Source organism: Orbicella franksi, chromosome 6 (assembly GCF_964199315.1).
Source record: "Orbicella franksi chromosome 6, jaOrbFran1.1, whole genome shotgun sequence".
Classification (NCBI taxonomy): Eukaryota; Metazoa; Cnidaria; class Anthozoa; order Scleractinia; family Merulinidae; genus Orbicella; species Orbicella franksi.
Genome location: NC_138150.1, coordinates 29,351,697 through 29,492,010, shown reverse-complemented (window position 1 = coordinate 29,492,010; position 140,314 = coordinate 29,351,697). Strand labels below are relative to the sequence as shown.

Here is a 140,314-nt window from a genome sequence, read left to right as displayed (position 1 = left end):
TGAAAATAAAACCATTAAATGGCCATGGAGGTGCATTTTTTTTCTCTCCGAGGATTAAACCTCAAGGGTTAATGGCTGAAAAGGGCTTAGTGAAGCCATGTCACGTCATCAGTTGAATTCAGTTGTCATGAGATGTACAAGATTGCTTTCAGATTATGGGAAATATCGGTGTGAAGGTTTTCCAGGGTAAAAGCACTAAGAACGTAATGATAAACCAGAAACCAGAAATTGAAACATATTTGTATCGAGCACTCCTACGATTGTGTGAAACCACTTCTATTTTCCTTTGTTTATAAAAAGTTGTTCATATTTTTCGAGTCACGCCCGGCCCATTTTTGACTTATTCCCATCAAGGATCAACTGAAGGACTAGTGGATGGAAATCAAGGTTAATTTTGCCCAATGGTCTGATGTGGATAAAAATTTAATCGAGACTAGCAAAAGAAGGTAATTTTTGCTGCCAGACGAAAGAAAGGTCTTACATCCTTGACCTACGTAGTCTAAATGTTTTGCGACCGTCAAAGTTCAATTCACTTCCGTCACGAGGGTGTCTTTTACGGCTAACGGTTATCTTAGAAATTCTAAATTACTATTATTTTAAAAAGTTAAATTGACTTTCATTGTCAAGAGATCTCGTGGCTAAAATTTTTTTACGGTTAATATTTTAATACGGCTAACGATTAAAATCTTCCAATTTTTACGTCTAACGGCTAAATGTTTGTAGTCTGTTCACAGACGTTTGTTTTGTTGGCACGAGTTATTTTTCTTCGAGCGCGCGGGCGACGCGAGCGCGGAAGGCGAGAGAGAGCGCGAAGCGGGCGCAACAAAACTCTCCCAGCCACATCCATTTGCGTTTTAGACCGAGTTTTCTTTCTCGATAAAAATGAATAATTGATTAACCCATCCAGTGGGGAGTAGAAATACTTCTAGTTCCTTCATGCTACAGAAACGGGATAAGCTCCGGCCTGGTAAGCCACTTGGCTCGTATGCAGACTTTAACTTTATTTAATATCTAATACTTTACCTTTATCTACATTTGTCATCTCTATCTATATTTCTCACAAAGCCAACTACCAGCCACGGCTATAACTTAAGATCTAAACCAGGTTCAGTAGCAAACCAAAGTCAGGAACGCAAAGGCCTATTAACTCGTTTTTAGCAAGAGCTGCAGGACTCCTTCATTTATGATCTGTTTTTTCCTTACCTTACTTGTAATTTTACTTAATAGTATTCACTATATATGTATTCCCCATTAAATTATGTAAATAAAGCTTATTATCATTATATTATTATTATTATTATTATTATTATTATTATTATTTACTCGGAAGTGAGAACTTCAATTTACATTCTTTCTACATTCATCTTTCAGTCAGAAGTTGGGTGCTACATCATCGAAAGACACAAGACAAAATCAAAAAGCATTTCAAGAGGCAGTGAACAATAGAGACCGCCAGGAGGTCCACCGATTGCTAAGCATTGGTGTCAATATTAACGCGTTAAACGAGGCCGGTGACACACCTCTACACCAGTGTATAAGAGATGGGAGAATAGAATCCGCAAAACTATTGGTCGAGTTTGGAGCTGACGTCAGAAGAACGAACAGAGATGGCTGGTCTCCAGTCCACCTTGCAACCTTCCTCGGTCAAAGAGAGCTGATGATGTATTTGCTAGACAAATAGATGGACACCGGAAGCTAGGAACGAGTGGAACGTTTCTCGGGAAGACATCTTTGAATTTAAAAATGTTCAAGAAATCGTTCAGTTTGACCAGCTTTGCAAACTGATGTCATGACATTATCAAATCAAGTCTGGCAACAAAACACGAATTGAAGTTTAATTGTTGGACAAAGTTCACTGTAATCTAATATTTCATTATGGCATTACTCATCAAAGCAATCCATCGCTTGAATACCAAAGAAAGCTGTTGTAAAAAATCTATAATATTCTGATTATAACATTATAAAATATAATGTTTTTGTTCCTGGAATGTTTGCATTGATAATGGTACCTTACTTTATGGCAACGTTTGCTGTAATCTCCTTCCCAGAGCCCGCGATTTCCTCGACCAGAGGCCGACGGCTGATCACCATCGGTTGCAACAGAGGTATGCGTTTCTGACGGCCTTTGACCTCTGGTTGCGGGGAACCGGGGGATCAAGGCCCTGGAAACGTGATTGCGTTTACTACTGATAAAAACGGCCTCAGAAGTTAAGTGACTGGAGCAGCAGTTGTTTGAATATCATGGTAAATTTTTAAGGTTAGCGTATAGTTACCTTTAGAGCACCTTTAGAGGTGTCTCGCGTCCAAGGGATGAAGCGCGTCCGGTTTAAACTGTAGATATCTAAACGCCTTTATCAAATTATAGCTTATAGAGCTGGCTATCACACTATACTGAGAATTTTGAAATAAAATGAATTCTCGAATTTTACGTGACTTCTAAACGTGAGCGACCGAATCATCTTTTGGGTCCCTTTTGAAAGCTACAAGTCAAAGGGAATTTATTCGTTTGCCCTCAAATTTGGACATTATCTAGTTTAATGTATAAACAACAAAAGTGTGTTTGCGAATTTTTTATTTCCAAATATTTTTTCTCCAATACCGTTTTTTCTACAGTCACTTCATATGTTTTTAATCCTGTTTCGAAAATGTTCCGTAACTTTTCATTGAAACTAAACATGGCAAATCTCAGACACCCTTTTTTAGCTCTTTAGGTCCAGAAACTGAGGAACAAATTAAATAAGCGAAAAACAAAATTCGCTTCAACTTGTGTCTTTAAAAAGGTGATTCGGACGCTTGCATTAAGAGGTCGAAAAAACATTCGACAATTCATATTATTTTACAATTCTTGGTATAGTTTGATAGCCAGCTCTATAAGCTTTAATTTGATACAGGAGTTTTGGTATCTACAGTTAAAACTGGGCGCACTTCATCGCTTGGACGCGAGACACCTAAAGGTATACGGTAACCTTCAGCTGATTTCGCTTCACGGTCGATAGTGCTCCATCAGAGTGAAGTTCTGAGATGTCAGTTTAAACGACCAAGCTCTGACATGAAACATAACATCTACACTGTGACAGACATAGCAAGCCACAACCCAAGATAACTTCAGTGTAGGGAGTTCCGACTTCTTTATTTTTTCTTGTAGTTTTGTCCACAAGTCTTGTTGAGATACTTGTCGAGCGCGTTTCCTGGGTACGCGAGCGAGCGACACACATCCATGCAGTCCCAAGATGAAGATTCACGCAAGCACTGATGTGTCCACATACATTACTAGCATAAAATGTCGGACGTTAAAATTTCGGACGTTTAGTTTTCGAACACTTTTAACTCATTTCCGACAAAAATTTTCAACACTTTGCTCGAACATAGCTAAAGCAAATTTACGCCAACAAAACACGAATTATACTGAAACAACATCTATGAAAATGGTTTTACAGATACACCGACGAGAAAATAAGACAAATTCTGTCAAGCCGTTTCGCATCTCAAACAGTGTCTCGACTAGAATTCGCTCCAAAAAGGAAACTAAGAGTTTTGGAGCTATTTGAAAGTTTTATACTCTAATGTAAACATATCTGACGCTTAAAAATTTCGGACGGTTTTGTTTTCGGACTCTTTTTTTCCGGAATTAAAATTGTCCGAAATTTTTTGCAAGTAAAGTAATCTGCTATAGATTAGGTTAAAGTGGTTGTAAGATCGTTCCTGGAATGTTTGCCTCGTAATTTGGAAGGGGCGATTGAATTGTTTAGAATTTTCAGAATAGTATTTATATATAAAGAAGCCACTTTTGACGTTCAACATCAAGTTAAAATGGTGCTGTTTCCTCAACGCCTAAACAATTAACATTGTGATCTTTACGGAACACCAATTTGGTTACAAATGACTTCATCTGGTGTTTCGGCTGACTGTTATGAATGGGAAGTAGCCTCAAAACCGTTCATACTTATGCAACATTTTATTGAGAATCATTTCCTTAATTTCTAGCTTTGTTTTTCGGTGATTATCAAACATAAAGACTCCAAATGTAACTACAACACGTAAGAATACAAAATCCTAGAAAATTTAACGCATCAATTAAGTACATGTCAGTAATTTGATGGCAAAAAAAACACAAAGCACTTAAATTTTAAACTAAAAGAATTTTTTTAAAACTTGTTTCAGTTGTGTTCAGCGTGGTTTTCAGTCTTAGATTTTAACTATCAGCGTCAGTCATTTCTTTGTTGTGATTAACGACAAAACAATTACGACTAATGGCAAATTCAATTTCCAGTGAGAATCAGCACTAAGTATTGTCAATTCGCAAACAATGCGATCGATACTTTAGGAAATGAATGTAACATTTCAAACGTTCGGACGTGGTTAAGTCTTTCATCTTCCGGTACAACTAATTTCATTGTTGACAATAAGGTTAAAAGGCCCGTTTTATGTAAATCACTTTTGGTCTTGTAGAGGAAGAGACAGGAAAGGAGAAACAATTTGGTTTGTTTTTTTAACTAACTGAAGCAGCTGCCTCGGCATCTAAAGATACACGGCGTGGGGGAAGCATTAAACATTTGCTACCAATTCATCTCTGAAACCTCTCACTTACAGAGCCTCGAAAAGGTAACAAATCTTTCGGTTACTTTTCTCTTTCAAGCTTTCAATTTTACCCAATATAATATATACACCCAAAGCCTCCTATTTATCCTTAAACATTGATTACATATAATTTGCTGAACTGAACAATTAACGGTTGCCATCTTAGCTGGTTCTTATCAAAAGCTACAGGCCCTTGAAAGTTCTTCATCTTCAATTGTAGATATTTTAAACTAACCTTATCTGCGCTTTTCTAGAAAATGTTGAGCTCCCTCCCTCTTTTTTTGCCTTTTTTTTCTTAGTTATTTTCTACTTATGATGTATGACAGTTGTACATTTATCTCACAAGATGTCATTGCGCTCATGTAAATTGTGCCAATCTCGCATGAGGGTGCAAAAGAGGTTGCAGATCACACTGCACAGAATAACTAACGGCTATTCCATGTCTCAGGTCCATTTTATTTCACTGCAAAATTAAAAAGGATGCCGAAAATTTAATGCAATGGCAAAAGACCTATTCTCTTTTCATTTATGGTGAATATAATCACTCGGTCTATCGCGCTATCTAGTGGATCTCTTTTTACCACTGGAAAATGTTACCCTAAATTTAAGATTATTTCTTGATATTTCAGTTTAAATCGCATACAGGCCTTTAGCAGGGCCTGATTTTAACATATTAGGTGCTTTCTAATACAGCCTTAACTAAACTGACTTTGAACATGCTCGTTAAACTGGTGACAGCTGGCTATAATAAGCGACAGAAGTGTCGAAACACTCCGCATTTCATACAATATTCTCACAGAGTTTCGCAAAAAATTTTCGAAAATATCTTCCCAGCCTTTCCCCATAACCCTGACCGATTAGAGTTTCATTTGCAAAGACCTTAGCAATTTAACAACAAGTAACTTTAGGAATGCGTCGAAGGATAATCTCCTTTAGGCATTTGGAATAATAGAGTTTCAAAACAAAACGTTCACAAAATGTTCTCTAGCTTCTCAGTTCTTCAACCACTTTAATTTTTGTCTCCGATATAGTAATACTGAAGTTGTTATCTCGAAATTTAACCCCTTGCTGAGTTAACCCGCCTCGCTAACTCCTTAAAATTAAAAGTCACTTTAGCTAAAATTCACTACAATCTTTTCAACGCCTAGTATGTTTATGTTTTATTTAATTGCAGAAAGCATTTCATTTTTTCCAGCCGAGCAACATGAAGCCTCAAGTAGTTGCACTTATATTTTTGGTCACATTTGCAATCTCTTCGCGAGCCTACTTCCTTCGTATCCATGGCATCGGGAAACGAGGGTCATTTTTGAAACAGAAAAGTTTCTCACGATTGAATTCTGCCGGAAAAAGACGAAATCTTAAAGGTAAATATTATCCTAAGACACGAAATTAATCAACCACGTTTGTGTTTCTGTTTACAAAGAGTGAAGAAGCTGCTGGAAAATTAGATTAAACAGCAGCAAATATCGCATCATGTGCAGTTGTCTGCCTTATGTTTGTCGTGTGTTTCCCCTCAGACCGTCAGTTATCCGAAGTGTCAGATTTATCAGTTTCAAACTTCTGCTATTGAATCACGCTATCTCGAGCTCGTTAGGGAGAGTTAACGCAAAATAGTTCGAGACGTCGAGGGTTCAAGATAGCCGATTGTAAGCTAGTGATTGAAAAAACATATCCGAGATCGGGGGAGGAGGGAGGGATACTCACATACATATAACAAGCTACATGTGTATGTGCCGCTGTGAAGAGTATGGTTTTCAGGCAGTTTAGTCTGGGATAGGGTATAGAAATCAGACAATTTTGGTCTAGAATAGGGTGTGATTTACCTTGAACTGAAAGTGTATAAATAATGTGGTCTGAAACAGGGTTCTTTACCCGGGATTGTATAACAGAAATTGCAACTCGGAAGTGACCTTGTACGATATTGATTTAGTTAGCGTATGTTGAACTACGATAGTGATAACGTTTCTGCATGGAAAATTGGAGCCTGGGATAGGATAAAGGTTCTTACTGCCTAGTCTAGAATAGGGTTACAAAATCAAGATGATCATGGTCTAGTATAGGGTAAGGCGTTCAGTGTCGCAGCGGCACACTCCTACCCAAAGATTTACCGAGAGTAACCCCCCTCCCCCATTATCTCCTGTCATATTTTTTTTTTTTTGGGGGGGGGGGGGGCTCAATGCCCTAAAAAGTACCGCAAAAGCTCTCGCTGTGGACTTTTTAAAGCTGATCACCCTAAGAAGTACCAAAACGGCTTCTTCTTTTTTTTGCACCTAAAAGGTACGACAAGCACCCCTGTTCTTTTTATATAAAAGTCGCACCTGGTCCCAAACTTCCTTTTCAAATAATCGCCACTTCAGCTAGTTCTTTATCCTAAATACCCCTGCCCTTCGAGAAATACTGTTCCTCCATCCCTGCTATATGGAATGGAAATACATGATCTGGTAAAGTAATACGCACGCTTAACGTTTGAAGTTCAAGTGATGTCTCACAACTAAATTGTAACTTGCTATTTTCAGATCAAGTGAATGAAAGGCTCTGGTCGTGGAGAGAACACGAAATCCCAAATGACGACACTTTTAACGTTGAAAATATGTGGAATAAATATTGACGACAAAAATTGACAAGGATAGTGTTGTAACTACTGTGAATAAAGGATGAAGTAAACATTACGATAATTATGAACGACTGCCGAGTTTTCACTTGAACGCAGAATTCATAATACAAATCGAACCCTAATTAAGCGGCCAGTAATCAAAGTCCCGATGAGGACTTTTCTATTGTTTTAACCGCCATTAATATAAACGGCCAGCTGCCTTTAAGTGGCTACTATCCATTTCCCCGAGGGTGGCCGTTCAATAGGGGTTGAACTGTACTAAGCGCTCTAGCCTCTTTATCTTCTTTTTCCAACCCCACCACGCCATTTTCTACTTGCAGATTCTAATCTTGTAGGAGAGTACACTAGACAAACAGTCCAGTCCGTGACAACCTGCCTTCCAGGTGTTATTTGACGTTAGTTATTTGAGGCGGGGTGGACGCAAAATAAGATAAAAATACTGTGAGATTAAATAGTTAAAAAATGTTTTGAAATAAGATTGATCAATCTTGTAATCATTGCGAATAAAGAATAAAATGAAAAACGATAACACATGGCAATTGAGTGTTGAAGGTCGACAATTCATAATCCAAAAGACTTGGAAACGTGCTGTGTTCAAGGCCTGGGCTCCAGACAAGAGGCACAGTAAGCACCTTTGTGACGTAGAAAGGGATCAGCACTGAAGTAAAAAAAAAAATGCCTGATAATTTGGTTTACTTTGCAAAGAAGGCATCCACGACAAGAATTAAAACCAACAATTCAGTCAGAGCTTCGGTACAGTGTTGTTGTTTGATAATGATGACGGTCAGTTTGTTTCTGTAGAAACCTCTCTTCGCGTGTCGGAGCTATCTGACATAATTAACAATTATTGGATGAGGTTGAGGAAAATATCGTGATTTGTCAGTGGAGAGCAGATCAATAATTTGCCGAAGCCAAGGCTGAGGCAAACAATTGATCTGTGAGACACTGACAAATAATGATATTTTGCGATAACCGAGTTCAATAATTGTTTTATCATTCGATCACCAAATTTGTTTCCTAATTTAAATCACCCTATCTCTGACAGCTCAGGATAGCAATCTGCCATTTTTTACCAGAGATCATGGTTACAGTTACGCATGAGCAGAATATTATTTGCAGCCAAACACATTAAGACAGCACTACGCATGAGCAGACCATTATTTTTAGGCAGCTATTTGCAGGTCATGTGGTTGGCTCTCGACCAATGAAAAGGAAGAAAAATGCATCTAATGATGATTATTAGTTATTTGTTAAAAACTTTTATATTCTTTTTTCAAGAATTGAGCGTGCTAACGGGGGGCAAGGATGAAACTGGAAACAAAGATTACTTAATTTTGAGGTTCCAAATTAAGATGCATTGCAGTGATGCTGAAATGCTAATTATCATAATGACCAACACTTACTGTCAATGGAATTGAAAATTCAGTAAAGACCATGCAACCCAGCAAGCGTGGTGCCCAAAACAAATAGTGCAAAACAAGCTGAGTTCAGAGCTGGAAGTTTTATTCTACTATTTTGGTGATCTCTGCTAAACAAGGGTCTGTCGATGTCCTTCAGTTTGATAAGGGACATTATAAGCTTGTGGTTTATGAATGTTTGCTAAATAAGCACCAAGAAGATCCAACTCCTGAACTGACCTTGTCCATCGCGTGCAACTGAGCCATCTGTGTTATTGAGACAAAGAAAACAAGTGCACCGGCTAAATTATGAAGTTCATTTTTTACCAAGTACCAGAGTATACACTTTCTTGTGGTCTTTAAGGAGTTTTCTCTGTCAAAAAGGAAACGCCAAGAAAACGTTTTTTTAAAAAGTATAAAGGTAATCGTATGAATGCGGGTGCAATTAAGGGTTTACACTACGAGTGATGATTGAAAATTCTCTCAAAATTACCAAGACGACCCTTGAGGCGAGTGTAGTTTGAAAGAAAAGTCGTTTACCTTAGCAACCGTAGATCTCCATCCTCATGGAAATGTGATTTAAAAAGGCTCTGGGAACGATTCTAATGTAGCGAGCTGTTATGGATGGACTCACAACGTTGTACACAATCGTGTCTCGGTCTGAGTTTGCAGTAAAAATCTGAATACGAATTTAAAAAGACAGAAAGTAGTGTTAGCCCGAAAAAATATCATTTTATTAGGATCAAAATTTAAAAAAAAAAACAGTGTTCTGAACGCCAGAAAAATAAAAACTTCGGTTTAGTTCTTGAATATACTGTGTTTATTCACAATTGTATTATGTGTTTTCTTGTAACATAAATTCATAATCTCAAAGTCACACTCTTTGGTTAAAATGTTTATCATAATTTAACTGTAACCCACAAGTAAGAACGTTAACCTGCTTGATCTTGTTTGGCTAAACATATTCTTATATTTTTGGGTATTAAAGTGGTAAATTTCTGCTAGCAGGTTCTTAAACCACTAAGTTCTTACACGTGGCTTTTTACCGCAGTGATAACTGAGAGAAAAGTTGAATGTAAAACTATGACAAGGATAGTATAACTAGATCTCGGCGACTTTCATCAGTATTAAGCGTGCTACCAGTTGGCAATTTCCATCTGCAAAAGCTCTCATGTTTCCGAAATTCAAACAAAATGCCTGTAAAAGTGGCATCAACATCTTTCTCCGTGTCCAGAAGGCACATGTAAGGGAACTTATTTTTATGGATCTTAATGGGTTTGTTTGTTTATTTGTTTGCTGTTGTTTTTTTTTTCTTGTTTTTTGTTTGTTTGTTTGTTTGTTTGTTTCCCTTTAAAATCTACCAGGGTCAGGATGGTCTAAAGACCCTAAATGTCATCAAGGACGCGAAAAACTAGAAAAAAAAATGAAATCTCAGCAGGATGAGTCTTAATAAGTTTACAGCGGGATGTACGAAGCAAGTGTAAGTAAGTTCACATATACCTTGTCGGTGCCATGTTCTTGATAACAATGGAAGGACAGGCCATTGTTACTGTATTCCACCTTGTAACTGGTCACCCATTGATCATGTCCGTTCCTCCCCTGCGTCGCTAAATGTGTGATATTTTTGCTGCTGCCCAGATCCGCTTGGAGCCACTGAGTTTGATTATTGTGTTTCGCCGACCAGGCTCCGCTCTTCCCATCGCTTGCCTGAAAGTTCAGTCTCCCTTGTATGGCCGCATGGTTCGGAGCCCACTCGGACGAAGCAGAAATCTGAGCGTCGGAGATCGCGCGGCTTTCCATTCCAAGAGGATCCCGACATTCTTCGCAAGAGAAAAGACGGCGAAACAGAAAGTTAAAATATCATCGAACTACCGTGTGAACAGTGCAGACCTGGTATGACATTAAGCCTATTCAGACCGTGCTTTTTTTGTCTTCTGGAAAGGGAATGGGGGAGGGGAGGTGGTCTTTTGAAGCCCTCGCCTTATAACTCCTACGGCATTAAAGCTATGACAATATAATCTTAATTGCTGGTCCCGAGGGAAACACTTAGTTTTGTATCTCCAAGAATCTCGTTGTTTCCCGAGACTACGACGAGGGAAACATCGAGATTATAGGGAAACATGAAAAAAAAAAAAAAAAACTTTTCTCCCAAAGGACTAGTAATTAAGTGTTTTGTTATGTCTGGAGTTTAGTGTAAAGTAGAAAGGCAAGAGGAAGTCAAAGTAATCTCCGGTTAGTGGGGGAGCGGGCAACAATTGCGTCATTGCATTGTTGACCGCCAAGACAGCATTTAGATTTAGCGATTGCCACGTGACCATAAATCGATCCACTGATAAAGAGCGCAGATTTAACTTAACTCCAGCTATATAGCAATGGAACTTGGATGATTTATAACAGCACCAAAACTGGCTCAAAATAAATAGTCAAAACCGATTAAGATAACTAACAATCTAAAAAACGTAGAATTTACTGCGGGAGAATTCAAAATTTGACAGACATGCACGTCAAAATACGGTTGCCATGGAAATATCAATATCTTAACCAGTGGAACGCCGTATCAAAACTTTTCACAAATAAACTTTACGAAAAGGCATCATATTTCTAGTTCTTTGCGTCAATGATTTTTAAGTTTCAAACGTTCAAAGTTGGTGAGGTCTCTAAAGCAATCCACAGTCTGAATAGGGTTAATAATCAATATGAAAGCGTATTTGAAGATTCAGTGAGGATGGCCTTTGTACTTTTTGTATATTTTCCAAGTAGCTATTTTACCCACGCTATGCCACCTCTTATTACAAAACATGTAACAAATTGAAAAATAGACAACTAATATAGTCATTGAAAATTTGTATTACAGAAAATATAATTCGGTTAATTGCATATACCTTTAATTATTTTATATTAGACATTAACCACAATTATTATTATGTAGGACAAATGAAATTGTTATTATTTTTATAATTACTTTTTTTGACTGTTTTATTTTCTTGATATCCGTGGAAATTAGCTAGTGCACATTCAAAGCGAGATGTTTCGAACCCAGCTAAGTGGGTGTTTAACGAGCTTCGCGTGTTTATACAGTGTTTTAATAATTACATATTGACCTACCTGGACAACCATAGAGTTCCATCCTCATAGAAATATGACGGTGCCATGTCCATGGAACAAGTCGAATGTAACGTATTTTGATTGGCAGACTTAGAGGGTGATATACAACCGTATCTCTGTCAGTATTTGCCGTAAATATCTAAACAAAATGACCAAAACAAAAAAGTGTGTTTTAAATTCTTCTGTTTTTGGTACAATGTACGACTTTGGCTTCTTTATTTGTAAATTAGAGCAGTTACGCAGACAGTAATGACGACTGTCTCAGTCGTGATAATTAATTATATTCTCCCAAGGTGAATCATGCATAAGTTGAGATTCGATTTTGATCGTCAGCGCAAGGCTTTACGTAATATATCAAACACAGTCTTGGGTGTTTAAAATATCTCTTCAATCGATATCGAAACTAAAACTGAGGAGAAAACGGAGAAATAGAATAGGCCATTTTACAGTTGTGTGCCCAGTTACCTGGCCTTTGAATGCAGCGAGGCTGGAGGTGACCTTGTCTTGATACAGACCTCTCTGCTTTTCTCATTCAAATGCCAACTAGTTAGCATGAGAACAAGTTGATTTACACCACAAAAGCAGTGAGGTCTGTATCAAAACAAGGCCAACTCCAGCGTCGCTGCCATTCAAACGCCAGGTACGGAGCAAACAATTGTAAGATGGTCTATTGCAAAAATCTCTGCTAATTAAGATCAGATATCCAAACACCGTCACGGTCATGATTTTCTTCGTTTAAACTTGATGAATTATTAATCAGTTTGAGAAATGTTATTGCAAATTCTTCCTTCAACCTGCAGATTCTCGTTAGTCAGCTTTATACATTCACTCCAGTACTAGTTATTAACTCGTGTTTAAAAACAGTCAAGAGTATCTCCTCCTTAATGATTATTTCGTTCTTTCCTTCTCGTAATGTTTTCTCAAGTCTTGAGAGAAAATGTGATTCTGGTCAGCGATCATAATGCTTTACCTTATCTGCGCTGCTTCCCGAGTCTTTGTAATACAAGAACGAGGCTCCATCATTGCTGTATTCTAACTTGTAAGCGGTTACCCACTGGTTATGATTATTCCTGCCTTGTGTCGCTATACCCTTAACTGAGATTTCAGCTCCCAGATCGACTTGCAACCACTGATTGCCATTGTTAGTACCAGCTGACCAGCCTCCTCGCTTGACTCCGCTGGCCTTGTAGTGCAGTCGTGCCTGCACCGCGGCGTGATGAGCATCCCACCGCGAGGAGGCAGAAATTTGAGCGTCAGAAATAAAGCGACTTTCCATCCCGAGAGGTTCCTGGCACGCTAAGAGATAAACCAAGATGGTCAATAGAGGGAGTGTATGTCACTACGCCTTGTATTAAAATAGTTTTGTGACGTTTTAGATTCAAGCGTGTTTTTGAGCACTATTTTATAAAAGCAATAGAGCAATGTTTGCCGGCATAGCCTCGTCTAAACACTCGGGGGGCTGGGAGAATTAGAGAAGAATTCTCCCAACCCTCCTCGTGTTTAGATGAGGCTGTGTAAACACGGAGAAAGTGCTTTATTGCTTAATCGCAAAACGTAGCGTTGGCGACTGCATTCTCCTTAATTCATCCGTTCGTTTCCCGTCTTAAAAATTTCAGTCATGGTTTTAATCATTTGAAATTTGATACAGCTCATCAATTTCGTGCTGATACCTCTGCAAAATGCTCTATTGTATTTAAGACTTCAGAGACGTTCGTGCGGAAATCGTCTCTTGGATGTCATTTAATAATACATTGAATACTTGCGTCACAAATGCAAAGAACAAATGAGAAACGAACGAGTGAAACTCGCTCCACTCCTACAACTCAAACGGTTAAAAAAAGAAGAGACTGGAACTAAAAATTTAGCGATATGACTCTGTTTCAAAACGAGTCTACGTTCAAAAACTTCTCATATGAACATGAATTTGATTTGGTTGAAGATGATGACCTAGGCCAAGCCTCGTTATGAAACAGAGGCAAAGTGCAACTTGCTTCGCTTTCCATTCAATCAGAATTAAGTTCCCGATATTTCCAAAACACTAAACTTCAGTCCACATTAAAGATGTACGTTAGCTCGTCTAGTTCTGTTTGTATAAGGTTTTACTAGAAGTCTACTACTACTATACTAATGCTACAATCTCATTTGCTATGTCATCGTACACTGTCGGTCATTAGTGTGCAATGGCTAAAGGCTGATTGAAGTAAGGCTTTCGGCATCCCCTCTTATAGGGTGTTTTCTGAAAACATCTACAAACGGCTCGTCTTCAGCTCGCCTAAGTAAATACCCAAATACAAATCGAGTGGTCAAATTGTATTTATCACTACAGTGCGTAGTTTGTGTTGTCCAATTCACAAGTTTGTAATTATTCACTGTGGCAAATTAAAACGCATCATATATAGCAATAGTTACCAGTGCAGTTTATTCCATCTCCACTAAATCCATCTTTGCATGTGCAGTTATAGGATCCACGGGTGTTGTTACAAACAGCATTAACATCACAGTTGTGTGTTCTACTGGTACACTCGTCAATATCTAAAACGACAAAAGGAATCTAGCTGGAAAACGTTGAATTGAAAGGGTGTGCTTACAAAAATTTCGCTCTGACAAAGTGTGCCTAAGGTATAAGCTTACCGATACCTGTTGAAATCTCTCGCTTTTGAGTAACAGTTTCAACTGCGAGGCAAGCGATGCATCAGCCTAAACTGTGTTACAAATAGTTACCAGCGCAGTTTATTCCATCTCCAAAAAATCCGTCTTTGCACGTGCAGTTATAGGATCCCCGAGTGTTGTTATACACAGCATTAACATCACAGTTGTGTGTTCCTTTAGTGCACTCATTGATATCTAAGACAACAAAATTAATGTAAATTGAAACGTTTTATCGAAATGGTGTAGTCCGGAAACTTTTCTTTCCGAAACAGTGTGTCTCATTCTATGCTCATATATATAGAAGCTTACCCAGATCTGACTAAATTAAACCACACTGTGTTACGTACAGATAGTTAGTTACCTGTGCATGTTTTTCCATCTCCATAAAATCCCTCTTTGCATGTGCAGTGGTAGGATCCCCGGGTGTTGTGACACACAGCATCAACATCACAGCTGTGTGTTCCTTTAGTACACTCGTTTACATCTGAAGTAACAACAGAAACTTTATTGGCATTTAGTCGTCTGGCTCTGTTATGGATGTTCGTGTTTTCCCTGTAGCGCATCTAGCTTGGTTTTTAGTGTTTGCTTCCAATCATTTAGCTAACGTTTCCTAGTAGTAATCTCTTGAACTAGTAGAGTTGAAGACCATATCTTACCCTTTTGACAATCATGGCCAGTAAATCCGGGAATACACAAACATTGGTAATCTCTGTCTGTAAAACCGGCCTGGCAGGTTGCGTTGTTCTGGCAAGGTTTCTTTGCACAAGCATTCTTCAAAGAAAAGAAAAGAAAAGAAAAGAAAACGATTATTTGGTGACAGCTAAAGGGAGACAGCATAATTCCGGTAGGAAAAAGAATTTTGGGGCAGAATTCTAGCAGAAAAAAAAAACGGAAATTAGAATCGATTGAGTACAGTTTGGTACCTTTAAAGAATTCATCTTCAAGACGTTAGACGCCTTGGATTTGAAAGCTGAAACTGAAAAACTGGGTAGAAAGCAAATACATAACGAGACAACTTGCGTTTCCTTACAATTTCGCAAGTACAGCCATAAATTAAATGTAAAAAATCACTATGATCACTACAATCTTTAACCTGGCAGTTGAATGTTTACCTCAGCTCCGCGATACACATAACCTTCCTTATTCACGAGATCTCCTGAGTGTTTGTTGTGGTGTTCATAAGTAGCGTTATTCAGGTCACATTTGTGTTTTCCATCTGTGTCTGCTATCTTTTTAAAATTATAACTGACACAGTTTGGTTCCAGGTAGCATTTCAGTTGGCATATATCCTCATTGATGAGGTCAATGGTTCGTATCATGTGATTATTCAGTCGGTGACCATGGATTGGATCATTGGTGAATCGCAAATTACGACAGTGACCTGAAGAACGAAAATTTTGACATGCCTTTATATAAACATTTAAAGTAATTTCTATCAAAGTAAATGAAAAATAAGACAGTTACTATGAGATGAAAAATGGAGTCTAACCTCTGTAAAATGTGTCATAGTTTTGTTTTTCTGTTCTAGTAAACACGGGATGTTTATATTATAAAAAATAAGCAGGAACCAAGTTATTCATAGCAAAAAAACCCTTCAACTTTTCATGTCGTTGGGCTTGAGTTGAGTTTTCCCATGAACCTCGAGGTTATTACGTGGCATGGCGCAATTAATAGCTGAAAAAAACCTCTGAATAAAACGTCAAGGCTCGAAGTAAAAATACAAAATAATGTTTCTCAGGAGGCTTTCAACCAAAAACTGTTCTTTTCAGGAAAAACAAAACGTGCAACTTTTGTTTTGGCAAAGCGATGCAAGAGTAACAGAGACGAGTTCGACACAATTTCTTTTACAGTCAAACCGCATGTTCCTTTTGATGGCAACCTTTTAAACTTCCGCCGCAACATTGGTAATCTGATTGACAGTTTGAGTGGAGCAAGATGTAACCCGCGCGAGAACGCTGTTCAGTTCATTTCGTAGCTCTTTGTTGCAACTTGTCGTGGTTTCCAAAACGTTTCAAGTACTGCTGCAAGATTTTGAGGATTAATCATAACAATTAAAATTTCCACAAAATTTAATGTGATTGGAACATAGAGTGCTGTATTTTGCTCTAATTAATCTGCCAAGTTGTAATCAGACAGTTGGCTGAAATTGGACACCTGTAATCGGACAGTTACATGAGCCAATCATTTTAAGTCCTCTCCACTAAATTCACCAATCACAACGTTGATTACAATTGTTATAGTAACCAAATCAAGAGACTGACTTTGTAAAATTTCAAAGTTCGCGGCAAATGTAATTAATTCAATCTGTTGTATAACATAAATGCGTGTATTTTCACTGGAACTTTATGTAATTAAAAAACGAATGTAATTACTGTAATTAAAAAAAAAATTGATAATTTTGTTCGTGTAAACAGCCTAAAAAGTATGATATTTACTAAGAAATATCACTTGAAATTGGAATGAATGATTATCAACAGCAAGCCCTGCATCTGAGTTGGCGACGGCTATATCTTATCAATTCAAATTGTAAGCAAACTTGAAGTCTTTGACCAGTACTTCTCGCGACTATGGCAACGATATCGATGCCTCTTTCAAGTTAAAACTTCTTTTCAGCACAAACGGAGGCTCTCTCTCCTTTACCTTATAATGGACACGTAGGTAAATATCTGATCCGCGAGGCGAAGCTTCTCCGAAAGTTTCCAATACATGTAAATTCTCATTCCTATCAATATTTTTAAATGTTTCCAACGATGATACCACTACTTTTGTGCCTCGTTTACGCTTTTAAAGGCTAGCATTGCTTTTTTCACTCGATTGAGAAGCTCTTTGTGGATGCTGAGTGGCCCCTCGACCTAAAACACCCAAATCTATCTACAATTTTGAGATTAGGGTTTGTAATTAATATGCGCGCAAGTGCCGCAGTAGGAGGCGGGGCGGCCTCATGGTTAGTGTGCTCATCTCCGGTTCGAGCGGTCCGGGTTCAAGCCCTGAACGAGGACATTGTGTTGTGTCCTTGGGCAAGACACTTGAAGCCTCACAGTGCTTCTCTCCACCCGAGTGTATAAATGGGTGACAGCCAACTTAACGCCGGGGTCAACTCTGCCAGGGACTAGCATCCCATCCAGAAGGAATTCGAAATACTCCTAGTCGCTTCATGCTACAGAAACCGGGGATAGACGCCGGCTTGATGGGCCACTTACATTGGCTCGTAAGCAGACTTCACCTTTACCAAGTGCTGCTGAAAAAAATAAGCTCATTGAACATTTTGATACGTTTTTTTTTTAGTTCGTTCAAGCTTTACCCTAAGGAAGAAAACTTCTTACTTTTGGCCTTTGCTTTATTATGAGGGCTTTTTTACGTTTCACGTTGACTAATTCATGTGGCAGTTTCTTCGACCTTCATTATGTAATACTTTAAATCAAAACTGAAGCTTGATATGTTTGAAAAATTTCAATCAGGGGCGAGTCCAGAAAATTCAGAAAGAGGGAGCCGAGACCTCCACCCTATCCCCCCCCCCCCCCCCCTCACCCGAATGAAAACTTCACTTTTCAGGAGATGCAGCACACATGATTGTGAGCGTATTCGTGATGCAAAGTAAAGTAACGTTAACGTTTCGGAAGATAGAATTAATGAGCATTTTATAAAACGATTTTCAAAGCAAAATCGTAGTGTTAGTGGTAGGCGAACTGTTAACAGAGTAATGGCATTGCATTTATACATCCAGTATTAATCGAAATAAATCACTGCAGTGGATTGATGTCATCCTCCTCTGGTTTCGTTTGGCGCACTCGTCATCAACTGCATTACATATTAAAGGTATGTCTTTGTGAATAAAGAGCAGCAACAGTGCATTTAGACGTTCTTCTCCCATGGTGCTGCGATAAACATTCTTCACAAAGCGCAGTGAAGAGTTGCTACGTTTAACAGTTGCACTTGTGACTGGGTTGATCAACAGGAGGCGCAGAATTGTGTGGTCATTGGGGTAGAGGCTTGAGCTGCAGGCTTTCAATGTCTCCTGCAGTGTCGTGGGTTTTACGGTGGCGTTGTTCCTAAAAATAAAAGCAAAAAGTAACGCGTATTTCAAGACAAGGTATAATCGGTTTTTTCAGCTTATCACTATAGACTTGGTAACCCATGTATAATATTAACGCACAATAACATACCAGAAGCACTTCCACAGCTCCAGCCCCTGCGACGCACTGCTTGGGGACGGCAGATCAGGGGAATAATACTGAATAAGTTTCTCTTGAGAAGACTAGTTAAGCTGCTGTAAGTTGGCAGGTATCAGTAGCAGTCCAAGCAATGCCGCTTCTGATAGTCCATTAAAGTGGGTATTTATTTGCTCCAACAAGTTGTCAAGGAAGGGAAGAAATATTGCCCGTCGAATGTAGGCGACTGGTGTCCTGGCATTGGTGTTGTTTCTTCATATCTGTCTACCACAAGTTCGAGGGATGCTTACCTTGACGTTTGCCTTCTTAGCCATCTTCTTGATCTTTTCATACACAGAACTTGCAAATGCTGTTTTAGCATTCTTGCGCATACCTTTCAGCTGTTCCTTCACAACGTTAACATGCTTGTTGCTTCAATAACATCCAAAGTTCTGGTTAAAAGCCTGGTATTTTAGCTTTTATAGACTAGAAACTCGGTCAAGTGCAGGAAAGTAGACAAGTAAGTAGTTGTTTTTTCGTATTGGCTCAGTTCAGTCAATCGTCTTTGAATGTTAATTTACACCTGCTTTAAATAGATGGCTTTCACATGAACATGCAAATTTGTTTAACAATTGTTGCACTAGACTCACTTTCTCAAAACAAAATTAAAAACTTCATGACGTTTCCTCAAACAAAGCTAGACGGCTTAAACTAAAAGTCATTTCGCATTAAAGGCCAATACATTTATATTTAAAGGAGCTCAGTCACGGTATTTTGAGTTATTTTGGCCACATACAAAATTACCTTTAAATGGTTGGAAACCTGAGAATAACAGTTAAATAAGATAGAAAAACACCAAAGAGATAATGATAAACCATAAAGGAACAAGGATGGTTAAGGATGGAGAAGATTAACACGCCGGATTACAAACGACGAATTTGAAAAATTGAGGCTAAACTTTTCAATATGCGCAAACCGTGACTGAGCCCCTTTAAGCAGGATTTCTCTGAAGTGTTTTCCTTTGTGAATAAGTTGATCGCCTACTCGAGCTTTCCGTGTCTCAACTTTCCACATTATTTCGTTCCGAAAAAGATCCAGTTTTAATTTCAGACAACAAGCTTAGTTTATTCGATCATATAGTTGCTTGATTCAGTCACACTGTATATCTGTCATCAGTTGCGCCTGTTTTTCTATTCCAGTCAAGCCGAGGTCGGAAAAAACTTAAAAAATCATGAATAATGAATCAATAAAGGTCTCGAAAAGCTTCAGTGCCACTCTAAGTTTCCAGTGTAATAAACACACTTCAAAATATTTCGTTTTGAAACAGTTTAAAGTAACAGACCATCTCCTAGTTGTATAAAATAAATATGAACGAAACTCCGATTAATTCTTAATATTATGCGGTAAAGTCACACTATTATGCTCGAGTTCAAAGAGAATTTCCTCACACGTTTGGTGACCTCAAACCGTCCAAACCAGCACGTTCTCACTATTTTGCCATTTTTTTTTAGCTAACTTTACTGGTGCCTCATACACCTACCCGAGATGCCTCAATACTGGCGTTTTCCAGATATTTAAATCTGAAGCGCGATCTATAATGTTTTGAAGTTTTGGCCTCTGCGGTGGTACGGTAGCGCCAAATCTCATACTATGAGTCTCAGCTGAATATCTTTCGATCGGCTCTTCCAAGAGAATGATCATTAATCCACTTGTACGGTGTCTGCATAGGAAAGCAGTCACTAGATTTACGGGGTTAGTCGGTATGACAAAAGTTAACGTTTTATTCTGCAGCGAAGTAAATTATAATTAAGTTTAAAACTTCATCTCAGCACTGTATGTAATGTGACCTATTACATAAAATGTGGTTGGCCTAATTCTACGCAAGCCGTTAAGTTCACGTTTTAAGAACTTTTTCCAAATTTGAGTCAAGTATCCTAAACGAAACTTAAAGAAAAAAACAGAAAAAGAGTTATATGGAGTTGTAATTTCAGAGGCCAAAACTTCGAAAAATTATTCAGCTTAGATTTATATTTTTGGAAAACGCCGGTATTGAAGGCGTTCGAGTAAGTACATGTGACACAGCTGAAGTTAGAAACAAAATTGGGAAAACAGAGAGAATGTGCTGGTTTGGACGGTTTGAGTTAACCACACGTGTGATGAAGTTCTCTTTGAACTCGAGCATAATTTGCGTCAACTTACTGTATAACATGAAAAATTAATCGCGGTTTTCGATTATATTTCCTATTATTAAACTCGGAGTCGGCCTGTTACTTTAAAATGTTTCAAAATGAAATGTTTTGATGTGTTTACTAAACTGCAGCTGGAAATTTTATTTCTTATTCATAGTGCTTAACCAAACTTCGAGGCCATCTTGAAGGTTTTTCCGACCTCGCCTTCACTAACAAAGAGAAAAAGCCCAACTGAAGACCTATATACAGTGCCATTGAATCAAGCAGCTATACGATCGAATAAGCCAAGGTTGTTATCTGAAATTAATAAAGGACCTTTTTTAGAACAAAACAATGTTGGCCAGGCTAATAATTTAAAGCGGAGACACGGAAACCTCGAGCGGGTGACCAATTTATATACAAAACAAACGGTTCAGAGAAATCCTACTTAAATATAAATATATTGGCTTTGCATGTTCATGTCAAAGCCGCCTGTTAAAATAAGGTGTGAGTTAAGTTATAAAACCTCCTCTCAGCGATGTATTTAATGAGAATTATTGCATGTAATGTGATCGGTCTAATTCTACGCAAAACGTTGAGTTTACGTTTTAACAACTTTCTCCAAATTTCAGTTTAGTTTTCATAACAAAACGAAAAAAAATTCTACGAAAATGAACTGGTTGTTACCAAAGCTTAGTGTTAAGAACTAGAATATCATTTGCGTACTAATTCAGAATTAATGTTTCATTTTTTGCAAATGAAAGATTAATTTGCAGAGTATTTTTGCAAATGACAGTTTAATATTTCAGAAAAAAAATACCATACTTCTTTTCTCCAATCTTGCTTATTTTTGAACGACAGAATTGGCCATTAAACAGACCTGAAAACTGTGATTACTTATTATGAGGCAGCAGTCATTTCAAGTTTCGCTTCTTCACGAGCCTTCCTTCAGGCTGTCAAGAATGTTAACAAAATAATCTTGCTTGTTTCCCGTTTAGTCTAACTATCATATTTCCCGGCACAATATACAGATTTTTTTCGCCTCCGAAAATTTTATCAAAAATCTGAATTAATGTTTGCTCAGAAGAAAACTTTTGATCTCAAACCTTTGTTTTCATAAAGAAAGAACTCTCACGTTTTAAGTTATCTTATTCGTATATCACAGTTTTTTCCCTGAAGTCACACACCTCTTCAGAACTTTATGAACATATAACTTCAGAGGCAAAAACTTCGAAAAAAATTTTAGCTTTAGTTTTGCATTTTTTTGTGTGTGCGTGAAACTAGAAACAAAATTGGAAAAACAGAGAGAATGTGCAAATTGATTTTCAGTTTAAGTCTTCTTTGACTGAGGATAAGTCATGAAGTTTTTAATTTTGTTTTGACAAAGTGAGTCTAGTACGACATCGACAGTTGTTAAACACATTTGCATCTGCTTGTGCCAATCTTCTAAAAAACTTTATACATTATTAACAAATTTTTAAGTTCTCAACCAAAATTCCATCATTGAAGTTTTTCCGACCTTAGCTTGACTGCCAAAGAAAAACGGACGCAACTGCTGACAAACATACAGTGCAACTGAATCAAGCAACTATACGATCGAAAAGGCCAAATACTTGTTATCTGAAATTAAAATTGGATCTTTTTCGGAACGAAATCATGTTGGCCGGGCTAATAACTGGAATTTGAGACACTGAAAGGTTGAGAAGCTGACGAGTTAATGCACAAAGGAAAACACTTCAGAAAAATCCTGCCTAAACATAAATGTTTTGGTCTTAAATCCGGAATTATTTTCAGTTTAAGTCTTCTTTTATTGAGGATAAGTCACAAAGTTTCTAATTTTGTTTTGAGAAAGTGAGTCTAGTACGAGTTGTTAAACAAATTTGCATGTTCATGTCAGAACCACCTGTTTAAATTTGGTGTAAGTTAAGGTCATTCCTCACATTTGCATTGCGCATCCTTACTGCGCATAATTTATGGCGTCATTAGCGCGCGCTCGTGCACGCGCACATTGAAAACATGACGGATTCGCCTTGATATTGAGCTCTGTCAGTTGGAAAATGGCTCTAGCTCACCAACAAGCACGGGCACCCCAATTTTTTTTTCACTCATTGTAATCAACTAATCATAAGCTTTGCGTGAGAAAAGGCTGATCTAATTTCTATTGCTGAAAATTGAATAAATAAGAAAAATAGCAGATACACAGTGGTCTTTTCTATTTGGCAGTCGGTGACCACGTCAAGAAATTTGGCTCAAATTTTTAACCAAGGATTTAGCTTTCTGTGTGAATCAAACTTAAAACGTTTATTTGTGTCCGACACAATGTATTGACTGTAGTTTGATGCGTGTTCTTATGAGTCCGGGCTCACAAAGATGTTACAATTAATGGGAATGCGTTCTTATAATAAGCATTAAATAATGCCAAAATGGGGCATTTTCAATGCCTCACCGCTCCTTAATGAGCATGGGCACCCCCTTTTTTATTTCAAAATTGAAGTTATCATATGACAAATATTCAGTGGACAAAGTTTGAACAAAAATCTATTGTCACTTTTATTTCAGAGGAATTACCTTAAGTTATAAAACTTCCTCTCAGCGGGGTATTCAATGTGCCTTATTGCATGTAATGTGTTAGGGCTAATTCCTTTGAGTTTATTTTAAGAAACTGTTTAGGAAATTCTATGTAAATATTTAGTTGTTACTTCAACTTTGTTTTAAGAAAACATGATTTGCGCACCAATTCATTCACTTTTCATTGTTCTCAAATTCTGGAGCAATTTGCAGAGTGCTTTTTGAAAAGAAAGCTATCTCAAAAAAAAAAAAAAACAAATCCACGTATACATGTACTTTATTTCTCCGATCGCGGTTTTTCTTAAACAAGAGAATCGCCGTTAAACAGCTGACCTGCAAATTTGTGCTTATTAAGAAACAGCAATCATTTTAAGTTTGGCTTCTTAACGAATTTTTTTCAGGTTGACAAAGAAAAACATCGAAAAATTGTCTCAGTTGCTTGCTTCCTGTGTCGTGTGCACTATCATATTTCCCGGCGCAATGTAAGGATTCTTTTCCTTTTTGAAAGACTCAACACTACTAATTTAATGAGTTCAACATACAAAGTTGTCCATGTTTGGCAGGTCTAAACATCTCAAGGAAATGGTTTGGCAAGGTACGAAAAATGACAGTGCAGTCTTCTCACTCGAACAAACGACCGAGCGCGGATATTTAAAATTCACTGCTCAGTCTGTCAGAAAAACGAAAATAAGCTGGCCGCTTGTTATTTGGAAAAATAAAACTTTCATGTCAGTTCTCCTTTTTGACTCCCAAATTTGGCATTCAGTCAGGACTGTAGTTTATGTAGTTTCTTGGCAAGCAACTATTCCATTTTCCAAAACTGTTGTAACAAAAATACATACTGGTTATCGCAGTTACTTTTCACCGGCATACTATGAATTCTTTTAGAAATCTTGAAAGCAGGATAAGCGCTCATTAGTTTTTACTAGTTTTAACGATTATGTGCCTACAGTTAAGAAATTTTTCAAGGCGAATTCGACTGAAGTCCAAACATTAACGACAAAATGTAACGGCTCTTATGAAAAGAAGTATTCGCGTTATTCAATTATATAAACCACGACAATAAAAATATTGCTGATCCATCTTTCAAAAAGTGCTATACTCATGGGCAAAAATCATGATAAAAACAATAAAGGTAGAATATTTCCAAACAGTGAATGAAGAAAACTTTACCTTGTGCATCCGGTAGCAGGGTAGCGAACAAGACGAAAACAAGGCCGGAAAATGTGGACAGCATTTTTACGACAAGTTTTCGAAGGCTTCGTAAAAACGGTTTGGTAGTGTTACATTCCAGCGAGAAGCTTTGGGGGATGGCTCAATGATGGTGTGAATCATGAGCTAAGCTGCGACATCTGAAGTAAGGTTAAACTTGTTCCGTATTCAAATACGCCAGCTCCATATATTAATCATGCACTTATTAATTATTACTGACTGCTGTAGCCTACAGCCCTTGTTGATGCTACGCCTAGAGATTTCGAACTCACGCTCTGTTGAAGAGACTCGAGGAGCCTGTTGAGTATGGAAAGATCGAGCGAGGTTCGACTAGAAAAATAAATAAAAATACTTGTGAAGAAGAGCCGGGCGATAAGTAAATTACAGGACGACGACAGAATATAAAGACTTACAAATGTTTCCTGACTGTAGCGATGACGGTGAAGCTAGGTGGAGTATAGATTCCGTGACAATGTTAACTTGAAGCTAGAGAAAACGTTGAACAGATTGGCGCGCTAGGAAACCGTAGCGTTTAAACAGTCCTAATTTGCATACATAAATGGCAAGCTAAAATAAAAATTCGCACGTGGACTCCTACAACCGCTACAACTAAGGTGGTCTCCTACATTGCGGTTGGAGGATTTAATTGATTTTCATTACTACGTGCATGTAAAAGGGTGCCAGTTATTATCTTAACAGACTGTTAATTGTCTTTAACAACGCCAGTAGAAGAAAGATGTTGTTGTGGTTACGTGGTTTGCCGCATCTCTAAAAACAAATTGAGTTAAGTAAGTTTTTCAGCTGCAATTACTTTTTTGGCCTTACGATAAAAAAAAAAAAAAAAAAAAAAAAAAACGAAAGAGCATGTAAACAAAACGGTTTAAAGATGCCGGAAATTTAAAAGGGAGGCTTTTATTCCTCCTGTGAACCTTGGAAATTACATTTGCTAAACATGAAGCCTTCCAAAACAACGACGTACGCCATCAGTCGAATCCATTCCATCGCTGAAGTTGTTAGAAATCAAATATTTACTCGTGTATCCTGAGTCACTGCATTAGAATTATATATGTAAAGCAACCGTGTCAAAGTGGCCAACAGCGCCTGCGCTAATCACGGTTTTCCCAGTTACGAAGAGTATTAAACGAAAGGGGTCACTAGATTTTGTATACAAGGACTTTCTACCGTCATTGTTTTGCTTTTTTCTTTCTGAACCAAGAACTGACTATGACGCAATAGACCATTTCCGAGATGCTATTTGCCTCTGTGCCAGTATTGAGGCATCTCGGGTAGGTGTGTGAGGCACCAGTAAAGTAAGCTAAAAAAAACGTAATTAATTTAATCTGTTGTATAACATAAATGCGTGTATTTTCAAGAAGAATGAAAATTTGGACAGAAAAAAAAATAAGAAATAAGATGCCAGATTGAGTCGAACCCTCGTAAAATAACTGACCACTCAACCACCTGCTGTAGCTGCCAAGTGACAGAAATTCCATAGATTTAGCCAAACCTAAAAGCAGAGCTTCCTAATTGCAGTACGTTAATCTGGCTAGAGCCTGCGATCCAATTGAAAGCCAGAACCTGGACGCAGTCAAATTAAAACAACACGTCACCTCTATGAGCTCTAATAAACTTGAGCCCGCGATATGGTCACTTGACATTGTGATATAGCGGGCTATCTATACTATTTTTCTTTTCTACCGCATATAAACTTGGTCGAGGTTTCATAAAATAGACTTTAAACGCTTTGCGGCAACTTTCTACGAAATATTCTACATTTGGTTAGCCTTTCAGTGACAGGTATTTTTATATGACTTTTATGGTTTTGTTAAAAGCGTTTTGACGCAAGATGTTTACCAAAGAGGATAATCCTTGAATTTTAATTCATTAATTTTGTTTTGACAAAATGCAACGACAGCTGTTTGGGAAGATCAAAGCTAAGCCACCTGTTATAGCTGAGTGTCAAACTTGCTCTCAGCGTTAAGTGAATTAAAGTGAATCACTTTAAATTTGCAGAAACCATCGAATAACATTTTGCAAAGTTTTTGCAATATTTAGCCTAGTTTTTGCACTTAAACTGTGCAGAAAAGCAGTTTCATTTGAACTTACGAGAGAAAGACTGTGAATTAATAAGCGCAGGAACCAGTGAGTTTTGTTTCTCCTTGGCCCTCAACGTTCCCCGAGGCGAAGTTTTGACCCATAACACATGACACGTTCTCCTCAAATCGCAAAACGTATTTGGATTGGGAGATATATATAAGATCATTAATGTTTCATGTTTTATAATACGCATTTACTCGCGAGATCGTGGATGCTAAAATTAATGAGCGTTCAGCGCAGTTTAGTGTTCTTCAGCAGTTATGAGTGTGTAGAAAAACTATATAGCCAGCACATATCAGATAAATTTACTTTCCTATATAATAACTCATTTTGCAACATTCCAGAAAAGATGAATTTATGGGACATTGTACTCTACCGAATGCAAAATTAATTTTTCAGAAGTTTCAATAACATGAAGAACTAATTGAAGTATGATATAATTAACTTAGAATTTTCTGAGTAAACAAAATATACAATTTTGAGCTTTCAGTTCAAGTCGGGAGTTATTAACAATCCTTTCCTCTACCTAGCTATATATTTAATACAATCCTCTGGAATTTATCACAGACTGAAAGGACTGAAGGTTTTCTAAATCTAAAGAAAATTTTGGATGTTGAAATAATTCAGTGGTATAGTCCCTCACTAAATTTGTCAGTATGATAGCCAAAACAAAACTAAAGGACTCGTGAAAAGAACAAAACTAATGATACAAAAATAAAGAAAAAGTATACTCAAACGCCGAATGAAGAGAACATTACCTTGTGTCTCCAGGATCAGGAAATCCAATAACACGAAGGTTGAATAAGAAAATAATGAAAACATGTTTACGACAACTGTGCGAACCTTTTACAGAAACTGGTGGCTGGTAATGTTACATTCCGGCGAAGTTTGGGAAGTTCAGTGGTGTGAATGATGAGAAACAAGATCTGAAGTCGATAATCTAAATGACAGCTCGATCCACAGATTAATCATCTTTAGTTATTGGTGGTTGGTTTAAACTATTAAATAGTTTCCCTGTATTGTGGTTGGTGGATCAATTTTTCACATGATTAACCGCACTGCTATTATTTTGACAAATCGTCACTTTTTTGTCTCTGATATGAATAAGAAAAGGAAGATATTAATTGCTGTGTTTGCGTAGTTTGCCATAATGCTAAAAATAAATTGAGCCAAAAACATTTTGCGGTTGGTGCGTCAATAGTAATGTCATACTAAAAACTGTTATCATTTTGACTTCGTAAGATTTCGTAACAGCACATTGTTCAACAGAACTTCAAGATTCTTATGGGGGAGAAGAGGAATAATAAACTCTTAGTAGTCCGGTGAAAACATCGCAAAACATACCACATCGTGTTCTTTTTTATTTAATATCTCAGCAATACTATATCTCATTTGAAAAGCACCAAAAAATACTCTCTAGAAAAAACGGTATGTCGAGACGGAAACTAGCTGTATTTTCTAAAAAAAAAAAAATTAAATGAATAGAATTTTAAAAGGCCTCAAGCGTGGAGTTAGTTAAGAGTAAGGTATATTTATCTCATATGGGGATTTTCACAAGGTTGGGCTATGTAGCAGCCATTCAAACTCTGCGACGATAGAGCTCGAACTGGATTGGTCACAAATAACTGGGGGCACATTCAGTTAACTATGGTTGCCACAGACATCACTGTATAAAACTCCCTGACTTTTCCCTGATAAAATTAGCATTTCCCTGACCCAAAAAAAATACAAAATGTCAGATCGAGTAGCGGCTTCTAGTGTGAACTTACAGCCGTTCTTTCCACTTGTTCATTAAGACGGATGAGTTTTCAACAAATTTTCCATAAAGGAAAAATTTCGTTGAGATCACAGTGACCCCAAATGTTTCTTCCAGCCTTCAACGGTATTAAATCAGCCGTGTTAAATTATTTTAATTTTCCCTGACTTCTCTTCAAAATGTCTACTATCCCTGACTCAATATAAAATTCCCTGACTTTTCCGAATTGAAGAATTTATTTTTTCCCCGACCTATGGCAACCCTGTTAACATGTTATTCTTGCTGTACTGAACTGGGCTAAATTTAGGTCCATTACCCAGAGGGGGGGGGGGGGGGGGAAGGGGGCGGGAGGTTGGGTGGTTGGCGGCGGAGGCATGGCAGAAACGTACACTAGGCAATTGCTTGCAACTTGTCGCGCGGTTTTATTACGAGTTACGTTGCACGAGAGGTCGCCTAAAGTAGCACTCCCCGCATAGATGCCTCGCAAGTTTTCTTTGCAGTTTTCTTTGCGCGAGGCTTGCTGCAATGTAAACGTGAAAACCTCGATCTTACGCCTAAGAATTAATGTCAATACGACCTAAACTAACACCGTGACACTATCGAAGAACCAGTGCAGAGTTTAGATAAATGGCACGTCTCAAAGTATTAGCGACGACGTTGCTTGAGAAAACATGACCTGTTACCGCTGTTAATCACACTTCGTATTAGCTTCGTATTCAAGAGACGGCTCAATTTCAATATGGAGAATACTTTATTAACTGTTCGATTGTTACATGTTCGAGTGCTGAATATGTTGTATTTGCAATGCTGTCGTGTGACAATATTCAATAAGCACGTAAATTTTAAGGATCTTTAGTACAATTTACACAGTTTAATATCCAGTATTATAAAATATTTAAGATAGTACACGCGATGTCATGGGCGATAGGTGTGTAGATAAGAATATGTAAACACGGTTGTGACGGGTAATGGGGAAATATGTTTTGAGGGCAATAGACGACTTTTTATCCATTTTTAGATAGCCTCATCTAAACACTCGGGGGGTTGGGAGATTCTCGAAACTGCGTGTCGGGTTTGCATCATAACTGTCTTGAATTCTCCCAAACCCCTCGTGTTTAGATGAGACTATTTAAACACGGAAAAAGTCCTCTAGTGCTTAAACATAATTTTGTGAGACCTTTGGCGCCATTGCGCATGAAATTCGTTATGTATTTTCAGCGTGTACAAAGGATTCTAAAACTTCAGCCACTGAAACACTGCAAGGACCCAGCACAGCATTTATTTCTGGCAAATTTCTAAACTTTTTTCACATAACTTACTATCGTAAAATTTAAACCAAATTAACCATAAATTCAGTCAGTGATGAAGTAGAAAACACAAATTTAGAACCTACACTATTTCTACCCCCTCACTCAACAAAACTGCGACTAACCACGTTTAGCCAAATCACCAAATTCAGCCGAGGACATATTAAAAGTATTAGTGTTTTTGAATCAGTTACAGGGCTGAAATATCGCTTAAACTAAAATACAAAGATCTTTTTAATAAGTTATTTGAAAAACGTTCAAAGTTGTCAAGTTGTCTGTGAACAGAGTCGATGTGCTGTCCACTGGCAAGGTTTTGGCGCGGGCGGGAAATAGTATGCCACGGGTCAATTTTTCCCGCCACCAGAGCCTTTGCCGCCGCCTCAGTAGAAGTCATCAGAGGCGTCTGTTGCTGCTGGAGGGTTCGTGTTATTTTTCACGGTTTCTTGACTTCTGTACATTTCGGCAACCTGAAAAATGAACAAAAGAGAACACCAATTTAACACCAGTTATTCCAATCCTCCATTTTATTAATGACTCAAACCTTCTCTGATACCAAGTTGTCACTTAACAGTAGTTTGTTTTTTCTGTGAGAAAACGGTCCATTTCAAATACGCACCGTTCCGGGCGGTTTACAAGAGCGAGATGGAGATAGTGTTAGGAGTATAGTGCTGCAAACACAGGTTAACATAAAAACAACTTTCTCACTTGTGAGCTGTCTGTGGCTTGTTCTGGTTTCTTGTCGTCGCGGGTTCTTAAAAAGCGAGGAAATCGCAGCGAAATCCCCTTGACGGGATCAACCTAAAAATGCCGAAAACAAAAGAGAACAAGTTCACTTTCAAGGGCTGTAGCTACTTAAGCAGTAAACACTCTTGGCCGCCTCTTGTAACTTAAACCCGCATGAGGCATTGATGAGCCATCGCAATTTTCTGTTATCAGAGAGTTCCTGAATGAGAAAAAAACAAACCTGATTTGAACTTCTAACGCATCATCGTTAATGAAAAGACACCAGTCTGGGCTGGGATGTTCGAAAGCCGGTTAACGCTAAGTCCGGATTAAAAGTTAACCAAAGTATTAATTTGATTTGCATAGAAATGTTTTTCACTGCTTATGTTTTGTGTTGCCTGAGATTACTCAAATTAAAAACTGAATGATAAACAATAAAAACAGAAAACCTAGGGCTCGAAAAAAGTGTCGACCGGTAGTCCAGGACAATACCACTTTTCACCCTCACCTGCCCGATAGGCAAGGGATCAGGCAAGTCATCTGCCAACTAAATCATTAAAAGAGCAAACTAAGCCTTGCCCTGGGCAAGCAAAATTTTAGAGCTACTTGTCCCAAGGGAAAGCTAGAAATCAAGGTTTTTTCGAGTCCTGACGCACCATCGTCACAAAAATTGAAATCGAAATTCCGCTAATCCTGGGTTAGCTTAATCGGGCTTTGAACAAACCGGTCCGGGAGTTTCGAAACTGTGCGGGGGGGGGGGGGGGGGGGAGGGGGAGAGGGTTGCTTTTGAAGGAATTCCTGGAGTGAAGCTTTATTACGTTGTTACACTCACCAGGCCGACCGCCGCTTTATGGACTGGAGAGATGGAAAGATCTGCTGCTCTGATTTCCCACACCTAAACAAAACTAGCTGTTTTATTTCAATCTCAAAGAGAATTTTTTTCCCTTCTTATTGGTGATTTTTTATTTTCTCATCATACATCTGCTAAGTAATCTTTTGACTTTATAAGGAGAAATTAGATGTACATCACTCTTGGGTGTTAGTATATAATACAATGGGTCATTGGATAATGCAATTCAAGAGTTTTCATTGGCTTTGCCATCATGGTATATATAAGCCGTTATACCATGCTTTATAAATATGGTAAAGGTACGCGAAATACTTTTTTGGGTTGATTTTATTTTTATTTTATTTTAGTTTTCAAAATTTTGGGGGGCGTTTTTAATAAAACACTTATTCCACTCGCCCTTCTTGGATATGAGATGATTATAGCCAACTCGCCTCGTTGGCTATCTACCATCTCATATCAAACGCGCGCTCGTGGAATAATTGTTAATTATCCTCACTTTGATCGTTTTCAACAAAAATCACACCATAGACTCGCACCAGAATATTACATACCACGCCAGAAGGTAGCATGCACCGTATTTAACACATTAAAACGTTATGTCACGAAAACAACGACAGCTGACAGACATACATCGACAAGTCCCGCTTATTCTCGACATATCAACCAAGACTAACATCCTAGACCTTGAGACTAAAGCACAGGTGAACAGATCAAATCAAATACTTCACCTGCACTGCGTCAAACCAGTGATCAGGAGCCAGGCTGTCATCATACCGATAATAGGCCTTCGGTTGTGAAATCACGTGATCTTTGAAAAATTGATGATGCTTGTCAAGTAACTCGTCTGTAAACCCGGTTCCAATCTGTGAGAGAGTGAATAGAACACTATGAGAACCTCAAAATACACGAGTTCGCTACACACATGGTTGCCACAGGCATCACTTTTCAAAACTCCCTGACTTTTCTCTGATACAAATAAGATTTCCCTGACCAAATAACTGATGAAAATGTCAGATTTAAGAGCGGCTTCTGGACTCAACTTACAGCGTTTTCCATTCTTTTTTTCTTTTTTGTTTGGTTCTGTTTTTTCCCAATGTCTCGATGTAGTGTTTCCTGTTTCCGAATAAAGTCTTCCGATTCCAGTATGGCTTTTGATCTCCAGAAACACCATCTTTTAGAACTGTCACCCTTCGGTATCAGCTCGATGGTTTTTTGTTTTTTTTTTTTTGAAAGAAAAGCTTCCAAGATGACAGGCTTTTTTACCTTCAGGGATGACTGAAAACTTTCAAAACATTTTAAGTTATTAACTATCAGAACAGAATACTCAGACGGGAAAAGAGATACAAACGTTCACTACAATTTAATTTAAGAAACAAGTTTGACTAGCTGTGGTTTGCCTGTTACCTTGCAGATAGTCTGGAACTCTTCATTCTCAGGATCATAGCAGGCCAGTAGATATCCACCATATGAACCAGTTCTTTTGCCTTTACCCAAATAACCTCCAATTACTACAACATCTATTGTGTCTCCAACACCAGCCAAGTAGTCTTTTTTCAACTGAAACAAGGAGCAGAAAATTCCACGAGGCAATTTGGTTTAGGCTTTTTAGTTTAGCTCTGCGCGCTAATAGAGATAATTTTAGCGGTTTTTGCCACAATCTTGGGTGTATCTTTGTTCCACATTTTTAAATTCTGCGATACTTTAAATCAAAAAATTTACGGGAAGTGACGTTATTTCACTTTAATTTCTTCGACTTTTTAAAATGACCTGCTTAGTTCAAAACTGGATTATAATAATACGAATTGTCAAAGTCGTAGCTTGGTGGCGTTTAGCTCCACTGTTTCTCAGAAAGACAGCAAGTAAGCTATCACATTTGGAACGTCAAGAGCCAATTACATCACGTCTAAACGGACCAGTCAGATCACTGTCGTGGGAAAAAAAGTTTCTCACTTTTAAGGCTCAGCTTCTTGAGACGTCAGTCACCAACAATGCTCTCTCATTACTATCACTGCCTTGCCCAAGTTAGATGACACGATACTCCTGGGTTCAAAACATTCACTGCGTTTACACAACACCGACTACAATGGAGCTCCATTGAGCGGTTTTCAATGGAGCGTAAAACCAAAACCAAAGTAATCACTCTAGCCAATCACAAAGGACACAGACAATCCAGTGAACCAATCAAAACTCGAAACAATTGCCTATAACTGACGCAAAGCGCGGGAAAACGCGTGCGAGCGAATCACGATTGGTATTGGTTTTACTCCTGATTAAAAAGTGGCCGAGTTTTTTAAACCAATCGGGTGGCGTAGTAAGTGCAATACCAATTACTTTTCGACACTCAGATAAAAACCGCTCTATATCAATTGTTGTGTCACAGATTTCGTCACGCATAGAACGGTTTTTAATTGTGTGTCAAAAGTAATTAGACAATTACTTTGGTTTTGGTTTTGGTTTTACTACGGTTTGAGATTGGCTGAGTAGTTTAATTGGTAAGTAATTGGTTTGGTTTTGGTTTTACGACACTCAATTGAAAACCGCTCTAACAAGCAATGAGTGTATTGCATTAAGAACAGTCAAAGAAGTTCGCTTTACCTTTAACCAGTTGTGCGAACGTTTGGCGATTTCGTAGGTGGCGTCCACTTCAAGAGTTTTCACCATCAGACCTTCACAATTACCTGTGGAGAGAGATAAGACACAGTTAGAAAATATACAACACTCTCATGATGGATAAAAATACGCCAGCAAACAATGGAGAGAAACTTCCATTATGTTAAAAATGGGAAGATTCAGATGTCTTTTTTCTGACAAGGAGGAGGTTCAAGAAACCTTACCCTTGATGGAGTCATCTAAAAATTCAGCAATGTCATCCGTGTTGACTGAGTCAGAACTATGAGCAAACACGAATTCCTGTCGTAGTAAGAAACACGACATTAAATACTTGTGTAGCAAAAATACCTTTAACAACTTGTAACATCCTCTAACAGAGGAGAGAGAGGTTAACGAGGAAGTGATATATATCAAACATGAGAGACAGTGTTTCATCGGGATATCCCAAAATACCGAGAAGAGAGCTAATAATACGATGCGCAGCGGAGTATTTTTGACGAAATTCGAGGTGTTTGGATAGCCGATGAAACACTGTCTCGAGTGTTTGATATGTCCTCTCAATCAAAACAAAAGCTAAGGAGTAAACGAAGAAGTAAACTTGTCAAAATCTATGCTAATAAAGACCGGGTATCCAAACCTCCCTCACGGTTGTGACTTTCTGATAAATAATTAATGAGTTTGAGAAATAATAATGAAGAATCCTTTTCCTACCCCTTCAACTTCTGTGAATGATGACCGGAGAGCTTCTCTGCGAGCTCGAAAAGGTTCCTTGATGTACGACTGAAAAAAAAAAAAAAAAACAAGAGAGAGAGAGCACTGTTTTAAACAAGTTCTCCATAAAACCTACACCTTACCTCACATTAGGCTTGCTGCGTTTCATTCGCATTAAGTAGTCAGAGTTCACTTCATTGTAACAGGTATACCTCATATTTCTTAAATATTAAATATAGAATAACATATGTTTTTCTTAAGTGTCTCAATGGTCCGGAATCCAGAATCCTGCAATTTAATTGGCTAATTACGCCGGACAGTTTTTCACGATACGGACCCCGACATCCCCTCGCTAGAAACTTTAGGTTTTGGTTCCCTTTAAAAAATGTAGCCTACATAAACGCAAAAAGAAAAAATAGAACACGGAATTAAAGACATGGATTTGGATAATGAAAGCTATCAAAGCGAAAAACTTTTGTCTTCGCTCTTGAGTATGTGCAGTAACTTGAATGGCTTTTTTACTCTTCGCATTCACGCGATATCAAAGTTTTTCGCTATCAATTCTGGCGACTTTATTTCGAAAATAAAAAATAAAAACGTTTTTCGCCGGCTTTGGTTGGTCCTTGTCGAAAGAACTTCCCTTAAGTCCAATACTCCTGACCTGAGTCGGGCCGTACTCAATTTCTCGATACAGCAAATAACATATCATGATATGTGTATTTTGACACATATAAACTTTACTTACTTTTCCATTAAGATACAACAAATCAAATGCATAAACACAGACTTGAACTTTAATCTCAGAGGCATCAGCATCCTGTTGGGAGTAAAAAAAAATAAAATCAATATTAATACAATTTAATAATGACAGATGAATAGGTACCTGAGATCAACAAACTTTTCGCATACCAAACAATTGATATTGAGAATAATAAATTGATTACCTTTCTTTTTCGTGTACTGAGAATCTGAAATGGTAAAATCTGTTTCTTTTCTCTGTCCCACGCCACAGCTTCAGCATCAATTATACAGGACTTTACACCATCACCCAAAACCTGGCAAAAGGAGGAAATCTTAGGAACTGACCACCAAATGCCATGGATAAAAATTGAGTGATATTCAACCGGGGGTATTACTTTACATGTTAGCGTTATGAGAGCAGAGGGAGAAACCATACCAAGGAGTAATTTCTAAGGATGAAAGAATGACAGAAAACTGCAGCATGTCAATGATCATCAGGGGTTCCAAAACATTCAAAACGTTTGATCTGAACTTCTTTATAAGAACTTTCTCAGGATGGCCAAACCAGGCAGACAAAGTCATTCCCACTGCTGGCCAGTGCACCCTGTTGCCAGCCCTTATTGAAACCACTGGATCTTGACATATCACTATCAGTATGCTCAATGCTACAAAACAAATATAGGCATGCAATGCGTGCATGAGTTATTTTAGGACAATTGTGCAGAACTTTGTTTCTTGTTTGCGCATCCACATAAGGTCAAGTTACATATTGCTATTAAAAGGAACAGGCTGGGAAGCTGACTTGGACAAAGAAAACTTGAATACACTTGCAGTTCCAGTTCACCTAAATGTATTTTCATTTCATTATCTTGGACAAATGAGGAAAAATTGAAAAAGACATAATTTGTAGATTGTATGTCAACATTGCTAAGAAGGCAGAGGGAGAAGAACAATACCGACCTTTGGTATTCTTTCAATAATGTCGGGATACTTGGATGTACTGTTTTCTTGATTTCTGCTGTAAATGTGAATTTCTCCATTCTCAAGTATATGGATCTACGAACAAAATAACTAGTTTCTAAATGTTTATTCTACTAGCCTTTGAAAACAGACTCTACCTCCTTCCCACCCCTTAAGACATGCTACGGACAAGCAAAATGTGAAGGAAATCCTATAGATGTAGAACAAGTGTCAGCTAATCTTGTGACTTAGTGGCACGTTACTGACCAGTGGAGATAATCTGGATTATTTGTGACCTCACATTCTCTTACACAATGCCATTACAAAACTCTTGACATTAAACACACACTAGTATAAATTATTGGTTACAACTTTCTTCTAAAGATGATCTTTACATTCATAGGATTCATTAACTAGGAAACAAACATCAGATGTATAACCTCAATTGCATTGAACACAAACTGTTTCTCACCTGTGCTCGTTCACCATCGTACTTATATTCACAAGTGAATGCAGCATTTTCAAAACGTTTAAACACCTCCTCTACTCCCTTTGATGGGTGAGCCAGCATAGGCTTAAGAGGGATGCCTAAGAGAGAAAATTGATTGCAAGAACTAAGCATGCAATCTGTGCAGAAAGTTTTCAAGCTATAGCTCTCAACACAAACTGCTGACCTATGAGAATAGGTAATAATATTTACAACAAATAGAAAAAAATAAATATTACTTAGTTTTACAACTTACAGTAGTTTTCCACTGTTAAATAATATTATTATTGTGCTACTTTAGTAAAGTTTTGCAAGTTTTGATTACATCCAAGGTTGAATGTAAGTGACTTTATCCTCAGTATTTAACAAGCCAGTTACTGAACTACACCTGTGAATATCGTGGAATATCTGTAAGCAGGTATTAACAACATACAGTATGGGTACAGAGTTTTACCTGGAGTCAGGTGGCAATGTTTCGGCAGCGTCTCCAAGCCATGATCCAGGATGGATGGAATGAGTTTATTGTAGTTAGGCATTTCACTGTCAAAGTAAGATTTGTAGTTCATGGGCTACATACTAAAATTGTGTAGGATAAAAGTCTGCATATGAGACAAGTGGCGCATCAGGGCAGAGTTTATCCCGGTTTCTGTAGTTTGAAGTGACTAGGAGTATTTCTACTCCCCCCTTGATGGGATGCTAGTCCATTGCAGCGTTACTCCCAGCATTAAATTTACCGGTACCCATTTGTACACCTGGGTGGAGAGAGGCACTATGGGGGTAAAGTGTCTTGCCCAAGAATACAACACAATGTCTCCGGCCAGGGCACGAACCCAAACCACATGTAAATACTAGTGCATACAAAGACCTGTAGTTATTAGTGTCTTCAGCGTACATTTATTTACTAGCCTATAATGCATGTCCAGTTTATCAAAAGCATGTCATAAACACATTCAAGTTCAAGCTCAAAATATGAATTAAACCTCAGTGATTGATAATTTTGAGAAGTTGGTTGTTTATTAAGATTATTATTTCTTTGTTAATGATGACAAAATGCATTACAATTTTTCCTCCTCACTGCCTGTCTGCTTGAAATTGCTCCAAAACTGATGCTCATGAAGGAAACTAACTTACCAGTAACAGGTCTTGACAATTAAAGCAGCCTCGTCTTGTTTCTTTTTCAATTCATCCCCAGAAAAATTCTTTCCATTGTCAATTATGGGAGGGGGAAACTCTGAAATTGAAAAAAGAACAGCTGAAATGCTAACAAAAATAAATGCAAATGAACGCTTTATTATTCCAATTAGCACTGAAAAGAAGGAACATGTAACATGACTGTGGGATTAATCTATAGCACATGTTGTACAGCTATTTATTGGGATCATTTCTTCATGCCAGCCAAGTAGATGAGCTGCAAATATGATTGCAAGAGCTTCCAATGGCTATTGTTACCTTTGCTTGGAGGAGTGAGAAAGGCAGCATGTCCCAGTGCTATTAACACAGACTGTTCAGCAAGACCAATCCTTAACTTGCCACCTAGAGATCTTTAAACAAATCAACTCATCAAATTGAGTGATCATACTGTCTTATGAAATATGGTATGCCAGCGCAATTCAAATGCTAAAACCCAATAGGATAACAGAAATTAGTATCACCCAACTAGTTGACTAATGCAAATCCTGCATTTCAATTGGCTACACTACTAGTCCTTGAGTAGCAAAATTGGCGTAATCAAGTTTTCTTTCGTCTTATTCCCCAAAAAATATTTCTTCAGCCTGCATTTGCTAACTTTATTATTGCCTTTTCTGTCTGACTAGTTGGGTGATACTAAATCAATTAGACCCTTTTAAAAATGGTCCTGTAACCAGGCGGTTGATTCGTGATTGAAAAACGCTACTCTGGTTTAAAAATGTAAAAGTGTTAGTAAAAATTCTTTTTGTAAAAGTCCCAACGTTTTGGCTAAAACTTCAGCCTTCATCAGGGGAAAGTGACAAGGAATTTGTTGAAAAGGCACGTTCTTATACTATGCAAATCGGCAAATCGGCAAATCGGAGCTAATTATGTTCTGTCCCTTAGGGCTAAATCTAAAAATTCGTGCGGCAAATGCATACCATCATCTCGGTTCAGCAGATTCCTACAAGTGTTAATTTCCCATACTTCTAAAATACGTCTGTTGCGCCAATTTGTGCTTGTACGTAAGATCTTTGAAGATTCCCAGGAGATGGTGTGGCCAGAGTGTAAACAATGTTCCGCTAAAACTGACTTGTGCGAGTGTTTGTTTACAACTGCTTTTTGATGCTCTTTGAGCCGGGTGGAAAATTTTCGTTTCGTTTCTCCAATGTAGCTTTTGTCACAACCTTGACAGGGAATTGAATAAATTGCGCCACGAGTCTGATCTTTCGGGACTGGGTCTTTTGGTTTGGGAAATAAATTGCCAATGGTATGGTGTGGTTTTAAAGCAACTTTGATATTGTAATTGCTTGGGATTCGCTTAATCGGTTCCATAGTGCCCTTGACATACGTCATGAAACGACATACGTCATGAAATCATGAAACAATAAGACCCTTCGCCCTCAAAGGCCATGGATCAATAGCCCATTTGGCTTCGCCTCATGCGCTATTGACCCGTAGCCCCTAATTGTTAAATAGTCACTAGTTTTACCATCAGAAGAGTGTAACATGGATTCTACCAAAAACTTTCTCGCTGTGAACTGTAGCAATCTGACACAGATTTGTAAACAACTTACCGAATTAAGTATCTTGCTTCCGCATCCCGACAAGCAACAAACATGCCTTTAATTTTTTCTGACTTTCTTGTCATGGACTACAACCAAAAAAATTCAAAAAAGACAATGCTTAGTCTGTGCTTGGTTTCAATCCAAATAGTATTGTATATTGTAAGTCACATGTTAATTTCATATGTTAATTTGTTTTTTGTAAGTAATATTAGTATTTGTTAGTAGTCTTTGTACCACACAATTATAAAGTAGTGTTGGTATTGTATTATGTGGTTGTACGGGGGTTTCATTAAGGGCTGGGTACTGCGCAAATTGACTGGCTGTGAGGGTGATTTTGCCCGTCTGGTTTGGCCATTTAAAGGAAAGTTTTGGAAGTTCAGTTCAAATAGTTTTTCCCAGCTGTGAAACCAGTAAATTGTTACTGAAGCCCCTGGCTGTAGCTTGTAAGTAATATATTGTATTGTAAGTAACTGAAAATAAAAAAAAGTATTGTATTCAGCCATTCCAAAATCCATCCCATTTTCCAATATTCTTACAAGTTTGCAACAGGTAATAATAACTTTCCACAACACAATCACACTTACAAGTACTGTGTTCAGGAAAAAAAGAAGTGAATGTGGAACATCTTTAACATTATAGATGATCAGACTAACCAATAAAACATCTACGTAACAAATATACAAGTATTTTTAGAAACAGTGGGAAGAATTCATATAGTAATCCTGGGACTAAAAGAGCTTAATATGTACTCACACTATGTCCTGTCATCATAGCAATGTCCTTTAGTTTGGTGAAGACACCCTCAGCAGTGAGCTTGGGTGGAGCAAACATGGTGCGCTGTGTGCTGCGGCAAGACTGACAAGAAGAAAGCAGACAATATCACTGATAATGGTTTCACAATTTCCTGTGGGTGGCTGCCCTGGTGCAGCCTTTGTCAAAAAGCAGTAAGAGAGGGCCGTTATAACTTCCTGTACAGTGCAATTTTTTTTAACTGCCAATGTGTATATAGCTGGTGATTTACAACAGATTACATGTACACGTAAGAGCTCGAAAGGGTACGAAGTCTTACTGAAGCACTGTCAGTATTAATGGTCTGAAAAAGAGCAAGTTCACAATCCAGTCCTGTGTGTACGTAGCTGCTGAGTATCATGTGTGACTACAGTAAGCTAGTAACATGGTTTGAAAATGGATCAAAGGCCATCAAAAAAGGTCCAAAATAGTTTCTTGTAAAGGTTCAGTGTATTGTCAATACCTTACCCTCTTGATTAAAGTTGTTTTGATGTGGATCAGTATGGTCTGAGACAAAATTTTGCCCTTGAAAATTGAAACTTTTCCACCTCCATTTACACAGTTTGTCAGTTATTTCTGATTATATGCTGTAATTAACAGATGAGTACTTACCTCAGCTACTATCCCTAAATCTCCCTTTTCTCCAACATCAGACTTGATCTGTTGCAGGCTCCGTCCTAAAATAAAATTACAACAATAATTTTATTCTTTACAAGTACTTGTTGCAAACTAAATCTATGCAGTTGGAGTTACATGTACCTGACTAAATGCACCTAAAAGATGCGTTCATTTTCAAAGACTACCCCGAACATGGCAAACTGTCAGCAAAATCTATTTGGAATAACACAATAAAATTAACGCCTGTGCTGAGATTCAAGAATAAGCTTGCATCCACCAAAGGTCTTGATACCACTGCTGTGAAATGCTTGCTAATACTGAGAATCTTAAATCACAAGTATTGTTTGATGAACTTGTTCCCGTAGAGACATACAAGTAAGAGTACCTGTGGACTCTGCAACAGCTTTCATCAGAATGTTTTCTCCAATGCCAAGTTCAATTCCTTCATATGCTGGAGCCAACTATGAAACAAACCAAGACAAGTCATTACTGACAGTGGAACTACAAAAAACAAAGAAGAAAATAAATATAGTTGGAGCACTGATATACAGGCAAGTGGGTTAAGTTGAGTAGATGGGTAGGTAGGAAGGTAGGAAGGCAAAGCCCATGTTTGGATCATCAAATGAGAGACACTGCAGGACTTATATAGTAAATTCTTAGAGATTTTAGGTCTGTCAAAAGAAGAACTGTAATAGTTACTAATTGTTCATATGATTGGTAGTTAGATGAATACAAATGCTACATACCTTGTTGAGGCAGAGATAAACGCAGGGCAGTAGGTCATCAGGTGACAAAGCAATAACTGAACGAAAGAAGTTGCTGAGGATGGAAGTGATCTTTAGCCTGTTGTGGGTTAAGTGTAAAAATGTCAGTTAATCATACCGAGAGCAGTTTGCAATTGAGTGTTGAAGGTAATTTCAATTCACTTTCAATTGGGTTTGGATCAATCCTTTCTGTGATTGTTTGAGCCAATAAACTCAACCAAAAAGATGCAAAACCAAAATCAATAGGGTCTTGGTAAAGCTCTTTTTCCCACACAGTTCAGGTGTTCAAATGCATCATGTTCTCAAGGGTTCATTGAGGTGTCCAGCTGTTGTTATTTGCTGTTATAAGCCATTGTGATTGCTTTGGTTTTGGTTTTATGACACTCAAATGAAAACTGTGAAAATGAAAATTAATAGCATTTCCTCACTTTTGTTGCTCAGTTGTCTGTATGTATATTACCTTGCAGAGGTGTCTTCTATGGCCTGAAATGTTCTTGCCACGGCTAAGTATGGTACTCTGAAAGAGAAAAAAAAAACTGTCAATAGGACTTTTTTTAAAGACAGTATCATGTATAATAACTGATTCAGAGGGCTATCAAAAGTAAATTCACTGGTGCAGTGCTTAATAGAAAGAACTGAGTGAATACTCTTTCAGCATAGGAGGTGTGGGGATCCAACTGGGACTGTTTCCAGCTGAATTACACTGGGTTGCACAAGTTGTAATCATAATCTTTGGCAATTCAACTACAAATTAAATATTTCTAAGCAGGGCTGTTATGAACAGCCGTAACCCCTAAAACCTGTTACAGCTGAGTATGCTTGACTGTCCCTTGAAGATACTGGTGAAATTGCCTGTTGTTGATAGAATTTACCCACGAAGTAAAAAATTACAACGGGTGTGTGGAGAACAAGGCTTCAGGTGACTCAAACCTTAATGACAGCCATGTCTAAGGACCTGGAAGGTTACCTCTCTCCATGTTTCCAACAGGCATGTTTTATGGGGTGGTAGTAGTTCTTCTCTGGTGAATATTCTGTGGCTTTGACAGGTCCAACACATTCTTCATCATCAGACATTTTGTTTGTCGAACTTGAAAACAAAAACAGTCACAAACAAGTCTTCAACAACTGTGTTATTGGGAAAGGCACATGCTACTCTTTCAGTACCTCTCTCCATGTCAGAGAATCAAAGAGGCAACTACAAAATAGAAGGGCAACCAAACAAAATGCTGGACCCAACATCCAATACACTAGCGTCTCATCCAGGGAGAGCAGCAATCCTCCTCTAGAGTTGCTTCAAGCTGCAAAACCTGCTCCTCCAATCCTTATGGAAAAGGATTGATTTCACCTCTATATTATGGTTCATTCTTACCTTTTTTTCTTTGATGATTGACTGTTTTGCTCACTTTTACTCTTCTCTCTAATTGTTTGATCTTTATTATCTGCCTTTCTGAATCTCTTTGGAGCTACAAGTTAGAATAAACAGTATAATTACTAAACATGCGCTTGAACCTACTGTGTATAGAAAAATTATTCTTGTATCCTTTGTTTCAGTGGCATGCCTGTAAACTAGCTAAGCTTAGTGCTTGTATAGCTACAGTAAGTGCGTGACCACTACAAATAAGATTTACATTTACATTATTTTGTTGTTTACAACTGAATCGTTTAATAACAGTTAATTTACTGTGACAGAGGTATTGGAATGTGGAAACTGGTTCAGTCAACTTCTGTTTCAGGATCTGGATTCCAGTTTACAACATTCAGTTATAACCAACTTTCTTTGATGGTTGGGGACTACACATCTTTTTACTGCATCACACATTACACTGCAAGTCTGAGTGTGAATGCGTTCTCAGCCAAAAGCCCTTATGCAGGGAAGGTATGGATTTTTCTAGAACATTTAATTATACTTACAGAAGAAGTCACTGAACCCTCCCTTGGTCTTTTTTTCATTCTTGTCATCCTGATTTTTACTTAGTGGCTCTTTTTTCTGATCTCTCTTGTTCTCCATCTTTATTTCATCTTTTGTTCTTTGAATGCTGGTGCTACCTTTTTTCTTTGTTTCACCATTTTTTGCACTTTCCACCTTGTCATCTTTGTCAATATCTTCTTTACCTCCATTGTGACTTTTGCCTTCTTTCCTATTCTGGTGTTTTTCTTCTTCAGTAGAGGCCATCTCAATATCACCACTGCTTTCCGACAATGTATCCTCTTCTTTCTTCTCAGTCGTGTCTCCCTTATGATTTTTATCCTTTGTTTTCTTTGAATCTCTTCTTTTTTCTGCTTTCTTATTGCTAGTGTTTTTTGTTGCTGTCTTCTCCTCCTTACTTTCATTTTCAGATTCACATTCTCTTTTCACATTATTTTGCCCTTCTACCCCTGTTTGTTCAACATCACCCACTCTTTTACCTCCACCTTTAATATCAGTGTTTGATTCGCTTCCTGTCTCTGTTCTTTCTTCATCCACTTTACTTTGTACTGGCTCATTATCCTCGCTAGGGATTTTATTCTTGTTTTCTAATGAAGGCTGCTCTGACTTAGCTCTTTTAATTGCCATTGCCTGAAAGATGAGGAATCAGAATGTTAATTAACAACTTACCTTATTATAGGAAATTAACGCTCATGTTAATTAATGTACTTGAAATTAACGCGACTTAAATTGAAGGTAAATTTGCTTCCCAATAAAGGAAATTAACGCAAGAGAGGGGGCAAAATTTCAAAATGAGGGAAATTAATGCATCTGCTGCTGGAGTGTGTCACAGATTTGGGGGAAAATAATGGTAATTAACGTTGCAGAAATTAACACACAACTTAATTAACAGCACAGAAATTAACATTTACATAAATTAACGTGACTTAAATTAACGCGAATTTCAAAAATGTACATTAATTTCATGAAGCGTTTATTTCCTATAATAAGATAAGGCATTTACATGGTTGCCACAGACATCACTTTTCAAAACTCCCTGATTTTTCCCTGATAAAAATAGCATTTCCCTGACAAAAAACAGTACAAACTGCCAGATCTAGTAGCGGCTCCTAACATGAACTTACAGCTGTCCTTAAGGAAAAAATATCATTGAAATCACAGTGACATCAAATGTCTCTTCCAGCCATGTTAAATTATTTCAATTTTCCCTGACTTTTCTTCAAAATGTCAATTTTTCCTGACTCAAAATAAACTTCCCTGACCTGTAGCAACCCGGATTTAGGTTGAGATCGTAGTTACACTAACTTTGCAGATCTATGACGTTGACTTGAATTTTGTTGACTTGAAGAGATTTCCTAAATAAATTCCTTTTGAAGTTGGAAAGTGTGATAATTTAAATGCACTAACATTAATCCTTTCTCAGTTTTTTTTTTTCAGTAGACAAATACCAAAAACACCTTCTCATGTCTTGCAAGAATGTGCTAATACCTACATAACGTTTACGCTTTGACAAGAAGTACAACAGTTTACAAAAATTCACTGTATCTGAACTCTTGTCCTTCTTAGCACAAAAACTGTGAAATTTTGGCCATTAAGCCCAATGATGTGACTGTGGTGGCCATTTCAGTAAGAGTGTTGTATAAACAGAACAAGGTGTGGTCACCAAAAAAATTCTGGCCATTGTGGAGAGGTTGCCACTAAAAATTAAGCAGCTCTTAGTGGAAGTACAATGTAATTTACCTTATTCCCACTTGAAGATTCGTCTTCACTTGAAGCCTTCCTTTTTCCAGGTTTCCTTGCTGCAGAGAAGACCAGACAAAAATTTAGCACTGTATATTTGGATCATGTGTACTAAAGGTATCAGCGGTTGAGTGTCAATTGATATTCACGACCGCTACTCTCAATTGACATCTCAATCAATACTCAATTGACATCCCAATCGATACTTGGTTGACACTCTATCGACACTTGATCAACAGTCAGTTGATAGTTGGCTCATATCAATCAAGTGGACTGGCTCATATCAATCGATTGAAAATTAGTCGACTCTCAACCGACTGTCGACCGAGATGTCGATGGAGTGTTGACAGTGTCAATGGAGGTGTTGATCAAGTGTCGATCAAGTATCAATCAAGGGTTGATCAAGAGTACTGATTGACACTAGACCACGAATGCCTTTAGTACATATGATCTATATATTTTACTATTAGTTGTGGGATGATATTATAAAGTTTATCATTCAAATTCAATGTATTCTAACCAACCTTGCAAATTTGTTATCTAGTGATACCAAGTAAGGATCAAATAATTAAGTACAGTATGTACCATGTGGCCAAAGCTGTTATATCTAAATGGCTACTGTCCTTAAAACTATGTATCAGCTACAAGGATTAGGGTTCTAAATTATTTCCTTCATCAGCTGTTCCCACTTCTGTTTATACATGTAGATGTGACAAGGTATAAAGGCCCAAGTATCCACAAGTGCCAAGGGAATTTTCAAAATTAAAGCCAAATAAGTGTACTCTTCATCCATAAACTTCAAAAATTGATATTTTCCCAACATGGGGCTGACAACATACAGTAAAGTGTAAAAAGTGGGTGTAAGTGTTGTGAAATTGGTTGTAAGTGTAGTGTGTTTGTAAAATGTGATGGATAAGAATTGTGTGCCATTCTGAGGTAACTCAAAGGGAATTTTCAAAATTAAAGCCCTATACAGTACTGATGTAAGTGCACTCTACATAACGCAGTGTTGGAAATTAAAATTTGACAGTTCTTGCCATTCGGGTGAATGACTCCCAAAATGCACTGGCCTGGTGTAGTTTTCACTCGCCCAGAAAGGTACCACCCCTCCCCCGAAAAAATCTCTGCAATGGTTCACAAACTATATGTTTTTTCAGTATCAGCTAGCTTGCCATTTACCATCAACCTTTGACACTCCTTGGGAATTTTTCCACATTTCCGTAGTTTTAACTGAAAAACAGCTTAACAAACAGCTGGCAATACCAAATTCACGTACATACATGTGCCTAGCTAGAATCAAGACATTATTGGCATCATCTTCAGTCTAATGGTTCAACTAGACACCTGTATCACTTCATAGAAGTGTAACCATTATGTAAATTATCACTGCGAGGAAGCCGTATTTTGTTTTGTCCTTTTATGAAACACTACGTTGTGTATCATTGGCAATTTATTATTTGGACATCTCAAAAGATAAAAAGTTGAAAAAAAAACCACTGGTAAGTTTACATTTAGAGATATTCTTGCCACACTCGAAAATAAAAAAAGCTTAAATAAATTTCCAAAAACAAAAATGGTACTTGCCAAACGAGTAAGTGATTGTTGATTTGAACTTGCCCAACACTTTTCACACTACTGCAAATAGCAAGCAGGCGAGTGCCAGTTTCCAACATTGATAATGGTAGTATGTATTTTTCAAAGTGATTATTTTCCAGGGTTGTCAAAAAAAGTTTTGAGGAAGGTGGCTTAGTTGTTGGAGCAAGAGGATGATTTTGCTATCTTTTTTAGAGTCAGATTTAGTAGCCTAGTAGAGTAGCTGGCTAAGATCATGAAGCAAGAAGTGATCTTTGTTAGCTGTCTGCTACTTTTGTTAATCCTAAATTATTGAAGAAACTCCTGTGCTGTATTTGTGGAAAAGTGCAACACTTAAATCAATATCAACTTGAGGTTGATTAAGTTAGATAAACTGAGAGGAGGTTAAGGAAAAGCTGGCACTTTATACTAGCATTTTAGATCTTCTTCCACTTACTTAGTGTGATTCAAGTACTGCGGTTCGCTGTGAATTCAAATGTTAGCTTATAAAATGTCACATTAGATAAAAGTAAACAAGCAGTGAAGCACTACTGTATTAATATTGAAATCCTTGTGTGACTCACCTGTCTTTCTCTTAGGGATAAGTGTTGGCTTATTTTGGGGCGATATAACTTCAATAAACTTCCTTGTTTCATTACCACCTTCAGCTTCACCATCTACTCCAGCAGTATCACCATCTTGCCCTTCATTAGCCTTTTCGTTGTTCTTCACATGTCCATTTTGGTTGGCTGAGGAGTGATTGTCATCCACTCCATTATTTTCTTCATCACTACTATCCTCAAGTATACGACGGGATTTTTGTTGTCGAGCCTTTTTGACAGGTGGTGAGTCAGTATCCACAGACTGAGTTTTCAACTTCAGTGGGGTCCTCTCTTTCATGTCAACATCTTTACTGCTGCGATATGTAAGACTTTAACATCATTAATTGCTAAGGGAAAACTTGTCTATGTGCAACACACGGGACAACAAAATTGGACTGATGCTATCTTTTAAACTGATATTCCTGATCTCATCGCCTCATGCATTATGCATGCACTCACATTTTAAATACGCCCCCCCCCCCCCCCCACCGGTTGACAAAGTACATCAAAAGTGTGAGGCTTCCCTTACCCACTCAGATGAAATGATTTTTTTTTTCTAAAGATACCCTTTCAGAAATACTTAAAAAGTGCAATCCCATTACAAACAACCCATCCCCATTGAAATAGTCGTCAACACAGACTGGGGGAGAAGGAACCTTGTCAACAGGAATTGGGGGTAGAAGGTACATTCCATTATGTCATAGAAATTTGATTTGTCTCGGGAGATGAATATACTTTTGCCCAAACTTTACAATTTTAGCAAACTGGATTTCATTGTTTTACGATTAACTTCTCCATCTCGGGAGTTCCACTGAAAAAACCTGGCCCATTCTGCCATTCCCCCTCCCCCCTGACTGAGCGCCATATTGAAATATTTTGCCAGTGCGACCGCACACCAGCAGCGTCAGGCTGCTATTAAATAAACCTTACAAACCTCGACAAGTCCTGGTCGTTTACTTCGTCTCTTTTTTGTTTAAAGTTAGTCTTCGGTTTGGTACTCGGAGAGAAAAACGCTCTGGAACGAAAATTATGGATAAAATGAAATTAGCAACTGTGATGCTCTGTTCTACGACGAATAAGTTTTAAACTTAGGGTTGCACTCTTCAGAAAAACCACAACATGCAAAGAGCAAGGTATTGCGTCTTACGCTATTCCCCTTTGAGCCATTGCTGAAGTGTCTAAATGAAAGAGTTTTCAAATAATACAAGATGCATGAAGATGAATATTTCCAACATCGAACATATTCCCTCAAGTAGACTCTCTTCCCGCCAATTTTCATTCTCGCCCCCAGACCCTCCTGTCGCTCTTAGCCGGCGGGGCCTTGGCATGGGGAAACTGTGGAACGCAAGATCACGGTGCCAACCACGGTGCCTACTTTTGTTAGTGCGCACACGTTCTGCGTGTTAGAAGTTGGGCTGTTATAATCCATCAAAGCTGTAGTAAGCCACCTTAACATTGGTTGGGAGACCAATGCGGCTGCCGTGACGTCATTAGAAAACACTCAGATCGTTTTCACGTGACGTCATCAAGTAATAGTTCTGAAATCTAAAACTAAAGAGCCACCAAATATCCTTCAAATCTTTTTCGCAACACCCGCAGTTTTGAAAATTGGGGAATATTCTCGGATATTTCCCAGCTTTAGCTGTGGAATATTCGGTCACGTGACGTGTTTAGACCAATCGCGCGCGAGCGAAAATATTTGATGGATTATAATGCGTGATAGCGGAAACGTCATATTGCTAAGACAATCCCCAATTCTTTATTTTCCAAGTGCCCATAATTCACTCTGTTTGCCCCACAAGTTTTGCATAAACTATTATTTTTAAATGCTCTTAGGAGGTCTGCATCTTCCCAGAAGCATTTCACAACAGTAGTTTATGCAAAATTTGAGGGGCAAAAAGAGTGAATTATGGGCAGTTGGAAAAAAGAGAATAAGGACATTAACTCTAGCCATTCCCAAGGGATCCAGGGCAATAGAGGTTCCATTTTGTTTGAAATCTGTTTCCATGCCAACTGTCCCAGTGAGATACCAGACATCTTCAGAATCACTTGACGCTGGTTTCAAACCATTAAATAAGTTATCTTCGCCCCTCTTCTCTTTGCCCCTCTTCATCTCTGGCATGCTATGGCCAAATCACCCCGGCCCCGTGGGCGTTGGTTCGTGAGAGGAAGTGTTGCGTGACGGACGCGTGACGCAACGTAAACGAAGGGGACTGGGCGTGGCGTGGCGACAGTTTACAGCAGTAGGTGTTCATACCTGTCTTTGAACTGGAAATTTCAAGCTTTCGCCATCTTGGGTTCAGTCATAAGTCCTTTCTTTCTGCGGTGAAGACTTTAAACTTGATTTCTTTGTGTTGCTTTGAATTTGAAGGAGCCCGAAGCCACGATGCAAGCGATCAAATGTGTAGTTGTTGGAGACGGGTAGGGAGTCCATTTTGATTATATACGAACTCACATTATGATTTTTTTTTTGAGGGAATTATTGCTCGATGTTGCGTGAAAGTTTTACATTTGTCGATTTTCTGTTGGTTTACGATCTTAAACCGCTTTTATTTAAAGACCCTCGACTTCTTGTGATGTTTTATTCGGGATTCAAGGTCTCATAACTTCATCAACTAGCGGCCGGCGTGACAGATTTCTAAGAACATGTTTTCGCTTGTTTGCTTATATTGCCGCGCCGGTGTTCTCAATTACCCGAATGTTTTCAGCCAAAACCAGCAATTAAGTCGTTAATTGTTTGTTCGTTTTCTTGTTATAGTGCTGTTGGTAAAACCTGCTTGTTGATCAGCTATACTACAAATGCTTTTCCGGGGGAGTATATTCCGACAGTGTAAGTATGCAATGCTCAACTCTTCTTGTGTTGTTTTTGCTGTTTTACAACATTTTATAGACGACTTTCCCATCGCCCCTGTCGTCCTACATCCACATTTATTGAGTACTAAACTTATTGAATCACTTGTTTATTTTATCAGCAACAATTAACGGTCGAAGCTAAGCTGATCAAAATTTCACTGATCTTTTTGTGTTCCAGATTTGATAATTATTCTGCAAATGTTATGGTTGATGGCAAACCTATAAATCTTGGCTTATGGGATACAGCAGGTACGTCCAGGCATTGACTTTGAAATATTTTCCCTCTTAAAAGACTTAAAAGAAGACACCATAACACTTGAAAGTTGATTTTTTAAAGTTAATTAATGAAGGTGCTTAAACTTTAATGTATTTGGTTACAAACTTATCATATGTCAGCACTAATATATTAGTGATAAAAATAACTTGTGGTTAATTATTCATCCAAGGCAGACAGACCATTTGACAATAATTATTACACATTGAACTCACTATCTTTTTTTCTGATTGGCCAAAAGTGTACAGTGAATTTTCGAAATCAGCGCCTGTGACGTCATCTAGCTGCAATTTATACAATAATTATGTTTAGGACACTCAAGGTCACAGGTAATCAGGGCTGTAGATAATATTTTTCTCTTGAAAGGACATAATGTCCTGCTAAGACACCATCTTGATCAGACATCACTAAAAAGGTAAGATTTACTCAAGGTAGATTTTTGTTCATCCTTACCATAAAATGGTTTACGATCATCATGAAAAAAATTTTCCGGACATAATTTCTGACCACAGTTGGGATTTCGTCAGACATAAGCAAATTTTGGTTGGCCAATATCCAATGACCGACTTTTATTTGTAGCCCTGTAATGTGTGAGACACTGAATATTGGCACCATCTTCTTTCAGCTTGTTTTTTTAGGACTCAAACAGACATTTTGTACCATTCAACTGTTTATTTTAGATGGAAATTGAATTCAGTTTTTCACAGTTACTGGACAAGTAGTCTGGAATTGTGAGTAATGTATGTGAAATTGCGCTGTATGCGTGTGAACTGCCTTTTCGATCCGTAGGGGTATCCAAAATGCGTGTGAGTTGGCAGGTAGATAATTACTTCGAATCCAAATCTTCCTCTGCAACTTTAGAGAAACAATATTCTTAAGAAAACACCACCACCTTGAAGTCAAATAAAATTAACCTGTTGTCTCTGCACGCACAGGACAAGAGGATTATGACCGACTGAGGCCACTTTCATATCCACAAACTGTGAGTCTTACAAATGTGAATAATTAAGAGCAACTCTGCTATGTTATCGACATGACTAGGAATAGCGAAAAAAAAAATGGAATTTCTTCAAACTCAGCCAGAATGACACCATACAGCCAGTAGTTACAAAAATATTGGTTTTAGTTTGATCGATGAATCGTCAATTTTTAATTTTTGATTCCAGAAATTGGCCAAAACTGGCATAACCAGAGGCTCGTAAGGTGATTCCTCAGTATTGCATTGCGCATCCCTTCTGCGCACGATTTTCGTGTCAATATCGAAAATCCTTTTTTTATTTGTATTTTTTGAAAGAGTGCTTGGTAGGGAACATTCAGGGAAAGTTAATAACAATTGTTGGGCAACTTTATTTCTGAGGAATCACCTTAAACTCAAAAGTCAGAAAGTATATGATTGTGAGTAATCTTAAGTAACTGTTACAATTGTTGCATAGAGTTTTGTTGTCATATTCATTTGTTTATGTTAGTTCTGTTTCAGGATGCAAGTCTGTGTAATGTTCTTTCTTTTCTGGATATTTAAGGTTTACAGTATATAAGTGTGGTTTTCTGCTGGCTGAGGAACAAATGAAGTGGAAACATTTTTCTCACACATAGCTGGGAGTCTGAGTACAAGTGTATCATGGGGGGTTTCAGGTCACATGGCTTGGACAAGGTTCAGTTTTTGTTTTACCATCCACCACTGCCTGACATGCCCCACCCACCCACCCACCCATGAAGTATTTTTAGAGTCTATAAAGTTGCAGTGAGTTTATTCTCTAGCCATTTTTTTATGCCTTTGTAAGACAGTTATGTTGTTATGTTAATAAAGGTCAGGCTTCATGATTTGGCTTGGCATGGCTCCCAGTGGTGGGTGAGAAGGTGTAATCTGTCTAGAATTTGAATGACTTTATTTGTTGAGTGCCCTAAAAAGTGTTTAATGTGTTCGCTGTTTACTTCTATTTCAGGACGTCTTTTTAATCTGCTTCTCTCTAATAAGTCCAGCTTCCTATGAAAATGTTCGAGCAAAAGTGAGTAGGCAGAAATACCTCTTGCTATAGTTTACACATGAAGTGTTGACCAAGTGTGAGGTCCAGGTAGTTGGATATTGGCCAAGTTCTTTTGCTTAGTACATGTTTATGAACCAAGATGAAGGACATCACGGTTCATACACAGTCATGTGAATATGCAAAAAGTACATACAGTCAAACCTCTCCACAGTGGCCACCATGGGGATAGATGAAAGTGGCCACTGTAGAGAGGTGGCCATTATGGGGAGATAAGGGTGTAATTTAGGGTGCGCTTTGGTGGCCGTTGCTGTTGTGGAGAGGTGGCCATTTCAGAGAGGTTTCAGTAAGTGTGAATATATGGAGCATCCAGCTAGATGAAAAAAAAAGTGGCCATTCGAGGAAGGTGGCCGTTAGTGGAGGTTTGACTGTAGTGTTCCTGGGCAACAGCACTAGTTAAAGGAGCCCCCATTTAATATATAATTGCTTAATTTTTAATTATTGTTGATAAAAGTGATTTTCCCTGGTGTTTGTGGTTGTTGCTATCTTTAATCTTTAATCTTTAATACAAATTCCAAATTACAATACACTGAACAAGTCAGTCCAATGAATTTGAGGACAGGTTAAAACAGAATACAAGATTCCTTAATATAAGCCGCCTTAGTGTATCATTGTATGACTGTATACCTAGTTAAAAATTACTCTAAACTCGTATTAAAAAATAAGATAATTTGTGATTATTGTTTTGTTTTGCAGTGGTTCCCAGAAGTCAGCCATCATTGTCCTAATACACCAATAATTTTAGTTGGCACCAAACTTGACTTGCGAGATGACAAGGAAACTATTGAAAAACTGAAGGAAAAAAAGCTGTCACCTTTAACGTATGCGCAAGGCTTGCAGATGGGAAAAGAAGTGGGTGCCGTGAAATACCTGGAATGTTCAGCTCTTACGCAAAAGGGACTAAAAACAGTTTTTGATGAGGCAATCAGGGCAGTGCTTTGCCCTCAACCGAAGAAGACAAAGAAAAAAGGAGGATGTCAGCTACTATAAATTTCCGATCATGTTTGAACACCAGACTGCAATTTGTGTGTATAGTTTCTGCTTTTATCTGGACAGTTGCTAGTCCTGATACTCGGGGAGAGGGGTGCTCCCTTATATGGGTTATATAGATTAAGTGCGGCCCCAAAGGGTATGGTTTTTAGGCCATTTTTGTCATAGTTAGGGTATCGATTTTGGCCATTTTGGTCATAAATAAGGTATTGTTTTTGCAATCTAGTTTTCAATTGGATATTTTTTTAAGAAGAAGCTACTTTTTCATCATTACCGATAAGACCATCAACAGAGGACCTTATTATATTTAGGGCAACTGTGCCAGCCGCAACGATCAGAAATAGATTTTGGTTTTTAACTAGATTTTTACAGATTTTGGCCATAAATAAGGACTTTGGGAAGCGGGCTGCACACCCCCACCAAATTTTTCTGGGAGTACCCCCCTGGCCTGATACCCAGTTGTCGCTTTTTGTTTTACTTTTACTCTGTATAGAATGGAACTCTAAGAGCATGGTTGCCACAGGTCAGGAAATTGTGAGTCAGGGAAAATTGAAATAATTTAACATGGCTTTTTTAATAGCATTGAGGGTTGGACAAAACATTTGGGATCGTGATGATCTTAGTGATGCTTTTTCCTTAATGAAGAAGGGAACTTTGTTGAAAACTTGAGTCTTCATCAGTGGGTGGAAAGAACAGCTGTAAGTTGATGCCAGAAGCTGCTACAATCGGACAGTTTGTTTTGTTTTGGTCGCGGAAACTTGATTTTTATCAGGGAAGGTCTGGAAAGTCACGGAATTTTGAAAAATGAGCCTGTGGCAACCATGAAGAGGGAAACCATTAGCTAGGTTGAATATTATGGAGAGAGAGACTCCCAACTTGTTGTTTCAGACAATATTCACACCATTCATAGGGATAAGTTCTTGCACATCAAACTTGACATGGAAAAGGCCAGGTACTTTTGTTTTTTGCCTTTGAGCCATTAGTCTAGTGTTTTGATTCAAATTTCTGTATCAATTATCAAACACGCAAAAAAAAGTGTTATCTTAGCGTTTTTTTTTTTACAAATGAAGAGGAGCAGTGGGTACAACTTTGAAAGAGTTTTCACCAGTCTCTCTCTGTTTGTTCAAAATTGTTTTATAATAAATTTCACTGTGTGATATGTCCTTCAAGAATGTTCAATAAAATATTCTTGACATTTTTGGATACTTTTTTATCTTTTTTCCGTTGTATTATATAGATATACATTAACAACAATTTGATAGTGAAACAAACTTGAAACGTGTAGTTTTGGCAACAAGTTTACTGGAGGGCTGGGCATTACTTCATCGATCAGATTCTTTTTTATCGTAATAATTCGCTGGAGTGTTTTTGTTATGAAATATACAACTTGTCGTGTGATTCCAATACACTGCCTTTTTTTCTCAAACTTATTAATAATTCATCAAGGTTAAACAAAGGAAATCATGACCGTGGCGGTGTTTGGATATCTGTTCTTAATTAGCATAGATTTTTACGATTTTATTTCTCCGTTTCTTTCTTAGCTTTAGTTCGATGGAGAAGATATATCAAACACTCAAGGCCGTGTTTGAACACATTTCCAAACACCTCAAAGTTCGTCAAAAATACTCCGCTGCGCGTCGTATTTTCAACTCTCTTCTCGGTGTTTGGAAATGTGGTCAAACACGATCTTTCATGTTTGATATGTTACGTCACACACCAAGGTGACAAGGTCCCCCCTTCCCTGCCCTTTGGTCTGAAAATTTGGATTTTGGAAAACACAGTGGAATCTCCGGTTGCGACCACCTCTCCTCAGCGTCCAGTTTTCCAAATACCAAACGTTTCCAAGTCAAATCACTATATTTGGAACCTCTTGTAAGCGCCCACCTCTCGTAAGCGACCGCGACCGCGTACTTTTAGAGTTAAAGTTTGAAATTTTCTTGTTTTTACCTCCCGGCCGTAAGCGACCACCTGACAGATAATAGAGCAAAAATTGGACGGTTAGGTGTTGTAACGTTATTGTACTCCTGTGAAGTACCGGATTTTTTTCTGGAAATTGACTTTTCACATGATTGAAACATTTAAAGAAAATTAAAAATGCACATAAACTGTACTCAATCAGTCTTGAAAAGAAACGACCTTAAATGTCTTAAAATGAGGAAAATTTTTGACCCAATATGGGTACCCCGCCAGGAGCCCATCATGGGCTCCTGTCTCCGCTCTCGGCTAATATAATATTACAATTTTCTTGCATATTCTATTATACTTGCCATACACCATAGTTTAAGACACTGGTATTAGCTAGCTTTTTCATATCACAATTAATCTTTTACCGATTTTTAATTCTTTGGTTTATTATTTCCATGGAAGTATCGATTAGTTTAAAAAAATACATTATACCAACTTCAATCCATTTCCAAATACTGGTTTATTATTCATATGGATCCAATTACGGGAAGTGGATAGGAGCTGTACTGATCGTTGTATTTGGTGCATGACTGTAAGGGAAGCTTCCTTCAAACTTCGAAGAAAGTTGGCCACTAATATGCATGCAAATAAGGAAGTAAACAAGACGCAGCAGGGATAAGGAAAAAGAAGTCCAGAAATTAACTATACTCGCGTCTCTCATAATTTTAGGTTTTTAACTTTTATTATATTATATATTTGTATTCATAGTTTTATTTTCTGAGTGCCACAAGTTTATTAGCCTTTGGCTATTAAGTGTTTAACCCTCCTTAAATAAAGTCTTTATTATTATTAACCATAGCTTTAATTTATTAACTTGTGAAATTAAACCTTCCTTTCGGAACCCTATGGATTTTGAAGGACAACCCTAGGTAAAATAGAGTAAACTACATGTAAACTCTTCCGTGGGATTCGAAACCAAAACATTTAGATCGATCCTCCAGCTTCCTCTCTTGCTGTTGTGAGGTGACTAAAGCGTGTCTATATCCTGCACAAAGACGCTCTGTGGGCTCGTCACGGCTTGTCACGCATTCTCGTAATACAACTCGTTCCGATCCCAGGTTCATATTTTCTTCCTTGAGGAAGAGATTGGGGCCTGGGAACGAACTTGGACATTAGACATTATCGTTTTTCCGAAAGTTTCACTTTCCACCCCTGAGTTGAAGGATGTCTTGCATACTACACAAGATTTACATAGTTTATTTCAATTCTCATAGCTTCAGTTCAGAGATATCCAGCGATAGACTTCTCTAGCCAGACAAGGGGTAAGTACCTGGTTATTAAAAGTACCGTCTTCTCTATACTGCAATCAACTAAAACATGGCAATTTTTGACAATGTTTTGTTACCTTCATGATGAATATTATAATGCTAAAACTGTTATCATGGGAAAGGTATGAACCAGAGCTTTTATATACTGTTGACTGCTATTTTCGTTTCAGCCCACTAGCTAGAGAGAGTAACGGGTCCTATCAGAGCTCAGAGGCACTCTTCATAAGCGCTATTTTTGGCCTCTTTGCTGGGGGTGAGATATATAAGGAGGGTGTGGCGAGGCTAGGTTCTAAGCTCATATAAGGCGGTCTCCTTGCAGAGCTCTGAACTTCCGTTTGCTTCATGTACAAGTTTGGGTAATAGTGAGAGAGATTTACCTCCGAACGCCGTTTCTTTCTTCTCCGAAGACTCCAAGCTCTGTTTGAAAGGGTCGGTTTGAATTTGAAGGGAGCTCGAAGCCACGATGCAAGCGATCAAATGTGTGGTTGTCGGAGATGGGTATGCAATACGTTGAGATTAGAAGCTTTCGAATGACCTTCAGGATGTCTTGCTCGATATTACCGTGATATTTTAAGATTCTCGTTTGTCCCTGTGCTTTTCGAGATTTGAGCGCTTTTGATTGTAAACTTTCAATGTTTGGACGCCCCTAATCATGTTATTTCGGGTTGCAATGCCTCGTAATTTCACGAACTGCCGGCGTGTATTAGATGTTCAGCGTTCTTTTGGCTTCCAGCATTCTTATAATGTGTCTCCCCCTTGGTGTGAACCTCCTTGTCTCTTGTTCGATTTTTTTGGAGCATTTTTGCTGAAACTAAGAGTAAAGTTGCTAATTGTTTGCTCGTTTTCTTGTTATAGTGCTGTTGGTAAAACCTGTTTGTTGATCAGTTATACCACAAATGCTTTTCCGGGGGAGTATATTCCGACAGTGTAAGTATGCAATGCTCAGCTCCCGTTGTTTCAGCGACTTTATTTGCTGCTTATTTGATTCGATACCAACTTTTATGGACGGATTAGGTGCTGTTCTTTTCGTACCAATCGTGTTGTACTCGTCAGTTTTCGGCAACGGCGGTCGAAACCAGCCTGACCAAAGTTTCTCTCATCTTTTTCAGATTTGATAACTATTCTGCTAATGTTATGGTCGATGGCAAACCAATAAATCTTGGCTTATGGGATACAGCAGGTAAGTCTGGTCCTTTTTCAATGCTTTCTCCGTTGTGAAACTCTATTAATTTGATAGTAGACGACTTCATGAAGGTGTTACTAGTTTTACACAAACTTACCGGAGGTTTAATTTTTGAGTCTCGTTTTTACCTGTTAAGCATATCAATGCAGTAAGCTTAACTTATATTAATTACCCAACAATGAACATTTGTACACTTTAGCTTGTGTTCATTGGGTGAAAGAATGAAACGGCGTGATGCTTTGTTGTAATTCTTTGTAATTAGCAATTGATATTCAGAACTTGTCACTTTGCAGTAAGCTTAATTGATAATGTGAAGATAAAAAATTACCCTAAGTATACACCATCTTCGTGGTTAAATAATATCATGTCGATACATAGAAACAACCAATGGCCACTGAAAAGTTAGATATTAACACCTAGCATTTCCAGTGGTCACATTATTTTGCTCAATTTTGTTGGATATAATTTTGGTATTGACCTGTAAAGGGGTGCTTGCACCACATTGAATACTGTTGATCCATACATAACTGATTCATTTTATTGGAAATTGTCACACTTTTTATTTAATTCTTTTATTTGCCTTTTGGCACTTTAGTCCTGGGTCATTTTATGAGGTTGTTTATTAGTATAAAATTATGAAACAGTGAAAGTCAAGGTCTTAAAGTTGGTTGTTGGGTGTATGGTTCATTTTGCCTTGCATCGCAGCAAATTCACCTGAAGAATGAACATGGTAACTGACAACAGTGAAATTACAAATACAGGAATGAACATAAAATAATGTAAATGCTGGTTAAGTGACATGAAAAATACAGGAAAATGATTAAGTGTAATAAACATAGAAAACTTGCAGGACAACTGTGACGAACTCCAAAACCGATCGATCAGAACATTAACTTGTCTTGCAACATTGTAACAGGAGATACCCAAAATGTACTGAGAAATAAGTAGCATGCGAGCTGACTATACACAGTATACAAATTTAAGTTTAACAGGACATTGTACAGGAAAAGTAACTAAACTAAAGATTAAATGAGACAACTAACCTATATGCTCAACAAACAACTTTACCAACGTTGACATGGAATAGTTTTTTTTTTTGTCCCTGCACTTTCATTGTGGCTAAAAAGGTGGATGTATCTGTTGTAGGTCAAAAGTAAATTCAGGCTAAAATGATTTTAACTAGTTTGATTCTCAATTTCCTTCATGAATAATTAGGGTTAAGAGACTAAGGAATTTCATTTTAACCTGAATTTCATTTTGACGTACAACATATCCATTTGTGTTATATTGGTGTCCATAGAGCTGGGGTGTACTGCACAACAACCAATCAAAAATAGTACATGTTCAGAGATGACTGTCTTGTGTGTCAACACAATAAATTTTCAGTTTGCTGTTTAGATATATCTCTTGGTGTTAAAAATTTCTGTTTGTTGAGGGGTAGTGTTCTATACATGTAACTCCCACAGGCTGAGATGAAAATGTGTTTAGATTTGGTAATGTTATGAGCATGCCATTATACGGTGAAGATACAACATTCACTGGTTTAGTGACTTGCCTATTGTTTTTGTTTTTTCTGTGCAGGTCAAGAGGATTATGACAGACTGAGACCACTTTCCTATCCACAAACTGTGAGTCTTTCTTTGTCTCTGGATATTGTTGTCAGTAATAAATGCCTCTTACAGTAAAGACCACACTATGGGAGAGACGTGCATACCATAATCTGTAAAGGAAAGTTTAAAAATATAATTTCTAAATTTTTCCTTAGGGGGTATAGATATTTTCTATAGACAGTACCTAGTAAATGATGTAGTTGATAAGGTATGAACATTGTATGCCCATTGAACAAATAATAATTTAGCAGGGACAACTGAAAACTGAAATGTACTTAACCGCAGGGCAACTAAATGTCAAAATTTTTCCCTGCCCTGAGTGTTTTTTTCCAGATGCCGCAGGAGGGGATGGGCACTGCTGGAATTGGCTGATGCAATGCAATGCAACCGAAATTGATGTTGATTACACTGGGAAATTAGTAATAGTAATTGGACTGAGTGGAGTACAATTCAGGGAGTAATCTCGCGAGTAATTTCAAAATGGGACAAGCGCGTAGTGTCTAGTGACTTTGACAAATGTTCATATCGCTTGTTTACTTCTGTTTCAGGACGTCTTTTTAATCTGCTTCTCTTTAATAAGTCCAGCTTCCTTTGAAAATGTTCGAGCAAAGGTAAGTTGAAATGTATACAACCCACAATGTTTTATTAATAATTATTCCTTGTTAATCTTTGGGAGAAGAAGTAGCATAATGATAAGCATGCTGGATAATAATGAAGCAATCCAGGTTTGAGCTCTGGCTTAGTCTGTAATTTGTGTTCTAAGTTTACTTTAGATTCTGTTCTTGTTACTTTTTGAAATTCATAACAATGATTATATAGTTGAACCTTCTGTTGTGACCACCTCTCATAAGCGACCGCCCCTTCTCAGCGACCAGTTTTCCAAAATACCAAAAGTGTCCCAGTCAAGTCACTATATTTGGAACCTCTTGTAAACAACCACCCCTCACAAGTGGCCGCAACCACTTTTAGAGTGAAAAGTTCGAAATTTTCTAACTTGTTTTTAACCTGCTGTAAGCGACCACTTGACAGATAATAGAGCATAAATAAGGTGTTGTAACATTATCTCATTCCTGGGTAGTACAAGAGACGGAAATATCTAAGTGGGAAGTAACAGATTTTGTTTCGAAATTGACTTTTCATGTGAATAAAACACTTGAAGCACGGGGTAAGTCTCTGCAGTTGCAATATGCTAATGAGGAAGAATTTTGATCCTCCTGTAAGCAACCACCTTGGCTTGACATTTTGGGTTGTTGCTTATGGGAGTTTCTACTGTATTTTTTTGCTGTCCTTCTCCAAGTAGGAACAATTATAAATGGGTTCCAATACAGTGTTGGGATAACTTGAAAGAAAAGGTTGAGGAATGGGCCTGTTATGGACTGGCATCCCACCCAGGGGTAGCTGCAGTAATAAAAGCTTCAAGTTGTGGAAACTAGTCAGTATAAGCTCTGGCAATGTTGGCCAGTTTGAACTTGGCATAGATGTATTTACATGTACTCGTTAAACTGTAGTAATGTTTTAAGATTCTTTACAGTTCTTCTCCTTTTTCCCTTCTTAATTTCTCCTTGATGCCTGTTTTGTTTTGCAGTGGTATCCAGAAGTAAGCCACCATTGTCCTAGTACACCGATAATCTTAGTTGGTACAAAACTTGACTTACGAGATGACAAGGAAACCATCGAGAAACTGAAGGATAAAAAGCTGGGGCCTGTAGTGTATACTGAAGGTTTGAAAATGTGCAAAGAGATCCAGGCAACCAAATACCTGGAATGTTCAGCTCTTACGCAAAAGGGACTAAAAACAGTTTTTGATGAGGCAATCAGGGCAGTGCTTTGCCCTCAAGTGAAGAAGCCAAAGAAAAAAGGAGGATGTCAGCTATTATAAATTTCAGATCACAAACAAAAAACAAACTGCATTTTCTGTGAGGCTATTTTCTGGTTTGATCTCTCAGTATGTTAGGAATTTGCTCTGAAAAAAATGGTAGGCTTTATCCAGAAATGACAAAGATTGGTCAAATGCAAATAGACCTTAAACAAAGCTGGTGTGTACATGGGTACATAAAGTTATTTTGCTATGAAAACTGTTCAACAGCAGTATGTGCATGCTCCTTTATTCTGCTCCCATAGACCCTATTCATAAATGGCTGCCAATTTAAATTCTTTGGTAAGTATTAAAATTAGCCCAACTAACCTCGTTTTTGAGTTGATAATTCATTTTAACTCTCAAACGAGGTTAGTTGGGCTAATTTAAATGCATACAAAAGAATTCTAAATTGACAGCCATTTATGAATAGGGTATAGCCTTTGAACATTTTGCTAATAAAACTTTTGGGCGGCTATTTTGAGCCAAGCTCAGAACTCTAGAAGAAGCCTTGCCACATTCTGTATGAAATGTTAAATAATGTGAAGCTATTGTAGTTTTTGCGATATCAAAGGTCAAAATATATATTTTTTTTGCAGTGCATTTATTTAGTTATTACTGTCATTTTTTGTAATGTTCAAAGAACCGTAGCAGATTATTGGTGTTCATAGTTCCTTCCAGGGGTGGGTCTAGGGGGAGGGTACAGGGGGGTGCACACACCCCCCCTTGAGATGACATGCTGCTCTCTAATATCACTGGTAACAACTCAGTTATGCCATTCCTTTAGTGGTACAGCCCCTCCTAAGAAAAATCCTGGATCTGCCCCTGCCTTCTCTTTTTCAAAGTACATTTTTATGTGCCCTTGTACACAAACCTTTGATCTTTTCTTATTATAGTTATGTTTTGCTTTCTTTCTCGGTATTTGAAATCATAGTTAATAGAGGGAAATGGTTAAGAAGCCTGGTAAACATCAAAAAAGCAAACAAACAGGCTAAGATTTATGTTGGAAGGTCCTTGACCCTGCACGTTTTTTGTTTTATGCTTTTTGACTATGCATGAATTACATAATCTCAGTGCTTCTATTGGTTAGTTGTATGAGCACACATAATCACCTTTTGTATTTTGCCAGGTTTTGTGCAGGGTCAACCCCCCAAATAGCTAACAAAAACATACGACTAAGAACTTCGCCAGGTTTCATGACCATTTCCTTCTATTAACTATGTCAAAATGTATCGCTAGCCTGCTCATTTTGTGATCTCTTTCACACTGGTGTAATGAAAAAGAATGAGGTGTTGTCTATGTTTACGCATATATATTTTGGCTTTGTTGCATGGACCACCAGTTGTAACACGGGCTAGTGGAGACAGTGAAGCTTTGGTATTTTGTAGATTTAAATGAAAGATTTTGAACTAATCTTCTCAAATAATATCGGAATTAAATTTTTTATGACGTGCTTATTGTGGTGTTGATAAAAGCTTGTCTTGTTATGCACATGGGAATTGTGAGAAAGAATGGCTGGAATCCATGCACACGCAAGCAGTGATGCACATGCAAGCAGTGCTTGCTCTGGCTAGTCAAGAGACCCACGGTACAGTTAACTGAGAGTTTTACGATACTAGCTAAAAGGCGCTGGTTTAGTTGTAGTGTTCAACATCTCCAGTCAATGATTTTTTGTGTTTGGTTTTCAATATGCAAAGAGACTTTAAATGAACAGTTATGAATAATAATTTAGAACATACTCTCAAAAATGAAAGATCGTAGATATTTTGTTTTTGCCAACCTTCAATGTGTTGCTCAAGTCAAACCATTTTAAATAGTCAATCAAAAACTTTCATATTGAACACGTTTCGAGGGAAAAAATTGTTATGTTTCATATGAAATGATAACAATTAACCAAATTTTTGAATTTGCAACTTTGTAAATAAAACTCATTGGTTTGAAAACAGGAAGCTGGCCACTACATTTGATTAGGCAGTAATAGAGTTTGGCCTGATTTTCCTTGGGATTCATGAATGCATTAGCTTTTAATTCAGCTTGGGTAATTTTGCAGTTTATTTTTTTTTTTCTGTAGCTTACTTGGTAAACAGAACTGTCTTGTGAAATCCATGGCATATTTGTACCTTATCTTGAAGATTTTGGCCTAATTATGTAATAAAAAGATCAAATCATTATGGGTGGTTTTTGAGTATTTGGATTGGTTTGATATACAGCTAGTAAATCTTTCGAATTCATCATCTCTGCACTGTACCAGTATAATTGTACATACCCCATAGCACAAGTCCTGTAAATGTCAATTTGGGAATTGATCAATGTGTCAAATAAAGTGGCAGATCTAGGGGAGGGCCCCCCCTATTTTGAATTAAAAAAAGAAGAAATCACAGAAGAAAGAAAAGCCAGCAGGGCAAGCAAAATACCCCCCCCCCCCCCCTCCCTCACACACCCTTTAGCTCAAGGTCTGGATCCACCACGGAAATATGATGCTGTAGAAAGTTTTGGGCTGTTAGTGATATAACATGAGGAAAGCGCTGAAATATCTACCCAGTGATACTTAACTCACACTAGTCCATTTAAAACTGGAAACCACAAAGGCTACTGTAAGAACTCTACTCAATGCTTGGGGAACTGCTTCCTTTCAACACCTTTAAACAGGAAAATAGAGGGGGATCAAACACATAGCCTGGTTTTTTCTTATTTTCAGATAAGGAGGGGATGCTACCATATTTTGGCTATGTGGGTATTTGCCACAGGATAGGATATAGTTTTTGAGGTTCCTTATCCTTAAATTGGGTATCATGATTTTTTTTTTTTTTTTGGCCCCTGTTGGCACTGTTCAGTTCTCAAAAACATCCATACTCCCCCGACAGAAAGGATTGAAATTTCCTGGGGGGTTCTGTAAGACCAAAAAATTTTAAAAAATGCATGAAGCTGGAGGGGCTGGGGATCTTAGAACAAAATCCCTTCAATGGGGGAGGTATGGATATTTTCTGGAAGTACACAATAGACCATTTTACAGTTGTCTGCTCAGTGCCCTGGCCTTTGTATGGCAGCGAGGCTAGAGTTGACCTTGTTTTGATACAGACCTCACTGCTTTTGTTGTGTAGAACAAGTTGTTCTGATGCTAACTAGGTACATTTACATGACAAAAGCAGTGAGGTCTATCAAAACAAGGTCAACTCTAGCCTCGCTGCCATACAAAGGCCAGGTCACTGAGCAGACAACTGTAAAATGGTCTATTTGTGTTCCCGGTGTGATCCTTAGATAGGGTATTTAAATCGTATTGGCTAACAGTCCAGTGGGTGGATGCCCAGCTAAACGAAAAACAAATTGTTTGCTTGATTCTTAACTTACAATGTTGCAGTAACACACCTATCCGAAATCCCTGTCATATTCCTCCAGGAATATTAATGTACCTCCACCAAATTGTGGAAATGGTATGATGTGTTCTGCAACTCTCAGGAGAATTTGCAATAAATCAGATCTTTTGTCATGACCACTCAATCCTCAAATTTGTATTCAAGATACTTAATTACCTCGGAATGGTTTTTTTTCCGTTTGCCTTTGAGGAGTACGTATTTTGAGACGAATTCAGTGCCTGACAACAAATGTCAGCCTGGCGTAGCTCGCAAGCATGTAGTTGTCCCTTTGCGGGTTTTTTTTTCTCCCGAACTTGTAATGTATTGAATTTCCATGTGTTAAATTTCTATGTGTTGACTCTCGATGTTGGAGGGCCCAACATTGGTTTAGCGGGATACGGGATGGGAGTAAAAATGAAGGCGGGATACGGGATGACAGAGCTTTTAATGGCGGGATACGGGATAAAAATATTTCGGCGGGAAAGGGATTTGTTCATTTTGACAGGCGGGATACGGGATAGTTTTAAAACTGGCAGCGGGATGCGGGATGAAAAGCGGAAAATCACACGTTACAGACGTTACGTGGAGAACTGCGACTCTAACCAAGCGGGATCGGGATGAACATTCTAACTGGGGTGGGATGGCGGGATTGAGACAAAAGTGGTGGTGGGATGCGGGATTGAAAGCCTATGTTGGACCTCAAATGTTTATGAAAGTTAATTCCAAATTGAGAAATTACATGTTTGAAAGAAATGCGACTGTAAATTAGGAGCCTGGAACACAGAAAATCTTTTTCATTCATCAAGGTTTTCAACCTTTTTTTTCTCATTTCATTTAACTTTTTAGTTGGAAGAACTCGGATCATGTCAAAATTATTTTCCGCTTCAGCACTCCTTTGTTGGAAAGAAAAAGGCTTTCGCGTAGCCACAAGGAGTGAGTTCTGTCTATTTTGTCCGAGAGCTGACTATTCCTGAAAGAGTTACAGTATGATTTATTTCTTTTAATTATCTTTACTACTGGTAGGTTTACCGAAATTTCTTAAGTCGCATTTGGCGAATTCTAACAGAATAAAAAAATATGGTTTAATCGTCGCTTCGTTTATGCCCCGGGGATTATGCATTTAGTCATAGTTAATCCGCGGCTACAGCCCGGGACGAGAACTACAGTTTAGGGCGAACAAAAAAAGTTATGTCTATTTATTATATTTATATTTTTTTTTGCTTCCCGGAGACAAAAAAAAATATGAGGAGAGGAACAGAAGTTACAATACGGCAGAAGTTTCAGTTGTCCTGATCTGTGATTGTTTAAATTGTATTAATTTTCTATTTATACACTTGTGCTAAAAATATACAGGTGGTGTAATATACGGCAAAAACAAAATCTCTGAGATGTAAGTCAGGAGGAGCCTGTAAAAATTTGTTTTGATGTCGAATTCCAAAAGTTCAATCGTGGAAAATAACCTTGTTTATTACGGGAAAAGATATTTCCCAATAGTCTAGCAAATGTAAATTGTATGTTAAGATACTCCTGAGATTAATAGCGCTTTTGTCTTTTGCGATCGTGAAAGTGTCATCATCAGACCATTTATGGTGTTTGTTTGGCAATCCATGACGTCAAACGGAAGCCGAACAAAACAATACTGGGATCGTCGGAAGCACCTATCAATGACGTAGAACGCTTGATTTAGTGCGTCTTGAACGGCTTCCCTTGCTAAAACGTGATTGGTTGCTGACGGCACTTATTGTCTTTTCGCGTGGTCCCTCGATTCTCATTGGTCAGCAATGACGTTGTTGTCTATCTTGGAAACCAATCAGCAACGAGAATCAGGGAGACGAACGATCGGAAGCAAATAAACTTCAGGTCGACTTCCCCTCTTTCACTTTACGAATCTGCTAGAATTCAGCAGCGAATTTAGTCATTTATTTTTTACATTTTCTAATAAAACCTAGTCAACGAAAGGCCAATGGACCTTGAGGTACAAGTCGCTGTAAACTTCCTAATCGGCTATCTCGTCAATAAACTCCCACGTCGACGAGTACAGCTTTTTGGCGAAGAAGTGGTGAAGAAGCTGACGAAGAAATTCGAAGGCCATTGGTACCCCGAAAAACCTTGTAAAGGAAGCGGATACCGTTGCCTTCTTATAACTGAAAGTTTAGATCCTGTATTGAGTTCTGCTGCCAAGGAGAGTGGGCTTAGTGTTAAGGATGTCAAAGCGAATTTGCCAGAAAAACTTTGTTTGTGGATTGACCCTCAGGAAGTCTCTTTCAGAATTGGTGAGTTGTGAATGTATATTTTAAGCCTTACAGTAAAGCTGTTCGATATCCGCGACTAGTATTTCTGAAGCATCGTGGAAGAAGTGTTTTTCCGTTCCACTCGGATTTATCTGACTTTTGTTGATCCCTTGGTTTGATATCGAGAACTTCATTCAAGAAGTCGTTCGAACGTTCGAGTGCGAGGAATCGATCACGTAGGTAACTGCATGCGTAAGCAAATATGAAAGGTGAGAAACACGTCCCAACTGGTCTAAAATCGGTTTTGTGTAGAACTGCTGTTACGAATTGGAAAACGTTATTATTTCTGAATGTCATCGTGAGATCTAGTGTTTTAGCTAATGTTTCGCGAGAAACCCCCGCAATTTCCTGGCGAATTTAATCGCCCACGACTATACAAGACCCAAAGACCAGATGTCTCGAAGGTTGTGTATGAATAACTAATGTTTCCTTTTGTTTGTTCTATCCTTTAGGCGAACAGGGCTCCGTAAAGACCATTTACAAAGCAGAAAAGAAATCCGAAGAAATCTGCGACGAAACTGCTCGCTGGGTGAACCTTTTAAATGGCCATAATAGTTCCAACGCTAGCCCAGTGCCATTCCGCAGTCAGAGCCCACCGAGAATAATGGCGGACCGTTCATCTCCAGTCTTTTCTTCAACATCAAGTTCTTCGCCATCGCCTACCTCGTACAACTCCCCATTCTTACAGTATAGTAGTTGGAGTGCCGCCGAGGAATCCTCTTTCTACAAATTCCGAGCGAAGAGAGCTTCTCCGACGCCACTGTCCCCAAACGCGAAAGAGTTCAATTATCGGGCGCCGAAGGATAACTTTAGTTATGGCGCTCCACAAGGAAAAAGTGGGCTGGACACCACTCGTGGGGCATTTATCTCTTCTTCTTTCCTAGACTGGTTCAACTACAATGAAATTGGAAATTTTAACACAGCCGCCCAGCTGCCCATCTTAGCTTAAAAAAATCTCAAATGTCTGGTGTTGAAAAGTTCGACGTTTGAATTTAAAAGGTGTCTAAATTTGTATAAAGAAATATATTACAAAGGATGTTGAGAAAGTTATCACAGAAAAATTGTAAATTTTTACGGAATAAGTTACAGTATTTCACCAATGCATGTACATTTGTACAAAAAACCCGTTTTGTTCATAAATGAAATGTATAGAGTTTCTTAAAAGAGATGTAAAAGATATTTTGTTCTTGTTTCAAAGAAAATTCCCAAAAAATTGCCACAATGGCGTTGAATTTATTATGGATTGTATTTAAGAATTTTTGAAGAAAGAGGAAATAAAGTTTGCATACAATTTTGTGCTTGTTTTTTTTCTTCTCTCAGTTGTCTCCCTTCAGCGTTAGACCAATTTAGTTATAATTTGGCTCGAAGGGTTCAACTTTATGTATGTGCCAACTGCTATACTTGCTGAGCCTACCATTTTTGTCCATTTATGATGACACTTTTTCATATACTTCATTTCCACAAATTTTCTGGAGTCTGATGCTAGGATTTTGGATGGGAAAATATTAAATATGTGTATATTCTAGTCAGAAACTGACAAGCAAGAAGACTAAAAACTAGATCATCTTCTATGATTTTGGAGTGTCAGAGAAAAATGATGCACTGTTTTTAATAGCTGGTTGAAATCTTCTGCAGTGAGTTGTTTACACTGATTGGATCCCAGCTAATCAATCTATATTTAAAAGAAGCCACTAATTATACAGGTAAAAGTTACCATAGTTAGTACATTAGTACCCCATCGATAGCAGTGGTTGCACAACATGTAAGCAAGCACAATCTAGTTAGTTCAAATAATTTAGCCAAAGTAAATCTTGTGTTTCAAATGTTAGTAGAGTGCATGGATGAGATCTTCAAATGGTGAGCCCATATTCAAACGAAAGCCATTCAGTTCTGAAATCTGTCAAAAGCTGTGAAAACCAGTCTACAATAACAAATATCTGAAAACTGATAAAGCTGTATTATGGTGTGGGTTTATATTTTTAACACAAATAGATTATTCCTTGTTCTTTTATCCACTGCCAATCTAAATGAGCCTCTAAATTTATGCACCTTTAAAAGTGGCCCTGTATTGCCCACGAGTGCTTTTGTTTGATCAGGTTTGTCCTGAACCTAGCCGACAGTTGAATCGTTCTTGAGACCCGTTCTTGAGACCCGTTCTCTCGAGGGACAACTTGAGGGACGACTCGGGGTTTGAGACTGTTTGGACAGCGGTTGTGCGATTCTACACATGCGCAGTACTTTCTCTCTAGAGAAAGGCGGTAAATATGGAGGAAGGAAGGGAAAGAGAGATAAACCAGTAAATTTAAATATATTTTAAAACTAACACTACTCTTTGGCTAAAAGTACCTCTCCCTCTCCTTTAATTATCTCCAAATCATTAAGTAGGATTTATTTCTCGAAAATCTCAAGAAAAAAATCAATTTATCCCGACAATGAAGGAGGTGCGGATATTGCTTGTGGGCGATCGTAAGTGAACGTTGGATTGTTATTGTTTTGGCTTATTTTGACAAGCGCAGATGGGTAAAAATAAATCTTGTAACAACGAAGTGCATTAACGTTCTTTAACGTGCTTTCACATTGTAGCACAAGTCGGGAAAACATCTCTGATTCTGTCTCTAGTCAGTGAGGAATTTCCTGAAGAGGTGAGTTGTCCAAACTTATCTTCTGACTTCAAGATTAACGATTGCCAATCAGTTGCTCTTTACATCTCGTTCTATGGTTAATCCCATTCTCTACATTTCATGTGAAATGCGTTAAGAAGTATTTATCTAGCAGTCACTGTCCTTTGCAACCTGCTATGGCATTCCTTGACCTCATACTACCCGCGTATCATCTTTTACGCGACAGGCTTACTTTAATCAACAACAACAACAACATCTTTTATTTAATGTACCCCTATGGTCTGTGCAGGTGTTTGCAATTTCATTGCAAAGTCTTTTCCAAAGAAAATTTCGTTTCATAGTATAGAGAATTGTCCAGTTTCAAAATTTAGAGGATTTTCGCTGCAGTATCCACTGCACGTTTATTGTTTTACTTGAGGGAAAATGCCTTAATACACATGTAAGTTTACTGCTCTGGAATGTTTAGAAAATATTTTAACTGACCTCTCCTAATACTTCCCTGGGTCTGAAATAATCGTTTGGGGCTAAATTATGTGTATACATGTATAGTGGTGTGTCTATATATAACAATGTACTCCCTGTTCAGAGATATGAGCAAAGCTTTGGTCTTGGAAAAATTATGAGTAGCCCAAAGGTCCCTAACCATCCTGGGTGCTCAGGACTTAAGCTTATATGAGAGAAGTAAATTTTTCCAGTCGCCCAAAGGCAAAAATTAGTTGCCTGTGGCACCTGGGTGCTTCTAGAGCACAACCCTGGATCTAAGGAACAAGTGCTTTTCTTGGCCCATTTTCATTTAGAGCACTCTAAATATGTCTGATTTTTTTTCACCCATCAACACAAGCGTGCAAGATTTCTCTGACAGGTTTCATGGTGAGATCAGCTGCTTAGCAACTTAAGATGGCAATTCTAGGCTGGGTTTGCTCCTGGAGACCAGAATTCATCATCAACCTGTACTAACATCTTGTTCTCTAACTGGATATGAATGGATCAAAACAGATCATATTGCAATATTTCTTGCAAAGGAGCTGGTGGGTGGTGGGAATTTTGAAAACAAATGTTGTGGCCCCGAAAATGGTCCAACAGATTGGTTGGTGTAACATGCAAGTTCTCTGTAGAAATGTTACGTGTACTTGGCTATTTCCAAGGTCATGTTCAGGGGGAAAAAAGACAAGCGTCATTTTACTTAATAATATTTTCTCTATTACTGCACCTTTCAATAACATGCGGACTCTAAAATTAAAAAGTTAACCAACAAATGAGTTTTTTGCTACTGTCAATCAAATGTTTGGCAGCTCCTCCCAGCTTTCAACTACTGCTGAGCACTTTTTCATTGTCTGTGCTCAATGATTTGATTACCGCGTGCTTGGCAGTAGTCAGAAGCTAGGAGGAGCCACCAAACATTTAATAATAATATTGACAGTAGTGAAAAACGTATCTGTCGGTTAAGCTTTGAATTTTAGAGTCCACACGTTTTTGAAAGGCATGGTAATTTATAGTTAACAAAAATATTATTATATTTTGTCAGGTCCCTACCAGAGCTGAGGAAATAACAATTCCAGCTGATGTGACTCCAGAGAAGGTTCCCACTCACATTGTGGATTATTGTGGTTAGCAAAATATTATTATTGATTTATTGTCTTTACTAAATGGTGTTTTTATTTATATTCACTCACACGCGATTAGTCTTAACCATCAAGTGACTGATTATTCCCCAGCTCCAACAGGGGAATATCCAAGTTATATTCCCCAATTTTCAGAACTGTCCATGTTGCAAAAATATTGGAAGAATAATAAATGCAATAGCCCCTGTTTGGCAGGAAAAAAATGCTTGGATATTTGTCCTTGGACATTATCTGTTCCTCAACTCAGCTCACAGTTTTTCTTGAGCTACCTGTACGCTGTCTGAAAACTTTTAGTTTCTCAGTACAGATAATGGCCGTGGACAAATATCTGAGCATATTTTCGTGCCAATTGGAGGCTTTTGTGTACATATCTACTCTGATTACCTTTTAGTCAACCTACTGGGTTAAAAAAATGTTTTACTTTTAAATTAATTTTGTTCAGTTGAATCATAAAAAGAATACAATACATAATACTTTTATGTGATGCTTTAATCACCAGCCTTGGAGCAGTCTGAAGACATGCTTATTGATGAGATTGTAAAGGTAATGTTTCAAATAACAAGGAACACCAAACTTGTTGACTTTTTTTGTTATGTTTAAGGTGTCTGTACTATTTCATCTTTCTTTGTTGACCCTTTGTGATGATAACTGGCAAAAAAAAGCTCTGTTAAAGAACACTGTCCTTCAACTGTCTAGCTGCTTGTCAACCTTGATGGCTGACTGTAGAACTCTTGGCTGTTTGCTGACAAACAGTTAAAGACAGTACACCAACAAACAGTGATCTGTTGGTTATCTGTTAACAACAACAACAACAACAGCAACAACAACAACAATCTGTATTTTTACTCTCTCACACTATAATATTAATTGTACTAAAATATCAATGATAAAAATTAGTAAGAGTACTGGCTGCCTGGATTAACCATAGGGGCTAGTGGAGCCACGCAGCCAATTGGCATTTGTGTTTAATGAAAATAAATTGCAGGTCAGCAAGGTAGCACAAATGCATATATAAAAAGAAAGGAAAAGAAGACAAAAAGAGAGAGAGAGAAAAAAAAAGCTATTACTATGCTATTAGGGAAGTCAGAAATAACTAAATTTATTTAACAAATAAAGAAGCCTACGCCGTGTATTATACTGTGATAACAACATGACAGGCATTTGAGAACATGGGGGAAATGTAGGAAACACGAGCCGCAGGCGAGTGTTTTCCTCCTTTTTTGAGTGTTCTCAAAGGTTCGGAGAATTTTATCACAGTGTAAGACACGGCTTAGGTTTTTTCATTTGCTTTATGATAAAATAAATGTTAATTAACTTTTTGATTTGATTCCACAGGCAAATGTAATTTGTGTTGTATACGATGTTACAGCAGAGGAATCTCTTGAAAGAGTATGTGTTTATGATGGTCATGAATGGTTATATATTAAATCAATTGAGCAGTTGCTTGCTTGCAGTGCCTAGTTGTGTGTCAACTTATTGCTTTTGCTTGCCTGCAAATTTTGTTAAAAACTGAATTTAGGGTTAGGCAAGTGAATGCTGTTTCTATTTTGACTGGTGTTTTGATTACAAATATTATGATATCTTATCAATAAAATAATCTCGTAAATATGAGGTAGTGTGGACCAAATTATTAATTAAATCATTTAAAGACTAAAGTAGACTAGCTTAATTAATTTTGCTGTGTAACTTTGTAATGTTATCCAGTCTGTTTACATGTACTTGTAACTTTTGAAATATTTCTTAGCCCTTCTTTTTCTGGGCCAAATGTAATTTTATACAATAAAAGAATTGTCAAATACTTGAGAAAAAATGGTTCTTGGTGAGTCTGATGTAGCTTTTCATCTTGGCCAAGAGACTCTTCAGAGACTTTTCAGAATTATGACAAAATACAAGTTGATATATGTCTACCACTCTGCGTCAATTGCACTCCACATCATGTATTTTCACCATCACAGATAAAGTTTAAATTATGTTGGTGTTGTATTCAACAGATAACATCTTTCTGGTTACCACTCATAAGGCAGACTGCAGAGGAAGAGACTCTGAAACCTGTTATTATTGTTGGTAACAAGGTAACCTGAGTAGTGATAAGTGGATAAAGATGGTAAAAGGAAAGGTGAATTGATCAACATAACATGAGTGTGGGACAAAGAAAAAATTCTGAGTCCCCAACAGGAATCGAACCTATGACCTCCCAAACACCGGGAGGATGCTCTATCCACTGAGCTACGAGAACTCATGGAGAGCAAGGTCATTTAACTGAGTGACAGGCATCCTGCATATTGCTAGGATTAGCACTGTCAAAGTCATTTTTCTTTGTCCCATGCTCGGGTCATGTTGATCAATTCACCTTTCACAAGGTAACATCACTTTGAATTGTAACTTGGATCAAATTGTTCTTCAGAGATTCACTTGTCTCCATTTAACCATTAAGTAGAAAGCATATAAGATGCTAGGGGTCTGTGTTATAAGATATTTATTGCATCAATGTAAATGCAAAACAATGTTTCTGCATTTATGAAGTTTGCATTTTATAATTGATCAAAATGCATGTAGGCTCTTGAATGTGCTTCTTTTTTGATCATTAAAAGACTGAAAGCACCACCAACCAATGTAACCAACTTTTTGTTATTACTTTTTTTTTCTTAGTCTGATCTCATGGATGGAAGTACAATGGATGTAAGTAAACTGGGAACTATGAAGCACTCACTTTTTGAAATATTTTAAGATAATGCATGTAATATGAGGGTGAAGTTGCAGATTGTCATGCCTGCCAATTAAGAACCAAATAAATAACTTTCAACAAGGCTAGTACTATTTGAATTATTCTGTAAATATTTGTAAGTTAGAGAACATGGCCTACAGATCTATCCAGCTCTTAGTAAACTCTGCATTAAATGAAATGTTTGTTTTTTTATCCTAAGAAAATAATGTATATTTCATTTTGGGTCTTGCAATGTACTTGAGACTGACACCACAATAACGTGAATCGGAAATATCTAGTATTCTGAGATACAATGTAGCTGCTTTGGTAGAATCCCAGAAGCCATCTAAAAGACCCTTAGTTAAGTGACATCTGCTACTCCACTTGACTAGTACTTTTAAGATTTAGGTTTTGAAATAATACCCTGGCTTGTCTATGTCTATTTAGACTGTCTTACCAATAATGAATGACTACACTGAAGTGGAAACATGTGTAGAAGTGAGTATTGTGCAAAGGTTTGCTTCAGGTATAGCTCCTCCAAACGTGTATGTAAAATTAGTTTGCAGTGTATACATGCACACGCAGAAAAAACCAAAAGCTAATGGGCTAGTCCAAACATTACATACAGTAATAGTGATACTAATCAAATTCTGAATAAAAATCATCTGGGCTTCTACTTAAATGATATCTAGATCTGTTTGCTTGCATTAACTTCTTACAAGAATGCTCTGATCAACAGACAGAAAATAACATAAATTTACTTTATATATTGTTAATGCACCATCCAGTCAGAAGGCTAGACTTGGACCGAGATGGAACACTTCCACAGGGACAGAGGGGATTGGAAGCAATTCATCAGTGGCCTATGCTCCGAAATGGAGTGAAAAGGCTTCAGATCAGATCAGACTTATATCATTTTATATTTTGTGCTATATCTATTCATTGGACTATGTATAGTTAGGGCTATGCATTCACTAAGTTAAACCTGATTTAAAATTTGCATAGATGTATGCAGCTTTTGGGTGTCAGGCTGATGGGACTTTCTTGCCCACATGTTTAACACTGTATGGTCATGAGAACTCAAACTGTGTTCAGATCTTTGAGAGTTTTGAACCTTAAAGCTTTAAAATACTTACTAGTTTACTTGTGTAATATGTAAAGTTTATTAAATAAAATACAGTCGAATGATTAAGCAGCCACCTATTAAACAGCCACCCCTATTTAGGCGGCCAGTAATCAAAGTCCTGACAAAGGCTTTTCTATTTTTTTTAACCTCTTATAGGCGGCCAGCCCTCATTAAGCAGCCACTACCCATTTCCCTGAGGGTGGCCATTTAATAGGGGTTGAACTGTGCATTAAATTTGATGAATTCATATGTAGCATTCTTTGGTTTTGACCTCTTAGTGCTCAGCGAAGGACCTGAAAAATATATCTGAGATGTTTTATTATGCACAGAAGGCAGTCCTTCACCCAACAGCTCCTCTTTTTTCTGCTGAAAGTAAAGAGGTTTGTTTGATTTAATTTGTACATCGACTTTTAATGTTTGGAATTCTTCTATCAGCAATCTTCAGAATTTAAGGGTCAACTCTGAATTGTATGGTGATTTTAATTAATTGTTGGTTTGTTATGAACGAAACCTTTATTATCTTAACAGTAAAAGATTCGTGTTAACAAATGTTTGATGTCTTGTGGTGTATTTGATATTTCAGTTAAAGCCATTATGCCAGGCTGCACTTACAAGAATATTTAAGGTATCTAACCACCAGATTTTGTAAATTATTTAATTCACTAAAATATATAACTGTTATTTTCCTTGAATTTTTCTTCTGACTTAATGTAACAAATATAATATATATTTCCAGATATCAGACACAGATAATGATGGCTTATTGAATGATAAAGAACTAAATGAGTTTCAAGTGAGTTGACATCGTTCTTTTATTATCAAATTTGCATTGCATATTGAGGATTTAATTTACGAGACCGTACAGAATGTCATTACAGAATGCCATTATGTGTGCATGATGACATCAGACTAGCATAAGTCACCATCAGGCCTAGGTTGGAAAACGTAAATTGTAAATTTTATCATAAAATATATTTTACATCCAAAGCAGCAGAAATGAAGAGAATGCCCACATGAAAACTACATGCAGGTCCCTGAGGTTTGAGCAAATTTGGTGAGAATCAGGGTTGGTGGTGAATTTTGAGCATGTGACTTAATCTTATATAAGTCTTAAGACCAATTAATTAGCTGGCGTAATCTTTTTAAAATTGGTCAGCTTGTGCTACCATGCCCTTCATTGATTCAAACTTTGTTTCTCTATCAGAACCGATGCTTCAACACCCCATTACAAGGTCAAGGACTACAGGATGTTAAGAATGTTGTAAGAAAGAATGTTGAAGGTGGATTGCGTGATGGTGGACTCACATTACAAGGTGGTGCAACAGTGCTAAGATAAGAATTTAGATTTCAGAACCCTAAGCACATATTGTCCCTTGAAGTAGAAATTCTTGTAAAGATGTGGAGTTTTGTTGTCTAAGTGTGGAGCACTTTGTTATCAGTGAGGTTGGCCATTGGGGATAAATGCTTGTAGCACAATGCCTGTAGTGTATAGACAATCAACAATTGTTTTTTGATACCTTGTGTTCCTGTTTTTCTTTGTGTTCATTCTCCAGGTTTCTTATTTCTACATGCACTGTTCATCCAGAGAGGAAGACATGAGACAACATGGACTGTCCTAAGAAAGTTTGGATATGGAGACGATCTCAAGCTCAGAGCTGAATATTTATGTCCAGCGTAAGTTCGCTTGTGCAAAGCATAGAGTAGGCTTAATTCTCAAGTGAAAAGTCACTACTTCAGGCATGATATTTCATGACATCAAAATTTGATGCTAAATCAGGCTGTCCAACCAGGTGAACTGTATCGAGGCGTCTAGCTTCAAGGCCCACAATGTGTTCAGGGGAGAAAGAATTTATTTAATAATGAAACCCAGAAATTTAGCAGCTCTCATAAGTTTGTTACCCGTATTCTATTTTGTTGTAAGAGTGCAGCTGTTGTTATTGTTTTGGGGCTAGGGGCATTGTTTCTGTTGTTTGTTAATATTGTTTTCTCAAAGAGTATCAAGTCAGTTGTGTGAGACCTTGCAGAAGCTGCTAGCTGACCCATTGGCAAATAAATTTAAAATAAAATATTTAAATATGTCATAATGACTGTTCTCTAATAATAACAAGTCACCTGTTGAACATTTTGTTATTTTTATAGGATCGACATGGGAACAGACCAGACAGCAGAATTATCAGATGCAGGATATCAGTTTCTTATTGACCTTTTCCACAGGCACGACAAGGTGCGCATAGATCATCGACTGCAAAAACGACTTTCTTATATTGGGTTGTGATACATTGCCTCACCAAAGGACACAATAACATGATGAATATCAGTGTCATGACTGCTTAAACCCAACATGTTTCTTTACTCTTTTTTTAAAGGATGAGGATGAAGCGCTGAGTTCAGAAGAACTACAGGTTGGTTTTCCTATACATCAGGATGTCAGTTCTCACATATAAGAAGTCTTTTCTGCAATAAGTTGTAAATTCTAAAACACAACTGGGAGCCATGCCAAGCTGAACCACGCAGCCTGACTTTAATTACAAAATGTGAAAATAGTACAAAAAAGTGACCAGCAGGAAAAGATGTTCCTGGGATTACGTGTTGCAAAAACTCTTACTAATAACTGCCAAAAATGAAAACTAACGTGCCTTCAAGGGCTTCACAAGAACAAAAAGAGTGAACTAAATGACCCTGAGAAGCAAAAAAACTATCATGCTAGAAGGGTTGGTTGGTGGGAGGTCAGGCAATGGTGAACAGCAACGAGGAAATTGGCAAACAAGGACAAACCATGTGACCTGAACCCCTGCACACTAGCACCCAGACTCCCAGATGTGTGTGAGAAAAACTTTTTCTGCTTCGTTCGTTCCTCAGCCAGTGGAAAACAACACTGTTAAATTTGTTTATTTCAGGAGTTGTTTGCTATTTGTCCCACAATGCCATGGGGTGAAGATGTTCTTAGTTCTGTGGAGACTAACAGCAATGGATGGATAACTCTTCAAGGATTTCTAGCTCAGTGGACGTAAGTAACACAGCGAGCCTGCAGTGCAGGCGTTGTTTGGAATGGAAATATGCTCAATAAACCAGGTTTATGATGTGGCCATCTTGGATTGTAATTTGATGCTTGCTACCTCGCACCTACTCCCTTGGCAAATTTTCTCTTCTTCCAAACCTCCACAATTACCAAATCCAAGATGGCGGCTTAAAACAAAAATGTGCGGTCATACACTCAAAATATGTCTGCATTGCAGGCTATACACGGTTAGCATAAGTTCAGAATCTGTTTTAGCTCCTCCCAGGGAACTTTTTGAATGTTCTGTTTGTCATATTAATGTACATTGAATGGATAGATTGGTTTGGTTGCCTTGCCATTGGTTTAAAACTATTATGAAATCCTGTCAACCAGTAATAATTTGAAGGAAGTAAAATGTGGTGTTCCCTCACATGCTAATCCAAGTCATGTTACTACATCAGAATGTCAACAAATTTCATGTTAAGTTCTGAGTGAATATTTTGAGGGTTAAATATAAAATTCTAAACATTTTTTTAGACTAACAACATTCCTGGATTACACAAGGACGTTAGCATATTTAGCAATGTTTGGTTACATTCATCAGGAAAATGAAACTCCACTCTCAACTGCAATAACAGGTAAACAAGCATTGTTGTTGTTTTTGTTTAGATTTACTTTGCAGTTATATCATAACAAAGATACCAACAGTCTTAAAAATGTATTGTATAAAATGATGGCATTTTATTAAATGACTTCACCTGAGAACCTAGACAGATTTCCTCCTGTTGTTTTACTTAGCTGAAAACGTTTAGCGTGGTTTTTAGCGGCAAGAAACAGTAGACAGGAATTCATCTGTATTCCAGGCTCATAGATTACATTGTGAGGTGTTAAAAATTATGTCTGGTTCAATGTGTTTTCTTCCCTTTCCCTCCCCACCCCCACCCCCCCCCCCCCCCCCCCAAGAGAACTTGCTTCCAGTTTTATGGAGCCCTTTACTTGGCAACTGTTCTAACCAGGCCACTTTTTGACATCATTCAGTTGGTTTTCCATAATTCTTTACCTATCATAATCAAGCAAGTACTGAGCGAAAACTGATGTTAAATTAAATTTACTTTGTAAGGTGGTATAAAGTTAGTAATAATTTTTAAACAAGAAACGTTATCTAACTCGAGTGCATGTGAAGTGTTTCCACCTTGTGACAGAATGCACATCTTATCATACAACATAATCCCTAACCATAACTATGTTCTAGTGACTCAATTTTGTGTAGAGTAATATTATTTAACGAAAGAATGAAGGATGCGAATGCAGCCATAACACTACTGGAAAAATGACCTGAAAAAATTTTTCAGGCTCTGAACGGGATTCGAACCCACGATCTTTGCGTTATCGGTGTAATGCTCTACCAACTGAGCTATCAAAGCCACATGAGAGCGTTCGTGTCTGGGTTCAGCCCTGGCCGAACCCAGACACGACCGCTTCATTCTTTCATTACTTAATTGCTACTGTTGGACATCTATTGGACATCTATTACCATATAATATTATTCAGTTTACGTGAAGTCCACTAGGCCACGCCACCTTCACCTACTGTAGTTACTAAAACAGTTTTGCACTCAAGAGACAGGAGAGTTTAAAGAACCTCGATGGCTACAAGTATGAGAAGGTCGCTTGGTAAAATGTCAATGGTTTTGCACGTGCGTTATACATGTACATCGTGGTACATTTCCTTAGCTGCCCTATCCAAAACAATCAAGTGATGTGCTACAGCAAGTGAACAGTTTTGTTTTGTTTTTTTTGATTTTGATTTTGTGTGTGATTTTTTTTTAATGACCTTTGTCCTCTTGAGCTACATGTACAACACGCCATCGAGGTTTCTTTAACTCCATTGTTACCAAGAGTAAAATACGATGAAAAATATTTGTAGACTGCTTGTTAAATGTTCTAATTTCTACTGACTGTGTTGTTTCCTTTCTTCTTAACTTCTCTTCTAGTCTGTTCTCCTTTGCCTTTCACCTTGGTTTCGTCTGTGTCTCGTCTCATTCAGATGCGAAAAAAGTTCCGTCTTTTATCTTCTTACTCTCGCTGGGCTCCAGCAGATACTAAACTGGGTACTTAACAAAACTCGTGGAAATGTTTAACTAGTGATTAACGTCACGTCACGTCATTCAAAAACTGTTCAACATCCAAACCTTAATTTAACAGTAACTTTCAGTTTAATCTTTGGTTTTTCTGTTAGTATTTTTAACAGTTTATAAAACTTAAAATTCATCCTAATTTTTGTAAAACAGTTCAAGGTAAAAATACAAACGAGTAATAAGCTTTTTAATTTTTTCTCGTAAATCACTTAACCGCTACGATGCCGCTCGTAATTAAGAAGCGTCGTCGAACGTATAACTGCAACAGCCTATTGTGACGTCGTTTTTTCCAATTTTGTTCTGCTGTATTCCGTTTGTTTTGTTTCTTTGCTTTTATTTATCCCTTTGTTGTCTTCTTTTGAATACATTGTTTTCTTCAGACTTCTTCTTTTCGTGCATTTACGTTTGTTTATTTGTATTCATTTTTGTTTGTTTCTTTATTTATTTACGTGTATATTTGGTTAATTTTCACTTTCATTTATACATGTGTTTATTTGCTCATGTTTTGGTACAAGCTACAAATAATCTTGTATTGACTCACAAGCAAAGTTACATGGAAGATATCAAGTGCATTAGAAGTTGATTAATGAGATAAAAGAAAAGTATTTGTTATATGAAAAAGAGCCTAAAGGCTAAACGCACACTAGGTTGCCTACTAAAGAGGCATCGCATGACTGGTTTTGGTGTGGTTAAGCAGTGCTTAAATAGTAATATGTATTCGTTTTGTCCTCGTAGTTACCCGCAGTAAAGTTGTTGATATGCAGAAGAAACAGACTTCCCGTTCTGTATTCCAGTGTTATGTGTTTGGGCCGCCTGGTGTAGGAAAGGTAAGTCTGCTGCAAACGTTAAACCAGGTTAAAAGTCAGTAGGTGTGTCGTGAAATGTCATGTCTGTTAGAGAAGCCAACCCGAGCAAGTGCAGAATCCGAACTGTTTGTAATAATTTTCAAGGCCCCGTTTTTGGTCAATCTATAAATCACCTCAACGTTTTTTAGTGTAATCCAATTATTGTTGTTTATTCCTCTTGCTACAGACAGCTTTTCTTCAAGCCTTTTTAGGACGAACTCAAGAGGTAAGCAGTAGTGAAAGTCTCACACTAGATACTGTCCTGCTATCCTCAGATACTATCCTACGGAGTCAGAGGTCGTGGATTCAAGTCCTTTTTTCAGGCTTTAATTTCACAACTGCTTTTAAAAGTTATGTATGTCGTAACTGCGATGATCACTCGGGTCTTCATAGAAAACCTTTTGTCTGGAAGATTTTCTAATAAAAGGCACCAATTAACAGCGCCTTACTGAATTTGCCAATGTTGATTGTGGTAATGCTTATGTCCTTGTGAAAACCAGCCTTAGAGAGTAGATGAATGGTAAGTCAGTCTAGTATCTGCGGGGATGTTGCTAGGCAACAAAATACATCCTGATGGCGACAGTCTCTCGTGACATCTTTCACGTGACTTAAGTTCTAAGTTCAACATGTTTTCACGTGATCCTCTGAAATATGTACTTGTGTTTATTTGTTTGTTTGTTTGTTTTTAGCCTGGTGAAGCGGAACAGGAATTATCAAGTTATGCCATAAATCTTCTAGAAGTTAACAGACAAGAAAAATACTTAGTGGTAAGTGACTGTAGCATCTTGGAGCTCCCACCCGGCAGCCCCTGCCCCAAGGGAGCTTGCTTACAGACTTGAAGGTAAGAAACCTACTTCGTATAACCTGTCCTATAAAAACACCCAAGTTGAGCGAAAAGCTGTCAACGAGACGATTTTTATAACTTTTATCAGTGGATTTCGGCAGTACTAGTAACAAGACTTTGATTCAATTAAAATTGCTGCCGCAAACGTTAGTTGTAGTTATATGTTTAACTGTACTTTCTTTTGTTACCTGTTTCAGTTACGTGAAATCGAATGGGAGAATTCTGGGTGGTTGTTACACGACAGGCGGTGTGATGTAGCGTGTTTTATTTATGATTCAACGGATACTGCTTCTTTTACTCAAGTGATACAACTACGAGAGGTACTGTAAACACTTATTACTATACAATATCATAAAGCGGTTTTCAGTTGAGCGTCGTTAAACCAAAGTAAAGTGATTTCTCTAGCCAATCACAAAGGACACAGGCAAAACAGTGAACCAATCAAAACTCCGATCAAATACATGCAGCCGATGGAAAGCGCGGAAAAACGTGTGCGAGTCTTGAAATATTTAGCGTAAAATTTTCATTATTTCAATCCCTCCCAATCTTAGCCATGCACAACAAAGTTATGAAGGAAAATTCATAAATAGATAATGATGATCGAACGTCAAAGGAGCAAGGATAGCCATAGTGTCAACTTTGCTGGTTTTGTTTTCACGACGCTCCAGTTAGTATAAGACGTAACACCGTGGAAGTCGCAAAAGCGAAGCAATCCTGTTTCCTAAAGCCTAATTTCATGGCAAATTTGGGTAAAAGTGACGCAGCTCGATCTGCTGTACCAACATAGTTTGTCCTTTTTCTGTAGAAACCTCGATCGACGTTGTCTTTTATGTTTTGCCTTTGTTCACAGAAACTTCCCAAGACTGTCCCATGTATGTTAGTGGCGGGAAAAAGCGAAGGAGTTCCAGCAAAACAGGTAATCTTTAGCATATTATATACAGTATAAATACCTGCGTCATTTGACTCGACTGTGGATTTGCAAAATAGAAGGTTGGTGGTCCAGTGGGAAAGTAGTCCAGTAGTCTTGTTAGTTGATAAGGTCTGAATATTGCGTGCCCATTGGGCAAGCCGGTAATATTTAGCGGGGTCAACTGAAAACTGGGAAACTGTATTTCAAATTTTTTTTCCTGCCCTGGGAAGTGGTCGAAGAAACATAAACCTGAGTTGGAGACACCATGGCAAACCGAAGTCAGTCTTTGGAATAAATTTGCAACATTTACTCACAAAATCAATGAATGTTTTCACTCTTCCCCTTAGCACCAGAGGTTTTGTCTTCTGTGTTGAGTTAGGATCCCATAGCCGATCGACGTCGGGTAACTTACAGAGAGTAGCCCTCTCCACTCCTCTATCTCCCTCCTCTCCTCTCAACCCGTCCTTCTTTACTTGCCTTGATCCGCCATTCTATTAGCGAACGTGGGGAAGGAACGCGTGACGAGCCCCAAGAGCGTCTGCGTGGGAGGCTACCATTCTATGTGCTTGTACTTAAAACTTCAGTTAACTGCAGTAGTAGCAATCACGAAATATGATAAATTAGAAGCAACTGCCAAGCTAAATATCATCAAGTTATGTTTTGTTTTTGTCAGGATTTTGAAATGCAGCCGTCTTTGTACTGCACGTTAAATAAACTACCACCTCCTCAGGTATGTGGATTTGTAATTGATACATTTACTTTACAAACACCATTTTCTTACTCTCTGAACCGATATACGGTCCTACCTCTACTAAGGACCACCTCTCTGCAACGGCCACTTTTTTTCGTCCCGGCGGACCGTTCAAACATTCACTCTTACTCTAACCTCTCTACAACAGCCACCTCTCCACAACGGCAACGGCCACTATAGCGTGCCCCAACTGCCAAAATAACCTCTCGACAATGGCCAGTAAGTCAAAGACTGACAAACGGTGTATACCGTTTGCAAAGGGGTACGAGACTTGATTCATACGGCGCGTCTTTGGTCTGTTTGGTTTCTGCTTTTTACATATTTACGTGCTACACTAAGCATTTTTTAACGATAAAAATGTTGAAACCCATGAAAAAAACAGTGGCCATGTTACACTCCTACCTCCCCCTTAACGACCACTTTCCTCTGTCCCTAAGGTGGCCGTTGTGGAGAGGTTCGATTGTAGTTGTTAGCAATTCTGATATTTGGTTATTTCTAACGAAAATCAATAAGAAATTTAAACTAAGATAGCCAAAGTTTTTTGCACTACGATGTTTTTCCCACTACGTCGTCTCCTTTCTCTCCTGAAAATTGCCTGAGCCTGGGGCTTTTGCCAAGGGTGACTTATCAAATGGCTCTTGTGACAGTGTTCGTGTTGCTCGTGTCTGGTTTGTCTTAATCGGAACGATTCTTCGGGTTCTTCAACGACGATTTACCTTATGGGACATCCTATAGGAAACATCCTATTTAGACTTAACCTTTTTTGCAATTGATCATCGAACTTCAGATTACTGTTTTCCATTTGTTTGACACTTTTTCTGCTTCCAGAGGAGCTTACGGGAACCTCAACTTATCAGCATGCAACTGATTATTTGAGTGTTGTTTATTTTCTATTTCAGCCGTTCTCATCCCTCAGTAGACCAGACATATACAGGCCTATCTACAACAGCCTGGCACAAATGGCAGTCTACCCGTAAGTAAAATATACTAGGAACCAGCGCCACATGTTCACAAAAGATGTTACTTTTTTACCTGTAACCCCAAAGTAAACGCAAAAAATATATAGTATAGAAAGGGGGAGGATAGAGAGAAAAGAAGCGAGCTTTTTTGCGGAAGTTTTATCTGAAATCTTAATTGGAAAGTAAAACGTAAGAAACCACATTGTAAATGAAACATTTTTGATTATTCTTCTCCAGACACCTTTGCGGCCCCAATGCAGACAGTGTGACGTCATACTGGATCGTTGCCGGCTTAGTTGCCGCTGCCATAGCAACAGCCGGTGTTTTCGCGTTCAGATACTTGAGAAAGGGAGGTTCAACTACGTGACAGCAGTCACAGGAAACCCATGAAAACACGAACATGTCCGTCCACTTGTCGTGATGGGACAAGGCATTTGTTTTGCCACAGATTTGAACCTCGCAGTTACTAATATAAAGAGGTTCTGTATTCAATATCTACAACAACCTTCGGAAGTGAAAAGATCGTAATCGTGCCAAAGTGGAAATAGTTTATTTTTAATGCTACTACCGACTACTGTGTTTTTAATTGAACAAACTTTCGCCGATGTCAACAAAGCCTGACGTGCACTCGGCTCCTTTCTAGTGTTGTATGTAATTTTCCTGCCACCAAAGAGATTGAGAAAGTCAATTCATGATACTGTTATTTTTAAGCTAAGCTTTGAATACTAATGTTTCGACAGAAGGATGTTCTGTTGCTCTTGTGTTCTTGCACAAGCATTGAATTGTATCAAGTAGTGAATTGTTTTTTTGTGTGGAACTCTAAAGACTGTGATCTACATCTTAACATATCAAAATGCCTTAACTTTTCAATTCTTTAAAAAATGCGCTCTATAAAACACATTACAAGATGTGAATCTGAAAAATCTCGTCCCCAGGGCGTTGGGCGTTGCCCAGGAAACCCTCAAAAAATCCTCTTGAGGCACTCCATTTAAACAAAACTTCAGTGACCAAAAAAATACCAGAATTGCTTTGGTTTGGACATTATTAAAGAAAATAGAAGTAGTGCTCTTATTTACATAGGCTAACAAAACACGAAATGTCTGACTCAGGATTGCATACTTTACAATCTTTGCAAACAAGTGCGCTGCAGGGAAATCGTTGGCCACAATATTGCCTCAGTAACATAACGTGTTAGTCTGATGATGTTGAAAAAAATATGCTCTTAATATTGAGAGGGCATGGATTTACTGCCTAAAACTTGAGCCCCATATATTCATATAGTTTTTGTGTGGTGCAGGTTAGAAATTTCAAAGTTTTACAAAGGATGTAAAGCTCATTAGTATCGCCCAACTAGTGGACTAATGCAAATCCTGCATTTTAATTGGCGACGCTACTAGAGGACTATTAGTAATAGTCCTCGAGTAGCGAAATTGGCGCAATCGAGCGTGACGCTTTCTTTCGTTTTATTCCCAAATAAATATTTCTTCAACTTGCATTTGCTAACTTTATTATTGTCTTTTCTGTCCGACTAGTTGGGTGATACTAAAACAATTAGACCCTTCGCCCTCAAGGGCCACGAGTCTAATTGTTAATTATATAAGATCAGAAGCATATCACCTATCTAGGTGATATGCTTCTGATCAGATATACCACCCAGACATTCTTCAATTTCTGCAAGCGTTTGAATATCACACTCAAAGAGCTAAACATTTCACCAACTGCTAGGTTTTACGAGCTCTTTCTAAAGAGCTTTAAAATATTTCAAAAATATTTGTAAAGCAGTATGCTGGTGACGTCAGCAGGGTTCTCCTCTGACATTATTATGGTGTTAACATTTTCAACACGGCGCGTTGACCAGGCAGCTCGCAATATATGGTGAAAATTTTTTCCTTGCATCTATCATTCCCGTACAGTAGTAAAACCATTATACATATTACATAGGTCTTTCATCATATTATCCACTTGCATACTTTCAACAGGTAAACTAAATTGAAAAATAAAACAAAGTGTGAAATATCTAGAATTTAACACATCGAATGTGGTTTGGCGTGGTCTGTACTCTTATCGACAACGAGTACGCGTCATCACAGTGGTCAAAATGTTGTGGGCTCGCGAGGCGCAGCCGAGTGAGTCAGCAACAAATTTTGACCACTGTGATGACGCGTACTCGTCGATATGAGTACAGACCACACTAAACCACATTCGATTGGTTTTTTACCACAATATCAAAGATAACGAAAGAAAACTTTGTCAAGATTTGTTGACAATCCTCCGTAAGAAAAAAGATGGCGACTGGTACATTTACCCATAATTCTTAGTCCACGAAAACTTTAACAATGCTCATAAAAACGTACAGAAAAGTTCTAAAATCCTCAAACCTAGCATACACAATGTCGTTAGCTCAGAGACAAATATCGCAAAAATCTGGCTTTCCTTGTACTTTACGGGCTGTATTAGGCTCGCATGGTATTGTGGTAAAATGTACAGCCGCCATCTTTTTTCCTACTGCGGATTGGAAACACCGACTCGGACTTTAAAGTGCACGCGCTGCATTATTCAAATGAGCTACTTGTACGCGTCAGACTTTTCGGGAAAAGATTAAGGACGCGTATTCGTTGTCGGTAAGAGTTGAGACCATGCTAAACCACATTTCGATTTGTTTTTTACCACAACATCAACGTAAAAGAAAATGTTTTTTCAGATCAGCGAGAGCTGAAAAAGGCATTGCGCGACACATTGACGCGAGCGGCGTGGTAGGGACTCTTATCGACAACGGCAAATTAGCCAATCAGATTGCGAGATTAGCAGCAATTGTGGTAAAAAAAAAAACTTTCGGATATATACCCTACGTAACTCAGATATTTCACACTTTTTATTATTACTCATTATTATTATTATTATTATTATTATTATTATTATTGTCATTGTTATTATTGTTATTGTTATGATTATAATTATAATTATTATTAGGCTTAGAGAGGATTTAAAAATACTTTATAGTATTTCTATTGAAGCCTGTTTGTTATGGTCGTTCATAAAAATTCCATAAAGACCTAACTTGTACTCTTCTTCTCTTAACTTTTCCCCAAATTCCTCTTGCATGAGGGCGTAATTTTGCAGTATTGAAGATCTACACCCTGTCTTTTCCAGAAAGTTCTTATAACACCGGCTCCGCTTTGTTGTCTTGGGCCATGGTAAATGGTTAACAACCACCTGATCAAAAATGGTTCTCTCGCAACTCTTGTGAATGTCGACAGCGCACTGTTCAGGTACCTGCGGTGTTGCTTCAACAGAAACAATGAATTAAGGCAAAGACATAACTATCTGGAATGGCCGTCTAAAACCTTCCTTGTCTACAATAGCCCTTGCCTAATTCCTTTGCCTCAATATTTCACCTACGTCAAAATCGTTCTCGGGTCTCGTGGTCTGAGACGAAAAGTGTCCATTTGTCTCGGATACGTCACAGAGGTATTCAGCTCTAAAGATTTAAACTATTGCATGAATTCGAATGAATACAGCTGATTTAAGTGTAGGTCGGCTTCTTACCTGCTGAATATTTATCAAACAAGTCCTGAACGATCGCTGAAAAGTAATGAAAATAATTAAAGCCTCGTTAATATGCTTACTCAAACTCATTCTCGTCCCCAGAGGCCACGCTCCTTTTGGTCAGCACCAAGAATCGCGACCTCCGGGAGGGTCCAATTTTCTGAGCATGCGCAGAGAATTCGTTTCGTATTCTCAGCCAATCAGATTTGTCAGACTTGACTCTGAGCATACGCAGAGCGACGGGAAGTCCGTAAATCGCGGATTTCCAGTGTTGGACCTTCCCAGATCAGAGGTCGCGATTCTTGGTGTTGACTAAAAGGAGCGCGGCCTCTGGGGACAAGAATGACTCAAACCATGCGGAGACTTGTTTATAATGCGGCGTTGCCCACTGATCTGATTCCCAGATTCCACTCACACAGGACTTAATCCTTTTTGTGTAGACCATCCGGGTATCTGGCTTCCTCAGGACAGCCTGGAGCCATAATCAAGGATTGAGATTTATGATCAGTATTAGACCTTATAATCCATCAAATATTTTCGCTCGCACGCGATTGGTCTAAACGCATCACGTGACTGAATATTCCCCAGCTAAAACTTGGGAATACCTGAGTGAAAGTATGCTCGGATATCTGTCCTTGGACATTATCTGTTCCTCAAAGCTTCACCTTACTGTACGCTCTGAGAAAGCTGTTCGCTTCTGAGAACAGATAATGTCCGCGGACAAATTCGCGCCAAATGGAGGCTATTATTTATTTATTTATCCGTCAGTATTTAATCAGGTTGCCTTAGCATCTCGCTGGTTCCTATTCCACGGCTTATGCTAGAGGGCAGGTCTCCCGATGCAAAGCAACTTCGTTCCCAGGGCTGATCCTTTAGAGAGTGAGAAAAGCCGTGGAAACGACCTTAGATGCGAAGTACTATGGACAATCACCATCTCACCTGAATTCTGGATAGTCTTCTCTAGTTCGTGATACTCGAGGTCGGGACACATTAGTGCTTTGTCTACTATCGCAGAGTGGAGTAGAAGAAACCGGTCTTGATCCAGCAGAGATCCTAAACCTTTGCTTCTTTCAAAACACTGTATCACTTTCTAAAAAAAAAAATACAAGATAGAGATACAATTATTTCCCGAGTTACAACAACAACAGCATCTTTAGCCTGCTCGAACAGGCTCCCGGCGAGCGCGAAAAAAGAAAAAACATTTGGCAAACGAAGCGATAACCCCGCCCCGCTTCGCTCTCCGAATTCTTTGCATCCTTTGCAATGTTCTACTTGTGTATTAAATTTAGAAAAGATGGCCATAATGTTGATATTTAGCGATGGTCCATTTGGTGTCCTAACCCTTCAACCATATCGATTTGATTGCTCAGTTTACTAGACATTTGTATCGATTCATGATATCCATGTGACTGTGTAATCGCCCTCATACTCAAAGTTCAAAGGGGCAACATGTCGTTTTCATGTATCGACATGTGTTTAGCACCTCAGTTTAGCACCTCATTGTAATTGAAAAGAATTCTTTTCATGGCCTGAAAATTTGCAAAACAAAAACAGTTTTTATTTCAACAACAAATATCTTCCCTGTAGATAGAAGTTATCAATCGAGGCAGAATGAACAAGAAATAAGATGGGCATTTTATGCGGAAAATATTTCGACTAACCTTCTTGGAAATCAACCTTTTTTGTCCAAATAATTAATTACTTACAAGAAACTTGTTATCGTACGTACAAACTTGTCATTGCAACAGAATAAAAATAACTCAAAATCTCTGATCAGAACATAAAGTAGCTAACTAAACTAACAGAATTCAGTGAAATTAAGATAAACCGTGAGGGTGTTCATGACATTGTTGCTAACCTTCTTAACATCGCAAGCAGTTTCCGGGAATGGCGGCGAACCTAGGTCCACCATCAAGCGATACTGAATGCCGTTACAGTCCTTTATGATATATTTTTCTGAACTCGTTGTTCCGTCCATGAGGGCTTCAGTTACAGTGAAAAGATGCCTGGAAAGTGAAGCTAGCACAAAGATCAAGTGGAAAAAACAGTCGGCAATCATGTCTGCCGTGGTAGTTTCTGTGGTGAATGTCTTGAGTACGTGTTTATATGGTTACATAGGTAATTTGTCAAGGAGCTCATGCGTGCATAACACCTGTTATTTAAATTCCACTAATGATAATAGTACGCGTGTTTTTTAATTTTGCGAGAAATTTATAATGGTCTGCCGTTTCTGGCCTGCGTCGCAGACGCTAACAACTTATACGTTTCCAGCATGGGTCGAGTTTATTAAGTAACGGAAAGATCATTCATTTTTAAATGCTAAGTAATAAGCTTTCCACCGACCACGTGCTTTTTTCGTGCTTCCGGCAAGACGTGCATTTTTTGCTTTTTATGCTACGGGGAAGCCGGAAGCATTTATGGAAAGTTCAAGGGAATGTATGAACAGAGCACGCGAAGCTACCCACCATCACACGCGTTTGGTTTACACCTGCTCACTGTAAATTAATATGCTCTCAAAGACTGTAGAATGCAACTTTTTTGTCTTTTTTGGATGGGAGAAAGCAGGTTTTCACAAACTGGTGTTTCCCTGCATACACCTGTTTAAGTCGATAGGTGAAGCAGAAATCAGAGCCAAACATGACTACCCTTCTTTTCCGCTCGGCACTACGAGTAACTTCTCCGTAGGGAATAAAATGACGGGTTTGCATGTTACCACCCATGCGAATCTTACACTATCCGTAGAAGTACGAGGAAAGCCATATTTTAGGGACCGTTCATTTTTTATAAGGTAGGGGGGGCTGGTGGGATTTGGGGGGGGGCCATGCGAAAAAAAATGGCTTTCGAGGGGGGGTCATCCCAAAAAAATAAGGGAAAAAGGGGGGGTCACGTGAAATATTTTAGTAAAACTTTAAAATGGCATAATGTTTGAATATCAAAAAAATTGCTATAGAATAAACATAGAAGGCAGGATATAAATTTATTACAAACTTTCCTTCTGCTTTAAAAAAACGTTTGGCGACAAAAAGCATTTGTAGCTACTGAAAAGAAGTGTTTAACACTGTTATTTTTGAATGCAACTTTCACTGGCACTCATCTTCATCTTCGCTGTCGTCGATTTCTTCGTCGCCGCTTGTGCTCCTATGGGAGTCTCTTTCACCAATGCTGCAAGAAGCAGCAATGCTTTCCGTCAGAGTGTACTCTTCAGGGTACATGAAGGTGTAAACATAATCTCTGACTTCCCGCTCAAGATTGGTGGTGATTCTGCTTCTTGCAGCATTGGCGAAATAATTCCCTTCCAAGAGCTGTGCGATGTATGGCCCATCTCTTCTAAATATCGACGTGGCAACATCCTCAACTTTAATACACTCTTCCGGGACGGCCGTTCTAGGAGGGTACACAAGGCATTGTGGAAGATCATTTCCTAGCGGGTTTCCAACACAGATTCCATAAACTCGTTGGACGTTGTTTTCAGTCCGCTTCCTCTTTCTTTCATTTGACTTTCTGCGGTTTTCTTTTTTCGTTCTCCTTTTGTTGATGTGCTGTTTGAGTATGCCTTTGAATATGCTGTTATAAGGGACCGTTCATTTCTTATAAGGTAGGGGGGGGCTGGTGGGATTTGGGGGGGGGGGCATGCGAAAAAAAATGGCTTTCGAGGGGGAGCCATTCCAAAAAAATAAGGGATAAAGGGGGGGTCACGTGAAATATTTTAGTAAAACTTTAAAATGGAATAATGTTTGAATATCAAAAAAATTGCTACAGAATAAACATAGAAGGCAGGATACAAATTTATTACAAACTTTCCTACTGCTTTAAAAAAACGTTTGGCGACAAAAAACATTTGTAGCTACTGAAAAGAAGTATTTAACACTGTTATTTTCGAATGCAACTTTCACTGGCACTCATCTTCATCTTCGCTGTCGTCGATTTCTTCGTCGCCGCTTGTGCTGCTATGGGAGTCTCTTTCACCAATGCTGCAAGAAGCAGCAATGCTTTCCGTCAGAGTGTACTCTTCAGGGTACATGAAGGTGTAAACATAATCTCTGACTTCCTGCTCAAGATTGGTGGTGATTCTGCTTCTTGCAGCATTGGTAAAATAATTCCCTTCCAAGAGCTGTGCGATGTATGGCCCATCTCTTCTAAATAACGACGTGGCAACATCCTCAACTTTAATACACTCTTCCGGGACGGCCGTTCTTGGAGGGTACACAAGGCATTGTGGAAGATTATTTCCTAGCGGGTTTCCAAAACAGATTCCATAAACTCGTTGGACGTTGTTTTCAGTCCGCTTCCTCTTTCTTTCATTTGACTTTCTGCGGTTTTCTTTTTTCGTTCTCCTTTTGTTGATTTGCTGTTTGAGTATGCCCTTGAATATGCTGTTATAATTGCTCTTCTTATTTTCTAGTGCTTCCTTGTCCTGGGTGACCTTCGTCAACTTAGCTTCTATACATTTGATCTGTTTCACATTAAAACTGTGGGCAAATTCTTCGCCCTGCTTTAAAGCAAGCCCATTGGACTGAAAGAGTGTGGAATCGTGTTCCTTTACATCTTTCAATATGGCATTCAACTTTTCCACCATTGCTCTGTGCTCTTTGATGGAGAAGTTCAGTTTTCTTCCATCACTGGGCTTCAACCAGTACCCTGGCATGGAAAACTCACTCGCCCTTTCTGAACAGCCATCCGCACTTAGAAAGATTGCTTCTTTTGCTTGTAAGATGTCAAACTGCCTGGATCGTTCAGCTGTAAACCTTTTCTTAAATGACTCGTCGCTTTCGCCATTATTGCGCATTTTGGAATGAGCCTCTTTCATGATGCTCATGTAGTAATGCGCTCTTTTCCCGATTGGATTAACAATATAGCCAAGGCTTGTTTTCCGGAGACCCTGAGGTATGGTTGTATCATCAGCAGAGGAGGAACTAGTGACCTACCAGAAAAGGAAAGACGATTTTTTTATTTATTATATTGAACTGATATTATCGAATGATCATGGTTCGTGTAACCATTTAATGTTGTATTCGTGTAGTGAAATGTAGACCTAAGTCAAACGATATATTAAAAGACACATACTATTTTAAAAATGTTCAAACAGTTTTAGGTGCTATCTTTACAATAGGAAAATACAGACGTTTCTCATTATAAAAGTGAAGCATACATGCGTTTTTAATGTCCAGATAAAAATTGGAACACTGACAAGAAATTAACACTTACCGGCTCATCTTCTTGTACTTCAACAGCTTTCTGTTTTACCTGCACAGGGCAACATTCATACATGCCTGTCACTAGAGTAGAGGTAAAAACCTTCCAAATAAAGACATCTGTAAATTAAATGTAAGAATGTGTTTCACACAACACATCAACAGATTTCCAGTTTTTTCACAACACTTCGTACTTGGTTCAGTATCACAATGCAGGAGCAAGGAAAGACTCTGTTCCAGGCCACTGTTACTTCCGTAAGATTGAGAAGTTTATGAATGAGCACTATGAGGAGGGGGAGAACAACAGGGAGTTTCTAAAGTTGTCCTGTCAAGAAAAGGTAGGAGAAATTTGTTCTTTTTGTTGTAAATGGACTGGACCACCCATAGAAAGATACCCTAAACCAGTTCCTGACCATTCCTGCCTACCGGAATACCCCTACCTCTCCTACCAGAAGACCCCAAAAGAAGGGTGTGATCCAGATGACTGGCAGCCGAGGGTCCAAGCGAAGAAAGAGCATGGAAGTGGCAGGCTGGTTTTATCTGACCCAGAGAGCGTTGCTCTATTTGCAGATAAGTTTATTGTCAAATCAAAGTTTGTGGTGGATTATCTTCAGCATCTTGAAGTGCTGGAATTTAAAAGGAAAAAGAGAGCAGAAGAAAAGGCAAAGTTAAGTAGGGACGCAAAAGATAAATCATATGAGGATTATCCTTGGACTGAGTCGTGCGAAGATCTAACCAAGCTTAAAAGCTACGTGTTCCAGAACTAAACAAGTACTTGAACCACCACGGGCTAAAGCAGCATTTGAAAAGCAGCAAGAGTGAGAAAGTAAAGGCAATTGTAAGACATTCATGTTTGCAGCAGAAGAGTCCTCTCAGAGCTGGCCAGCCAACACTGAGAAATGCAAGGACATTGACCCAAAATGACAACAGGGCAAGTGCTGACAGCAGTGAAACGGATGAAAGTGACAATGATGAGTATGACAGTGATGCCATTGACTCTGGGGGAGAAGATGACTCAAGTGATGTCATTCTTGCATTCATCAATTCGGATGAGAAAGATGCCAATGAGAGGCCAAATGCCACACGCTCAGGGCGAGCCATAACTAGGAGATCCGAAATTGACTTCTCTTTCTTTTGATTTGTTTTTTAAACAACAGCTCTCTGTAGTAGAGGGATTGTCAATATTGTCTTCATAGTGAGCACAATAACGTGAAGTAGGGGGATAATAGAGAAATATTAAAAAAGTTGAAATCTAAATATTGTTTGTTCAATTTTTTTGTGTGGGGGGGGGGGTCATCCCAAAAAATGACCGCTATAAGGGGGGGGGGCCATGCGAAAAAATTGGTAAGCTGAGGGGGGGTCATGCGATTTTTAAATGGTGCTTCCCAAATCCCACCAGCCCCCCCTCCCTCATAAAAAATGAACGGTCCCTTAGCACTATTTGTCCCCGTGGTAACGTCATAGTGTATCCCAGGTTTGAAGATGTTGGAACTTTTCTGTACGTTTTTGTGAACGTTATAGTTTTCTTGCGCTAAGAATTATGGGTGAATGTACATTGCCATCTTATTTCAGGATTCTATGGATAGTTAAGTTCAAGGACCTCTTCCCTCGAGTCGAGGGGACCGCTTCGCGATCACGGCAGACTACACAGAACGCGAGCGTGAGTTCCGCACTAGAGATCATGGCATAAAGAAAGACGAGAAGACTTCTTTACGTCCATCTTCAAGTACAATGTCGGTAGTGGGCTCAAAAACTTCCTGTTATAATTCCCGTCATATTCCCTCCCCATTTCAACGTCAGAAAGTAAGACTAAACTGTAATAAATGATTTGAACGGTGAGTATGTAACGTAGATCAACGAGGTCATTAAAACGTGTCCAGGGTGGCTTTCTTTCAATAAATCCCTTCAAGCGACAAATCTGTCAGTGTGACTTCACAGTTAAGTGCCGTTAATTCTATCATGCTGTTTTTGATTTCCGCTAATCTTGAAGTCGTCGCTCACAATAATTATCTTAGTGTGAAGTTGGACCTGTGATCATAAGGCAGTTACTCAAAAGCGATTCCGAGGGCAGAAGATCTCACTGAACGTGATTAAGGAATAACCTCAGAAGTTTCTCAAAAGACCCCTGAAGCTGATGTGCATAAAGTATACACGCATGCAAACCAACCAAGACAATACACAGGAACAGTCTGTTTATTTATAATGATCTCGGTTAGTAGAAAAACCCTAGGAGTTTTCCACCAGTGTGCTTTCTTCTGGCTTCTTCATGGTCCATAATGCCACTAGACGTCGAGATGACAAGGTAGCTGCAAACCAAAATATCATTGTTAAATGGATTTGGTTTTGACAGTCTGCAAAAACATGTATGGAATTAACACGTACCCCACGACAACAGGCTCACAGGATATTGTCTATCTATTGAAAAATTCCTTATTTTTCGAATAAAATTGGTTTAAAGAGCAAGCACTCTTCCAGGTCTTCCACTTTACAAGTTAACCCTTCAGTCCTGCGTTATCTTAAATTATCAGTTCTCATTTTAATAAGTGATCTATACGTTTGGTGGTTTTCAAGCTATGGATGAATCTGGGAAGCTGGCCAGCAGTCTCCTGGACAAGAACACTGTAAGAGTTGCTTGATGTGTGTCTCAGAGGAACTCTTCAGAGAATTAAATTATAAAATTCCATATGTATCTCTCTACCCTTTCCCACGTAACTTGTACCTTATCAAGACAACAAACAGCACAACACTCATAGAAACAAAGGCATTCAAGGCATCAAAACACCAGCCTTTTTCCCAACTCCACTACCAGAGAGAAATGAATGCAAATTCTGCTAGCAATGGCATTATTTGAAAACTCTAATACCAAACACTTTTAAGTTAATTAATTATTTCACTCATCATTAAAATAATGAGGGAAATAATTAATTTTGTTTCCTATGAATCTCAATGTTTTCCAAGGCAGAGCTGAAGGAAACATAATGACTCCCTAAAAACAAAATGAACCTGTTCCTGAGGAAGCAGTCATTAAGTTATTTGTTACATAACACAACGACGACATTAGTATCCAACGTGAAAACGGAGCTTGCCGATTGACATTTGATCAGATTTCTCAATGTTGCCCACTCAGAGACTTTTGGGGGCAAACAGTTTCATTGTTACATGCCATTTGACTATCAAATACTGTAGCTTGTGAGAGCAAGCACTGTAGGGGATAAAATTCCAGCTATATAACTAAGTAACTTGGGAAGTACTCTTGTCTCAAACAGCAGGCTTTACATTGAAATTTTTACTTACCCAAACTGTCTTGATGGCAAAAGATTGCTTGCCCATTGTTCTATGTCGTGAACTTTCAAGTCATAACGAGGACTTATGACACCACACTGCAAACAAGATGATGAGAACTGTCAGGACACTTTGTTTAGCACATGAAAGCAGATAAGCTTTAGCTTGATTGTGACACCTTATAAACATGTAAACTCTGAACAATCAACGATTTCATGTTTTGCTGTTGTCTGACAATCATCATAACTGTGGGTTGTAATTGTTAGATTTTGATTCATTTTGTTTGTTTCTTTATATAAAGGCTTGTTGGTTGACCTCCTAATTAGGATTGACAGCAGCAAAAAATGCAGCTGTTAGTTAGGCTTTAAACTTCGTGGTTTGTGCGCTATTGAAAGGTACAGTAAAATAACAAGTTTTTCTAAGCTACAGCCATAATTAGACGACAGACTGACAAACCTGTGCTAAGGATGACGCCTACAGTACATGTACTCTAGTTATCATGCATACATTCTGCGCATCATACAATGTATGGATTAAGCCTTCTTCACACTAGTGACATAACGGCAATGATATAACAACATAATCGCCTTATGTCGGTTATGTGAACATGACATAAGGCTATGGTCTTTAAATTCCTTCATACTTTTGTCAAACGATATTGGATGGCATTGAACAGCTTCGGCAAGTGTTTCTTCATCTTTCCAAGCCAACAGTCAATTCTTGCCCAGTCACCACCATTTTGAAAATAGTGCTGGTGGCAGACTGGGTTCGACAATTCTTGTGCATCTCAGATTGGCACTTGGCTTTGTTATGTCGATGATGTTCACACTAGTCTTGTTTTAACAGAAACCTAACAAAACAACATAAGGAAAAGATCAGCTTCTTCCTTATGTTGTTATGTTCATGTTATGTTGCTATTATGTTGTTATGTCAGGATGTTCACACTGCCAACATATTGACGTAACGTCCTTCTTATGTCGTTATGTCGCTAGTTTGGACTAGACCTTACACACCAGGCAAGTGGTTGGACTATCAACAAAGAAACCAAGTGTGTTACTTCTATGCAAGCTAAAATTGTACTTATCAGTATGACTGCTTCCTATGTTGACCTTGTCATGTTCAGTGAACATACATGAAAACCTGGAACACCATAGTAGCAGCATACAACTAACTAGCATCTGCCGAATATCATACAAAGATCAAACAGCAAGCGTCTCTCTGAAGATAGCCTAGTCTGTGACTAATTGGCTATTGTTAGTCTAAGCTGACTAAACAATTAAAACAATATGATTAATCAACAAAATGTTGGAGGAAAGTAGTTGTCTATTTGGTCAGGCCCCAGTAGTTTGGAAGTGTGGATAACGCTATCCTGATTAAATCACTGTCTAATACATAAGAGTAAACAAAACAAACTACACTATTCAACTGATGGTAATTTATCTCGTGAATAGTATTATTCATCCTGTCAACAACTTGGGCCATGTAAGTACAAGTGTATGTACCTTGTTTAGCCTTCCTGTAAGATTCACAACAATTTTGCCTGCCCTGTGGTCATCAACAATCTCAAATTCGCCAATATAACCTGAAACAACAACGATACACAGTCATTGCCAGAAATCCAAGGAGTTATTAAAACCTTACTGCGTCACACTAGATTACAAATGAATTTCCACATGATTACAGCTGGGGGTAACCCAGCACTGGAATAGCATCTCACCCAGGGGAGAGTAGAAATACTCCTGGTTGGCTCATGCTACAGAAACTGGGATAAGCTCTGGCGTGATGGGCCACTTGGCTCGTATGAGACTTAACCTTACCTTTTTGGAGCTTTTTTTGTGCCACAGGACATGAAGAGGACTATTCATATGGCTAGCTCCAAAGGCATCACAGGAAGGCAAGAAGAACTATTTCCTGATTTATGATTGGCTAACCGAAACGGTAAGATGACCAGAAATGGATCACGAGGTTTATACCAGAAAAATGGATTCTCCCATATCATACCTTGTCTGGTCATCACTCCCCATTTAGCCGGCTTTTTATCAAGTAATCCTAAATTAGTCACATGTACATACAAATTACAGAAGTTTTCCCTCCAAATGCTCAACATCATTTAAAAGGCAAGATTTAGGTTAGAAGTGTAAACGACTGTAACACATCAATACACGACAAACAACCATGTGATCCGTTAAAATAAACAAAGGGCGGTGAAAGGTTGCTAAATTAATCTAAGTTTATATCGAGATCTGCAGTTACTGAAAATGGCTTTGAGTTACAGTAAAAACAATGCCAGGCTACATAAATAAAAAGCCTTCTTTAACAACTGGTACGTATTCATCAGGTCGAAATGTTTTCTCGTTGAATCTTTCTCACACAATCACAACGTAATATGGCACGTGCTTCCGATAACTATATTTTTGAGGTTCGAATAAAACTTCAGGAGACCCACAGAGGAGGCAAAAACACAGACTTCCGACACACTTACCGTGTTTCATCATTACGGTCAGAAACTTTATTATAACCTTCGAGGAAGGTCGTAGAAGAACCTGCCGCTTTCCACGTCTTTCAGCATTACATATGGAGTTGAGAGCGTCGCTCAAAACATTAATTCGCACCATGTTGAACCCTGGTACATGAAACACACTGTTGTCAACACAAGTTTCAAAACAATTGCCATGAAAATCAGTTTACCAGGCACAAGGTAACATATAACTACTCAGAAGTGAAGAACAGTTATTGTTTTATTGAGAAAGAGAGTAAAAAGGTTAAAAGCGCTTTTTCTGAAGCCGATGCAGACGGATTTTTCATGGAAGTTTTCGCATACCTGGTGGAAATTCGCGATCGCGAGAGAGAAAGAAAGCTCGTTCCTAGACCATAATATATTCCCGGTAGCCTCGCTTTGAAGTCATTTCCAGTTTCCAGGCGCGGTGCTGGGCAGCAAAACGCGGGTAAACAGAAATCAACAAACCCAATGGCATGTTATGTGTTTCCTTCGGTTATTAGGGTAAATATTTGCAATGCTCTTTATCGTAGATGGGCATAAAATATGGCATTTATCAGCTATCGATATTAAGAGGAATCTTTCTGATGCAAGCATCAAAGAAGCCGTTGTTACTTGTCATCATGCTGACGACTGCAAATGAATAGATGATCGACGCCTCTTGGGAAAAAGAAATTGAAGGGGTTCATTTTACGATCTTGTACGCCTTACCGACAAAATACCTTTGGTCAGGTGATAAAATCACTTTAGTACTCTGGAATATGATAGATGATGGATTTTTTACAAGCTGTTGATAAGGACTTTGGCACTATTTAGAACGTTGAAATCGTCACACAATTTGAAAAGCGTGACTCGATGAAATTTGGGCGCCACTAGCACTGTTTACAATGTTTACAAGAGAGAAAGTTAAACTAGACGCTGCAAAAACAAATGCCAAGAAAGGACGTAAAGGGAAAACCTCCAAAGCAGCTTGGGAGACACTACTTGCGAATAGTTCACAAAATGGCACTGTAGGAAATGAGAGATCACAGTCAAGAGGTTCTGAAAAGAGGAATGGGTACTCACATGTTCAATGGTCAGATGATGAGGATGATGACGATGATGAGTATGACAGGTATAACACTTCTATAACTCCAAATGCATCTTTAAACTTGTCTGGGAGCCACTCAAAAAGCTTTGAAAATTTATGGAAGGCAGCAGCCGAGGGAAGGTCAACTTCTCCCTTGCACAGGAGTTTTGAATCTAAACCTGTGCCTATTGCCGACTATCAGGTTCACACTGGCCAACCTCCAGTTCCCAAAGAAATTGTTAAGCAAATACGAGAAGGAAAATATGTCAACTTTCAGGAACTCCTTCCGGAAAACCTTGACAAAGAAAATGCAAAAAACAAGACATTTGTTGATGAAACAGAAAGGGTGGATGACATTACTAAATGGACTGATTGTATGGCTGCTTATACTGCAGTTTTTACTTGTGATTTTCCCCACCGAATTAGAGACTTACTAGCATACCAAGGTATAATAACCAGGTTATACCGTGAATGTCAAGATAACAGAGCATGGCAGAGGTATGATGTTGCCTTCAGGCGTAAAGCCTCTCAGAGTGGCCTGAAAGACTGGAGCACTGTTGATGAAAATTTGTGGATTATGGCCTCATCTAGAGATGCCCGGAGGGCTGTGCTTTGTAAAGCTTGTCTATCCCTGGCACATGACCAAGCATCTTGTCCATTAAATACAAAAGAAGAAACCCCAAGGAGACAGCACTCTTGGTAAATGTATGATAATATTATAATGCATGATAAGATAAGGTATGATATGATTGTCAATTAAAGGTATATTAGTCAGAATAATTTGAGTGAACAATTTTAGAGTATGGATTGATGGAAGTGGACAGGATGGTAAGGTCTAACAAAATCACACGATAAATTTTCTGGGTATAAGACATAATACAAGAAGCTAGAAATCTAAGCTCTACAAGATCATGGTGCGTAAGGAACACCTCAGAAATATTTGTAGTTTGGAGAAAGTGTTACCAATTGTAATATGTAACTTGAACTTGAACGTGGTACTATGTGTAAAAGTGACGTTATTATTATTTCAAAACAGGGTTTACATTAAGGGTTGGGCACCAGGCAAATTGACTAGCTGTGAGCATGATTTTGCTCGGCTGGTTTGACCTTCTAGCAGAAAGTTTTTTTCACAAAGTAGTTCATTTCTAATAGTTTCGCCCATCTGTGAAAACCAGTTGCCCTCCCGCTGAAAATATTAATGAAACTCCTGCAAAAGAACATAATTATAAAAATGTAAGAAATAATTTGAACTTACAGTTTAAGTGGTGAGGAGACCTCAATGAAACTAAAATGTTTGTAGGTGTTTAGGCCTCTTTGAGACTATAAGGACTTACACTGTACATATACACTGTATAACCAGCATAGGATAAATTCTAATGGATGGCAAGTAGTTGAAACAAAACCAAAGACTGGTTGGCAAGTAGATGGGTCCATTGTTGATAATAATGAGCTGAGAGAATAAAGTATTTCTCACCCCAGCTATGACCTGGGTATTGTCTTTGAAAACACTTACCGGTACAAATTTATCTGGAGACTGCCATTGGTAGACAAGATATAATATGCACTGACTTCAAAATTTTTAAACTTTTTAGTTAGTTACATGTAACAGAAGTTACTTAATATAGGCCACAAGGATTACTTGACTGTTTACTTCTTGTTTGAAAATCATTTGGATACTTACAAAAGGTTATCCAAGTCCACCAAAAAGGCTACAGTGGAGGAGGAAGAGCGGCCACGATCAGTCAGTCCAACTCGAGGCAAGAGAGGACCTCCTGAAGGACTTGATCTTAAGTTTGCCTTCGGGTAAGTTTTGGCAGAACCGGTTTTTTAATGTTGTGTTGTGACATTTTGATCAGTGGGCAATTCATTGACAACACTTGCGAGTGTTGTCCTTAATAGTTAATAAAGATGACAAGAGAACAGTAGACTGATGTCAACTTTGTTATCAATACATACATACATACATACTTTATTGACTTTCCCTTTAGAGGCTTTTCAAAGACAATACAATAATAATTTAAAACTACTTAAAAACTCTAAGATTCATTAAGATTAATTAACTAGAATTATAAACTACAGCATAATGGTCAATATTGATAAATTGCCAGCTTAGAATGCTTCTTCTTATTGCCAGATAGGGTTTCACATCTCAATTTTTCTTTGTCGTGACAGGTACCATGGTTACAATGCATGTAACAATCTATTCTACACACAGTCAAATGAGATAGTGTTTCATGTAGCAGCTCTTGGGATAGTGTACAGTCCAGCAAGTCATCAACAGAGATTCTACAAGGGTCACACTGATGATGTTCTTTGTCTAACCATTCATGACGACAAAGACTTTGTGGCTACAGGACAGGTAGTGTTCCTTAATTGTACCATATAGTACTTGTTTATCAAGGCTAAAAAAATGTTTGATGAGTTTGGAGAAAAGTACATCACTGTAGTGTTCCTTCAGATCACGTAAGGCTACAAACCAATAATATCAACTTGTCATTATGTTTAACAAATGTATAAAGCTGCCTGTATGTAGCCACAATAGTAAACCTATGTGTTTATGGTTTGCATGCGTTTTTGTACTTACAGTAGGACACCATAGCAAAAGTCGGTGGTATAAACTTAATAATTTTGGTCATGTAGTTAACAATGATATTTACTCCAGAGAACATTATCCATGATAATGATATTTACTGCAGAGAACATTATCCAGTAGTAATGTAAAGGGGTAAAAAAAGAAAACCCCTTGTGGGTATTGGTTGAACTATACACCTTGTATTGCTAACAGTAAGAATTTTGCAGGGGCTAGGTTTCACTTCTGTATTTGCCTTAACGATAGTACTTACAAAGGTCCTTTTTCTGTTGTAAGGAGTATTTCTTTTAGGTGTTTGGCATGCTCACTGTGCCCTGCTGTACAGTAGGACAGCTTATTGCTTATTTTAACCATTTATTGTTCATGAGATACAATACAATACATTTATTAGGTTCCCTGAAAGGATTTTCATACCTAATTTAAAGAGTATGCTTATCCATGGATAAACATTCATGTGTGTTACCAAGTGTGTTTTATAGTGCATGTTTTCTTGGTGATTTCTGCAGGTTGGCAAAGAAGCAGAGACTCACGTTTGGGATGCAAGCTCCATGAGAACTGTGTCTGTGCTGAAAGGTTTTCACAGGAGGGGCATCATCTGTGTTGACTTCTCAGGTACACTGTACAAGAGGTGTAAAGCAGTTGAAATTTGTCTCTCCATATATTTTACTATATTGCTCTCCAAACCATAGCTAGGATGAAAAAAGAACTTCAGAAATTGTCTTGCATCAGATCTGGATGTGCTGATGGTTAATTTTCACTATGCCATCCATTCTGTACTTCCATTGATCACTATAGAGGGCCCTGTATGACTAACAAGATTGCAAACTTTGTCTACATGTGCATGTAGAACTGTTTTGTAGTAGCTTTTTATCATTGCACCCTAGCTCTACCCTGTCAGAAAGCAACAGCTCTCGCTGTCAGGATTGGCCACAATGTCATTCCTTGGTGTGAATTTGTTTTAAGTTCTCAGTATGTCGCAGGTTCTTAGGTGGAGTCAGGTCACTCTGCTTGATGGACAGTACCCTGACTTACTCGCATGCTTACAACCCACATTTCATCATCTACATTGCAAATGACCAGGAAGTTGCTTTTTCTGACCAGGTGATTATTATCTTGTTACAGGTGATGGAAAGAAGCTGGCAGATGTTGGTCTTGATGATGACCATAGTATCTGTGTGTGGGACTGGAAGAAAGAAGAGAAGCTGGCATCCACTCGTGGTCATAAGGACATGATCTTTGTTTTAGAATGGAATCCTTTCAACCCAAATTACCTGGTTTCAGTTGGAGAAAAACACATCAAATTCTGGACACAAAAAAGTAATTATAATTATTGGAAATAAGTATAGGTAATCGCATGAATGTAAGTGGAGTTAAGGATTTACACTACGAGTGAAATTTGGAAATTCTCTCAAACTTGCACAAGTAGTGTAAATCCTTAATTGCTTAAGTTTTTAAACAATACTGATTTACTATATGACTGAGAAAAGAACAAATGAGTGTGCGTTAATTTGTTCTGAAGTGCAATTTATGGATTAACGATAAATTGGCCTGCTCTCAGCCAGTCACAAAGAAGTCATTTTCTTAGTCATATAATCATGTTTTTAACAGTTGTCAGATACTTTTCCTCTGTCATGGGCAGCTACTTCTAAACTCTTAGAAAGAAATTGCATTCAAAGTTGTTCGTAAATTATGTATTAAAATTTTGTTGTTGTTGTAGATTCGAAGCTGGAGAAGCGTCCAGTGACATTTGGTAAGGCTGGTACTGCTGCGACTATGTTGTGTGTCTGTCACAGTCCTAAAGATGACCTGTGCTTCACAGGTAGCGACACAGGGTTGGTTTATGTGTGGCAAGGAACTACTCTGTACCGTTCAGTACAGGCACACAAGGGAGCTGTGTGTGCTATGTACTCACTAAGCCAATCAAAGCAACAGGTATGTTAAGATTTTAAGGAAAACGACCACTTTTTTAAGTTTAAAAGACATGTTTCGACAGAACTTCTGTCATCTTCAGTTGAATGAATGATTACAAAGCAAGTTGAGTAATAAGTAGGCAAAAATGCTAATTAAGACAAATAGTAACAACAGAACGTGAAAAGGTGTAAATTAAAAGGATAATTTTAGATTTACATGGTGTAATTGCTGATTGAGGCAAGGTAGTTCTTTTTGAATATGGATAGCCTCCTTTATCTTGAGTTGAAAGCTGGTAGTGGCATGATCTAAAATATGGAAGCAGTCTATTGAACACAATGAGCGACAATGTTCAGAATTCTGAAGATGTTTGAAGATGTGAGAGGCCTTATCAACGGCTAAGTGCTCACGTACGCGTGTGGAAAAATGTCGGGAGGTTTCGCCGACATAACAGGCATTACAGCCCGCACATGTAAACTTATAAACTACACGTGAACGAAGCCCGCCAGGGATAGGGTCTTTCACACCAAAAAGGTTACCTATCTTAAAGGAAGAAAAAACTAATTTGATGTCTAAATCATTACAATAGCGCTTGATTAAGTGTCGAATCTTCTTCTGAGTGATGACAGAAAAATGGCCTATGTACGGCAGCTTAAAGTAAAACGTGGGCGAGGTGGCAAGGGGGTAGCCCCGGGGACAATGATTGCTATGGGCCCCAGTGATGTAACGGTTAACCACTTTTTCAATTAAATGGGCAGGGAAAAGGTTCTTTTTGAGAATTTCAGTAAGCTTGGTTATATCCTCGTGTAACCCCAACCAAGTGTTGTTGATCTTGTAGGCCCTGTCAACAAGAGTCCTAATGAGACCTACTTTGTATGAGTACGAGGTGAAGCTAAAATAATTAGTTAATAACCCAGTAAAGGTTTTCTTACAGTAAACCCTAGTTAGGAAGGAATTAGTGTCACTATTATCAATAAGAACATCTAGAAAGGGTAATTTGCGATTAAGTTCTTTTTCCATAGTAAACCTTATGTTGGGGTGCCTAGAGTTAATGTAGTCAAAAAATATAACAGCATGTTGCTTCAAGCTACCTCATTTTGGCCTTGCCTACCTTTATGCTGGAGGATAGGGTTTTTTATACTAGCTGTGCATAACTTTGTTTGTCTGAGCTTATCAGATGATAGTGTCCTTAGACAGGGACTTCATTAAGTTTTTGGCCTTCTCTTCTATGCATGATAAGTGACAAGACCTCACTTGAAATAGGAAAGCAATACCGGTAAATATCATATTCTTCTGACTTCCATTACCCTCCCCTCTTCTTATCTCATTGTCTCTCTCAACCTGTCGTCTTTCAATGTGTATTCATCTTTTCCTGCAAGGTAGTTGTTTGACAAAGGAGAGCTTAGAGCTGTGAAAATTTTATTCAGACCGCTTGAGGCTTTAAGCTTGGCTGTTGTCTTGTAGTGGGTTCCTGTTGCGGCAAAAGGCAGTAATAAATTTTATTATGTCAAGGAAGTTGGACTGGATTTAAGCAACCATCCATCCACTTAAATCCACCTGTTCACCCATCCATCTGACCATCCAAATACAAAAATTCCTATGTGTCCAAGACTTTTAATAACGCTTCATCTTTTCTTATTCTCTTTAATCTTCATATCCTTTTATCTTGTCTGTCTCTGTCTCTATATGGTTGAACAAGCTCACTCTGCCTCCAGGAAACACCCCTACTATTCCTGTAAGTGGTTTACTGTGTTGTCAGTTTATGAAGCATTTGATTGACACTCAGTTTAACAGTGATCAGTATTTTTCTTTTTGTTAGTATCGTAAAAAAGTAATAACTGGAATTTTGTAACTCTTTCAAATGATCTCAACAAAGCTTATGTATTTGTGGTGTGTTATTGCAAAAAAGTCCCTTTTGCATGCAAATTTACCTTCAAATTGTAGGAAACCTCAAGACAATTGTTTGCTATTTAGTAATAAATTGCTTATTATAAAATATTTTATTCAGGGTTATGTGACTGGCGGTAGAGATGGCGTCGTTACCATGTGGGACCCACTGTTTGAACAGTGTCTCAAGGCATTCAAGGTGGAGGGAGCATCCATGAGCCCAGGCTCAGTTCTCCTGCAAAATCTGCCTCCTGTCAGAGCTTTACACACTGATGAAGACAAAATACTCATTGGGACAGGAAATGATGAGGTGTGTGAAAACAGGTCTGCAATACGTGCACACATTTTGAATTGCACATTTCTGCAGATATCGTATGGTGTTTACTACACATCTACGCTCTCCACTTAATAAAAGCGCAAAATCAATTCTGGCAGTAAAATATACTTTTTAAGTGCATTTCAAAGCTACATGTATGCTACTTTACTATACTTTATTGTACCAGGTGTTAGTTAGTTTTGCTACATGTAGGTTAAGGAGCAGGGTGCATTTTAAACTTGAAGTCGCTACTAAAAATAATATTATTGGTTTTAATTTATGTCTCTTAGATCATTGAAATTGAAGAAGATGGGAAGATGACCATTCTAGTGCAGGTATGCAGTGGCTGGAAATTGTAAGAATTTTTTAGTCGAGTGCTACGGCAGTGAGATCAATGTATTGGAAAATACAATATTTTATACCATGCCATAGAAAATACAGCTAACCAGAATACAGGAAAGTCTTGTTTGTATATTTGTCGGCATTACATCCAACCTTCTCATCATATGCTGAGCGTATGTCGCATTGATTGAGTTCAGTGGCCATTGTATTTTGTATGGCGTGGTATAAAATTGATATGAAATGCTCTCGCATGGTAAACCATGGAATATTCCATGAGTTACTTGTATTTTCTTGGTATACTTCACTGTGTGTTTTCTGAGAAAATTCATGTAACTCGTGGGATATTCCATGGTATACCACTTGAAAACGTTGCATAACTAGTATATATACATATATATTTTAGCGCCTTACACGTTGTACAATGTTGTTTGTGCAATAGGGTCATGGCGAAGGGGAGGTCTGGGGCCTAGACACCCATCCTACAGATGACGAGTGCATGACGGTTAGTGATGACAAGACGCTCAGAGTCTGGGACCTAACTAAACTAAGACTCAAGAAGGTAAGAAGATTCAAGAAACCTGCTCACCTGATAGGAGTAATTTGGAATATAATTTTACACTGACTGTAAACTGGCACTGGCTCCAAATGACGCAAAGAACTCTCCCTGGATTTACAGGAAACAAAAGCTTTTACACTCTTCCTAAATATGGATTAATTCAATCTTTACCTTTGCTCAATTATTGAAGCAATATGTCCTTCAGTGGAATCCCGCCTTACAGTCACCTTGTTAATACGGCCACCTCGTTACTACAGCCACCTTTTTTTTGCCCCGGCGAAACGTCCATACATTTTCCAATAAGAAAACTCCGTTAATACGGCCAACTGCCACATTCTGAAATCCCACCAACTTTTATCATCATTTGTAATTTTACCCCGTTTATACGGCCACTTAAACCAGTTATGTTCATCTTTCATGTGTTAATAATACATTATATATACTGACTGAAGTTTCAAGTTTTTAAAAAATTACATCCGCATTCCGGATGCGTAACAGTTGTTTAGAAGTAGAGTTGTGATATATCTCTTAAGACGTCACTTAGTTTAGACTGGTCATGAAATTTGACCCTACCCCGTTGATACGACCAAATTTTCATGGCCCGTTGGTGACCGTATTAACGGGGTCTCACTGTATTTGAAGGTAGCACAACATTTGCAACTGTTCAACTGTTAAACTGTGCACGTCTTACGTCAGATGGCCATAATTTAATAAATTCGTTTCTTCTTTAGGTAAAGAGACTAAAGAAGGGTGGTCGTGCGGTGACATATTCCCCAGACGGTTCTTCAGTGGCTGTGGGTCAGAATGATGGCGGATTCCTCATCTTAGACTCAGAATCTCTCGAAAAGATCGTAGGATTCAAAGACAGGAAAGAAAGCATTTCAGACATCAAATTTTCCCCAGGTAATTCCTGCCTCGGTGCTGACTGCTTTTCATCGGTCAGAGTTGCTTTCTTCGAGAGTTATAAAGCCTGCGCTTAACGGAAAGAGATGTTGCTTGGTTTGTTTGCGAACATGACGTATGAAATTTTTTTATGGTGTCATGATCTCGTGACTGCTTTGGAACACTCGTGAGAGTTTGGGCTTGGTTTTGATTGGATAATTAGAATCGAAAACTCTTCACATATGCGAAGATTTACCGAGAACGGAACTTGTCTTTCCTAGTGTAAATACTTCACTTTCTTTGCAGAACACGGAAGTTGCGTAAAATTTATATCTTTTTCACAGTTTTTGTTGGAGTTTCTTTCTTACCTTCACGAGCCTCTATAAATGAGGAGAAGGACCTCAGCAGTTTTATCAGCTGCTGATCTTTTTGTTCTCGTTGATTTACCATTTGCATTACGATTATGAGCTCGAGATTTCTATCAAGCATAGAAATCTAGAGGGAATAATCGTATTGTTTTAGCATAAATCCACTAGTCGTTCAAAATTCGACTAGAGAATTGCCTAAATCCTCTTCACAGACACTTCGAAAACGCAAACAAGCGGCCGCCACTTTCTCAACAACCGCACACTGCCAGGCTGCTCACTATCTACAACAGAATAGATTGTGAACAACGTAGCCAATCAGAGAACAGCAATCGTGATAGAACGCTTGTGGTTTTATACTGAGTTTAAAGATTTCGTACCATTGCCTCTTCACCTATGCAGCGTTTCACTGGCGATCATTTTTTAAACTTTGCCTCAGAGAAGTGTTCTATATTTTGCATTGACAGACGGCAAGTTTTTGGCGGTGGGTTCACACGATAATTTCGTGGATATCTACAGCGTGAGGCGAGGTAAAAGAACTGGTGTGTGCAAAGGAAGCTCTAGTTATATCACACACTTGGACTGGGACGCTAAAGGTAAATATTTGATTGTTAATATCAATATAAAGTGCTGTCTTGACAGTGTTCCTCGTGTGACATGCGAAAAAGGTTCTGTTGCGGAGACAAAATTGTACCGCAACATTTATGAAATTCAGCTGGTTTGAATTCGTGGGTCATTAAGCAGGGACAAAACTACGTCAATTTTCAATGTCGCATCGTATGCATTACTCTCGCAAACTGTCCCCGCTACAACATGGAAATGAACCCATATCCGCTTCGTGTGCACCAGCTTGCGTACTGTTCCTGCAACATGCGTCCCATGCGTACACAAGGAGGGGCTTGTCCCTGCTTCACGTCCCCGCAATATGTTTCCTTGTGCGTGCCGACCTTAGACCCCGTCTACAATACGCCGCAGAAATTTGAAAACGCAGCTTTATTTCTACGGTTAGGCCTACCGTCCACACTAATCCGTCACGAAAACGGAGCTTTTCGAAAATGCTCTTCAAACCGGAGGAATTTGGAAACACCGGCTTTGCGTTTCAGTGTGGACGGGAAAACATTTTTAAAACGGAGCTTTTTGAAAAAGATGATGTCACGATAATTATGTGATTCCCCTGCCTTATTTTTCCTCAAACACAAATCCAAAATGACCGGTGATTGTTGCGTTTATTTCTCCGAGTGAAAACACCGTTTTCAACTTTCTCCGGGTAGTGTGGACGGAGCATTAATGTTTGTGTGCGTACGCTCTAACTTGCTTGATCTTTTTAGGTAAACTGATCCAGACTAACTCTGGAGCACGTGAACACTTGTTTTACGAGGTGCCTTCTGGGAATCGTAAGACCATCAGTGTCCCGGATGTGGAGAGGTTACAGTGGTCCACCTTTACTTGTGTCCTGGGTCCAACTGTCAAAGGTGTTTTCCCGCCAGGAAGTGACGTCACGGACGTGAACGCGACCTGCCGTTCTAAGGATGGCAGTTTACTGGCCAGCGGTGATGATTTTGGTTTGGTGAAGCTTTTTGAGTATCCTGTGTCGGTAAGTTTTTGTAAAGATTCAAATTTGATAAAATTCCCGATTCATGTTCTCCTTGACCTAGTGACTTCATACCCTGCGAGCAAAGTGGCGTCGATCTTTCTCAGCAAGAAAAGATCGAAGCGACTCAGAAGAATGAATTAGACTCATCATTTTAATTCAGCTTCTTGTGTCTGTTACCCCAATTGTTTCTCATAGCAAGTCAAATTACGTTTAAATGGCCACTTTGCTAACGACCATGAAGTTTTATTGCTATTGGGGTAGGGTCGCTTCCTTCAGGAGGTCGTTTTCTTTTCAATAATTCCATCGTTGTTTTTTGTAGCATCGAGGGGCACGTGGCCGACAGTACAAAGGTCACTCCTCACACGTGACCAATGTTCGGTGGACTTGTGACGACCGCGTGCTTGTGTCAACTGGGGGTCTGGACACGGCCGTGCTGATCTGGGACCGATTGGTTGTTTCAGAGGTTGACGAACCAGGTCAGTATGATCTTTGGCTCGGAAGAAGAACAGGATATTTAGAAAATGGGAAGTCACATATTTGATTATTACTCACCCATGTCATTGTGGAGGTGAATATCCAACGTTGTCTACCGATAATAAGGCAAATAATTGCTTTCGTAGAGTCCATTTTGTGTTGCTGAATGCAACTCTCCAAAAGAGGAAAGTTCTTGCCTGAGTTGTAGGCGACAGGACATTGTAATTTAACTATCTGCGGCCTGTCCGAGTGAGCGAAAAGTACTGTTCTTCAGAGTTTGGCGCGCATTTCTTTTCTGAATAAAACACTGAACATACAACGAATGGAAGACGAGTGATTAACTTGTGCTCTTTGAGTAACTCAAGTAGTTGTGTCCATGGACTGTTGTTTACCTGTGTAATACTCAATAGAAACTCGTTTATGCTTTATCTGAATTACATCTAATAGTAAATGTCATTATTTCTCACAGAAAAGGCCGTAGAGGATAAAGTTCTTGTTCAACCCAAGTTCATTCCAACTGGACCCATTAAGAATCCTATCGCCAAAGGCAAGCCTCAGTGGGATTAAAGCTGTTACCGTGACGCTTCTGGCAGCTATTACAAGACAATGTTGACAGTCTGGCTCCCGTTTTTGAAAGGCTGGATAACGTTATCCACCGGATAAATCGCTATCCGAAATGCTGTTTATACAAGAGCTTTTAAACCATCACTTAACGTGCAATCGGACTCGATTCACGCAGGGCTATTCTATTAGCTTTTTTGCATAAAATCAGGCATACGGAAATGCCATCTTGTACATTCAAAACTCAACTCTTTTTACATTTTTCCGTGAAATTTAACGAATTTTCATTCTTGATAATGATGTTGGACACATCGAAACGTCGAATAACGGTACTTCCAGTATTTCTTAATTCTCGGCTATTAGGGACGGACCATTATTTTATCGAAGGAGGTGTTGGGCGATTTTCTTGGGGATGAAATTTTTTTGATCTTTATGGTGGGGAATAGCTTGTGCAATAACTTCTTCTTCAAGTCAAACACATCAGAAACAAGGCACATTTTTCCCCAAGGCTCCCGTTGCACGATTTTTTTTTCAGCAGTTTTTGCTGTGTAGGAATTGTTTTGGAAATTGCCCAACCCCACCCCCCCTGCCTCCCCCCCCCCCCGCCGTTGCGTCAAAAAAAAAATAATAGCCCGTCTCTTAGTGAATTTGAAGATCTCAGCTATCAGTGAAAAACGCGTCACTTCTCAGGTGACAGTAAAAGTTTGACTAACTTTAAGCCCTATTCATACCCTCATAGTTAGCTAGCTGGTCACGGAGGCCACTCTCAACGAGAGTAGCTTAGCTGCATTCCAAGTGTAACAATGATGACGGAAGTGAGATTATGGGAGATTCTCGTCTGCCTTAGCTTTGCCTGTAAGGAAAGGTTTCAGAGAACGCCGAGCACAATATAACTTATTAGTGATACATACTTTGGTAATTCACATATACCTACATGACTATATATTTATGAAGTGTATTTAAAGGTGCAGTTGGTTTTTAAAATCTCAAAAGTTCTTGGTGGTTTAAGCGCTAATACGTTGGTACTTTTTTTTTGAAAATTTTGAGTTTTTAAATTGGTGTCAAAAAATGTGTGTGCTCAAATTTCAAATTTGTCAAATGTCTAGGACGTTTAATCTGCCATGCCTCTTCTATATTCAGTGTTGTAGCTTGATCACAGACTTCAGCGCATGTGCTGGCGTGTATGCTTAGGAGACCATTACAACAAACCAAAATGCCCCAATAATACCAAATGGACCTTGTCAGGAGTCATTTCTGTAATATAGTGTTTCCTGTTTCACGATTTTCCTTAAGCCTTTCTTCTCAATAGTGTATTATATTACAAGGGGAACATAGATCAGTCTTGGCCACTTTCGGCGTGCAATATAGATTGACTGAACGGCAATAAAACAATGTAGCTATTTTACATCATGAGGAAATCTTAGTGATGCAGCAAAGCAATTTGAGCGGTTTGTAGTGTTTAACCAAAATGCTGTTAGTATGCTCAGTAGAATTGTATCAGGGTAGAGTAGGAAATATATGGTATACGCATTTTTTATCCTTATTCACATATCATTATTATCCATTCATGCACCTTTGGTATACAAGATGTAATAATTTTACAAGAACAATTAAAAAAGGAGTTTCCGGGAACAAAACGTACGTGGCGTCCATTTATTTTTTGAGTTTCTGGCATTATAATTTTATCAGTCTGGCGTGATCTGTTTGTATTCGTAGACAGGTTTGTTTCAAGTCCAAAAGAAACCATTTGTTCACACTTACACTGCCATGAAACAAAATGCGAGTGGCGCAACGGGCCAATCAGGGCATGAGGCAAAACATGTGCGTAAACTTACCACGCGAACCTTTTAGAAACTGTCTGGCTGAAAAAAGACATAAGCACGCAAGGCGTGCAAGAGTTATTATTTGGGAATTAAAAGCCCCTGGAGGAAGCAACACTCAGTGGACTATTAAAAGTTATGATGAGGTTAATCCAAAAAGTTTGGCTGGTTACGGTGTACAGCGAAAAAAATATTAGAGTTTGTTTCACCCTGGGAAATGTGATGCAAAGCCTCCTTTTATCGAGGTTCGATTTTAACAATCGATCAGTGACTTTATTTAATAGAACTACATGGAACTGTTCCTAGCAAGACAGCTAAATATCATGCAGTCTGTAACAGTAGCTAACGGTAAACGGCAGATTGGTGTTGATTTTGGATACTGAATTTTTCTGACTCATTTTGTACCAGGAACCGATTTAAGACGAAATCCGATAGGAAATGGAGCAATTTCAGTTTTTAATGCGGGCAATAACCTTGTACCAGAATAATTTTAAGAATATTACATATACAGTTCTTATTGCGTTTTCTAAAGGCTAAAGATGCAAACAGTTTCCTGAGATAACACCAAAAACGATTTCCCATGGGAACTCGAGAAAATAAATTTCAAATTTCAGAGAAATTGTTCAAACACAGGTAACATTTCATCATCAGTTGAATCTCACCAATACTTTCAAGTGTTTCATGTGGACTTAAATATTTGTTATTGACAATTGGTGTTGGTAGAAATGATTTCTTGTTTTTTAAGAAGATATTTTATAACAGTCGCACAGAAGTTTGCAATACAATGTAAATACTCTTGATGCAGGAGTCTCCTTGTTTCGTGATCCATCAAATCACTTTAGCCGAATGTCGAGCGACTTGACTTCAGGGCTTCGTGGAATCTTCGTACGCTGGACCACGTGAGTCTAACACTTGTGGCAACGCCACGGCTTTATCTCCCGTTTTCCCGCGCTTTTTAAGTCAACATAATGTGATGCGGCCAAAAGCGCGATGAAAAATGCGCCAGGAAATTTAGAAACTAGCGCCAAGGGAATTAAGAGACAATCAGTGGTCTCTGAAGTAATCCTTTGCCTGTTATGCAAATGATACAATGAAAACTTAAATGCGCTGATTTGATACTTTACAAAACTTATTATCAATTCCTTGCTATGCGCGAGAAATTCACACATTTGATAATGAAATTCAAACTTAACGACGCAGTTTCCTTTGTCCATGCTCGCCTAAGCCAATTTTCATTTTCAAATTTCTCAACCGACGTTTAGTTCAGTTTGAGCTGTATCCACTTCGCGTCAGGTTTGCTGACTTTTAGCGATGCGAGCGAAGCTTTAAAAAGATACAGCGAATTTTGTTTAAACATTGAACATTTAATTTCACGTGAACAAGTTTAATTTCTTGAAGCCATGAGACTGAAAGTTCGCTTGACAAGATGGCAACGATCCTTCAAACGGTTTGATTCAAGCACTGCTGAGCTCTGTGGTTCTCACCAGTTAGGACATTTCAGAACTGCACTGTACTAATCTTTAGTGGCAACCGACAAACAGGATTAACGATGTTGAACGATGCAATCCGCCTTAATTTCTTCTTCACTGGTGAGACATTTAGATACAGTCACTATGTTGTAGTATGCGGAGACAGATAAGAGAGGCGGGGCAATGGAAAAGCCTTCTTAGAGGTAAGTACGAGTTTCTCATTCTGTATAATCAGCAAATAGATTGAACTTTATTCTAGAAACATTTCTGGACATTTTACTGGTCATATGATACATTAAAAGACTAAACAATCTCTTAAGAAAGTCACTCTCAGTGACTTTCGAGCTCAACAACAATTCAAAGTGCCAGCAAAAACTCGATGTTTAATTTTCCTAGAAAAGCTTCAACACCATTACCGTGGAACAATGATCTGAAAATTATATTAAAATGCTTGAGTTAGAAATCGAGTGCATGGAAAGCAGTTACTTTATCCGAGGAGATGACTCTCGCACATTTACCCGTTGTAAATAAGTTTCATTTTTCATAAAAAAAAACTCTTTGTGATAAGACACGAAGAGACCGAAGACAAAATGTAATTATGAAACGTTTAAACTTAATTTTCCTTTGTGAATTATTAATGTTAACACTTTTTTTTTCTAGATTAGTCCTTGAAGCGCTGATTACTGTGCAGTACGTACATGACATGCATGTCGGTGTCGCAATCCCGGCAGTCTACTGATCATCAGCCTGGTTCAGTTGTGGCTTATAAGGATCCATACCGTGGAAAACCTGGAGTGATTCCTGGCCGGAGAAATGCCTCGGACAGTGGGATGGAAAGCGGAAAAGACTTTCCTGAGAGCAACCCGACTGTGGAAAATACTGGTAACGATAGGATAAGTTAATAAGGACAGAGGTATCGACTTGTTTCTTAGAAAAATCCAGTAAGATGGAATGCGGAAAAGTATTTCCTGAGAGGAACCCGGCGGTGCACAATTCTGGTAACGATAGGATAAGTAAATAAGGACACAGGTATCGACTTGTTTTTTAGAAAAATCCGAGATCAGTGCTAAAACGAGCTAATAAAACGTCCATTTTGAAATCGGAATGATCGCGGACGGCAATCACGCATTCCTAAGCTGGGTGGAGAGTTTCGTGCGCTCCTCTTAGTGCTCGTTTTACTTTCACGTCCAGAGGGGTGGTAGCAGTCGAGAGGTCGACTAGTCATTCCGTGCTCGCAAGTTGGGAACCTATCCTGTTGGACACAGCACGCAGGTATCATGAGTACCATGCGACAATCCACCGGAAGCACGAGTCTGGATGGAGTGTCGGAATAGGGTGGTTGATTTCTGACCGGGCCTGTACTGCCTCAGCGCTTCTGACTTCATATGTCCTCATATGGACCCCCCGAGGGCTGTGTCTGTATTTCAAGCTGGGTTTGCAGGCTGTCGTTTCTGGTTTTTTTTTGTTTGTTTGTTTTCTGCAGTCAAAATTCTGAAAGAATTAATAAGCACTTGATCCGGGATTTTCGAGGGCTAGTTGTACTTCTCAGTAACTTGGAGGAAGGAAGAAATGTGGACACAATATCCGATTGTATGATGACCCTCGAATGGAGCAGATGAACCTCTATTTCCTGTTTAGCTTTTTGAGCTCTCATGTTCCTATACGACAACAATGCCATTGGCTATTGAACTGATATTACATTTTTACCTCTAGAAGCATTGATAAGGTCAGGAGTAGTTTGTATGTTGAATTAATGCTTCACCCAATGCATGCCATGGATAAAGACTGGTTTGGAGTCTTTCTTACATCAAAGTGGACAAGTGTGCTTAGGCAGCGTTTGCATGTTGTGTTTCTATTTTCTGCATGAAGAACAAATATTCAGTTATTGGGTTAATCGAGAATGAGAAGAACTTCTTCCACTCACGAAAAGAGAATTTATGGATAGTGCTGAAGTTACCCTAAAATTTGTGGGGTCGTAGTTAAGTTACTAATTATTTTCTTTTGTTGTTTCTAAACAGTTTATTGACTTGTTATAAATTACATAAGACAGAAAAAGTTACTTGCTGCGTCCTTGCGATGTTCTCTACGACGAAACTCTTGCGATTTCCTGGCCTCTGCGAACAAGGAACTTGGCTAATATCCAGCCCTCTTCCAGTTGACCTTACGCTTAGTCAATAACCTATTTGCCATGCTATGTTGGACTATGTAAAACAATAGGGAATATCTAATTATGTATGGTCCTGTAGGACTTTGTAAAGTTTTGAATGACTTTGTACTTTAAAGTTATTTCAGTTCTGGAATGTAATCAAGCTTAAAGTCTTGTTATATATGGTTATGCGAATTTACTAAGGACGTTGTGTTACTATAAGGAAGATGTAGGGTTCTTGGTAGGGCTATGTCAGCTCAATTGTATGAAAGTGTATTGTTGTGTAGACCTATATAGGCCAATGTGTGGCTATGTCAAGCAATTTAGGGCTGTAGAGTCTTGGAATGCGTGAAAAATAGCTCTCTATGACTATTTCTAACTTTTGATTGGGCTTATACCACGTTTATTCCGCAGTCAATCGAAGCCTTGTTATGGGTGTTTTTAAAAATCCTCCAAACTGTACCTTAACGCATTGTAGAACTGGAAACGAAGACAGGAACCCACTCACGGTATCATTCATTATTTACTCGTCCGATTTTTTGTGACGTTCGGAAAACTTCGGACCATCTAGAAAAATGGAACGTTGTCGAACATCTTCGGTCATCCGACTAATTCGGCAAATCGAGCACTGTCGAAGAAGTCCGCCTAGTTCGGCGAAAAGAGCATTTTCAGTAATCTTTGTTGAACGTCTTCGGAAATCCGACTAATTTGGCAAATCGAGCGCTGTCAAATCATGCGCAGAATAGCTTCGGAAATACGACTTATATAGCAAATCGAACATTGTCGAAGAAGTCAATATTTGGAAATCCGACTAATTCGACAAAGAGAACATCTTCGGTAACCTTCGGTTACCTCCGCGAAACTCCGAGTGATTCGAAAAAATCGACTATACTTCCAAAGAAGATAATCTTCGGAAATTCGGCTAATTCGGCAAATGAAACATCTTTGGTAACCTCTGGGAAAATCGAAGAGTGTCGAACATCTTCGGAAATCCACTATTTCGGCAAGACGCCTCTGTCGAAGCATGTGCAGAATATCTTCGGAAATCCGGCTAGTTCGGAAAATCGATTTACTGCCAAAGAAGACCATCGTCAGAAATCCCACTAATTCGGTAAATAGAGCATCTTCGGTAACCTTTGGTAACCTCTAGGAAAATCGTAGTTTTTCGAACATTTTCGGTAATCCGACTATTTCGAGAAGTCGAGCACCGACTGTCGCTTTCGAGTGGTATACCGCGGAATATCCCACAAGACACTTGTATTTTCTTAGTATACACACCCGCCTAAAGGCTTGTGTTTATACTGAAAAATTCAAATGACTTGTGGGATATAATTATTCCATAAGGGATCACTGTTCCGCCGTTTTGTTACCTTCCAGTAGCAAATTTCGTACATTATTCATGTCATCTGGACTGGAGCCGTAAACAATTCAACCCAAGCAAGTAAGCGGCAGGGCTATAGCCCTTCCTCCCCCTCCGCGTTCCCTGACTTCATTTGTGGTTTTGTACATATCTTTCAGTGACCTGAAATGCCAGTCATCTCCCACCCTCAGCTTAATCCCCGACCGATTAGGCTGACGGCGGAAGATGACTGACATTTGACGCCAACCTTTCAGCATCTTCGGAGACCCAGTTGGGGCAGTTAGTCGGGACGACGCGATATTTTTGGGCGACACAATATTTTCGGGCGAAAGTTTACTTCTTGATGCAAACTTTCGCTCGAAAATATCGCGCCGACTAACTGCCCCTGGGTCTCCGAGGATGACCTTTCAAGTTTCAGCTAGCTGGCGGGAAAGCTTCTTGAGCCGACTGTACGAACGGATGATCAGCAGTTTCCTTCTCAAATTCAAGATGGCGGACGGTGAGTACTGTCGTGCAACGAATGTCTTAAAAATTGCTGTAAATTGCACAGAGGGTGTATTTATTCTTTTTCTTTAAAGCAAAACTAGGCCGAAGTATAAGTCCTTTTATGTTATTTTTTCGAATACAATTCCAACTTCCTCCATGGAAAAGCGCGGGAAAATGTGCCCAGTCACTTCCTTCTTGTCTGAAGCATAGTTAGTAGTCTCCTCTACTAACTATGTCTGAAGAGACCCCCAGTCTATGGACTACCCAAATGGACTGCCGTAAAAATAATATTCCAAATGAGTACTATTTAATGTTCTTAGCTGCTAGCACATTTAAATTACACATAACTTCCGCTTATGTTCATCCTGTACGGCCTCTAGCCACCATTTTGAATAATTGTACTTGAAATAAACAACTGCTGAACACAAAATTTCAGGTTGGAGCAAACTCTTGAAGAAGTGTTAAAATCTATCAAGCACGTGATTCTAAATGGAAAAGGAGGAGTTTACGACACAGATAGCATGGACTCTTTACAACAAAGGAAAGAAGGTAAGCTGAAATCCTTGCGTTCTGTTGCCTTACCTTTACCCGCATTAAGTCATTGATTCACACGTAGTGCAGGGGCTGGGTGGGGAGCCCGGGGGGGGGGTGCACTGCCATATATGGGCTATATAGGTATGTGCCGCTGTGAAGGGTATGGTTTTCAAACAGTTTACTCTAGGATAGGGTATATAAATCAGAGTGTTTGGGTCTAGAATAGGGTATAATTTTTCACAAAACTGACTAGTTGGTTGAAGATTTTATCTAGACTAAGGAAACCAGGAATTGCCACTCAATAATATAAAAAATCAAATCGGCAAATTTAAATTTACGCAAATCAGCCTCAACAGTGTCGATAGATGGGGGGATTTGGGGAGTTTACTCTAGTATAGGGTAGCAAAATTCAGCTGAACGAGCTCTTGTATAGGCTAAGGGTTCCAGGGTCCCAGCGGCACATCCCCACCCAGAAATTCCCAAAGTACCCCCCCGGGGTGGGGAGCAGCTTTATGGGATGATTTTCTATGTTTTGGATTGGTCTTGTTTTCGTGTTTTATGTTTGGGAGAGAGATTTGTTATCAGAATATTTACAGTATTGGCCACATGATATGTGAACTGGTGACACTTAAGGAAAAATCCTTTCCTGGGTTCAAAATTAACGTTCACTTTGCCTTCCCCCCAGCACCTTCTGTCTTTCCCCGCCCTACCCCAGAGTCACCCTGATGAAAATCTCTGGAGAAGTGTCTTCAAGAATGTATTCTTTATCTTCCAGGTTGGCATACTGGATGTTGAGTTATGTGGACCAAGTATTCCAAGGATGATGAACGTAGAGGGAAAAGATATACACCAGTGTTCTGCTGGGTAAGTCATACCATAAAGGATCGTCTTCTCAAGCCATAATTTGTGTGGGAGCCATTCACTACATTATGCAATCTACATCTTGTAACAACACTCACACTTGTGTTTAATGTGTACATGTAACAGTAAAAGAGTGTCTATGAACTTAAGTGACTCATTACATGAGAATTCCTTATCTCCTGTGTGATGGCAAGAAACTGACTTGAAGTATTGCAGCTTCCCCTACATGGAATGCTGGTCTGTCAGGGGCCACTACCTCACATCCTTCTTACTTTTGTGGGTGAACTTGCTTGATCTTGGGAAGTTTTTTTATTCACAAAATTTAGATTATTTGCAGTATAAATGCTCCAGACCTGTGTTTTGATTATTATACTTTTCATATGTATACACACGTCACTTTCTAAATTTTTTTTTATAAGATCAGCTGTTATGTTATTGACATCAAAGCTTGCCTATGTTCTTTGCCGAAGGTGTTACAACTACTTTCTAAAGATCACAGTGAACCTTTCTTTTCAGTTGGGTTCCAGTTTACACAGACAAGGACCAACGACTGGCTGTTATGTCAATTGAAGAAAATGTTAAATAACAGAGATGATGCCATCTTGTGGAGAGGACCTAGGCAAAATGGTATTTATTCCTTTATGCTCTTTACTTAATATATATTTTTTGACTTACCTTGACCTGTTCAAACTTTTTAATAAAAGCTAGATCCGAGTGTCTCGCCATTATTGAAACTGTACTGAAATCACTTCAAGGAGCTATGCCACCACATGTTGAGTCATTTTTTGTAATGGACAAAATTACCTTAGTTTGAAATGTTGGAAACCTCAAAAAATGTTTTCTAACTAAAGGTAGCTACAATTAGGCTTTATTGATAGCGAGCAAACAATACTTCATTTTCTTTCTTAGGGGCAGTATTATGTCTAGTTGATATATAAATTACAAAGTTTTTTACGTGACACTACACTATTTGTACAAAGTTATGCAACTACTTCTGGAAACACTGTGGTTTTTCTGAGCTTTTGAATGAAAGGAAGATGTTTGAAATCAGCAAAATGTTTTACTATTATTTTAAAACAACTTTGTTCCAGGCCAGTGCACCATACTGTCTGCAATGTGCTTTTATTAATGATTTTTAAAATGGAGCAAATTCTGTAGAGTGCTACAAACATTTTGATGTTCCTGTAGACTTCCTTGAGTTCTCAAGCGACAGTTACCAGTATGTTTTTTTTTTAGCAATGATCAAGCAGTTTCCATCAGAAGTGTGTTGGGGTGACCTGGATTGCCAGATTATGAATATACACCTCCAGGTATGATAACAATATAAAATGTTATTTTCTGAGGCTTGTGATGTACTGATGGGTGAGGTACAGTGGCCCAGTGGTTAACATAATATACACTGTAGATCAATAAGGCTCGATTCAAGACCTGTTTTTGGGTCTTTGTATTGCATTCTTAGGTAAGAGACTTGACTTGCAATACCTCTCATCACATAGGAAAGAGATGAGTACTAACAAGTTGTTGGCCAACCTGAACTGCAAAAATATGGGGATACTAGGGGGTATCCAGCAGTAGGCTAGCTCCACATTAAGAACATTTAAGGGAGAGGTAACAATACTCCGTACCAGGAGACTGGAGACGATCTCCCTTAATCGGAGCAGATGTACTCTTTATTGTTAACTAAATGCTGATAGTACAATAGTGCACATTCATTTTGCAGTATGCAGTGTAATCCTATCATTATTGCTGTGTTCTAAGATTGGTTTTGTTCAATCCAGGAACATCTGATGAGCACTTAAATGATTACAGTTAGTAGAAAATCTGCGACATTACAATCCAGATGGAGCAATTTTTGTCACTACCCCTCAGGTATGCATTTTAAAGTGTTTTATTTTATATTAAACTTTCTATAAATGTTGTCAATTATTAGTAAGGCTAATTTGGATTTCAGAAAGTTTACGTTTCTTAAAATTTGTGTATTCTGACTAATACAAATTGTTGATTTAGCCCTAAGAGCATTGAAGAAAGGCCAGCCTTTCACTTAGGCATTTACTAGCCTTTTAATAGTCAATCAATTCAGGTGGAATGGGCTCTAATCATTGTTTGGCCAAACCTAAGATTAGTTTAGTATCAGTTGATTGGCAATTTAATTGGTCTCCAGTTTTGAAATTTTAATCCTCATTTTTTTTCCCTTTGTTCTCAAAGAAAAATATCAGCAGTTGTTCCTGGGCATGGGATAATTCTCCATCTTCAATTGCTTAATAAAAGATTTGCAAGAAATTCACCAGAATGACCTAGTATGTAATACTTGGCATTTTGATGGATTTTTGAATAACATTTCTGTTGTTTCTCAGGGTGTGGCAGTGTCTGATGTCAGAAGAGAACTAACATTCTGCAAGAAAACTAAAATCCCAATCCTAGAGTGGTGGAGAACATAAGTGGATTTGTGTGTCCTCATTGTATTGTAAGTGTTAGCCTCCTATACAGATGCTCTTTAGAGGAAACACCTGAGGGGGGGGGGGGGGGGAGGAGCAGGGGAACTCCCACATATAGGCTATATAGGTTTGTGTTGACCATGGGATAGGGTATAGCTTTTGAGGTTCTCAATCCTTAAATAGAGTATCATTTTTGCCCCTGTTGACATTACACTGTCTGATCTTTAGATGGGGTACATACCTACCTAAATTGTGTCTGCTTACATTGCAGTGTGTAAATGCCTCACTAAACAGAAAATAAGTTCTACACTTGATGCTTTTAAACTTCCAGTGTCACAGAAGTGAAATACAGCTGGCCCATTTGTGCCATTCATAGTTTTTTCATAGTTTTCAAAGTTTTTTTCCTTGAATTGGATATCATTTTTCTTGGTTTGGGCCTTAAAAAAACAGGATGTCACAGGAGTATCTTTTGTTTCACCTTTAAATACAGTCAGGGTTTTAAGACCTTTCACTGCACACGGCCATGTACAGTGTCTGGGAGGAACCACTGCCTGACAAGTCTATGCGAAATGCATGTGAAGAGGAGACTTTTCCCTTATATGATATTAAAAAGAATATTTAATATACTACATGTATGACTTGTTGTATTTTTGACTGTTCTAGTGTACCTTCATCATCAGTGTGAAATAATATTCCACTTTCTTTCTTTTAGGAATGCACAAATGTGTTTCAAAAGGGAGGTGAAGCCTTGGCAAAGAGCTGTGATGTTCTATTTTTAGGTAAAAATACTTACTATCGTAGGTGACTACACAGGAAGGAGATAGAGGGGTGAGGGGCGATCTAGATCATGTTTCATGGAAAATGGTCTCTTCACCCTGTATTGCACTTGTCTATATTTAAATTTAGTATTAAGCAGTGAAGTATATTACTGGAAATGCAACGGTCTTGTTTGCTGGAAGCTTAAGGAATGTCAATCAAATTCTTCGTTGTGTCAAGCTTATCAATGAACAGAACAGATTGTTTGTGACCTGGTCTATGCCTTAAGGGGGTTATTGCAAATTGCAGAAAATTCCCACTGATGTGATGTGTTCAATTTGACATTGAAATCAGTCAGTCTTCACAGAGGAGAGTCCTCTAGCTATATCTTGCTTTCAGCTCTTGAAAGAATAATTTTTTCCTTCTTTGTAGGCTCTATTCCACTGGATCCCAGCCTAACGCAATCCTTAGAAGATGGTCAAGCCTCTATTGACTTTATTGACTTGTTTCGTAACTCATCAACTCTAACTGCAGTAAACGTAACCACTTCCAAACTGTTAGAAATGGAAAGCAATGGAGATTGAAGGAACAAGTACTTTTTTTTTGAAAAAAATGGTTGTTGAGTATGTGGCATTTATACAGTTGGACAAATGTGACTGAGATGGCCAAGTGATCAACCACTGGTTTTCTTCTTACAATGCCAGTCTCTTATCAATCAAACTAGTTGTGAGAATTACAGCAATCATCAATCAAGCCCTGCTCTGGTCATTAACCTTGGAAGAGAACATAGGAAAATATGGCTTTGCCCCTCTATGGATGCTTTTGCCACTCACTTAAACCAAGCATTGCATTGTTGTAGGAGCATATAAAACATGCACAATAGCCTCCTTCTCAAAGTTCTACTTGTTAAAGCAAGAAAGTATGATCACTGAACAGCATCTTGATTTGGGAAAAGCTTCATTCGAATTTTCCTTCGATACATAGTTACATAGTATATGCAACTTCAAGACTTGTTTTGTCTGTGACCTCTTTGGTTGGTTGCCAGTAAAGATTTGAATTTGGGATGACTTCATGTAACCATGCACGAAAAATATGACTTGATACCAAATAATAACAACTGACAATAATATAAGCAAATAGAAACAATAATAATAAGATAGAAATAAACCAATAAATAAATAGATACGTAGACTAAAATAAAAAATGAAAATTATTTCTAGTTTAACTTGTGGTATCAAAGTGTATATTTCATGCATGGTTACATGAGGTCACCTTGGATTTAAATCTGTTATGGGGACCAAATTAAGAGGTCATAAACGGAACTAGTTTTGTAGTTGTATATATTAGTGTAACTGTGTGTTGAAATAAGATTTGAATGCAGTTTTTCTCTATCAAGGTGACGTTAAATGATTGTACTTTAATTTTGACAAGCAGACTGATGTTGCAGAAATGATTTATAACCAGAAAAACAATTTGAATGAGGTTCCTAATCCAAATAGTTGTAAATCATAATTTTACATGGCCAATATTGTACCTTAGATTCTTTGTTCAGAAACTCAGACAATGTTGCAACTGAAAGGTCAATGAAAAAATAAAAATGGAAATAAAAACAAGTGGTACTGCCTCAGTTATCTGCATGGTATTTTGTGATTCTAAGAATTGCATGAATAATCAACGTTTGAGTTACTTTTACGTGTAAGAGAAATTAACTCGGGGATGCCAGATTGCCAATTTTGGTTTTAATTTAGTGGGTTAGTGAGCAAGCGTGGCAATACAAGAGTTATTTTTTGTGAATTAAAAGCCCCTGGATTTAGCAGCACTCCGTTCAACAATAGTGATAAGGTTAATCCAACAAGTTTGTCTGGTTGTCATGTACAGCGAAAAATAAAACATTTTAAGAATTTGTTTTTCCTTAGGAAATGTGATATTAAGCCTACTTTGATTTTAACAATCGCTCAGTGACTTTGTTTATAAGAACTACATGGAACTGTCCCCAGCAAGACAGCTAAACATCATGCAGTCTGTAGAAACGGCAGATTAGTGTTGATTCTGACTAATTTTTTTGACTCATTTTATAACAAGAACCATAGTAGAGAGGAATGGTTCCCATCTACTAACTATGCAAGAACCAATTGAAGTAATATATAGGTTTAGCCAAGCCTAAGAGCAGAGCTTCTGATTACAACAAGTTAACCTTGCTTGAGCCTGGGATCCAATCGAAAACCTGTACCTGGGCATTGGTCAACTTCAAAAAAACGTGACCTCGCAAACCTTGCAGAGTGCACTATAGGGATGGTTTAGGGGGCTGCTGTTCGCTAAGCTACTAACACAATAAGACGCAAACGCCATAAGATGTAAACTTTAATGTTTGTGTAATTAATTAATTAATTTCAATTAATCAATTAGCCTTGCAGGAAGAGGGGCTAGGTGGGGTAGGTACCCGGGTGCACTGCGCAAAACGTGGCGTACTTAAGTTGGTTTCTTAAAAACGTGACAAAACTATCTTTATGTTTTCGCAAATCTCTTGCTATCCTAGGCTCGATTTCCGCCGCTCTCGCCGCGTCCGGTCTTTGTTCCTCCCCCAGAAGAGTTCGGGGGAGGAGCGCGGGCTCGTTACCCGTACAGCGGCTGGAAATCGAGCCTACTGCTATCCTTGTGGTGCTATTCTCTTAAGAATAAAAGCAATTTGCTCGAAACGCACACGCAGATAAGTTAGCCTTCAGTGTCGACTTCATTTTAGGTGAAAGACACATTTCATAGGGGATCACTCACAAACGTAGAGTACTTTTCCTTGTGGTAGAACGTAACATGTAAGACGCATGCGTCCTAGCATTGCTAATGTCAAAAACTCCGTTTTGGAGTTCAGATTTGCGCATTTTTCCGAGTGACACCAAACTCGCTTTGACCTGGGATAGCAGCTGTATTTCAGGTAATGTCAGTTCTCCCTTTTTTGAAGTGCAAATTACGGTACTGTGGCTGCGTATCTTCTGGAATCAACCCTAGCTCGATTCAAGAAATTTCGTCTGCTGTTTTATAACTATTGTGTGTTTACCAAGGTTCAAATAAAGAATGGAAACGAATTGCTTCTCCATAGCAGCTTGTTTATTTCCTAAAAAGCAAAAAGTTCATATTCAGCCGAAACTTTTCCGCGTTAGTAGTTAGTTGTAAAACTAGTAAATTTGTGATAAGAGAAACTCCGCAATTATTGCCGCAGACTCCGTGGCACTTACTGAAACCGCCAATTAATTTCATCAGTCTTTGAGGTGACTCTCTCACCGATGTAGGATATAATTTCGACCAAGTAACGATCTCTACCTTCAATACTTCTCGTTGAAACGCTCCTTAGTTGTATTAACCGATAGCATTCTAGTCACTGACTCGTCAGTTTCAATTGCAACCACTCGTGCGGGAAAAAAAGTGTCAAGTTACCATTTGAAACTAACAAATAAAAATATCTTGTTACATTTACCTGCAACAAAAACAAATTTCAAATCTCAGCAGTGTTCCCATTCATAACTAGCCGTTCGTAATTTCTTTGGTTTTGACTGAGAAAGCTACTTCAAATGAGTATCTCAGTATCGATTCCAAGGAACGTTTCAACGAGAAGACAGTGTTACCCCGTGAACAGCGTTACTTAATTGAAACTTGCATTCACAAACTGAAAAAATTTTGCGCAAACATAAATGGTTTGGACTCAATTCTTTTTTCGTGAACTGCACATCAGGCAAATAATATTGATGGGAGCCTGGGAATACCATCAATGACGAAATCCCAGTAGTGCATTTTGCACTAAAAACAATCGTTCCTGTCCTAGAATTCATCAAGTTACCGAGCGGCTGATACTCATTTCATTCGAAATTTTCCGAGGCAAAGCCTTGATGACATGTTAGTGTATTCCAAAGACTATGATTCTTCGGCTCATTATCGAATTCTGAACTCTTTTGAAACTGATCCACAAAGTCCTGGGCTCAATTGCAACCATAGTAAATGAAGCATCGGAAATGTGAGAAGAATACCTGTTTCTGTTTGTAGAAAAACAATGATGGCCGTTCTAAAATCAGGATGAAATCTCCGGCAATTTGATTGGTTATTTATAGTAGCTCCAATCTGATTGGTGTGACATATATACATCTCTCACTCATCCGTTGATCCATTGACCCGATGATAACATACTCCAACCCACCGACTAAGAAGTATTTTTTTTACAAAAAAGTAACTCAAAAAAAGTGATTGGGTAGAACGTGCTGTGTGATCATCCGACCAGTTTTAAAACAATTTATTATTTGCATTATGCTTGTTTATCTCTAGAAAATGAAATATTTCGAGACGGTAGCCGAAGATTTTAGTTTTCGAATCTCAAGTTTCAGCACATTTATGAGCTTGAGGAATATTGCACACGTCTCCGTTTAGTTCAGGTGAGTACATTTTCATGACTAATATATGAACTGTTCACTGCGCAGTTATACTACCGATATCAAACGAAAGGTCTGATATATGTGATATATTTTTTTATTTTTGGACTAAGATACTCGAAGAGCTCAAGTGGTCAGCGCATCAATTTTACCTGAAAGTGAATTTCTTGGAACAACAGAGCTGAGAATCCTTCACTAAGTTTTGATTTAGTGCACCCAGTTACAGTTTCTCCAAACTGTGCAAAATCGTTGCTCAAGCTGTGAAAAAATTAGTTTCATAACTTTATCTACGATTTGAACCGAGGATAGGCATTTAATGTCGCGCTAGGAAACATTATGGGCAGTTAATCGATTTCCTTTTCGAGGCGAATTATTTTCGTCATTTTGAATAACAGGAAGCAGACGGAAAAATCCTTTCTGTGTTGTATCAATTTGCACGGATTTTAATATATAGAGCGTGTTCATCACCACGAAATAAAAAATAAAATCAAAAACCATTCAGTGGATAGAGTCCAGAAATTGTGATATTATAGAAGATAAATAAGAGCAGACAGTTCTCTAAGTTTAAGGGGTGTGCGTTGTCTCAAAGTTGAGAGATTCGTCGAAATGTTCGCCGCAAAATCGTAGAGCCTAGTATGGAGCCGCCATGTTGGTGGACCTCCCTACCCCTCCAATATGGCGCCCGGAAAATAGTGTAAACATCTGGAACTTACTTTGGCTATCTAGATTACTGATTATCTGAGCCGAACCAAAAAGCTTTTACGCAAGCGCTTTTCCTAATACTTTAACTCCTAAAATGGCCAAAAATCACGAGATAAGTACTTATTTTTCGACAAACACGATCTTAGCTTCGTGTCACGCACCGCCATAACTCCGAAATTCAAATTGCCCTGGTTTCCAAACGAAGGACGCTATTTAGCTGGAAAGTTGTAAACAGATATAAATTTAGTACCTCTTATGCCTGATGAGGATAAAACCTTTAGAGGCCCTTTAGTTTTGGATTTGTGAATTTGATGACGTCACGTGAACACAGTCTGCAACTCGCCGATTTCTTTATCCGATTCGAGGGCAAACAACTTTGCAAAAGATAATAAGGAACTATTAAAATGCATTGGCTGGCTTCGGGAAGCGTTCATACTACATTTACATTGCTGCGGTCGGGATACTGGGCTTGCCTTACGGAGACTGGGCAAGTAAAGAGCTGGCTTTGCAGAAAATGAAATTGTACGACGGCTGACACGTCATATTAAAGAGTAAATCTATGATCTAGGAGCCAAATTTCAGACCTCGAGCAACTGAGTAAGGGAAGATAAATTAGTTTGAAACTGACGTCGTCGGATACTGGGGAACATAGTGTAGCTCGATAAACAATGCAAAGCCAGCAATTTCCAACAATTACATGAGAAACGTGCTACAAAGATAGGAACAAACGACCATTTGCGAAATTTAACCCTTCGTACACCGTGTAAGTGTAACGTTTTGGTCCACCAATACCAAATGGCTGCTCTTCAACAAACCCACATTGTTTTCGAGATGGATGACGTTTTCAGGACAGGTTGATGTAAGCTGGTTCAGGAGAGCAATGATACGGCCCGGAAAGCTTTACCACTTTCCATAGTCATTAATTTCTATTCTCGTGGTGCTTGACGGAATATACTCTTGGGGTTTCTAACAACACATGTACAACAGCGGGTTTAAGAAAAAAATGAAAGAAACGTTAAGGAAATGTAAATCAAAGGAACATATGGCAGAACAATAACATGTGTTAATGACCATTTTCTTCTCACGTAACAGTTGTGATGTTACATTATTTAAGAAAAAGAAAATATTTTCTGTGTTCCTATCGAGTTTTGTTACACGTGCATTAATGCAAATGCTGCAATCTGATTGGGTGAGCTATGGGTCACTATTTTAACAGTTACATTTTGAGCTCGAGATTTTTATGAAGACTAGCTGATGATGAGGCTGAAGGCCGAATCAACCAGTTCCTTATAGAAATCTCGAGCTCATAATCTAATTGATTTAGTAGAATTCTGGCTAATTTTATTTCAAATAACGATTTTGATCTATTTTTTTAAGAAGTATCTAAATGATTCACGCCTTAGCAAAAACGCTCGCGAATTGAATTGTTGTTTGAAACTTGCAGTTGTTGCACCCGTTCATCACTGAAAAATATTGAGGTTTTACACTCGCACGATGGTCAATTTCCTTTCTTGAGTGTTCTTAGGAATTGAATTATCTGGTGATATTTCTAAATCTTCCTCGAGACGTGGGAAAAACGAGAAAACCCTGCCATTTTGTAAACATTCTCTACAGCCATGGCACACAAATGGCTGAGATTGTACGAGTAGCCCAGCCAATCGTATTCCAGCATTTGCATTTTCAGTTCTAATAGGCTGTAAGTCGTCTAGGAAATGGCGACGTTTTTTCGTTTTTCCGAGGTTTTAGAGGAACGTTTAGAAACATTAATTTTAATTTATTTTAAGAATTTCCGAGAAGGCTAAAAGATGGAAATTCACGGTCTCTTGTCCGCAAAATCTCAAAATTGCTGAAGAAACTGTGAGATCGTTATTTGAAGGAAATTTCAGTTACAGTCTTGAGCTCGTATTCTGTTTGGGAGATGTCCGAAAGGAAGTTTGGGCGAACAAGAAATGCTGCTTTTTCGAGCTTTTAGTGCGTCATTTCTTCAAGGTTTTTTTTTAAATTTGATTTTAAAGTTGAACTTGGCTGTAAATTTGATTATGACGACAATTAGCTATTCTGTAAACTTGATAAAACCGGTTGAAGCCATTACCGTTTCAGCTGTATAAGAAAGAAAACGAGAACTAAATGAGATATTCAATGATTATTACAGCAATAAATACAAAGGCTTATTTTCATTAGTGCATAAGCGCATTGTGCGCATGCGTAAGCCACAGTGGCAGATGTAAAAGATGTTGACTATCGTAAGTCCCTTTTGTTCGAGAGTGTTCTAACAAAAGCCGTGCCAAATTTGCGTGCGTTTGTGCATGTTTACTTATGCTTATGTTTATGCCTATATAGTTGAAAACTACCTTCTGAAACAACACCCTGTAAAATATATATACGAACCTGCAAGAATATATTGAAGTTTTGTTGACAGGGTCATCAAAGAAAAGATTAGGATGAGTTTAGTACAAAAAAAAAGAAAATAATCGCAAAGACAGGTTGAAAAGGAAATGAAAAGGAAAAGATCAGACTTTACTTTATCGCCATAAATTGCCAGTAGTTAGGTTAGTTTGAATTATTCAGAACTGTGTAATGACTACGTATAGCTTACGATTGAACTTGCCTGTTTTTTTTTGTTTTTTTTTCATCGCTGGGCTGGTTAATTTCATTGAATTGTTTAATGGTACTAAAACGACCTTGAATTAACATACAGTTTGTTTGTCGGCGTTTTCTGGCGAGCAGATTGTCCCCGCAGGACAGCTGTTTCTCGAATCGTTACATCAAAACAGAAATTCCCCCAAACGATTTCAACATTTCTTTTAGTTTTAGTGATAAAAATAAAGTGGGAAATTAAAGCAATCTTCCCTTTTGAACGCCTGATTTCAAGCTATTTCACCAGCCGTCAAGACGCAATGCTTTGATCATATATAAAACAATGTCGATTACTGCGGCAGAATAAAAACGGTTGCTTTTGAAAGCAGTAAATTCATTTACAACATTGGGGTGCTGAACGCTACTACCTTCATTTCCTCGTTGTTTGTTGTCGCAGAATATAATCACTGAAGCCATACTGTGATGCTAACTGAAATCAGGGATAATTTAGAAATCATTTTCGTGATGAAGGTAAGAGAAGCTTACACATCCTTCTGGGGGGTGTTGCTCTAAAATTTCTTGTTTCTTAATTGGTTAAAAGGCAACCAAGAGGTTTTAATTCGTTAAATATTATAATTTAACGTGTAAAGAATAATTTAGCTAACCGTCATGTGGATTTGAATAAAACATATCTGAATAATTCAAAATTTGGCAGCTGCCAGGTTGCTATCAGCATTGTTGGAGACTATATTGGTCATCAGAAGTTGTTCAGTTATGTTAAATTTTCCCTCCAATTTCATACAAGATTGTTGTTACAGCCTTCTCAGAAACTTTATTTAGTTGGACATTTGACAAATTGAGGTTGGTGACCGCTTAAAAAAGAGTAAACTTCATTAGAAATTAAGGACTTGGAAAAAGCCAACGGAATGGACCATTGCACGAATAATGAATAAGTCGTGCATGCGCGACTTGACGCTTGGAAAAAAAACAATCGTTCAATCCTTCTCGGATTTCTCAGAGTACTACACAGCAAATTCGGTGATTTCTAAAGACACAGTCCGTTAGTTAAAGTATTTTTGATCTCATCAGCCTTACGTTCACACAAAGTGACCGCTAAATACCGGTCATAAATAATATAAATACTCTCTTCCGAAGTTTCTAAAGGGCAACCGCACATTTAAATCACAAGTAAAGTTTAATTGTGCGGTACAATTTCCGGGAACTTGTCAACTGATTGCTTTACTTTACAAGTTTTCAAAATTCATTATTTCGAGAACAGTTGATGTTTACGAGCGGTGGAAAACTTCTATTTTACCGTTAGTATACAGCGATAAGCAAACTACACATTTAAAAAACAACAAAAAGACATTGCAAATTGGTCCCTATTAAGGAGTTCCTAGTAAAATAAGGTAATATCTTTGAAATTCATTGAAATATAACCACTTTTAACAATGCCGGCTTGGGTGGTGTGGATTGCGATAATTTTCGATTGAAAACCGTCTATATTGTCATATTTTTCTCGAAATTTAATGACCTATAAATATAAAGGATTTCTTTTATTTCACAGAGTGGTTTTTTTTATCAGTCTTACGTACAAGCTTGAAAGACAAGAATCGCCATATAGATCTCAACATGGACCGCTGCAGTCATATATTGAAGTTTTCTCTGATGATGATTGCTGAATATCCAGGTTTTGGGCTATTTCATTGCGTTGCAAGTTTAATGTCGTGTTTAACAGCAACGTTTGGCAATTCTATCATCATTTGCGCTTTCCGAAAAGCCTCTTCAATGAATCCAGCCTCGAGAATACTTCTACTTAGTGTAGCTGCTTCTGACCTTGGTGTGGGTTTATTTGTGCAGCCTACAAACACCGCCATAATGGTAAAATTGCTGGTTTTCAAGAACATTCATGGTGACGTAGCCAATCCTGACCTGTACCTGATGTGTCCTCTTGTTAAAACCTGGCAGTTTCTCTCGATCTTCTTTGCCGGTGCGTCGTTGTTAACAGTCGGAGCCATTTCTATCGACAGGTTTCTTGCTCTGTATCTTCATTTGAGATATCGGCAAATAGTGACTACATCTCGAGTAGTCGCCGTGGTAACGGGTATCTGGATAACAGCATTTCTGACAGCCATGCTACAGACATTGACAGTTTTTAATGACATTATTAACCTAACTGGTGAATTACTGGTACTCGTAATGGCTTCATTCGCTTACATCACGATTTACAAAATTGCTCGTCGCCATCACAATCAGATTTACGGCCAAGCTCAGCTTGAAAATCAAAACGATCAAGTAACACAACTGTCTCGCGCGAGGAAGTTGGCCATCAACAGTCTTTATATTTATGTTATAATCATAATATGCTATTTTCCTTCGCTTTGCATTTCTCTTATTTTCACCATGTCACGGACGCCTGGTTCTCTGCTCACGTTATGTTACTACTTGGGGGCTTCGCTAGTGTTTTTTAATTCTTCCTTAAACCCGCTAGTATATTGTTGGAATCTCCGTGAAGTCCGAGAGACAGTCGTGGACATTTTAAAGAGCCTGTTTTCAAAATTTATTCCTTGTAATAATCCGGAAAAGATTTCTCAGCAGCAAACCAGCTGAATGCAAACTGTGCGTTTTCCAACTGTCCGCCATTAACTAAAGAGGGCAACCATACATTTTCACTATCGTTCATTAACGGCCGGTCGTTCTGTTAAGAAGATCAGTTATGTTTACTGTTAGTTTAAAGTTTGAGAAAATATTCTTTGTTATTTATCCGTCTCCACTTTAAATGAGAAGATTTTAACAAGACGTTCTGCACATTTTAAACCTTACGGGGCACGAAATGCAAATTTACACTTTTGGAGTCTGCAAATTAAACTTGCTTTACAGTAATATCTTGTGAAGGCACAATATACCAGTCATAATAATACCGTATGGTAACTTATTTAAGTTTCAACGCGATATTGTCAGCCAGAAAGAATGTACACCAATTGCCGTAGAAAATACGCAGTTTGATTTTCAGCGGTTTACGCTTTGACAGTTGACTAACACGGTCAATTGGCGGGAGCGAGAAAGGTGAAGCCACGCGCCTAAACCCAGGAACTCGAACTTCTGGTTTGATTAAAGAACAAAATTGTCCTTTTTTTCCGTTGACCGGAATGAGGGGAAGTAACCTGAACTAATTGTTTTCTCTTGTATTTTAAATTCTGTGGTGTTGGTAAATACTGCCGAAACAAAAACAAACAAACAAACAAATAAATAAACAAACAAAACAAAACAAAAAATGAAAACAAAAAAAAAAAAAAAGCAAATCAAAACAAAACAAACGAAGCAAAACAAAACGAAAGAAAACAGTGAGGCCACACTTTTTTTTTTAGTTAAGCAGTGTGTGGTAATTATTTATCAGAAGTGTTTATTTCGCTACTTCTGTTCTTATGTTTGTAATGATGTAAATAGCATTAATACATTGTCTTGCAAACACGTCATAAGAATAAAGAATATCATCAATGAGGTGATGTGTGTACTAGTTTCTGTCTCTGTATGACTCAGTTTCTTAGTTATTAAAGGCCCGTTGTGGGCCGACAAAAATTGCAAAGCCGACTGTATTTCAAGCCGTCTTGCGGGGTATTGGGAAAAGTTTTCAATCAGCAATAACCGCGCCTCGGATGAACCTCACTGGCTACGGTAATGCCACTGCGCAAAGCTAACTAGATGGCTGTCCAGATGTAAAAGTTATGGAGGGAGAGATCTCCTCAATTGTGGGACTGTTGAGAAACACATTTTCCCTGAAATGTCCAAATAAAGATGCACACTTTTATAAAGTGTAAGAATTTGGCATGTTAAGTAATTAATTGTTCATGCTTAAAAAAAACCCTCGCTACCTCTAGATGTCTGAAATTTCAATGCTGCGCATGCGTAAACAACAGCAATTTGCTTTGGCAGCATTTTTGTTTGACTTGCGAAACTGTGCGGACAAATGAAACCAGCTCTTGGGGACTGGAATCGTGCTGGAAAAATAAAGAAGAGAGCGTAAGTAATGACGCCAGCGACGCCAGAGACGACGGCTGAAAAAAAGTGGATTTATATTTTACCTTTGAATTTCGCAACTATCTAGAGCTGTTCAGTGTGCCGAGCGGTCTAAAACCCTACTCAAAGTAAAAATGTAACGCCAACGATCAATTTTGAGAAGAAAAATAAATACGAAAAATTAGCCAATATGGCTCACGTCTTCAAGATACGCAAAACATGGTGATTTCACGTTGTTGTCTTGCAGAGGACGGCAAAGAAATGTACAAAGATTTATAATGAACGCACACTGACAGCCATACACTGCTCATTAAATCTATTGTTTGGTGACGTTCTCGATGCCGTCGCCGTCGTGCTTAGCTTAAGCCCCCAAATAAAAGGGAGAATAACTAAAAGAGAACCTGTGAATATAAGATTAATTTCAATATTTGGAAAAGGATTAGTATTAGGCAAACAGAAAGTTAATTAGGATGCAAGTTTGGTTTCACATCTAATTGGAATTTAAGAATACTGCATTTCGAGGAAGAACGAAATGCAAACAAACCGTTGCAGCATTACGAGAACTACTAAAAAACGCTAACTTATTATGATTTAGGGGCTTAGCCACCTAACCACCTAACCTAGCCACAATCACATTGGAATGCATTGCCTCCTTGTAATGCCATGTTACCTTTGTTAGCGTCCTTTCGTCGGAGGTTAACTTTAAGATACGGTTTCTCTTATTATAAATTAAATCAGTTGGGTTAGGTGAAGAAACTAACGAATAACAAATAACGAATAACGAATGACGAATAACCAATAACGAAGACCTAATAACAAATAACGATAACGAATGTCTATCACCGACCGCAGCCCTGGAAGCAGTATTTTCAGTCACATCAAGAAACTAAGATTAAGTTTATTTTTGTAAGTGACGTCGTTCAGTTAAGTAATCTACTAGAAATCTTACTTTTCTTTTTATACAGAATTAATCTTTGATCTGCACCTGATCAGGTATGCAAAGACTCACGTCGCACGGAAAAATATGTCATTGACATATGTTTTTCAACAACCAAACGCTGCAAGCATTATCTCCAAAAAACCTTTCACAAAACAGGTGCTCATATAATTGCTTTTTTTTCTCCCAAAAGCACAATGATCCTTTCTCATTTATTGCTTACATCACGTTAATTTTAATTACTCGTAATTCTGTATTTACTTAACCATAAAAGAACTGACATTGCATAATTATTAACATTATTCTCTTTTCCTCTTTGGAGGTGGTTTAAATTTCAGAGGTGCGGTTGAAATTTTGACAGCGAGCAGATATATCTCTGTTAGGATTCTTTATTATGGCTATTATTATCCTCTTGGAATTAGTACTTTGTGTGAACGGAAATAATTAAAAATTTTCATTGATTCTAAAAGGTAGGTGATCGAGCTCTAGAATTTTAAGGTAGCATAGAAATTTAAACATTTTCCGTTCTTTTATTTTTATTTTAATGCGAACGACGCCGTTTTTCAGTTAGTATAGATTTGAAATCTTTGTAGCAATCTGTTAATTTTCAGGAGATGACTTTTGCATCGAGTTTATGAATTGAAACAGCTTCACGCATATCAGATAAATCTATTTTAAACTTTTATTGTTTCATAGGTTGCCAGGCCCGTTTTCGATTTTCAAATACCTATCTTAATTGACTTTTGCTTGGGTCTTCAATTACCATTAATCAAAGATCATATAAAATTGAACACCTTTCCCAGCTGAACGTAACACCAGAATCGACATTTTAGAAGTCATTCTCTGCTTCACCTGAACATTCTACTCATGATGATCCTTGCTGTGCGATGTTATTCTCAATTAATTTGTAGGCGAGGTTCTAATCCCTGTTTATATTGATCCTACCGGAAGTGAAACGATCGAAAGCGATCGAGATGTAATCAACCCCTAAATGTAGGCCGAAATCACGGAATCAGAGTCTTCATAGTGGAATTTGTTTTGCCCTAAGGTGAATATGAACCGCAGTACGACTGTCCTTCTTCGTGACTTAGAAGACGACCAAAAATCGCGAGAAATTCATGAGCTTCCATTGTCGATCTTTCGGCAATTTTCAAGCAAGAACAATGCGAATCGCCCACGTTCCTCGACGAGTATTCTTCGACGAAGCATTTCAGATTCAGTTGAAAGAAATCTCTGTCACCGCGTGGGGCTGCATCAGGTACTTTAATATATAGACTTACACTTGGGTAAACGTCAGCGATTTCATTCAACGGTTCAAGGAAGAACTCAGTGTGGCACGATGAACGAAAGAAAAAGAAACGCCCAAATTTGAGCGCCCAGCGCTAGTAACACTAATCGCAAATTTTCGTTGTATTCCTCTTTCATTTATCAATTCTCGTTGAGACCCGCATTGCTGAGGTTAATGATGAATTCAAAAGAAATTTAACAGCCAGACCATTCGTGACAAAAAAATGTTCATCTCGTGTTAATTGTCTAGCCATTGACATTAATTTGGCAAGACCTAAAATTGTCCTGCTGTCAATTTTACGTGTATTCTAAGGTCTTACCATGCAGACGTAAATACTGGGGCTCATAACATAACACTGCATTTCATTCATGTCGATGGAAATCAAATAAAAGAAAACTCTAGGAAATCGCTTCATTGAAATAGACATAATTTTGTTCTTTTCAACAGCGAGATTTCCATGACTTTCGAGGCCACTGAAATGCGACGTACATATTCGGCCTGAGGGAACCAGAATATGCTTTTGATGGGCTTTCAGATTCAGTTCAATCAGCATAAACAAATGTAATTTTTTTCATAATGACGCGTTAATTTGTACCGTTAAGGTGAAACGATAATAAATAATAAAAGCCTGAGAATTTTAACATTGGTAAGCAAAGAAATAAAACGTGCTAATGATCGCACATAAGTCACCTAAGATAAATTTTAATAGGAGTCGAACTGTTGACCTTCCACAGCAGCGTCGATTAAGTTTTTTTTTAATAAATTGATAAATGGAAACTTCATTAGTTATAGATCGTGCTCTCTTTTTTTTTCACAGGCTTGTCGTGAAGGTATTGTTGATGTTGTTCGGACATTGCTACAAGGGAGCGTGCCAACTATCAACACTTTAGACGAAGAAGGGTTCGCTCCACTCCACTACGCGGCTCGTTATGACCGCGCAGGAATTGTGCAGCTGCTCATAAGTGCAGGCGCAGGTAAAGGTATCCACTGTTATAATTTAGTAGCCAATCAGCTGTGTTCTTTTGAAAATCAGCGAATCTGATTGGTTCTCTCATTGTTTTCTAGTCGCTGATAGACATTAATCGGGCACGAGTATCTTTTTAAACTGAAAATTATTTTTAATTTTAGGCTAAAAGTCGCAAAATTATAGGTTTTGTGCTGTACTCCTTTAGAGTGTCTACTAAAATAATAAGACAACTCGCCCTTGTTTTATGAGCGACAGTCAACTCGGCTAGGTCCCGTTGACTATTCACTCATTGAAAATTCGGGCTCGTAGTCTTATCGTTAAATACTGAATTAATGTCAAATAGTTTTCTTTTTTGTTAAGTCAGTAAGGTTGGGAAGCGAAAATTACTGTTTCCTATATTTCGCAAACCAACTAAAATGCTCTCATTTTCAAATGATTTCCATTCTCAGCCAACTTACATGCCTGTATATGGCGAAAACTTCGGAAAACGTTGTAACAGTAAACAACTTGAGTTTGTGGCAGGCGATTTTTTTAACTTCTCAGACTTATTTCGTTAATGACAGATCTAAATGTTTGCTCTGATGGTGACAACAAGTTTACCACGCCACTGCAAATAGCGGCAAGATTCAACAGTCCTGACACAGCACAATTGCTGATATTAAATGGAGCAGATGTAGCAAAGCAATCTAATTATGGTCAGCAGGCTTTACATTACGCTGCAAGACGAGGAAACTTGAAAGTTGTTCAGGTGGGTCTCATCGCTACAAAATGATAGAGTCAGATAAAGTTTATTTCCTTACTTATAATTTTTCTTGCCTTACATGTATGAGGATGAGTGTGACATGTATTTTGTTTTTGATGTGCGATAGAGCAGTTTTCAATTGAGTGTAGAAAGTAATCAGGCAATTACTTTGGTTTTGGTTTTACTACGGTTCGAGATTGGCTGAGTAATCTAATTGGCAAGTAACTGGTTTGGTTTTGGTTTTACGACACTCAGTTGAAAACTGCTCTAACTCTGAAAAGAAATGAATGTTACATGCTAAACTAGGCAAATTGGAATAAAAATGATATCGATACTTTGTTCTTCCAAGGGAACTGGTAGCTCAAAGCATGAGTGAACCATTAAGGATTATCAGGAGCCAGATTATGGCTCCTGGGATTATTTAATGTGTGCTTTGATTGTAGTCTAGGTTTTGTAAATTTTAAAAAAGGGTTTCCGTTTATGTTGCATCAGTTTTACGGTGCAGCAGATGTTACTGTTTTGGAGCCAGGAACATTGTTTCTGCTTTTCCAGGGGCATCGAGCTCTTTATGTGAGACCTTATTAAAAATGCTACCAGCCTTCAGGTGTGAAAGATATTTTTATAGCAGAAAAATTAACCGAGTTTAATTTATATTTCTGGAATAAAAGTTTTTCCTCACCCCCAACTTTGGAAAATCGGTCAAATCCATCACCTTTCTCACTCCGGTCAGCGATATCTGAAAAAAAGATTTCTTAAATTTGACTTCTTTTTGCCTCTTTATTTTCATATCATTGTTTTTTACAGGTTTTGCTGAGAGAAGGGAATGCCAAGGCTAATGCCACCGACAACGAGAATTCCACTCCTCTACACGCCGCCTCTCAAGAAGGAAAACTGAGTGTAGTCGAGATTCTGGTGAGGAGAGATTTCCATTGACACATTACTACGATTATCAGTTGAGTAAGACGCGACGAAAGTTTGATGCCCAGGTTTTAACGTTCAATTTGTGTTGTTGTCACGGGCAACTCGCTCCGTTTCCAGTGGCAACTTGTCGGCCTTTGACGTCATTGGCAGCAAAGAGCGGGAAATAGGCCACGTTCGATTTATCGATATTCTAA

At 38.3% G+C, this 140,314-nt stretch overlaps 13 protein-coding genes, 1 long non-coding RNA gene, 1 other non-coding gene and 2 pseudogenes across 17 annotated transcripts in view; 10 read left to right on the top strand and 7 right to left on the bottom strand.

Annotated features, from left to right (window-relative positions):
* The window catches only part of LOC145489075 (notch-regulated ankyrin repeat-containing protein-like), a 3,995-nt gene extending 2,232 nt beyond the window's left edge, over positions 1-1,763 (top strand). Inside the window, exon 2 of the mRNA XM_081467980.1 lies at positions 1,372-1,763. Within this exon, the coding sequence (XP_081324106.1) occupies positions 1,372-1,681 (310 nt within the window). The 3' untranslated portion in view covers positions 1,682-1,763. The remainder of the gene's footprint in view (positions 1-1,371) is intronic.
* Positions 1,764-4,326: 2,563 nt separating this feature from the next.
* Positions 4,327-7,233, top strand: LOC145490765 (uncharacterized). Its single transcript, XR_014049728.1, has 3 exons — positions 4,327-4,602; positions 5,753-5,942; positions 7,095-7,233. It is a non-coding gene; the product is annotated as an uncharacterized LOC145490765 (long non-coding RNA).
* A 1,820-nt stretch (positions 7,234-9,053) lies between these two features.
* LOC145489078 (EGF-like repeat and discoidin I-like domain-containing protein 3) lies at positions 9,054-14,379 on the bottom strand. The gene is made up of 5 exons (XM_081467983.1): positions 14,104-14,379; positions 12,665-12,990; positions 11,695-11,833; positions 10,090-10,409; positions 9,054-9,268 (listed from the first exon to the last, which is right to left on the bottom strand). The coding sequence occupies exons 2-5, from the start codon at positions 12,968-12,970 to the stop codon at positions 9,131-9,133; spliced, it is 903 nt and encodes a 300-aa protein (XP_081324109.1). The 5' UTR covers positions 12,971-12,990; positions 14,104-14,379; the 3' UTR covers positions 9,054-9,130.
* Positions 14,380-17,932: 3,553 nt separating this feature from the next.
* Positions 17,933-18,892, bottom strand: LOC145491570 (uncharacterized; annotated as a pseudogene). The gene is made up of 2 exons (XR_014049861.1): positions 18,507-18,892; positions 17,933-18,392 (listed from the first exon to the last, which is right to left on the bottom strand). The product of XR_014049861.1 is annotated as an uncharacterized LOC145491570 (transcript).
* Positions 18,893-29,029: 10,137 nt separating this feature from the next.
* On the bottom strand, positions 29,030-48,714 carry LOC145489055 (DNA ligase 1-like). Of its 2 annotated transcripts, none has more exons than XM_081467955.1 (28): positions 48,576-48,714; positions 48,363-48,443; positions 47,411-47,739; positions 45,255-45,313; positions 43,499-44,144; positions 42,957-43,050; positions 42,555-42,674; positions 42,048-42,104; positions 41,570-41,666; positions 41,209-41,284; positions 40,818-40,882; positions 40,170-40,271; positions 39,426-39,502; positions 38,131-38,222; positions 37,813-37,912; positions 37,136-37,221; positions 36,667-36,782; positions 36,195-36,290; positions 35,438-35,548; positions 35,239-35,310; positions 34,494-34,562; positions 34,007-34,082; positions 33,768-33,850; positions 32,577-32,729; positions 31,901-32,035; positions 31,155-31,217; positions 30,305-30,397; positions 29,030-30,066 (listed from the first exon to the last, which is right to left on the bottom strand). In XM_081467955.1, exons 1-28 carry the CDS (start codon positions 48,593-48,595, stop codon positions 29,980-29,982), a joined length of 3,255 nt encoding a protein of 1,084 aa, XP_081324081.1. In that variant the 5' UTR covers positions 48,596-48,714; the 3' UTR covers positions 29,030-29,979. The 2 variants fall into 2 exon arrangements, with proteins under 2 accessions (XP_081324081.1, XP_081324080.1); XM_081467954.1 differs by having other exon boundaries at positions 47,411-47,742; positions 48,576-48,713.
* Positions 48,715-49,650: 936 nt separating this feature from the next.
* LOC145489499 (ras-related C3 botulinum toxin substrate 1) lies at positions 49,651-54,799 on the top strand. Its single transcript, XM_081468481.1, has 7 exons — positions 49,651-49,671; positions 49,800-49,849; positions 50,187-50,258; positions 50,460-50,530; positions 51,491-51,537; positions 52,499-52,561; positions 53,294-54,799. Exons 2-7 carry the CDS (start codon positions 49,815-49,817, stop codon positions 53,585-53,587), a joined length of 582 nt encoding a protein of 193 aa, XP_081324607.1. The 5' UTR covers positions 49,651-49,671; positions 49,800-49,814; the 3' UTR covers positions 53,588-54,799.
* A 2,173-nt stretch (positions 54,800-56,972) lies between these two features.
* Positions 56,973-63,639, top strand: LOC145489213 (ras-related protein Rac1). Its single transcript, XM_081468147.1, has 6 exons — positions 56,973-57,318; positions 57,676-57,747; positions 57,930-58,000; positions 59,585-59,631; positions 60,162-60,224; positions 61,199-63,639. Exons 1-6 carry the CDS (start codon positions 57,284-57,286, stop codon positions 61,490-61,492), a joined length of 582 nt encoding a protein of 193 aa, XP_081324273.1. The 5' UTR covers positions 56,973-57,283; the 3' UTR covers positions 61,493-63,639.
* Positions 63,640-66,686: 3,047 nt separating this feature from the next.
* LOC145489027 (protein Tob2-like) lies at positions 66,687-68,406 on the top strand. Its single transcript, XM_081467917.1, has 2 exons — positions 66,687-67,094; positions 67,565-68,406. The coding sequence occupies exons 1-2, from the start codon at positions 66,785-66,787 to the stop codon at positions 68,059-68,061; spliced, it is 807 nt and encodes a 268-aa protein (XP_081324043.1). The 5' UTR covers positions 66,687-66,784; the 3' UTR covers positions 68,062-68,406.
* A 73-nt stretch (positions 68,407-68,479) lies between these two features.
* Positions 68,480-85,722, top strand: LOC145489026 (mitochondrial Rho GTPase 1-A-like). Its single transcript, XM_081467915.1, has 25 exons — positions 68,480-69,578; positions 69,696-69,754; positions 71,259-71,340; positions 71,855-71,898; positions 72,691-72,744; positions 73,347-73,427; positions 74,005-74,034; positions 74,507-74,557; positions 75,464-75,565; positions 75,769-75,810; positions 75,922-75,978; positions 76,390-76,498; positions 76,739-76,859; positions 77,325-77,409; positions 77,552-77,587; positions 78,083-78,192; positions 78,721-78,821; positions 81,056-81,147; positions 81,353-81,391; positions 81,855-81,932; positions 82,207-82,329; positions 82,860-82,925; positions 83,593-83,649; positions 84,570-84,643; positions 84,867-85,722. Exons 1-25 carry the CDS (start codon positions 69,545-69,547, stop codon positions 84,994-84,996), a joined length of 1,857 nt encoding a protein of 618 aa, XP_081324041.1. The 5' UTR covers positions 68,480-69,544; the 3' UTR covers positions 84,997-85,722.
* A 1,847-nt stretch (positions 85,723-87,569) lies between these two features.
* Positions 87,570-90,158, bottom strand: LOC145490915 (uncharacterized). Its single transcript, XM_081470030.1, has 4 exons — positions 90,034-90,158; positions 89,115-89,265; positions 88,176-88,211; positions 87,570-87,913 (listed from the first exon to the last, which is right to left on the bottom strand). The coding sequence occupies exons 1-4, from the start codon at positions 90,151-90,153 to the stop codon at positions 87,624-87,626; spliced, it is 597 nt and encodes a 198-aa protein (XP_081326156.1). The 5' UTR covers positions 90,154-90,158; the 3' UTR covers positions 87,570-87,623.
* A 1,711-nt stretch (positions 90,159-91,869) lies between these two features.
* On the bottom strand, positions 91,870-93,443 carry LOC145490583 (uncharacterized). Its single transcript, XM_081469678.1, has 2 exons — positions 93,381-93,443; positions 91,870-93,096 (listed from the first exon to the last, which is right to left on the bottom strand). Exons 1-2 carry the CDS (start codon positions 93,441-93,443, stop codon positions 92,065-92,067), a joined length of 1,095 nt encoding a protein of 364 aa, XP_081325804.1. The 3' UTR covers positions 91,870-92,064.
* A 2,101-nt stretch (positions 93,444-95,544) lies between these two features.
* LOC145489029 (small ribosomal subunit protein uS8) lies at positions 95,545-99,486 on the bottom strand. The gene is made up of 5 exons (XM_081467919.1): positions 99,471-99,486; positions 99,132-99,272; positions 98,152-98,231; positions 96,662-96,747; positions 95,545-95,673 (listed from the first exon to the last, which is right to left on the bottom strand). Exons 2-5 carry the CDS (start codon positions 99,262-99,264, stop codon positions 95,580-95,582), a joined length of 393 nt encoding a protein of 130 aa, XP_081324045.1. The 5' UTR covers positions 99,265-99,272; positions 99,471-99,486; the 3' UTR covers positions 95,545-95,579.
* On the top strand, positions 99,484-111,797 carry LOC145489028 (echinoderm microtubule-associated protein-like 6). Its single transcript, XM_081467918.1, has 14 exons — positions 99,484-100,914; positions 101,902-102,018; positions 102,388-102,574; positions 103,312-103,417; positions 103,928-104,122; positions 104,523-104,737; positions 106,722-106,910; positions 107,207-107,251; positions 107,698-107,817; positions 108,546-108,717; positions 109,529-109,657; positions 110,390-110,655; positions 110,975-111,131; positions 111,599-111,797. The coding sequence occupies exons 1-14, from the start codon at positions 100,034-100,036 to the stop codon at positions 111,694-111,696; spliced, it is 2,877 nt and encodes a 958-aa protein (XP_081324044.1). The 5' UTR covers positions 99,484-100,033; the 3' UTR covers positions 111,697-111,797.
* A 3,880-nt stretch (positions 111,798-115,677) lies between these two features.
* On the top strand, positions 115,678-124,141 carry LOC145490582 (cytosolic Fe-S cluster assembly factor NUBP2 homolog; annotated as a pseudogene).
* An 8,829-nt stretch (positions 124,142-132,970) lies between these two features.
* LOC145490580 (adenosine receptor A3-like) lies at positions 132,971-134,946 on the top strand. The gene is made up of 2 exons (XM_081469677.1): positions 132,971-133,543; positions 134,797-134,946. The coding sequence occupies exons 1-2, from the start codon at positions 132,971-132,973 to the stop codon at positions 134,944-134,946; spliced, it is 723 nt and encodes a 240-aa protein (XP_081325803.1).
* LOC145491597 (U4 spliceosomal RNA) lies at positions 134,807-134,944 on the bottom strand. The gene has a single exon (XR_014049867.1). It is a non-coding gene; the product is annotated as a U4 spliceosomal RNA (small nuclear RNA).
* A 2,114-nt stretch (positions 134,947-137,060) lies between the features above and the next one.
* LOC145490579 (uncharacterized) overlaps positions 137,061-140,314 on the top strand; it is a 7,200-nt gene continuing 3,946 nt past the window's right edge. The window contains exons 1-4 of the mRNA XM_081469676.1: positions 137,061-137,460; positions 138,308-138,464; positions 139,021-139,205; positions 140,004-140,111. Coding sequence (XP_081325802.1) covers positions 137,257-137,460; positions 138,308-138,464; positions 139,021-139,205; positions 140,004-140,111 — 654 coding nt within the window. The 5' untranslated portion in view covers positions 137,061-137,256. The remainder of the gene's footprint in view (positions 137,461-138,307; positions 138,465-139,020; positions 139,206-140,003; positions 140,112-140,314) is intronic.

What these genes read in the sequence shown, in the direction of transcription:
- LOC145490915 (XM_081470030.1), bottom strand. Translation starts at nt 90,153, where the DNA reads ATGGACGGAACAACGAGTTCAGAAAAATATATCATAAAGGACTGTAAC. An exon ending in GAAGACTATCCAGAATTCAG is followed by an intron (nt 88,212 to 89,114) that starts GTGAGATGGTGA and finishes ATTACTTTTCAG; the next exon opens with CGATCGTTCAGGACTTGTTT. An exon ending in GTTTGATAAATATTCAGCAG is followed by an intron (nt 87,914 to 88,175) that starts GTAAGAAGCCGA and finishes TTTCTGTTGAAG; the next exon opens with CAACACCGCAGGTACCTGAA.
- LOC145489078 (XM_081467983.1), bottom strand. Translation starts at nt 12,970, where the DNA reads ATGGAAAGTCGCTTTATTTCTGACGCTCAAATTTCTGCCTCCTCGCGG. An exon ending in CGGGAAGCAGCGCAGATAAG is followed by an intron (nt 11,834 to 12,664) that starts GTAAAGCATTAT and finishes CATTTTGTTTAG; the next exon opens with ATATTTACGGCAAATACTGA. An exon ending in AAGAACATGGCACCGACAAG is followed by an intron (nt 9,269 to 10,089) that starts GTATATGTGAAC and finishes ATTCGTATTCAG; the next exon opens with ATTTTTACTGCAAACTCAGA.
- LOC145489027 (XM_081467917.1), top strand. Translation starts at nt 66,785, where the DNA reads ATGGACCTTGAGGTACAAGTCGCTGTAAACTTCCTAATCGGCTATCTC. An exon ending in GGAAGTCTCTTTCAGAATTG is followed by an intron (nt 67,095 to 67,564) that starts GTGAGTTGTGAA and finishes TCTATCCTTTAG; the next exon opens with GCGAACAGGGCTCCGTAAAG.
- LOC145490583 (XM_081469678.1), bottom strand. Translation starts at nt 93,443, where the DNA reads ATGTATGAATGTTGCCCTGTGCAGGTAAAACAGAAAGCTGTTGAAGTA. An exon ending in AAGTACAAGAAGATGAGCCG is followed by an intron (nt 93,097 to 93,380) that starts GTAAGTGTTAAT and finishes CTTTTCTGGTAG; the next exon opens with GTCACTAGTTCCTCCTCTGC.
- LOC145490580 (XM_081469677.1), top strand. Translation starts at nt 132,971, where the DNA reads ATGTCGTGTTTAACAGCAACGTTTGGCAATTCTATCATCATTTGCGCT. An exon ending in TTGAAAATCAAAACGATCAA is followed by an intron (nt 133,544 to 134,796) that starts GTAACACAACTG and finishes TCAGTTTCTTAG; the next exon opens with TTATTAAAGGCCCGTTGTGG.
- LOC145489029 (XM_081467919.1), bottom strand. Translation starts at nt 99,264, where the DNA reads ATGGTGCGAATTAATGTTTTGAGCGACGCTCTCAACTCCATATGTAAT. An exon ending in TTACAGGAAGGCTAAACAAG is followed by an intron (nt 96,748 to 98,151) that starts GTACATACACTT and finishes TCTTGTTTGCAG; the next exon opens with TGTGGTGTCATAAGTCCTCG. An exon ending in TTGCCATCAAGACAGTTTGG is followed by an intron (nt 95,674 to 96,661) that starts GTAAGTAAAAAT and finishes TTTGGTTTGCAG; the next exon opens with CTACCTTGTCATCTCGACGT.
- LOC145489499 (XM_081468481.1), top strand. Translation starts at nt 49,815, where the DNA reads ATGCAAGCGATCAAATGTGTAGTTGTTGGAGACGG. An exon ending in TGTGTAGTTGTTGGAGACGG is followed by an intron (nt 49,850 to 50,186) that starts GTAGGGAGTCCA and finishes TTCTTGTTATAG; the next exon opens with TGCTGTTGGTAAAACCTGCT. An exon ending in GGGGAGTATATTCCGACAGT is followed by an intron (nt 50,259 to 50,459) that starts GTAAGTATGCAA and finishes TTTGTGTTCCAG; the next exon opens with ATTTGATAATTATTCTGCAA.
- LOC145489028 (XM_081467918.1), top strand. Translation starts at nt 100,034, where the DNA reads ATGTTTACAAGAGAGAAAGTTAAACTAGACGCTGCAAAAACAAATGCC. An exon ending in CCAAGGAGACAGCACTCTTG is followed by an intron (nt 100,915 to 101,901) that starts GTAAATGTATGA and finishes TACTTACAAAAG; the next exon opens with GTTATCCAAGTCCACCAAAA. An exon ending in AGATGACCATTCTAGTGCAG is followed by an intron (nt 107,252 to 107,697) that starts GTATGCAGTGGC and finishes TTTGTGCAATAG; the next exon opens with GGTCATGGCGAAGGGGAGGT.
- LOC145489213 (XM_081468147.1), top strand. Translation starts at nt 57,284, where the DNA reads ATGCAAGCGATCAAATGTGTGGTTGTCGGAGATGG. An exon ending in GGGGAGTATATTCCGACAGT is followed by an intron (nt 57,748 to 57,929) that starts GTAAGTATGCAA and finishes CATCTTTTTCAG; the next exon opens with ATTTGATAACTATTCTGCTA. An exon ending in TTGAAAATGTTCGAGCAAAG is followed by an intron (nt 60,225 to 61,198) that starts GTAAGTTGAAAT and finishes TTTGTTTTGCAG; the next exon opens with TGGTATCCAGAAGTAAGCCA.
- LOC145489026 (XM_081467915.1), top strand. Translation starts at nt 69,545, where the DNA reads ATGAAGGAGGTGCGGATATTGCTTGTGGGCGATC. An exon ending in TGAGTTCAGAAGAACTACAG is followed by an intron (nt 77,588 to 78,082) that starts GTTGGTTTTCCT and finishes TGTTTATTTCAG; the next exon opens with GAGTTGTTTGCTATTTGTCC. An exon ending in GGATTTCTAGCTCAGTGGAC is followed by an intron (nt 78,193 to 78,720) that starts GTAAGTAACACA and finishes ACATTTTTTTAG; the next exon opens with ACTAACAACATTCCTGGATT.
- LOC145489055 (XM_081467954.1), bottom strand. Translation starts at nt 48,595, where the DNA reads ATGGCTCAAAGGGGAATAGC. An exon ending in AACGACCAGGACTTGTCGAG is followed by an intron (nt 47,743 to 48,362) that starts GTTTGTAAGGTT and finishes TACATATCGCAG; the next exon opens with CAGTAAAGATGTTGACATGA. An exon ending in TCTCACTCCTCCAAGCAAAG is followed by an intron (nt 37,913 to 38,130) that starts GTAACAATAGCC and finishes TTTCAATTTCAG; the next exon opens with AGTTTCCCCCTCCCATAATT.